This window comes from Gordionus sp. m RMFG-2023, chromosome 2 (genome assembly GCF_954871325.1).
Source record: "Gordionus sp. m RMFG-2023 chromosome 2, tfGorSpeb1-WG-v2, whole genome shotgun sequence".
Taxonomy (NCBI): Eukaryota; Metazoa; Nematomorpha; class Gordioida; order Chordodea; family Parachordodidae; genus Gordionus; species Gordionus sp. m RMFG-2023.
In genome coordinates this window covers 52,678,873-52,802,432 of record NC_088776.1, presented here as the reverse complement: position 1 = coordinate 52,802,432, position 123,560 = coordinate 52,678,873, and the positions used below count along the sequence as shown (strand labels likewise).

At 27.7% G+C, this 123,560-nt stretch overlaps 4 protein-coding genes, 1 long non-coding RNA gene and 1 other non-coding gene across 8 annotated transcripts; 4 read left to right on the top strand and 2 right to left on the bottom strand.

Moving 5' to 3' along the window:
* Positions 1 to 6,925: 6,925 nt before the first annotated feature.
* On the bottom strand, positions 6,926 to 25,707 carry LOC135925585 (E3 ubiquitin-protein ligase synoviolin B-like). Of its 2 annotated transcripts, XM_065460991.1 has the most exons (12): positions 25,585 to 25,707; positions 25,425 to 25,483; positions 25,340 to 25,382; positions 24,933 to 25,204; positions 23,224 to 23,289; positions 19,209 to 19,280; positions 15,117 to 15,334; positions 12,838 to 12,953; positions 12,385 to 12,566; positions 8,801 to 8,938; positions 7,768 to 8,300; positions 6,926 to 7,214 (listed from the first exon to the last, which is right to left on the bottom strand). In XM_065460991.1, exons 1-12 carry the CDS (start codon positions 25,660 to 25,662, stop codon positions 7,183 to 7,185), a joined length of 1,809 nt encoding a protein of 602 aa, XP_065317063.1. In that variant the 5' UTR covers positions 25,663 to 25,707; the 3' UTR covers positions 6,926 to 7,182. The 2 variants fall into 2 exon arrangements, with proteins under 2 accessions (XP_065317063.1, XP_065317062.1); XM_065460990.1 differs by lacking the exon at positions 6,926 to 7,214 and having other exon boundaries at positions 7,366 to 8,300.
* A 2,273-nt stretch (positions 25,708 to 27,980) lies between these two features.
* Positions 27,981 to 28,052, top strand: Trnaq-uug (transfer RNA glutamine (anticodon UUG)). The gene has a single exon. It is a non-coding gene; the product is annotated as a tRNA-Gln (tRNA).
* Positions 28,053 to 30,478: 2,426 nt separating this feature from the next.
* Positions 30,479 to 46,588, bottom strand: LOC135923514 (uroporphyrinogen decarboxylase-like). Its single transcript, XM_065458313.1, has 9 exons — positions 46,446 to 46,588; positions 46,316 to 46,395; positions 46,173 to 46,271; positions 45,920 to 46,132; positions 45,616 to 45,777; positions 40,506 to 40,637; positions 31,710 to 31,810; positions 31,495 to 31,561; positions 30,479 to 30,948 (listed from the first exon to the last, which is right to left on the bottom strand). Exons 1-9 carry the CDS (start codon positions 46,576 to 46,578, stop codon positions 30,796 to 30,798), a joined length of 1,140 nt encoding a protein of 379 aa, XP_065314385.1. The 5' UTR covers positions 46,579 to 46,588; the 3' UTR covers positions 30,479 to 30,795.
* An 8,514-nt stretch (positions 46,589 to 55,102) lies between these two features.
* Positions 55,103 to 103,762, top strand: LOC135924082 (phospholipid-transporting ATPase ID-like). Its single transcript, XM_065459130.1, has 32 exons — positions 55,103 to 55,213; positions 69,222 to 69,697; positions 70,531 to 70,589; positions 72,960 to 73,073; positions 75,055 to 75,153; positions 76,187 to 76,321; positions 76,526 to 76,596; positions 76,681 to 76,763; positions 77,458 to 77,578; positions 80,363 to 80,489; positions 81,028 to 81,242; positions 81,496 to 81,658; positions 81,961 to 82,050; positions 82,609 to 82,771; positions 83,135 to 83,214; positions 83,554 to 83,655; positions 84,516 to 84,638; positions 84,858 to 84,955; positions 86,077 to 86,255; positions 86,375 to 86,759; positions 87,027 to 87,318; positions 93,084 to 93,254; positions 93,471 to 93,854; positions 94,670 to 94,865; positions 97,256 to 97,467; positions 97,678 to 97,761; positions 98,450 to 98,586; positions 100,350 to 100,455; positions 100,565 to 100,752; positions 100,994 to 101,425; positions 102,301 to 102,514; positions 102,638 to 103,762. Exons 2-32 carry the CDS (start codon positions 69,652 to 69,654, stop codon positions 102,755 to 102,757), a joined length of 4,989 nt encoding a protein of 1,662 aa, XP_065315202.1. The 5' UTR covers positions 55,103 to 55,213; positions 69,222 to 69,651; the 3' UTR covers positions 102,758 to 103,762.
* Positions 96,061 to 96,911, top strand: LOC135924932 (uncharacterized). The gene is made up of 3 exons (XR_010571452.1): positions 96,061 to 96,174; positions 96,224 to 96,291; positions 96,533 to 96,911. It is a non-coding gene; the product is annotated as an uncharacterized LOC135924932 (long non-coding RNA).
* Positions 103,763 to 106,675: 2,913 nt separating the features above from the next.
* On the top strand, positions 106,676 to 111,613 carry LOC135924780 (cytochrome c oxidase assembly protein COX18, mitochondrial-like). 2 transcript variants are annotated; one of them, XM_065459887.1, is made up of 6 exons: positions 106,676 to 106,874; positions 106,918 to 107,089; positions 107,129 to 107,264; positions 107,372 to 107,493; positions 108,731 to 108,931; positions 111,347 to 111,613. In XM_065459887.1, exons 1-6 carry the CDS (start codon positions 106,690 to 106,692, stop codon positions 111,464 to 111,466), a joined length of 936 nt encoding a protein of 311 aa, XP_065315959.1. In that variant the 5' UTR covers positions 106,676 to 106,689; the 3' UTR covers positions 111,467 to 111,613. The 2 variants fall into 2 exon arrangements, with proteins under 2 accessions (XP_065315959.1, XP_065315960.1); XM_065459888.1 differs by lacking the exon at positions 106,676 to 106,874 and having other exon boundaries at positions 106,974 to 107,093; positions 107,134 to 107,264.
* Positions 111,614 to 123,560: the final 11,947 nt, after the last annotated feature.

Here is a 123,560-nt window from a genome sequence, read left to right as displayed (position 1 = left end):
AAGATTAAGAGAAGGATTTGTATTTTATTTCAACAGTTTTTTTTCTTTCTTCCTTCATTTAAGACTGGAGAGTAATAGCAATAAAAATCAAGACATAGCATTAAAATAAAAACAGAATTGAAAAAAAAACCAAACACTACACAATATAATTTTAAAAAAATTAAATTTAATTTAAATCAACATTATTTTGAAGGACCAATCAAATTTTAAAAAAAAACACGGAGAATATAAGACCTGGACTGGGTTGTAAGAAAATGGCTAGCCACAAATAAATTTTAAAATAAAAATCGAGAAATTGTCTATTCGAGTTCGACTGAGCCAGTTTCTAGTACTTGTTTGTAATCCGACTCGGTTGATTAGGTTTTAAAAATCCGGGTCGGGCCTAAAAATTGTAATAAATTACTAGTAAATTTAGCAGGTTTCATTAACATATTTAATAAATTGTTGGTTTAATAATTTCGGACAACTATAATTACTAAAGAAATGGGTTGTTCGAATGTTCAGGTATATCTATATTATAATTTTAAACGAAGTTAATCATGACTAATCATCTCAACTGATGTTCTGTTGGTGCCCAGCAGAAGTTTGATGTTTACAAGAATTGCCAATTCGTGAATAAATAGTCTCACCATGTTTTTATTATTCAACTAAATAGGGTATGCATAGTCGTAGTCAGGATTTTGCTGAAAAGCAGCATTGGGAGTTTTTTTCCTAGACTTCGTTAATTATGTTCAAATCTTACGAGAAAAACCTCCAGGCAAGCATAAATTTGTTATGTATATTCGAGCCCTTTAATAACAGAAGTTTTTTCACCATAAATTTTACCGGAAGAGCTTTAAGCCATTCATTATCTATTGCATGCTTTTGATCAGGTTACATTTTATTCTGAAAGTGTACTATTAGTATTTTGAAAAAATATTGATTGTTATATATTTTTTATTTTGCCTACTCGCTATAGATTTTACCAGTATCCGAGTTGAGAATCAATTAGGCACAAATTAAGCATTAAATAACGGCATAAGTTTTAGAAATTTGTTCCCCAAGTCATTTTGACAATTTCACGTATATTTTGCGAAGATGAGGAAAATTTTCATCCGCTTATTAAGGAAAATATTTTTGGTTGATAAAGCTGATCAATCATTATTATTATATTTTAAATATTACTAAGCCTCATCATAAGCAGTTTACAAAAATGACAGCAATTATCGTTATATCTCTCTATTTTGGCGACCTGACAATTGAAAGAAAGTACATAATAAATTTATTCAAGTAGGTAAGATGCAAGCAATAAGGGCTTAATAAATTATAATTGATAAGCTTCACCTTACATGTGATGCCCAAGTCATGTGCTCTTATTATTATATTAAATTAAGCGAAAAATTTGAAGATTTAAAAGCAAATCCAACCAGTTTTAAAGAATATTATTTAAACATAAATCATCATAGATTATACTTGGATCCGGCTAAACTAAAAAAACAGGCGACATTAGAACTCAGTTAATTTAACCTTTAAAGATAATAATTATGAATTTTAAAAAAAGTTAATATCATACACGGGCCTTTTAGTATATATTTGTGCTAATTAAAAGGACGATGCAATCGAATTAAGATGAGAATAAAACAAGGTTTCTAAGAAGGAATATATGATGGAAGAGCTAAGTCATTTTGCAAAAATTGTTTAGGAATTATTATAAAAATGAGATTAAAAAGTCGCATGATATTTTTTTACAAAAATACAAATTATCAATAAATAAAATGAGGGATAAAAATCTTAGTATACACATTTAGTTTGTCATGGTTAATCATCATTATTCTTTTTTAAGACATGGTATGGTTATTAGTAGTGTTGTTAATCGACTGAGTCGAGTCGACTGAGTCGAAAACTGAGTCAAGTTTTGGGTCAAAAAAATCGACCCAAACTGACTTGAGTTATAAACTCAGGTCATGAACTCAAGTCGACTCAAGTCATGAACTCAAGTCGACTCAAGTCATGAACTCAAGTCGACTCAAGTCGACTAGAGGACGAATATTTTATGAACTTGAGTCGTCGACTAGAGGACGAATATTTTATGAACTTGAGTCGTCGACTAGAGGACGAATATTTTATGAACTTGAGTCGTCGACTAGAGGACGAATATTTTATGAACTTGAGTCGTCGACTAGAGAACGAATATTTTATGAACTTAAGTCGTCGACTAGAGGACGAATATTTCAGATCTATTATTATTTATTATTAATTAAAATAGTTTTTATATTTTACTATTTTCGACTTCCAACTTGAGTCGTGACTCGTGAATATAATTATATAGTTGAGTCGACTAGAGGACGAATATTTCTATGAACTTAAGTCATCGACTAGAGGACGAATATTTCAAATTTGGTATTATTAATTAAGATATTTTTTGTATTTTACATTTCCTACTTTAGACCTTTATCGTTAAGTTATTATAAATTATATAGTTGTGTCGGCTAGAGGACCAATAGTTCTATGAACTTGAGTCGACTAGAGGACGAATATTTGAAATTAGTTATTATTATTTAAGATATTTGTTCTTATTTACTTTTTACTTTATAGACCTCCAACTTGAGTTGTGAATACAAAATATATAGTTGTCGACTAGAGGACGAATAGTTCTCTGAACTTGAGTTGTCAATTTAAGTCTACTAGAGGACGAATATTTCAAATTAATCATTATTTATTTAAAATATTTGTTCTGTTTTTTACATTTTTTTACTTTAGACTTCTGATTTGAATTGTGAAAACTGAAAAGAATTATATAAATGAGTCGACTAGAGGATGAATATTTCTATTAACTTAAGCCGTCTACTTGAGTCGACTAGAGGACGAATATTTGAAATTTGGTATTATTAATTAAGATATTTTTTGTATTTTACATTTCCTACTTTAGACCTTCATGACTCGTTAAGTTATTATAAATTTTATAGTTGTGTCGACTAGAGGACCAATAGTTCTATGAACTTGAGTCGACTAGAGGACGAATATTTCAAATTAGTTATTATTTAAGATATTTTTTGTTTTTTACATTTTTTACTTTAGACTTTCATGAGTCGTTAATATAAATTATTTAGTTGTGTCGACTAATCAATAGTTCTATGAACTTGATCGACTAGAGGACGAATATTTCAAAATAGATATTATTATTTAAGCTATTTGTTCTGTTATTTACATTTTAAGACTTCCAACCTGTGTCGTGAATACAAAATATATAGTTGTCGACTAGAGGACGAATAGTTCTTTGAACTTTTGAGTCGTCAATTTAAGTCGACTAGAGGATGAACTTCTAATTAATTATTATTTAAGATATTTGTTCTGTTATTTACATTTTTTTACTTTAGACATCCAACTTGATTTAGGAATACAAATTATATAGTTGAGTCGACTAGAGGACGAATTTTTCAATAAACTAAAATCGTCAATTTAATTTGACTAGAGGACGAATATTTCAAATTAATTATTATTATTTAAGATATTTGTTCTGTTATTTATATTTTATTACTTAAGACTTCCAACTTGAATCGTGAATACCAATTATTTACATAATTATCTTATTCCTCATTTTATTTTATCAAATAAATTCTTATTAACATTTTTTGATTGAATAATAATCTGAAATAATAAAATATTTTGCAGGTATCTGAATATTTTGAAATTATATCTCAACCGTATTTTGAATTTTATATAAGACAGACGTGTGATAATAATCAAACTATGAGATGACGGGTGAATCTTCTTTATCACTCCTCCTCATCTGTATTTAATTTATTTTTAGTATTTCTAGTCCTTCTTTTAGGTAATTATTTTTTTTTATTTCAAATTAATTATTATTTAAGATTCATATACTTCATTATCTTATTCCTCTATTTATTTGATCAAATAAATTCTTATAAACATTTTTTAAATGAATACTATATTCTCAAAAAATATTTCGCAGGTATCTGAATATTTTGATTATATCTCACCATTATTTAAATTTTATATAAGAAAACCATACGTGTGATAATAATCAAAATTACGAGATGACGGGTGAATTTTCTTTAAAACTCTTCCTTAGCTGTATTTAATATATATTTAGTATTTTTATAGTCCCTCTTTAGTCATTCTTTTAGATAATTATTTTATTTTATAATTAATGGTTAATAGCTTTTAAAATATTTAAAAAATCACCTCTTTAGTAAAGAATTATCTTATCTTAATCTAATCAAACAACAATTACATAATTTACTTTATTTTTCTGTTTCTAAATAAGATATAATAATATAAATATAACATAAGAAAAAAATATTATATGGTATAACATAAGAAAAAAATATAAATATTATTGCCATATATCGATATCCCAGTTATTCAAGGATAAACAATGCTTTAAGGTGGATGGTGACATCCTATTTCTTTTTTTCGTCAAGAAATCCACTGTCTTGCTAAAGGCTCTCTCACTCGGCACACTTGATGATTGCTGGGCAAGAAAATCTTTTGCAATCTTCCGCCGATTGACGTGAAACTTATAATTTTACTTCCGAATAAGGGTCTATATCATCAGGCATTAGGTTAATGTCGTTCACGTCCTCATTTTTGTCAAAGTTACTAACATTTTCTGAGTCATTCACAGAGTCGAATAAGAAATTAATATACGCCGCAGTCATATAAAAAATAAATCTTCAAGCTATCAATACAAAATATGGAATTTTAAAATACTTTTAATTTTATTTTTAAGTTAGAATTTTAATAAAATAAATATTTAAAATTTAATTATTATTGTTTATTTTTTTTATATCAGTATTTATTCGAATAAGATTAAAATTAATATATGCTGCAGTCATATAAATAATAAATCTAAAACAAAATATTAATACAAAATATGGTATTTTAAAATACTTTTAATTTTATTTTATATCTTAGAATTTTATTAAATTAATTATTAGATTAAATATATTTAATTAAAAAGATTCAATACCATGTATGGTATTGTATAAAATATATACAACACATGCATTTTTTGTTTTTTTTATATTTAAAATTTTTTTAAAAAAATGTCATAAAATTGACTCAACTTCAACACATGAGGATCGATTGAATCAATAAAAACACACAATGCCATCCCAGATAAAAATATTTTGTTTAAAAATAAAATATATTTTCAATCTAATCTAGTAAATAATCATAATAGAATTTTTTTTCTTATTTTTTATATTTATAAATTTAAATATAATAAATCTTCTATTTTTTGAGTTTTAAAATAATTTCCGGTATTAGAAAAAGAGGATTCAAAACAACAGACCGGTCATGACACCTTCATTAAATGTGTCAGTATGTCTAGATTTCATAGTATCGCTATGTCCTATCATAGTTCAGAATTAAGTACGAACTTTCTGGCCAGATTTGTTTAATTTTATCGCTATTTTTTAAACACGTATATTTATTTTTTTCTTCTAATTTTATATATGTATCTTGGACAAGTACATTTGATATTATTAAAATATTTTAATAGTTATTAACCATTAATGACTAAATAAAATAATTACCTAAAAGAGGGACTATAAATATACTTAATATATAGTAAATACAGATGAGGAGGAATGCTAAAGAAGATTCACCCGTCATCTCATAGTTTTGATTATTATCACATGTCTGTCTTATATAAAATTCAAAATATGGTTGAGATATAATTTCAAAATATTCAGATACCTGCAAAATATTTTATTATTTGAGAATATTATTCAATCAAATAAATGTAAATAAGAATTTTTTTGAGTATTCAATCAAAAAATGTTAATGAATTTATTTGATCAAGTAAAATGAGGAATAAGTTAATGAAGTAAATAATTGGTATTCATAATTCAAGTTGGAAGTCTTAAGTAATAAAATGTAAATAACAGATCAAATATCTTAATAATTAATTTAAAATATTCGTCCTCTAGTCGACACAAATTGACGACTCAAGTTGAAATTTTTAAGTACAAAAATGTAAATAATAGAATCTTAAATAATAACAATTAATTTGAACTATTCGTCCTCTAATCTACTCAACTATATATGTATTCACGACTCAACTGGAAGTCTAAAGTAAAAAATGTAAAAACAAAAAATATCTTAATTAATAATATTAAAAATATTCGTCCTCTAGTCGACTCATGTTCATAGAACTTTTCTTCCTCTAGTCGACTCAACTTCAAATATATACTTCTTATTCACGTCAAGACTCAAGTTGGAAGTCTAAAGTAAAAAAATATAAAAAACAAAAAATATTTTCATAATAACTAATTTGGAATATTCATCATATAGTCGACTCATTTATATAATTCTTTTCAGTTTTCACAATTCAAATTAGAAGTGTCATGTAAAAAATGTAAAAAGCAGAAAAAATATTTAATAAATATTATTAATTTGAAATATTCGTCCTCTAATCGACTTAAATTGACGACTCAAGTTCAGAGAACTATTCGTCCTCTAGTCGATAACTATATATTTTGTATTCACAACTCAAGTTGGATCTAAAGTAAAAAGTAAATAACAACAAATATCAATAATAATATATCTGAAATATTCGTCCTCTAGTCAACTCAAGTTCATAAAATATTCGTCCTCTAGTCGACTCTAGTCGACTAGAGGATGAATATTTTAAGAACTTAAGTTTACGACTTGAGTCGACTTGAGTTCACAACTTGAGTCGACTTGAGTTCACAACTTGAGTCGACTTGAGTTCACAGACATTCAAGTTCATTATTCGACTAGTCGACTGGGTCAGAACTTGAGTTCACGACTCGAGTCGACTTGAGTTCACGACTCGAGTTCACGACTTGAGTTTGAGTTAGTCGACATATTCGACTAACGACTCGAGACTCTGAGTCGGAGTCTGGTGAACTCGACTTTTTAACAACACTAGTTATTAGTATTAGTATCTTTTTTTTAAAGGTTTGGAGTAAAATAAGTTACCATAATTGCATTTTCATACATGAAATATATATAATTTACATATTATGTTATATTGCAAGGAATCACTGAACAGTGTGCAATGTGATTTAGGTACAAAATCTGTAATAAGGCAAAAGTAAAAATTTCAAATTAGAGAAAAATATGTAATAATCAAGTAAAGGAAGCGATTCAGGTTATTATAAGAGATTTAATTTCGCGTTTTTTTTCGTGTTTTGATATATTTAAGATATTTTAACCAAATGGCCAATGCGACGAAAACCAGTCTATAATAATTTATGTTTTTTTTTTAAAAAAAAATAATAAATTATATTTAAAAATTTTTTTAAATAAAAAATAAATTTTAAAAGGGCAATTTTATAGAATAAAAAAAAATTGTTTAAAATTAGCAAATGATACATATCACTATATAAAAATTAAAAATAACTTATAAAATAAATGAGGAGAAAGAATTAAGATATTGTATTTGAGGAAGAAAAACTGCGTATAAAGTAAATTAATTCAAAGCTTTTCAGACTTCTTTGAATCAATTCTCACAAATATTTTAAAGATAAATATAAAAAAAATTCTTCTTTCCAATATTTTTCAAAATATATTGAGTTGTCTAGAACGGTTAAATAAGAATAATTTTAAAAAATAATAATAAAATCGGGATTTAAAAAAATTCAAAATTTTTCTCTTTTATATCAAAAAACGAAAATCAATCATAATCAATGTCCATTAATTTGGATCGCTTTTCCCTATTTTGGGCATCGTTGTCTGGTTTTTCGCCAATGACACCGACTACATTAACCTTATTTGTATCTCTATCAGAATTACTTGGATGATTTCGATGATGATTAGAACCAGTTCTAGAGGACACCGAGGGGCGAGAAATCCCGGGCGATATCGTGTGGTTGATATCGCGCATAGAATAACTAGACCCAGGTGACTGAATATTTGGAGGGTTAGTTGTTGCATTATTAGCAGAAGCGGAACTTAAACCAGCGCCATCTTCGAGTGGCCCGGTGACCAATTTGCCCTTCAAAACATTTTCGGCACTATCCTTATCTAAATTCGCTTGAGTATTATTAATTGTAACAGGATCGTGACCGTTTATGCTGTATTGCTGGGCTCTTGGAGAAGGGATTTGCAATGGAGGCGGTGGTGGTCTTGCAGGCGGTAATGGCCCTAGAGGCCTCTGACTGACGATATAAGGGTTATCAGAGTTCAAGCGGTTGGGCAATGGCGGAATTGGAGTGTGTGGCATTGGTAGCGGTGGAGGCCTCCCACTGACGATATAGGGGTAATTAGAATTTGGGCGGGTTTGGATGGTCTGGGAAGTTTGTGAGGGATAGATGTAGTACCTGTATCTGAAGATTTATGAGATTAATTAATGGCTAAAAAAATGTAAATAAATAAAAAATATTATGAAATAGTTTTAGTATTATTTTTAAACACATCATGGGTTGAGTTTTGGAGTGCTCTTTCTAACAATTAATTTTTAAATAGGTATTCACGGTTAACCTCTTAATGGTTATCGGTGCAGATATGCACCAGGCTAGATTTTCTATTTAGGATTATTTTTTTCGGCTGATTTTTTTTAGAATATCATATTTGAGCATTAATCAAATATAATTTGAAAAAATTGAGCCTTTTTATCCACTAGAAAAATCTTGACCATTAATGGGTTAATGTTTGAGCTCTGAGGGCTATCTATTTACATTGTTAAGAGTAAAAGTAAATAGCAATCAATTTTTTTTTAAATTATAACAGTGAGCTCTAAATTTTAGAAAATGTCAGATAAGACACACTAATCCTCAAGCGACACTATTACATAAAATATGGTGGCATTAATAAATAATAAGGTTACCTTTGAAAAGGGGCATTAGCCACATCTAAAACCAGGTTATTGCGGGTACCGCTAAATGGGATAGTAGGTAATTGCGTGGATGGATCAGATAGCGGTACTGCGGAATACGTCGTCGATCCGGCGGGCAGTGGTGGAATACTTAAATATGACGGGAAAGCAAAGTGGAGAGGAATTATTTTTAAAAAAACGATTTTATTATGTTCTTGCGGTCATTTTATGATAAATCGACTAAAAACGAAAAATTACTTAAAAACGTGTGAAGCTTCTTATGATGGTCATATATAGACGACAGCTTATTTAAAAGTTCTAGCATACATATGTATCCGGAGTTATAGGCATTCAAAGTCCAATAAGGATGCAATATAATCTCATATTATTAGATAAATATTTCGCCTAAATCTATAAAATTTATATCATTTTATGTCCATAAAATTATCTTTATGAAAATAGAGAAATATTTTAAAAATTTTTTTCACTGTCGATGTATTTCCGGTATATCAATAAAACTTACCAGATATGTTTATTTTAATATCAATATATTAAAATGTTTAAGTAATAATTAAAATGAAAAAAAAATATTTAGTTTTATTATGAGAATAAAAATACTTAATACAGAGGAAGTTATCTTGTTAAATATTATTTTTTAGTGTACGTATAATTTTAATATACAATTTTAAATATGGTTAAATATAGAAAAGACATACAGAGATAAGCATTTTAAGCCCGATCCAGGTTTAAGGTCCTCCTCCCCTCAATCATCAGGAGAGATTGAATTGATAAAACAAACATAATTTGCTTTATGAATCTTAAATAACATTTTTAAGACTGTTTTAGGCTCAGATTTTTAAAATATAAATTTTATATATTGGATGTAAAAAAATGAAAGGAGCTCGAAATATAAGATTTTTAAAAGATAAATTATAAACGTCATTAATGTTAAATATTTTTAACAATAATAAAGTCCAAACGTAGCTGTAACAAATATATAGGGTGTACACTTGTACTGTTCAAAAAAACGAATAATAAAATTTACTATTTGTATTCTAATAATTCGTTTTTTATATATATTATATAAAACAATTTATAGGAAAATATATTGAGAGATTCCTTAAAATTGTACATCTAATAATTTTCTATAACAATCTAAAGACCACGTGATCAGGTTAATCGCCATAAATTTGCATGCTTATCAATTTGATTTTTATGCCAAACCAAAAGGGCAAATAGGTTTTCTTATTGTGTCTTCTTTTACGAAATGAGATTTATTTTGACAGTCTTTCATAGACAGTTAATGTATACCCATTTTAATTGGTCCCTGTTCTATATCGCTAAAACTTGGGAATCGCCTATATCTCCTAGAAAATTTTAAAACGCAATAATATTTCCTCTATTTTTAGTAATTTTTTTAAAAACTCAATTTAAATACAAGTGTTTACTTTCCTAGCATCTATTAATATAAATTTCAAATTTACTTACAACATTTTCTAGGTGATATAAGCGAGATTCCCCATTTTTAGAGATTTAGAACCTATCCCTCCTAATTACATTATTAGATTTATAGGTTATCAATAGAAAAGACAGATTAAATTCCATCAAAAAACATGCTAATAATTATTCGAATAATACTTTATTCGCCATCGAACAAAAGGAATAATTTACTATTAATGTTCGTTATAATTCGACAGGCTCTGATATAAAAGATTACATAATAATTTTGGATGTACAGATATTTTTATCGATACAATATCGGTTATCGGCCGTTATTATTATATTTTCCCATTTGATAAAATGTCTTAATTTAAATCTTTTTATTAGCATTGGTATTTAATATTGTAATATTCAAAAAAATACAATTAAGCTTAAGAGCCTATTTATAAAATTCAGGTGATAAATTTTTTTTAAAAAAGAACTTTAAATAATTAAAAATATGCTAATTAGAAATAAATAAAATACATAATTTATATTATTTATAATAATGTTTATGATTTTAAAACTAAATAAATAATTTTAAAAAAAAATTGTAACAATTTACTTTACATTGACTATGAATAGAGATGGGATACTAATTTCTACAGGAGAAAAACTTTTAGAATAAAAAATATATTACAAACGATTTTACTATATAAATAAATGATTTATCAATTTTTTATTTATGTATGAATATATAGCTGAATAAGCATAATATAGTAGGTTAATTAATTTGATAATAGTAAATTTTAAATGACTTATGCTATGGTTATGCGTCTCCATAAAAACTCAATCCAAAAAGCGTCTTTGTAGACCTCTCTCAAATCGAATGAAACTTTTCATGACGATATTATATGTTGTGAGGACATGCAATTTAATTTCTTAATTAGTTCTGGAGATATGGCGGGAGTTTAATAAATAGGGCCCTTCCTAATTTGGAAAAAATCGATAAAAAAATAAAGATTACTCAAAAAATATAAATGATAGAGGCCTTATATTTGGGAATCCTTTTCTTATCTTAGGTGTTTTTACATTTCCGGAAAAAGTAAAGGTTAAATTTATTTTAAAAAATTTGTATATGAGTTTATTAAATATCAATATAAATTTATATTAAAAAAAAATTTGGTGGAAACTAATTAAGTTAGAACTTGAGGAATTATTGCATAGGTCCTCACAATAATATATAATCATCATGCAAATTTTCATTCGAAGAAGTCCACGAATCCAGATCGATTTCAGACCTTATGGTTGAAAAATTAGAATATATTAAATATGTATAACGAACAAAATTAAATTAGTGATTGAGGATCGATAATCCGCCGATATTAATATCTGATTTTGGCCTTCAAAATCTAGTATGAGTAAATCTCTAATAATTATTATAATATATTTGAACAAAAGTGCTTATTTTTATATAAAAATTTTCATTTACATTTAATAACTAGCGCCCTCTATATTTAGTTTTTTTATTCCCAAAATTATGAAAAATGGAAGTAGTATCTAAATTTTATTTTATTTTATCCGTTCTAGTTCTTATTTTAAAATTTTAATATATTGATAAATAAAATAATCAGGTAAGTTTTTCTCCCAAATTTGGGGTAGCTCAAAATTAATCATTTTTGGTTTTACGGAATTACATCTACAAATATTTTGATATTTTATTAAAACAGGGCTAGAACATGATGATATAATTAATAGATTTTGACCAATATTAAAAAATTAATTTTAAATTATTAGAACCGAGATGGCTTATGAATTGAATTTTGAAAGCTCATAACTCCTGATTTATTTGAGTTAGAGCTTAATTCATATACTAAATTTTATAGAATGCCCTTGGGATATGCCCAAAGCTTGAAGAACTAATATTCAAAAAATTATATTTTTTAAAATCAAAAAATAAAAACATGTACAGCACAAATTTCTAAAAACATACGATTTCGTTTAAATTTAAAGATTTGCAAAAGTTTTTAAAACGTTGGAACAAAAAATATATAATTTTGGACAAAATTTAACGTAGATGTAATATTATATTAAGATTCAATTGGCAATATATACAATACAATAAATATTATAGAATATTCCTAGTTTCACGGCACATTAATAAACTAGAAGGATACTTTTGGATCACATTTCTGATTATGCCATAATTAGGATTGACTGTGTGAGGAGTAGGTGGATTCGTTATGGGTACTGTGGGATATGCCGTGGGTACTTCGTGCGGGTGTTGGTGGTTCAGATTATTTGAAACAGGTTGAGTAGTAGGTTCTACCGGCTTTCGGCATATGGGGCAGGTACCATGCTACGCGGAAAATAGAGGGGAGTAATTCAGTTGTGTATTATAATTGGTATATTTAAATATTATATTTTTAAATGGATAAAGATTCTAAGAAACACTGTGTCATCTGACATGAGATTAGAAACATCTCTTTGAGGGGGAGGGTGTTAGGAATATGCGTTTGACCATAACTCAATATCGACCAGATGTGTATTTAGAATTCGAACCTTATTAAAGAATCAGGCAATGTCACACAAAATTAAAAAATATTTTTTTAAAAATTTATTAAAATTACTAGAGATAGCCAGGGTACAATGCAGTCGTTATGGAAATAATGTTCGCAGGGAAGAGCTTTCACCTTCTCCTTGATCTTAAAATATTCCATGCATATAGAACATTGCAATTCTTGTTCTGAATTTTTTTTAAAATAAAGTTATATATAGTAAAATAATAATAACACTAGCACTTTATACATAATACATTCTAAATGGATAAGTAAGCATTCCTAGTTACATTTAATAAGTCTCACTATAATTTCCTTCAGCGAGTTAACCTAATATTCTATTTTAGCTGTATAGAAATTAGTAACGCATGATTAACCAAGCATGCGCCGATACTAGGTAAATAAAACTTAGCTCTTTATTCATATCACTGATTGCCAGACAATTATTTATTATATATTTTTTTTTAAATAATAAAATAAATTTATTTTATTATCAAATGATCTATTTCGTCTAATAGGTCATCTAGCGAAAAAGAATTTATAAAATAAATTAATTATTAAAAAAAATAAACAAAAATAAGTAACAACATATCTAGAATAAAAAAAAGTTATAACCAATTTAATATAATTATGATTAGATTTTTAAATAAGAAATATAATTTATTAAATAGTAAAACAATTGTGATTTCAGCGGCACCTTAAAGATCGGGATAAACTGAAAAAAATAAATACAGTAGTATGTTAGAAACTTGATTTAGCCCTATAACAATTTTACTACTATCTCTTTTGTTGTATATATATTCATTATAAGATCCCTTTTTTTACCTTTTATTTAATTTGATTAACAACACATAATAAATTATAAGATGAAGACAAAGATGATATTTAAAAAAAAACTTTAAAAAGATTTATAAATAAAAATATAAAAAGGATTAGTGGGATGCTTAAAGAGTTTGTTGATTTGGGACTATTCTAAAAATTACATTTTTTAACGCGGTTTATATATTATATTTTTTGGCAAATAAATATTAATTAATTAATAATATTGGTAAATACTAAAAATAATAAACAATACTTAAAATCATTAATTAATTTAAATAGAATGTGTTTATTAATAATATTGCCACAAAAAGACGCTTATATAATTGCGAATATTCTCGCGGACGCCAATCCTTGCCACTATTCAATTAACACTATCATACTAGAGCATTCAAAAAAACACGATGTTGTATAACATTAATAAAATGCTACTTCCTAACTCTTTCATGGCAAGTCCTCCCCCCTAATAAAACAGGAACCATCCTCCAAGATCCGAGTAACTCATAAAACTCCGCCTCCGTCAGTTCCAATCCACAACCGTCGCCAACATCTATCTCCTCTTCGGGGACCTATGATACTAAACCGTTTGCTGGTGCAGAAACTATCGCTCTGTCTCCATCTCTCTTATTTGGTTCGTTCATTTCTCCTGTCTCTACATGCGTCCCATTATTCACCGATGGCTTGCCTTCTTTTAAATTGACTCCCATATTCCCTATCGTAGTCGGACTCCTACTTGAAGATTCCACCAGCTGGACTGAATCTGACGGCCAACGATCGCTTATTTCCCTAGAAATATTGAGGAAATCTACTCTGATATAAAACAATACCTTACCCTACATCCCCTTTGTATCGGAACTAGGAGTATCTGTGATGAACTTTAGAACGTCCATGTATTTGGAAGGAAATCAGCGATTGTTGGCCGTCATATCCAGTCCAGTTGGTGGCTAAATGAGAGACTGACTGCAAGAGTAGGAATACGTGAGCCAACTTTAAAAGAACCACTGGTAAATAATGGGAAGCGTGTAGACAGGAGAAATATCGCGAATTTGGAGAAAATACCAGTGAATGACCTTGACCAAATAAGAGTTGTCAACGCTAATAGTTTCTACACCAACAAACGATTTAGGGTCGGAGACCCTAGTCGATGTTGGCGACATAAAATGGGTTGAAATTGAAGGGCGGAGTTTGTTACGTTCGGGAACCTGGAGGATGGTTCCTAGTTTTAGTGAGGGGGGACTTGTCATGATATGAAGAGTTAGGAAATAGCATTTCATTTAACGTTATATAACCTCATATTTTACATATATATAAGCGTTGTTTTGTGGAAATATTCATATCATGACAATCTCAAATGACCTAAACTCAATCTGACCAAAATTAGCCAGAGTCAAACAGATATATCTCGGATTAGGTTTTCATCTTAATATATTTTTTTCAAAAAAACATCCTATTTTTATTTTCCTAAACGCTTAAATTTTATCAAAATATTTGAAGAAAACGAAAGGAGACTGAAAACAAAACATTTTACTAACTTAAATCATTTTCGTCTATGACAACATTGGGCAGGTTAGTTATTATATCCTTGCTGGCCGGGGGAATACCCTGTCCCTCTATCTGATTGAACAGCTGCTCCATTATATTCTCTAAAGCGCCGGGGCCCCAGGCGTAGTCCCTAACATTGCCGAATATAGAGTTTGTCCCTCCTCTAGTTTGTCTATTAGGGTCGTTGGAGTCGTATTCTATGTAGGTTCTGTAACGGGAAATAAAACCATGAAGTATTACAAATCGAAGGTTGGAGTATTAATATGAACAGTAGTTTATATGGGGAAAATAATTCCTGAAAATAAACGTCTTTGTCGTATTTTATTGTATGGTTTTATATCGAAAATAAAAGTTGCTTCATAAAAAAAAGGTAAGGAAAGAAGGAAGGAAGGAAGGAAGGAAGGAAGGAAGGAAGGAAGGAAGGAAGGAAGGAAGGAAGGAAGGAAGGGAAGGGAAGGGAAGGGAAGGAAGGGAAGGGAAGGGAAGGGAAGGGAAGAGAAGAGAAGAGAAGAGAAGGGAAGGGAAGGGAAGGGAAGGGAAGGGAAGGGAAGGAAGGGAAGGAAGGAAGGGAAGGGAAGGGAAGGGAAGGAAGGAAGGGAAGGGAAGGGAAGGAAGGAAGGGAAGGGAAGGGAAGGGAAGGAAGGGAAGGGAAGGAAGGGAAGGAAGGAAGGAAGGGAAGGGAAGGAAGGGAAGGGAAGGAAGGAAGGAAGGAAGGAAGGGAAGGAAGGGAAGGAAGGGAAGGGAAGGAAGGAAGGAAGGAAGGAAGGAAGGAAGGGAAGGAAGGGAAGGAAGGGAAGGGAAGGAAGGGAAGGGAAGGAAGGGAAGGAAGGGAAGGAAGGAAGGGAAGGAAGGAAGGAAGGAAGGGAAGGAAGGAAGGAAGGGAAGGGAAGGAAGGGAAGGAAGGAAGGGAAGGAAGGAAGGAAGGAAGGAAGGGAAGGAAGGAAGGAAGGGAAGGAAGGAAGGAAGGAAGGGAAGGGAAGGAAGGAAGGAGAAGAGAAGAGAAGAGAAGAGAAGAGAAGAGAAGAGAAGAGAAGAGAAGAGAAGAGAAGAAGAAGAAGAAGAAGAAGAGAAGAGAAGAGAAGAGAAGAGAAGAGAAGAGAAGAGAAGAGAAGAGAAGAGAAGAGAAGAGAAGAGAAGAGAAGAGAAGAGAAGAGAAGAGAAGAGAAGAAGAAGAGAAGAGAAGAGAAGAGAAGAAGAAGAGAAGAGGAAGAAGAAGAGAAGAGAAGAGAAGAGAAGAGAAGAGAAGAGAAGAGAAGAGAAGAGAAGAGAAGAGAAGAGAAGAGAAGAGAAAGAAGAGAAGAGAAGAGGAGAGAAAGAAGAGAAGAGAAGAGAGAGGAAGGAAAAGTTTTGTAATCAGGACTAATTATGAGATTTTCTACATTCCTTCTCTATTTAAAACAATACTTATTTTAAGAAAAAAAATATATACTAAGCACACCTATCAATTCATAATTTAAATTATCCAATTATTTCCCGCTTTTAACAACTTGATTTTTGGTCCCTGGCGAAATGTTTATAGGTTCTGTCCAGATCGGACAGATGGTAGACTTATTTGTTAACATAGACAGCTTAGCACTCAAAAAAAACCTACCCAAAATAGGGTACCTAATATTGATCCAATTTTTACATGATTTTTTTTATTTAAAATTGTATGTTTTATTTTTTTTATTTTCAAAGTATTGAAAATGAGCTTTCGTGAATATATCTATACGGGCGAAATCAAGTGACAAGCCATCTCGAGACCTTTGCGCCGATGATACTCCACACGATGAGTTTGAGTAGGGTAAATTGATCGATTTTATAACCCTGGCGTTGGCAGGTTAAAATTTACAACGTAGAGGATGATGTCCGTCGCATTTGACCGATTAAGATACACGTTTATCATCATATATTCAGATATTTTTAAATATATTATGTTTAAGCGAGATTTTAGGATAGCACCTAGTACCTACCTTCGTGTACAGCATTTAAAATGCTTAAAAATAAAAAATATATATGGGTTATAATTTCAACAAATACCTTTTAAATTTGAGTTTATAAAATTTGTGATGTTAGTTAAACTATCCGATAATGTTTAATATATCACATAAATAATATTTATCTATTTTATATTCCAATGAAGGAACGTCTGTTTGCAATCTATATTAAATGATAAATTTCATGTGTTATTTACTATCAAGTAAGAATGGATTAACATCTGCGCAATGCATCTGGGATGACCTATGATGGAAAAAGAATGTGATTGGCAAGCAATTAATAGTTGTGCATAACACGATGGAATTGATTATACAACAGTCTGGAATGTATGCTGAGGTTTGAGCCTTAACTCTCATCATGATTCAAAAGTAATGAAGATAAAGTATGTACAGGCTAAATCTAAAAATTTTCAAAAAATCGCGATGAAGTGTCACGTTTTTCTGATATTTTAAAGTACGCGATATTTCTAACATTTGTGTAACAGTCTAGTCGCTTCACCTTTTTTTTTGTTATCGGCATTGAAAAGTCGATACATTTGTGATTAATTTTTATCATAAAATTTAATTTTCATTACCAAAAACTTCGAAATTTAAATTTGGGGGCTCTCGAAGGTTTGGGGATGAACCACTCCGTGTCCTCCTAATATGTTACCGTAGGAGTTTGTTTATCATAATAGTTTTTCGAAATTTCATCGAAACTAGATATGGGATATGGCTGTAAGGTGACTTAGTGGTTAGTGTTGCATGGATGTGGTCTAGGGGAAGTTCATATTATCGAATATCGAACCCAGATTCCAATCTTCCAAAATAAAATATGATCTCGATCCCAATTCTTTTATATTCTAGTTTTAATAAAGCATTTCCCTTTTCTTTGAATCGCTCTAAATGTGAGAATGTTTTGTCTGGTGGATTTAGATTGCAAAAAAGTTAATAATAATAAAAATGCAGGAAAATTAAAATTTTGAAAATTCCGATGTGAACTGTGAAGTATTTTTAAAAAAATTTGAATCCCTTTATTTTTTAAAAAAATCGAAGGATCGATCAATAATAAAAGGATATCTCCGTAAAGAATGGATGATCCAGGGGTTTATCAATTAAATTTAAATCAAGGATGGCTGATTCTTCGACACAATTTTTATTTGGAAAATTAATTGCTACTTTTCCCAAAATTTATATTTTATGTCTCCTGTAAAGAATATTATTCCCTTCCAACTTTAACTCAGACCTAGTTTCATGGTAGAAGGTGGTCATAATAAGGAGCTATCTTTTCACCCCAGCCATAGCTAGCATAATATGGCTCCTAAAGGTATAGCTCTGTTTTATATCATGAGGAAGAAAGTAAGCAGTCCTACAGGAAATCCTCTGGAACTCCTCCATTTGAAGGAGAGGCTTCTAAAAAAATTCTCAATATGCTCAAATCTGTCTCCTATAATTTTCCTTAACATTTATTTTTACATTACATATCATTTGTCGGGTCAAAAAATTGGAATTTTTACCTGGATTTATTTTACCGAAAAATATTTTTACCGATAATTATTTTCATAGCAATTTTTTTATTAGGAAATTATCTAAATAAAACATTTTTTTAAAAAATTAATCGGATCTTAGCTCAAATTACTAAAAAATGTAACTTTTTCGAAAATTCTTTTCATTTAAACTCTCAAATTTCATAACTTTATTTATGTAACATATTTTATTTCAGCAGTTGATTAATAAATTTTAAAGATAATAAAAATTAATTGTAATAGGTTTTATAACATATAATCTTCAATTTAAGAATGGCCTGTATAAATATGCCTTTTTTGCTTTTATTAAACAAATACCTATAAAAATTTATAAAAAAACAATAGATGGCGTTTTATTCAGTATTTTAATCAAACAGATATGGTGAATACTTAAACAGTAGCAGTCTATGCTAATTAATAAATCTATGATATAAACCTCGATCTGGTCATGGGCCGGTTCGATTATGAACTTAACTATATAAAAATGAAGCCTCGTTTTTAAGTCCAGCAGTGGGGAATGGGACAGGTGTTCAGCGGTCTTATGATCTTCGATTTTTATTTTTTTTTCAAATATGTGTATATTTTATATCATATAAATTACAATAAGCCACCGGGATCCAATCGAAAAACGGCATTGTCAGTTCCGACCCAATCTAGTATTTGTTCTAGCAATCTGCGGATAAATATGAATAATAAAAAAGAGATGATCAATAAAAGGGCTGCCAGGTATGGTAAGCGGGCGTTTATTATACAACCATTTATATCCCCGTGTCCGGCCGGTTATAAAAACTTAAGATTAATCGCTTTTATTTAAAAAAAAAATATAACGCATGAATTTGTGATAATCAAAGGAATGTTCAAATGAAGGAAATTTGTTAATTGGACAAAATATATATTAAATAACACAAGTAATTGAAGTATGAAGTTGGGATTTAAGGTTATTTAAGGCTTTGAGAGATATAATAGGTTAGGGTTTCGATTGGTTTTTAAGAAAATTTAATCATTTTTATTAATAACCTGTCAAACCTGACAGGTCATCTAATTATAAATAAATGAATGGAATTTAATAAATTAGCTGTTGCAATGGCAATTTCTTTAGATAGACCATTATCAAATTTATAAGTAATCTTTCCCAAAGATGAATATAATATTCTTATAAAAAATTTTGAGAAAATTGTTTCAGTCGAAGAGAAATATTATTATAAGATATTATAGGTCTGACTGATTTGATGATAGCATATGAAATTTAATACGGGACTAATTGAAGTCAGCTTTCGTCATTTTGACTACATTTGTTTAAAATACATTCCCTATAAAACTTTCATTCCTTCCTTCCTTCCTTTTTCTTACGTTTTATAAACAATAGATTTTTAAACAAAACCATAAAAAAAGGCTCAATTTTTAAATCCAATACATATTTTATATTATAAAGCGCAATCAAAATTGCGAACAGCTGACTTCAATTAGCCCGTTTTTTTACTGGATTGATTGTCATAGTGTTATAATTGTTGCATGGCAAATTCGTTTATAGGAATGTTAAAATTAGAGCTTCGGCGATATTAAGTATCAGATCAGATCGGGGTCGATTAGCGTATTTAAAAAAGGTATAGGATAGGGTTGATATTTAAAAAAAACCCAATCCAATATTTCCATTGTTTTTTTTGGTTATTTTATGATTTTAAATAACATATAATTAATTTTTTTTTGATTTTATACCATAATTATAATAATTAATTAATTTTTAAAAAAGCACCATAAAATTCACTTTATTAGTAATCATTTTTTTTAATTTCAATTATTTTAAAAGGTTAGAGGTAGCAAAAAATTTGATATCATATTTTGTTATTATTTATCTGCAACAAGAAAATGAATTTAAAAAAATATCCAAGAGTCACATTCAAAAAAGACTAACACAAGATTTTAGTCGAAGGGAGATCCTACTCCTACTCCACATATGGCAAAAAGGTTTGGATTTCTATTGGCGAAATTTCGAGGCCTAGATAATAATATTTTGGCCAAAATCTTGATTCAGTCGTTTTAAAAAATATCAAAATTGAGCCGTTTAAACAAATATTACATTCAACTATTGCTCATATTTTTCAATGAGATAATTAAAATTTTGAGAATAAAAAAAATAAACGTAATCATTCGTAATAGTTAATTGGTTTTTAAGATGGTAAACTAAAAAAAATCAAATCGTTCCCGGGTCGGGCATAACAAATATTTTTAATACCCGGGCTGCTAGCTAGCATTAAAAAATATCGGATCAGTTAAAAATTTGTGAATCGGCATAGCTCTATTATATTTATATGAATTAGGTTAGGAAAGTTGTATCTGATGCCTCATTTATAGTAAGGGCGATTTGTTGAAGCAGTGCGGTATTTAACGCTAGCAACATATATTTTTCAAATTTTATCATAACGTTTCATCGTTTCGCTCCATATTTATAAATTATACTTATTTATTGGCTTGATTTTGTAAATAAAGCAGCGTTAAATACAGCATAGCTTGAAAAAAACGGGTTTAATATAAGTGGAATGTTAATGCAATAGGTGTAAAAAAGCAAAAAAAAATTATTAATCCTTATTATCGCCAATAACCTAAACAGATGATTTCCTTAATAAAAATGCATTTTGAAGCGTCGGTTGAATAAAAATCAGCTGGTGACAATGTCGGTTTCCCATATAATAATTTTTTTACTTCTTTTTTTTACCTATCTCCAAAACATTTAAATTGGAAAATTTTAATGAAAATAAATAAATCAGCTTTTATAAAATATAAAAATAAGAACGTGCCCAAAACATAATTTCTAGAAAATTTTATAAATATCAAATATTTTAACCTATGATTTCATAAAAATTTGCGAAATTTTAAAATGGACACAGCTTTAAAGTTTCTATAAAATATTAAGGATTGTTTATAATGGGAAACATAAAACCGTATGTCCCCAGCTAATTTTATTGATAGAAATTTAAACGAATGAATCACCAATCTACGTATTATTATTATTATGCAAGTTCACGAACAAATTCATCGAAATCTCTATAGGATAGCTGCTTAGTAATATAATTTCAGCAAAATCAGATCTGATATTTTAAAAAACGTGCTCAGCAAATTATCTTAGGCCGCATTTATAGTAAGCGCGAATCGCTTAAGCGATGCGGAATTTATCGGTACGTAATTTAATTTATATAATTAAATCAAAAATAGGTATAATTTATTATCGAGCGAAATGATGAAATTGCGACAGCTGTTTACATGTTTTTCAAAAAGTAAAATCGCCGTGATAAATCAGCTGTGATTTCGCTAGTGATCAATTTCGCGTAGCTTGAACGAATAGTGTTTGCTATAAATGCAGCATTCTTTCCTCTTACGCGCGTTTATTATAATTTTGAAAAAAAAATATGATCTTGAAATACCTATCTTATAAATTTCATATAATTCTACAAGATATTACACATATTGCACGATTACGCGAATGTCTGTAACTAGTATTGTTAAACGGCTCGATTTGAGACCAATTTAAAAAACGGTTAACTCAATATTTTATTAAGAAAAATATTGCGCAAGCCTGGAGATCATGCTCATAGATGGCACAAAGGTTTGGACAAATTAGCGAAATTTCGAGACTCAGTTACTAGATAAAATAATGAGCTGGCCATTTTTACAAGCCATTTAACAACACTACCTGGTATCAAATTAAAATTTTAAATATTGTAAAAAAAAATAGATAATTTGCAAAATTTATCAGACAAAATTGAATGTATAGTAGAGAATAATAGCAATGGCCTTCATATTAAAAAAAAAATTTTAGCCGAAACGAAATAATTTATCGGGAGTTAAAAAAAAATAACGGTGTATAAATTGTAAATGTATTATAATTCATTATTTATTAAAATCTCCCGGCTTACGTAATACTTAATTTGCTAGTTTTTGAAAAAAAAAACAAGCAATTTAACAATATAAACTACAATTATTTACTGCAAGGATAGCAAAAACTAAACTAATCGTTTATCTTCAATAGATTTTTAAATCAAAACCACCATGATAAAAAAAAATATAATATTTAAAATAATTTGATTAATTCAAAAATCGAAGCTATTTATTCGTACTCAATTCAGACCTTCATGAGTCTGAATTTTTTGATCGGGCCTGGCCCAGACTCGCCGTAAAAAAATTCGTAGATCAAGACCCGACCCATATTTAATACTTAAAAAAATCTCTAGCGCAGTTCAAGCCCATAATAATTTCAAAAATGTATCTCAAGCCTGCATCCAAAAATTTACATTGTGTTCAATGAAAATAAACAATATTTCAGTGTGTTTAGACACTTATTTTGTTTGCAATACTAAAATTTATCAATATATTTTAGCTGATTATAAAAATTAAAAATTCAGGCCCAGCTCAGCCTCTTAGGAAATATATCAGGCCCATACCAGACCTAAGGGCTGGGAACGGGATAGTCGGCTTCATGAATGTCTCTGATTCAAAGAAACAAAACAAATATTAATATTCATTTTGTTTTGAGGTCATTAAGGATATATATATATTCAAAAAAAAAAGGTCCGAATGATTTTATAGCGCTATTTATAATTATAATTAATATTGATTTATACGTTTGCAAATCGAAAGCAGCTGCAGGTGTTGTAGATCCTAGGGTTGGGTTAGGATTTCTAGCTGTCCTATTTTTTTTTCAAATATTGTGTGGAAAAAAAAAGAATATATATTTATAATTACAAATTGAATAAGTGGCGTAATTGCCAAAGAGCAAAGGAGGAGTTTGCCCTAAAAATGCTCCTTGTATATTTTATTTACCCCTAATCCTAAAGGGTGGGAGATATACCCTAATACTAGTGTATAAAGTAGCTAGAACGCCATTGCTTTTACTTTTATTGTAGTTTGAGGTATATATTATGTCACTTCTCAATTCCAGCAAAATATATCTAGATAGTATTTAATAAAAATATATACCATTTTTTATATTGAAACTTTTTATATTTTTAATTTACATATGGATTGGTTTATTTAACTAAATCAGCTGGTGACATCCCATTGTGCTTTTCTGTACAAATATTTTTCTTTAATATATGAGAAATGGTCCCTAGCTTATTTGTATAGATATAGGTTTAAATAAATGAATTGTTAATCAATGTATTATTAAGTCATTGTATATACATACTTAAAGGCTCCAACAATAAAACAATTGGGGGCCAGTGCTTCCCAAATGTATTATATAAGATTTATAAATAATTTATTTATCTAAATTTGCTACATAATGAATATTCCTTAAAATATATATTCTATAATAGAATAGACATGATATTAAACTAGTAAATTATTAGTCTTAAGTTTGTATATATGTGATTTTAGACCCTCTTAAACCCTGTATCAACATAAAGCAGGTCAGACCTGAAAAATAAATTGGGCCAAGCTTAAAATAAAAATATAAAAGAAAGGATTTTATTTAACTTTAGAAAAAATATGTTTAATATAAATATTTACCAATAAAATCATTGAGTTAGGTTTGGGTATATAATAAATATTTAGTCCAAACTGGGCATAAAAATTGAATTTGCAGGGTTTGCCAAATATAGACTTAATATCAGAGGCCTGCAGGCCTAGTCCATGTAAACCCAGCCTGTAATGGGTTAAAAATGGTATGATTTTAAAAAACATACCTAAAATGTATAAATTGATAGGTTGAAAAATAATACTATGGAATGTTCCACTTTACATTTGCTGCTCATAATTTCCATTTTTTTAAGGAAAGAATTTGCAGAATTATTCAAAATAAAAAAAAATTCAAAATTCTAGACCTGGCTGAAAAATTATCAAAAATAAAAAATTTGAAGCAGACCAAATAATTTACTAAAACAATTAATGAATGGCCCAGTTCAAAAGTAAATATTCTTTTTATTCCTGAATCAGGTTTGAAAATATTCTTTTTCACAAATCTAGGATGAGCATATAATTTTGACCTTTGCAGTTTTCTGTTTAATATACAAATAATTTTAAAAAATTAAATCCATCCACTGCCACTTCCTCTAAGTGAAAAATATTAGTTGGAGCCTTGAAAATATTATATTTCAATTTGGGTAGGAAGAATTGTCAATTTTTAAAATCAAAAAAATCCTTCCCCTCCTCTCTATTGATTTGGGACTAGTCACACCACTGAATCATTGAAATATTCAATGTTTAATTTTATATCTATTTTGTTATTCTAAAAGTAAATTAGCATATTTTTTAAATTACAAATGTCAATAATTTTTTTTTAAACTTTCAACAAAATACTAATCATAAATCATATATTAAAATATCACTAAACCTAGTTGGAGGGTAGGCTGTATATCTACCATAATTGTAATAATAAGGAGGATTGTTAGGTTGTAAAGGTCTAATATGTGGTCTATTATTGCTGAGTGATGCTGCTACATTGGGAGTATTTATATTTGCATGTCCAGGAGATGACTGTGCAGGGTTTGTTCGAGATAAAAGTCCTTGAAAGAAGTGAAACAACCCATTACCAGTATTAGAAACGGGGGGAACATTTGTATGTTGAACATTAGGAGTTGTAACTTGAACAGGAGGTTGAAGTTGCTACAATATATATGCAATATTAAAAATTATAATATTTGATAAATTATACTTCTTATTTATTTATCAATATGTTATTGTTATATTTTAAGTAATATATGAAAACAATATATTTTTAAATTGTATATCATCACTAACTTGAACAAGTTGATTAATATTTGGAACCGAAAAACTATCATCACTAAATAAAATATAATATAAATAAATAATTTGAAATATGCACCTTGAAAAATTAAATAGCTCTTCAATAAATCCAGAATGACAATGCGGACATATAAAATTCTAGGCAAATAAAACATATGGTAATTGTAATATTATTAAACTTAATTATGTATATAGTATTTTATTTTTTAAATTAAGCCAGGTTATTAAATTTATTATACCGGTAGAGTTGGAATAACTTCTCTTACACATTGGTGACAGAAGTAACGAGAAGTTTGATTAGATATTACATCAGCCATAGGAATCTTGCAGATTAGATCCAAAATACTTAGAATTATACGAAATCTATCGTTCCACTAGAAAAATATTTTATCTTTATATATATGTTTTATTTAAAAACGACATCAATTTAAAATGTTTATTTTAAAACTATAGAAAAAAATGATAGACTAACGTAATAATCCACATAAACTTTATCATATTATATTTATTCTAAGTTTAGTTAAAAGTCAATATTATCATAATTAATAATCTATTTTTAGAATGTTACGTTTTTTATAAATAATGTAGTAATAAGAAATTACATATATAAAAACATATTTATTGTTATATTTTTTAATATAACTGTTTGATAATTTATAATTTATGAACAACGTAATGTATTTTCATTACCCCCGGAGTTTTAACTATATATAAAATATAACCATGTTCTCTCTTTTGCCACTCGCTTTCTCCAACCTTTGGTATTAAAAGGCCAATAAAAATAAAATTAGTAAAAAAAACAGGTGCAATCTATGGAAAAGTTCAGTGAAATGTATTAAAGTAAGTTTAAAAAATCTAATAAATCATTACACCAACTAAAGGAATCCTAATCTGTAAAAAACTGCAGGTCTCCTAAAAAATTAGACTATGTTGAATGTATATAAAAAAGTATTTTTATACAAATTACGAAATTTTTTATGAAAGACGGTCTCCTTTTGTAAATCATAATAAAAACTGATATATATTTAAGGGAATTAATACAGTTTAAATCTTTTACAAAAAAAGTAAATCCTAGATACAGACACAAGAAAAGTATATAATAAAAAATAATACAAAACAATACAAAATAATTTTTCCAAATAAGATTTTCCAACGCATCAGATATTTTTTTAAATACTTCAAACTGGATTGCTATTTATTAAAAGAATATTAAAGATAATATTAATTTTATATTATTACTATCAATGATATATATAATATCATTGGTTATAGATGTTAGAAAGAAATATTTTAATATAAATTATAATACATTAAAATATTAATTATAATATTCAAATTACCTTTTGTGAAATATATCGCTTTTTCTTATCTTATTTCATTTTATTTTATATAATAAAATTAAAATTTATATTCTAAAATAAGATCATAAAAAGTCAAAATTATACATATAATCACAATGTAATTCTTCATTTTAATTTAATAAAATAGTTTTTATCTTACTGTTACTTGGCATTTAGTGTTTCTAACTAAATTGCTATAAGATATTTAATAAAACTTGCTATAAACTGTAAATATAATTTAACTCTAGCTATTTTATATATACAAACCCAACTATTAGGCCTTTAGGCCCTTGACTTTTTATCATGATATACGATGTTCTAAAAAATGTTGTACGATTCGTGTCCTATAAATTTTCTAGTCAGCTAAATCAAAATATAAAATATGTGAGTTTTAAGATTTGATTTATTAGATTTTAATTACATTCATAATTATTTGTAGAATTATTAAAGATTTCAATATATTGAAATTGAATAATTATTTAGAAGAAAATTTGATTTGAAAATATATTGAGACAAATTGTTGTGCCACTAATTATAGTATCCTAAGCATATTAAAAATTTATAAAAATTATGATATTTTTGACGGAAATTTTGTACAAAAATAAATAGTTTCGAATTTTAAAAACTAATATAAAAACATACAAACCAATTTTTTTGTTTTGAATTTCCAAAATAAAATTTCACTTAAATAGAATCAGCTGTAAAGGTAATGATTTTAGCAGAAAGATGAAAAAATGTAGATAAACCTTAATATAAAAAAAATATGGGAGCAATTGTTTTCACTTAAAACATTTATGTGCTAATATATTTATAATAAAAATTTAATGATCTGACATTTTATTGATAATTTCAACCATAATAAACATGAATTCTTGGTCAGCATTTTTATAGTTTTCATATGTTAAGTATTAAGTATTTTTTTGATAATTTAAAAACAATTTTTATCTCCCAAAACAAAATTCAAAATTATTTTTTTATAAATAATTAAGATAAAATTAAAATAAATAGCATTTTATAATTATATAAAACAACCATTTATTTTTTTGAATTTTAAACAAAATAACTTAAATAATAATTTACTAAATTAATTAAAAAAATCATTTTTATATATAAAAAAAATTGTTTACTTATTAATATATTTAAAACAAAAAATTTATATAATTGACCTAATGAATCTGTTTTAATCATTCTATTTGTAATAAATGCTGCAGGGGTATTATTTATTTCCAATTGAAAAATTATCAGAAAAAAAAGTCACAAGATAATAACTCCAAAATATGTTAAATTTAAACATAGGTCCCATGGTGTAACGGCTAGCACTTAGGACTTTGAATCCTACAATCCGAGTTCGAATCTCGGTGGGACCTTTTTTTCATTCTTTTTAAATATGAAATAAATTTGGTTTAAAACCGTTTCCAATTATATTTTTTGTATATATAGTGATATTTTTTATTATAAAAAACAATAAGATAAGATTCAAATTCCTTTTTTTAAAAAGGTACTTTGATTCAATTTTATATAATTGTAAATAATTATTTTTAATGGCTTGGTTTTGACAAATATTAATTTTACTCGTTTTTTGCATTGTAGTCTTATAGTTTGTTTGCTGTCAATTTCAACTCTCCACCTAGGGGTGCTTAAACTAGGAATAGAATTGTGTAATAACCTAAAGTTGAAGTAAATATTCTCCCAGAAATTCATATTTCTTATCTGCATTTTTTCACAATGATAAAACTTTAAAAACATAATTATTCATTCAAAATTCAACCTCCTCGTTCATCATCAAATTATTCTGAAACTTGCAACTCGTAATCTGCAACTGGCCTAATTTTTCAAGCCTGGCCCAAAAATTTATTTAAAATATTTGTCTGACCCGAAAAACGCTACCTAAAATAAAATTATTTGTCCATCTGGCCCATTATTATAATAAAAATTTAATTGTGAAAAAAATATTGGTGCCTTGTTTCTAGAATTTTAAAATGTATCAATTTATTCTAAAAATGAGTGAAATTTAAACTCAAACTGGTCTGGTTGAGTTTTTAAAAAAATATTAGTCCCGACCCAGCTCGAATAAACTTAAATAGGGGTAGCATAGGATTTACAGATCTCTACTCTCAACCAGGTAGACCTGTGTGCTGGTTGGCTGCTGATATTTTGATCATGGGGAAAACTTTGCTTTATAAGAAAATCACTAATCCAACAACTTGCACATTTGAAAAAGTTTTCTCTACTAGTGGAACATTGAATTTAAGGAGATAATTTAAATCAAATATTTTTTATACAAGATAATTTGAATTTATAATTCGTGTTTTCAATGAAGATCTAAATAGCAATATTTCAGTAGTTATTCTATTTATATTTTACAAAATTTATGCCACTGCACAGATTTATGTTGTGTTGAAGGAGCAGAACGCAACTATATCCTCTAACATTTTCCCCTTTCAGGAAAATGTGGATATAGTTGGATACCTTGGCCTTTATGGCTTTGGTATCCCTAAGGCTTTATTTAACTAAATCAAATTTTTGGATATGTGATATATAAAGGAAAAATAAATTTTCGTGGGAATATATATACAAGAAAATAACAATAATGATATTAAACACATTATAGCGAGTATTTATATTAAAAATTTTGCATAGATACAAATTAATTATTTTTTTAAGGATCCTGGGTGAGAACCTTTAAAAATTTAAGAGATTGGCTTGATGCTGATCTTTAGTAGGTATCAGAGATCTGCAAAGCCTAGTCCGTAGTCCAAGCAAAAATTTAAAGGGCTAGGCAATTTGTACATAAAATTTTTTGGGCTGGACTAAACAATTTAAACATAAAAGATTAGAGAAGGCAAGGCACAAACCCCTGATTTTCTGTAAATTTTTAATAGGCCTGCTCTGGCATTAAAATTTTGATATTTTTTTTTTGAATTTCATGCGAATATTTTGATTTTTTATTATATTAATTGGAAATAAATTACAAAATGCTAATTTTTTTTGTATTGTGCTGTCGAACTAAAATACTAAATCTATAAATAATATAGTAAATTCACAAAAAAATTAAATAAGTTATTTATGAAATGATCCAGATACACAATTTAGAAACAGATAACTAACACAATTGATTTATAAAAAGAGTTGTTGTAGAAATAGATAGGCAAGAGATATTCATAATGCAAAAAATTAGCTAGATTTTAAAAATGTGATTCCCGAAAAATTTGACAAAAAATTTAAAGAGAATGTTGACTTTTCGTAAATTCTAACGGGCCTGACGGTTCCAAGTTATAGCGAGCAGGGAAATTTATGCAAAATTTTTAACGGGCAGCTTTGCAGAACATCATTAGATATATTCTTCTATTATACGACCCCCTCCCCCTTCCGATTTTAAAATTCAAGTATTTGGTGCATTATAAATTAATGATTTTATTATTTTTATGTTTGTAAATATTGAGTCAGGTTCGACATACCTCAAGAAATTACCTGTTATCATTTTGACAAAATTCCCAGACCCTAATTATCATATGATATCAAACCCTATTTCACTTTCGTTTTCCTGTTTAGGGACCGGTTTCGCATAACACAATGTAATTATCTAATGTGTTGTAATAGTATTAATCTGTTCTTGAAGCGTTAAGGATAAACCGATTTATCAAAATTTATATAAATGATTAGAAAATAATCTGTATCCTAATTATTATAGGCAAATTTATATATTTTAAAAAAAATTGTGCATTTTATTACATTAGAAATTATATACATACTAAGGAATAATTTCCTAATATATTAAATCCTTGCAAATATTATTATTTTTTAAAAAAAAAAATATGATTACATAATATAAATGTGTAACGCATCATCATTATGAAGTTTTGTTTGATATTATAAAAAAAGTCTGGAAAATAATTCCTAAAGAAAATTAATGAAAGATGATTATAAAATATCTGAAGAATATATTATATGCAGGGTTAAGTGGATTAATGATGGGGATTAAGACACCAGATGTCAGAAATAAAATATTTTACGATAACTATCTTACAAATAATATGTGCAAAATCTTTATAAAATAAATGAAAAAGAGAAATAAAATATTTGTAAAAAAAGGAGACGAGCATAGTTAATTTATAGATTAGTCGGGTAAGAATGAACTGCCTCGATAAAGTAAGAAACATTTTCGATAGGTGTTTCTGGATATATACCATGTCCCAGGTTAGCTATGTAACCTTTAGTTCCGAATCGAGAAATCATGTCAGTGGTCAGGTTCTGGAGAGCTTCCTGTGTAATAAAAATAATATAATATACATATATTGAGTATAACATAAGTATTGTCGTCTCAATTCCATTAAATTCATATTTTACTTTATTTTAAACAACTTTATTACACCATACAATTTGCATAATAATAATAAAAAAACAATATTAAGACTAGAAAATCAACGTGAACATTATCTATTTATACTCAAATTGTATTTAAAAAATTTTTTTATCATGAAATATTTATAGAGTATAAGCCTTTAATCACACTCAATTTATATATTTGTACCTTTTTTAGTCACATAAGATGTCATGTTTTTGAAAAAGAACATAATATAACTAAAAAAGTTTAAATAGGCTTTCATTATGCGATATCTAAATTTAAAATTCTAATCGCTCACAAAAGTATAAAAAATATTCTTCCTTTTTTTAATCTAGTTCTATCCTATTTTAAGATATATTTTTCTTGTTTCTTATTTTCATTTTTGTATTCTTGCATAGAAAAAAAATATTACATTTATTACAATTTCATTTTATATAAATATCTTTTAAAAAAAATAAAATTACTTTGGAGCTAAATAATGCGCTGGGATCCAAATTGCCTTGAAGAACTATATTGGGCCCTAATATTTTCCTGTGCAAATTATAAATTGTCAGAGTTTATAATGTTGCTAGTTTTTTTTAAGAAACAAGGGAGGGGGGTATTAAAATTAGATATGCAAACTTTTTCTTCATACTTTATCAATTAATGACAAATATGTTTTTTGAATAAATTATTTTACTTGGCTTCCTCTGGATCTAAAGTCCAATCCAAGCTTATAACGTCGTATCCTAGAGAATTTAAAAGTGATAAAGAATGTTGAACTCCTTTGGCGAATAGAATCTGACATATAATTTTTTTTAAATATAATTATGGAAAAATTTAATTTTAGTTTTAAAGATGGTAATGAAACAACAATAATGTAAGAGAACGAAAAAATGAAAATCTATAATCTTCAAATAATATTTTAATTCCATAATAATATTGTGTAATACCTAATTTAAATTTTAGTTGCAAAATATATGTCCAGACGTGTCTGGGTTAAATCAAATAACGAAAATATCATAAAAAAGTTATTTGATGGTAGAAAACTCCTTCCCTTTGGTCCCCGGGCCGAAGTTATGATTTGAAAAAAAATATATATAACCATATATTTTTAAAGTTAAATGAAATAAAAATTTCTAATATTTGTCCAAATCCCAGAGATTATTCTAATTAATGATTTAAAAGAGATAGAACATTATAATATTTGGCAAATTAGTCCATATAAAGTAGAATAATAATATTGAATGAAAATTACAATAGATAATAAAAAAAAGTCTTGTTATTTTTTCCCCCCATAACAATATAAATCAGAGACCTGCAGAGGCACTATTTGCACGGCCCGGCCCGGTTTTAAAATTTTTAGGCCCGGCCCGGATATTTTTAAAAAAAAATTTTTACGGCACGGCCCGGTCTGGATTTAAAAATTCAAGGCCCGGCCCGGATATTTTTTAAAAAAAATTTTTACGGCCCGGATATAAGTATATTCCATATTTTATTCAGATATTTAATTACAAATTGATACTATAAAAAATTTGTGCAAATAATATTTTTGAATATAAAAGATTGTATTTGTGATATTTTAATTTTTATTTAAAAAATACATGTAAAAGCTAATATTTTGAGAATATTATATTGAATTTATAAAAATTATATAACTGTTATTTATAAAAATGGATATTTTGAGCATATACTATATTTTATATTGCATTTATAAAAATAAAACTAATATTCATAAAAATGGTAATAATATTTTGAGCATATACTATATTTTATATTGCATTTAAAAAAAATAAAACTAATATTTAATTTATAAAAAAATGGAAAATATTTTACTATTTAATTTATAAAATAAAAATAAATCGCTATTTAAAAAAATACATGTATAATAAATAGTATTTTGAAAATATAATCTAATTGCACAATATTAAATTAATATAATTTATTTTATAATATAAATTTTTAACAAAAGAAGATAATTGTATTATATAATATATTGTAAAAATAATAAAAAATGTTGGATTAAAAACTTTCATGACTCAAGGTAAAATATAATAAATGCAATAAATATTTGACAGTTTGCAAAGTAAAAAACCAGCATGATTGACGAAACCCTATACTCAAGAAAGATATTAAAAATTCACAAATTATCATGAAGAAAGAGAAGCATATCTACCTTTTCAGGTTGAAGATTCTTCTTCTTTCTTCAAGAATTCTTCCAGTAGTGGACAAATTCCGCTCACAGCTTGCACTTGAAGCAGGAATAGCCAATACCCGTTTTGCCAATTTTGCCAAAATTGGAAATTCGCTTTGATGAGAAGCCCACCACTCTAACAAATTATCCACCTTAAATGTTTCATCTATTTTTTTATATATATAATTATAATATTCATCATCGGGTATTGACATAATACCAGAATTACCATCGCCCCATTTGTCATAAAACGATTCAGTTTGTTTAACAACAGTCGTAAATTGACTGGTCGATGGTATTTCATTAACTTCCTGAGCCTCTTGTAATTTAATATAATCTTTTATTTAGTTTTCCGTCATCTTGCGATCTGTCCATGACAACACACGTAATTGCTTGAATTTGGGACAGAGAAAAGGAGAAATAAAATGATACTTGTGTAAAACAAATTTTTCAATTAAAAATGCCTTATATTAAGTAAAATCAATTTTATTTCTCCCTTTTCGCTTTGAAAGGTATTACAAACTTCAAGAAGTTCATAATACCAAATTACCACTTTAAATAGAGTACAAGAGTCCGACTGTAACTCAACAATAGCTCTGTTAAAATTCTCAAGAATGTTGACTAGATCCTGAAGGATCGGAAAGTCTATAATATAATACTTTTCCGATCCCCCATGTTCTAGAAGAACTTTTATAATTTCTTCATTTTGAGAATAAACAGAATTGAGCATGTTGTATAGAGTTCCAGCGGACTTCTGTATCTTGATAAAGGGCTTTTAAATGCTGGCATTTATTACTTTGTTTTAAATGGCCCACTAATATTTTAGTATTATCTATTGTTGATTTTATTAATGGGGCATTACTTTCCAAATATTTGAAGTTAAATGAATTTCTTAAAATTGTATTTAATATATGACAAGAACAATTTAATCGTTCATTTAACTCCAATGCTTTTATAATATTTTTACCTTGGTCCGTAACAAATATTATATTAATAAAATCGTTAGTGTTAAAACTAAAATTATGAAATTTTTTAATAGTTCATCCTTAACTACTTGGCTAGTCTTAGACACTTCTTTAAATTTAGCGTTAAATAGGTTTATCTTCACTAACTTCCAGTCATCTGATATATAGTGCATGTTAACTGTTATAAACGAGTTCTTTTTATGGTCATCTCACCATATATCAGTGGAAGCAGCCATAAATCGATTCTTGATTACTGGGGCAATAGTATCAACCAAAATGCTTCTTATTTTATTACATTTTTCTTTAAGGTGGCGTGAAAGAGTGGTGGGATGTGAAATCAATGAGTTGATATCTATTTTACCATACGTTGCCCCAACATCGACTAGAGCCTGGCTGAATTCAAGAAACCCATTCCCAGCTATCATTTCGAAAGGTCTAATATCTTTTGCGCAAAGTGTTAAGGAATGATCTATAAATTTTTCTTTTAAATATTTCATATTAAATTTATAGGTGGGTTTTTCAGGTGTAAATTTTTTTTTATTAATTTTCATGGATTTACCATCACATTTATGTCTTTTTAAATGTGATGTACCATGGTTATAATTATACTATAATAAATTTGAACAATTTATGCATTGCACATAGCCAATATTTTTTTTATTTTCATCTATGATGATGTTAAATTTAGCCCATATTTCAGATTTTAAAGTATTATTTGTATTTTTTAAAGAATAAATATTATTTTTAATTTTGTTAATTATATCATTAGTATTTTGTGCCATGATATTCCTTTTATTGATTGTTTTGGTAAATATTCTAAAAATTTAGATATGAATTATAAGATTTATATTTATTATTAATTTTTACTTTAGCTTCTAAAATGCTCAAATAAATCTTTAGATTCTTGAATGCCTAATGAGAAATCTTTAGGTTCTTTAATGTTCAATCTAAAAATAAATATATAAAATTATAAGATTTACATTTATTATTAATTTTTACTTTAGCTTCTAAAATACTCAAATAAATCTTTAGATTCTTGAATGCTTAATGAGAAATCTTTAAGTTCTTTAATGTTCAATCTAAAAATAAATATATAATATTATAAGATTTTATATTTATTATTAATTTTTATTTTTAGCTTTAGTCTTCTAAATAGTCGCTCAAATAAATCTTTAGATTCTTGAATGCTTAATGAGAAATCTTTAGGTTCTTTAATGTTCAATCTAAAAATAAATATATAAAATTATAAGATTTATATTTATTATTAATTTTTACTTTAGCTTCTTGAATGCTCAAATAAATCTTTAGCTTCTTTTATTTTCTAAAATAAAATAAAAATTATAGTGTAAAATATATTAATATGAACCTGTATTTATTTTTTAAAATGGAGTTTTCCGGTATCTTTCAGGAAATTAATAATTAGATCGATCTGTGGGTGTTAGGTAGTGTTAAACATCACCCAATATTATATTAATCATAACTATAATATAATATAATCTTATAGCCAATAACTCATAATGTGAAATTTTTTATAAAAAATATTAAGGCTAGGCCCGGGTTTAATAATCTTAGGCCCGGCCCGGATATATTTTAAAAAATTTTTTAGGCCCAGCCCGGATTTGTTTAAAAAAAATTTTTTTAGGCCCGGCCCGGGTATTTAAAAAATTTAAAATACGGCCCGGGCCAGGCTTAGGGCTGGGCTTGCAGTTCTCTGAAATAATCTGATTATGGCCGGAAAAATATTCCAATATGTCCTTTGTTGATGAGTACACATCTTACTTTCGCTAAATAATTTATATTCTGAGACCTGCAAGGCCGGCCCTAAGCCAGGCCCGGGCCGTATTTTAAATTTTTTAAATATACCCGGGTAGAGCCTAAAAAAAAATTTTTTAAACATATCCGGGCTGGGCCTAAAATTTTTTTTAAAATATATCCGGGCCGGGCCTAAAATTGTTAAAGCCGGGCCGGGCCTTAATATTTTTTATAAAAAATTATACGTTATGAGTTATTGGTTATAAGATTATATTATATTATAGTTATGATTAATATAATATTGGGTGATGGTTAACACTACCTAACACCCACAGATCGATCTAATTATTAATATTCTGAAAGATACCGGAAAACTCCATTTTAAAAAATAAATACAGGTTCATATTAATATATTTTACACTATAATTTTTATTTTATTTTAGAAAATAAAAGAAGCTAAGATTTATTTGAGCATTCAAGAAGCTAAAGTAAAAATTAATAATAAATATAAATCTTATAATTTTATATATTTATTTTTAGATTGAACATTAAAGAACCTAAAGATTTCTCATTAAGCATTCTAGAATCTAAAGATTTATTTGAGCATTTTAGAAGCTAAAGTAAAAAAAAAATTAATAATAAATGTAAATTTTATAATTTTATATATTTATTTTTAGATTGAACATTAAAGAACCTAAAGATTTCTCATTAAGCATTCAAGAATCTAAAGATTTATTTGAGCATTTTAGAAGCTAAAGTAAAAATTAATAATAAATATAAATCTTATAATTTTATATATTTATTTTTAGATTGAACATTAAAGAACCTAAAGATTTCTCAATAAGCATTCAAGAATCTAAAGATTTATTTGAGCATTTTAGAAGCTAAAGTAAAAATTAATAATAAATGTAAATCTTATAATTTTATATATTTATTTTTAGATTGAACATTAAAGAACCTAAAGATTTCTCATTAGGCATTCAAGAATCTAAAGATTTATTTGAGCATTTTAGAAGCTAAAGTAAAAATTAATAATAAATATAAATCTTATAATTCATATCTAAATTTTTAGAATATTTACCAAAACAATCAATAAAAGGAATATCATGGCACAAAATACTAATGATATAATTAACAAAATTAAAAATAATATTTATTCTTTTAAAAATACAAATAATACTTTAAAATCTGAAATATGGGCTAAATTTAACATCATCATAGATGAAAATAAAAAAAATATTGGCTATGTGCAATGCATAAATTGTTCAAATTTATTATAGTATAATTATAACCATGGTACATCACATTTAAAAAGACATAAATGTGATGGTAAATCCATGAAAATTAATAAAAAAAAATTTACACCTGAAAAACCCACCTATAAATGTAATATGAAATATTTAAAAGAAAAATTTATAGATCATTCCTTAACACTTTGCGCAAAAGATATTAGACCTTTCGAAATGATAGCTGGGAATGGGTTTCTTGAATTCAGCCAGGCTCTAGTCGATGTTGGGGCAACGTATGGTAAAATAGATATCAACTCATTGATTTCACATCCCACCACTCTTTCACGCCACCTTAAAGAAAAATGTAATAAAATAAGAAGCATTTTGGTTGATACTATTGCCCCAGTAATCAAGAATCGATTTATGGCTGCTTCCACTGATATATGGTGAGATGACCATAAAAAGAACTCGTTTATAACAGTTAACATGCACTATATATCAGATGACTGGAAGTTAGTGAAGATAAACCTATTTAACGCTAAATTTAAAGAAGTGTCTAAGACTAGCCAAGTAGTTAAGGATGAACTATTAAAAAATTTCATAATTTTAGTTTTAACACTAACGATTTTATTAATATAATATTTGTTACAGACCAAGGTAAAAATATTATAAAAGCATTGAAGTTAAATGAACGATTAAATTGCTCTTGTCATATATTAAATACAATTTTAAGAAATTCATTTAACTTCAAATATTTGAAAAGTAATGTCCCATTAATAAAATCAACAATAGATAATACTAAAATATTAGTGGGCCATTTAAAACAAAGTAATAAATGCCAGCATTTAAAAGCCCTTTATCAAGATACAGAAGTCCGCTGGAACTCTATACAATATGCTCAATTCTGTTTATTCTCAAAATGAAGAAATTATAAAAGTTCTTCTAGAACATGGGGGATCGGAAAAGTATTATATTATAGACTTTCCGATCCTTCAGGATCTAGTCAACATTCTTGAGAATTTTAACAGAGCTATTGTTGAGTTACAGTCGGACTCTTGTACTCTATTTAAAGTGGTAATTTGGTATTATGAACTTCTTGAAGTTTGTAATACCTTTCAAAGCGAAAAAGGAGAAATAAAATTGATTTTACTTAATATAAGGCATTTTTAATTGAAAAATTTGTTTTACACAAGTATCATTTTATTTCTCCTTTTCTCTGTCCCAAATTCAAGCAATTACGTATGTTGTCATGGACAGATCGCAAGATGACGGAAAACTAAATAAAAGATTATATATTACAAGAGGCTCAGGAAGTTAATGAAATACCATCGACCAGTCATATTACAACTGTTGTTAAACAAACTGAATCGTTTTATGACAAATGGGCGATGGTAATTCTGGTAGTATGTCAATACCCGATGATGAATATTATAATTATATAAATAAAAAAATAGATGAAACATTTAAGGTGGATAATTTGTTAGAGTGGTGGGCTTCTCATCAAAGCGAATTTCCAATTTTGGAAAAATTGTCAAAACGGGTATTGGCTATACCTGCTTCAAGTGCAAGCTGTAAGCGGAATTTTTCCACTACTGGAAGAATTCTTGAAGAAAGAAGAAGTAATCTTCAACCGTAGATATGCTTCTCTTTCTTCATGATAATTTGTGAATTTTTAATATCTTTCTTGAGTATAGGGTTTCATCAATCATGCTGGTTTTTTACTTTGCAAACTGTCAAATATTTATTGCATTTATTATATTTTACCTTGAGTCATGAAAGTTTTTAATCCAACATTTTTTATTATTTTTTTTTACAATATATTATATAATACAATTATCTTCTTTTGTTAAAAATTTATATTATAAAATAAATTATATTAATTTAATATTGTGCAATTAGATTATATTTTCAAAATACTATTTATTATACATGCATTTTTTTAAATAGCGATTTATTTTTATTTTATAAATTAAATAGTAAATACAATATATTATATTCTCAAAATATTTTCCATTTTTATAAATTATATATTAGTTTTATTTTTTTTTAAATGCAATATAAAATATAGTATATGCTCAAAATATTATTACCATTTTTATGAATATTAGTTTTATTTTTATAAATGCAATATAAAATATAGTATATGCTCAAAATATCCATTTTTATAAATAACAGTTATATAATTTTTATAAATTCAATATAATATTCTCAAAATATTAGCTTTTACATGTATTTTTTAAATAAAAATTAAAATATCACAAATACAATCTTTTATATTCAAAAATATTATTTGCACAAATTTTTTATAGTATCAATTTGTAATTAAATATCTGAATAAAATATGGAATATACTTATATCCGGGCCGTAAAAATTTTTTTTTAAAAATATCCGGGCCGGGCCTTGAATTTTTAAATCCGGGCCGGGCCGGGCAGTAAAAATTTTTTTAAAAAATATCCGGGCCGGGCTTAAAAATTTTAAAACCGGGCCAGGCCGGGCCATGCAAATGGTGCCTCTGCAGGTCTCTGGATTATTTTAAATTTAAAAATGGCGCTTAATAAATTGTTGCGTTATTTTAATCTTTAGGGCTAAGTTTTTGCAGGTTTTTTTTAAATTTAATTTGCGTAAAAAAATGGGAATATTTGCTAAAAGACATTAATATTTTTTTTTTTTAATTCGAAATAAAATGCGCGATTATGCGCCATTATTATAGCTAAGATATAGATTTAAGTCATTTATAGGGTGCATTTTTTAAAAATTCGAATTATATTTCAGTGTTTGTGTAACCCTGCACTCACAGTTAGCGCGAATTCACTGAGAAGTACACAAAAATACAGCATATTTTGTATACTTCGTCGCAAATTCGCGCTAGCTGTGAATGAGGGGTCACTAGTCAGTCGGAAGTGGCGTTCTGATACAACAAATTAATTTTTGCGTCTTCTAATTTAAACATAAAACGTCATTTTTTAAAAAAAAACGGTGGCTTTTTAAAAAAATCAGTGACTTCTTTAAAAAAAACATAATTACTTTTCCTTTGCCAAATATAGATATGAAAAAAACACGTTGGTTTTGGAGGAAAAAACGGTATGTGAACTAAAAAAACACTCTATTAATGAGATAATCTCTTTTTTTCCTAATTAATTAAGGTGAATTTAAGAATTTCTAAATTCCAAATATTTTAAAATAAATACGTTAAAACTTTTCATAAAAATGTCAAGTCGTTATTATTTAATAAAGACGGATTCTTTAAGTTTTAAATTCCTATTTTTTTTATAGAATGTTTCATATCTTGTGAAACAAAGACAATATTAAAAAAAAATCAAATAGATGAAATAGTAATAGATTATAATTAGAAAACTAAAGGAGGAGTGGTCTCTTTGTCAAAGGAGGACTTGACGACGTTGGCTATAGCTTTGAGGTAAGGGATGCTAAATCTTTGGAATAATTGTTTGTTCATGCATTCTGCGTGCGACTCAAAAATTTGAAGAATCTTTGAAAATATATTATTGAAAATAAAATAATTTTAAAATTTTACTTGCTTTTTATATATATATCTTTGCGGCAATGTATTTTTTCCGGCAACGTGTTATTTTTTAAACTTTAAATAATTTTTCGAGCGTGTTTTTTTTTAAATTTCGGAAATGTATTCGATCATGTTTGGCATACCTACTCTATGAATTTAGGATAATTTTATCATAAACCTTTGAACTTATTATAATATATATTAGTTTTCCCATAGATTTTTCATATAAATTATAAATGACTCAAAAGTTAAAGGTAAAATTATCTATAATTTATAAAATTATAAAATGTATTAAAAACATGCTGGAATATATTTCTGGTAAAATCAGATTTTATTTTAAAAAATAACACATGCCGCTAAACATATTTATATATAGACAAATAAGATTCAAATTAAAAAATAATTAAAATGAATTACTATCAAATATACATGATATACTACACTTGGTGTTGCTTAATCGGCTAAAAAATCTCGCCTAAGCCTATCAGCCAAAAAAGCTGCTAAACCTAATTAGGCCTAGTCGAAAAATTGGCTAAAATGAATTAGTCAAAAATAGGCATCATCTAAGGAGCTCGGCTAATCGACCGTCAGTGTTAAATAAGATAAGTCTTGATTATTATTTTTTAATGTTGAATATTTTTTATTAAAAAATTAATATATATATATTTAAAATTTATATATAAATCTATGATAAAAAATGAACATGAAAAATATTTTTAAAAAAAAACAAATATATAAAATTTAAAAAAAAAAAATTAAAAATGAGAATGCTAAGTGAATAATTGGGGCCAAGAATTTTTAAACATTAAATAATTGGAACGAATTATTGTGATAGGAATGTTTAGTTTTGAGTTTATAAAAAGAAGAGACCTGTGTTTTTTTTTCTTTATGAATTTGGAAACCATTTTGAAAAGATTTATAACGGCTTGTCCAAATGAACAGGATGATGCAGCTATGATGGGGACAAAGTGATTATCATCCATCAGATAAGAATATTCTTGACATTTTAATGATTGTGCCCTAAGAAAAGGGTCATACATTATTAAAAGTGGCAAGGGGGTCTATGCAAGTAAAATCCCAGACAAAGGGTTTGTCAGAAAGGGGACTTTAGTTTTGCCGTCAGGGCGTTTTTATCCATTGTTGAATGTCGGTTCAAGAATGCACGGGAGATTTGCCATATTGAATGTGGCATTTGTAGTGTTGATTAATTTTTGATATGAATTTGGAATCAAGCCATTCATAACCGTAGTTCTCAAAATCAAGCGTCCTAATGAGTGATTTGTATTAGTGATCATGGCTCAAGTTGAGGTAAGCGAAGGAAGAAGATACCAATCCTAGATCCCAGTCTTTTTGCTTTGATGATTCTAGTTGAGGTGTATTTGGCAAAGCATTGATGGTCCAGCAATTTAAGGTTTAGTCCATAAAACTATCATTATCAGTTGCAATGATTTCGGATATGATCTGTTTCACGGATTTTGTAGAAGATATGAAAGAAACTAAGGCAATAGTTATAGCAGATCTAAGTCTTAGGCCTCCTGATTTTCAAGGAAGAGTAGCCTGAAGCTAGGAGTTAGAATCAAACTTAAAATTTAGTAACTCTTCCGTCAATGTTTTATTCATATTCCTTTAAACGAGTTTCTAACGCGAAAACATCTGAGGCTTTTAAACAATATTGAAATTGCGGAATAAAAAGGACATTTTTGAGGATAAAATAAGCTTGATGGATGGGTAATTTTTTTAATGAAGATGAAGAATAATGATTTCAGGTTATTGTTAAAAATTTAAAACTTTCCGTACCTACTAACGGGGCTCCTAATATAATGTCTAGTAAAATTATTTGTATATCATTATCTTATTTATATTTATTAAGTAACGCCAACGGACGAATAGGTTCCTTAGCAGATGTCGAATTAGTTTTAGCTTTTTCAGCTAAAAAGTCGGCTAAACCATTTTAAAGTTGATTAAAATTAGCCGATTACGCCGCAACGCTAGCTACACTATCGAATATCTGCCAAATTTAATTTTCATTTATATTAACTTTAACGTACCTGCTCTCCCATAACTATTATTTGGCTATCGTATGTTTTTAACAGAATTTAATTTTTTTTAAAAATCTCCAAAGTCAAAATTTTTGGAATATCAATAGAAAAATGAATTTCCAGGAATTTATTTTGGGATTTTATAATGATAAATATTTTTATAGATAAAATCCTGAAAAAGGTGTTTTTTTAAAAAAAAAACAATAAGTTCTATATATTTAATGTAAAAATCCTTCAAAATTAGACGCGGCATGCTTCTATTGCGATTTTTTTATCGCAAATAAAATTTCTCGCAGCTAATCTCGTGTTATAATTTTAAAAAATTTTATGGACTTCCCAAGGTTACCCAAAATGATACTAATCAGTGAAATAAAATTCTTGAGTGCGCATACTCAACTTTAAATAGAAAGTTCATTTATTTTGAGGAGTTTGCTGAACCTCTGGGTTTTAATATTAGTTTTTGGATACGCTAAGGTGATAAACTACAAAATGTCGTTGCCAAACCAGTTATCGACATTATAGCTCTTGGCCGCTTTACTTTCGTGTATAGAATCATTTTTATAATTTTATAGTCGATTGTTAAACACTTGCCATTTATTCTCAGTACTTTTCATGGAATAAACTTAAATTGTCATATCATATATATACATTATTTACGTTTTTATACCGATTTTTATTTATCATCTTCTGATAGAATCTTCTAAATGCTTAAATGAAATAATAAGAAGCTCTTTTTTTTACTTTGATTCTAATAGTAATTTTATTTGAAATTTCATATATATATAATGATGGGAAGGAGTGGTGTTGATGCGTTTGGATAATTTTGATGTTTATATTCAGACATTTTTACTGCCAGTCTCGATGATGATATATAAACACAAACCCCGATATCTTAATTAAGAAAAGAGAATTTAATAAAGGCTAAAGAGTAGCCAATATTTTGCTAAGAGGGGAGAGGGTACTATTATATGGATTTATACCCCATAGGTATTATTGGAGGGTTTTACAGGTCTATTTATTGTAGTACTTTTGGCTATGTTAAATTTTTATAAAAATTATGATTTGTCACTTTTTTCTGAAAAATTTTAATTACGGTCATTATTTTAACTTTTATTTCAAATTATGGCAGATGAGAGTGGTGGGGGGGGGGGAGAGTGGCTGTAGATATTTATTTTAATTAACCTAAAATGATATTTACAAGAACAATATATGCATATTAAAGAAATTAAAAGTTTTAAATACCAGAAAGAAATTCTATAATGAAAATGACATGGATGTCATATCAAAATATAAAACAAGTTAACCATGCTTGAATCCCTAGGAGGGATTCAAGCGGCAAAAGCTGTTGAATTATGTTTGTGAAACAACTGTAATTTTATGATTATCAAAATAATATGATCATGTAAAACAGATATATATATTTAGATGATTATTTTTTTTTACCCATAACATGCAATCTTCTAATGGATTAACTCATTGATTGAAAAGCTCCCGATCAATGATATGACCTTACATTAAAACTTGACTGCATATTTTCTTTAACACTAAGTCTCACAAATACTCTCTTCTCATAAGGTTATCACTGTAAGGAGAGACCTTCCTTTATAACAAGTAGAATCGCTTGATTAGGTATTTTTTCTTTATATGTCAATCACAGTTACCCTACTAATCAATAATCTTAGACATTTTTGTGAGTAAGAATTCCTTCATCATGTTGCTTAATTTACAGCTCCCGAGTTTATATATGATTTTTAAATATACCAAGGAAAGTCTACTAATGTCATTCATTCTTAGGTATTAGTGGGGATATCGCTCTTCACCTGTTAGAAATAATACATTTAAATAAAAACCCCAAATTGTATATGGATAATTTTTTCTCTTATTACCAAATATATTTAATTCTTAAAGAATAGGAATATTTGGTACCCAGAACGATAAGATCAAATTGCCTATCAGGGCACAATTTAAAAATGAGAAGATTTTAAAAAAAAGAAGGAGGATCTATATATTACAAAAGCAAATAGAATGATATAATTATCGGCAAGTGGCAGAACAACAAAGCATTACTACTATATCTAACTTTACAGATGTTTTCCTATCAAATTTAAGCGATGATCTGCTTCGGATAATGTCTTTGTAAATGTAAAAATGCCAATGATAATAAAAAACTATAAGGGAATGGGTAGAGTAGATCTTCATAACATGCTTGTGGAGTTACATTGGATGGAAATTAAATGTAAACTAGTATATGAGAATGGTTTCCCATTTACTGGATTCTTTTGTAGTGAATGCCAGCCTCCATAGACGCCATATAACATTAAATAATATAAAATTTATGACTTTACTAATATTTAAATTGCAGATAGCAAAAAGATTGATGCTAGCAGGAATGTAATATATGGAGAAGACAAGAAGACCTTCTAACATTGTAAAAAGAAGAAAAGCTGTAAATATTGCATTAGATATAAGATATGACCAAGTGGCTCCAATTGCTCGTAATCATAAAGAAAGGGTGCAAGTATTGTGTAGAAGCTTATTATAGTATTATTTGCAATAAATGTAATATTTATTTATGTTTAAATAATAAACATAATTTTTATTATTCATCTTTTTAAATAAACCTGAATTTTGCATATTGATGACATTTGGAATCATTGAATATTTTTTGATAAAAATACTTGAAATAATTTTTTTAATGAAAATGTGCATTTGCGTCTATAATAAATATGTACATCTCTTTACAAAAAAAAATTTATCAATGGGAAAAAAAAAGTCAGGCATGAAATGGTACTATCGTTACTTTATTTGGCATATAAAAAATTTCCTCAATATAAGGCTAATCTTAATTTAACAATTACAAAAATATTAATAAATATTTTATGATATAAATAAATTTTAAAATAGACCTGAGCACCAGCTTTGACTTGTTGGATCAGATGATGAGCAATTACTTCCGAGAGTTTTTGTAATAGAAATATACTTTCATCAGGATATTTATATAGCCAGGACCTTGCTTTTAAGAATGTTAATGATGAACCACCTTCTATCATATAAGCCATCAGTGTCCACTTGTTAATATATTAATATTAAGTTTATGAAACATTTGATATGAATTAATTAACCCCAATTTTTTTTAACTAATAATTTTTCTAACAAAATTAGATAAAAATAAAATTAATATACCTAAATTAAAAAAAAAAAAAATATTACAGGTGCTCCAGAAAACCCAATAAGTGGCACTTTTCCATTCAAACTAATACGTGTTAATGTAATTGCTTGGTAAACTTTTTTTAACACCTCAATTTTCATACCTTCTGTTTTTACCTCATTGACATCAATTATCACATTGGCTTGGTTAAATTTAGGCCAATTTAATTTTATAATATCTGTTGGAGTTGTTAAAGGATTTTGTATTACTGGGCCCTGATAAATATTAGTGTTTAAATAATAGAATTGATATAACTTTTCCCTCTTTCATTTCTATAATCATTCCCAAACTTTGTGGAATAACTAAAATATCAGAGAATATTATAGCAGCATCTAATGCAAATCTTCTAATAGGCTAATTAGAAATGTCGCTAAATAAAATATAAATTATAAAAATACCATCAATGTAACTTCACAAGCTAATTCAGGTGTTTGACAAATTTCGAAAAAATCATGCTTCTCTCTAATCTCTCTAAATTCTGTGAAATATAAAAAAACAATTCAATATATTTATGAAATGTAAAAATACCAGGCAAGTATCTTCCAGCTTGCCTCATAATCCAAACAGGCACTCTCTCAACTTTCTCCATCTTAATAGCCCTTAATATCAAATCATTTTTTAACTTAGCAAATGTTTTATTATCAGGTGGAGAAGAAAGCATGATAATATAATTTAACTCCACATCAAAATCGGGCAAATGGCAACCATTCCTAGCGATTAATCAATTTCAATACCCCAATATTCCTTCATTATCCTGCCAGAATGCAATTTGAAGTGTACATAACGTATTTTCACTGTTATATAGACCTCATTCACGGTGTTTCTTATAAAGGTCAGGTAATTATCTCTACCTCTATACAGTCTATCTCCGTAGTGTTGTTAAATTATTAGTTTTCTTCGACTCATAACTCGAGTCAAGTTAAGAGAAATCGGCCCAATCCTGAGCCAGGTTCAAAAAATTGACCACGACCCAATCTGACTTATTAGGCCTGTTGAGCACCCAATGATCAGCTTACTGGGTCGACTCGCTGGGTCAGCCAAATATATAGGAAATTAAATTAGTTTGCTTCAATCCGTGTTTAGAGTTATTGACATTAGAAAAATGTTCTAAATCTTTGGGTCTAATAATAAATTAGCACTGCCATATTCCACGAAAGTTTAAATATTTGAGTACCATATCATAATATTTGACCAATTTTTGGTGAGGGGAAGTTTTGTATATTCAACACACCGCATTTTATTTAAAATAAACAATTTTAGATTGCAAAATTGGTCAAACAGCTTTTAATCATTAACTGAAACATTTTTATTATTCAAAAAATTAATAAACATTTTTAAATGCGACTACTTGACATTTTTATTTCCAATCATTTCTTCTAGTAATTCTGACCTTAGATCAATCCATTAAATGCAATGTATATAACACATCTTTCAGTGCATCTATTTAGATTTTTTATCCATTAATATAATATTTGTTTCAAATATTGCCTCTACTTTTAGGGAAAATATATCATTATTCTTTCGGTTAACAAATATTTTAATGTTTTTAAATGGTTTAACATTAAAATAACTGATTTAATTTATTTTCTCAACTGATTTAGGAATGGGCAAACAACAGATAAACTTTTTTAAAATTATTTTAAAAAATTTTTGATAATTGGTGGATTGTTACTTGAAAGAAAGTATGAATAGGATACATAAAAAAATATTTTTAACAAAGTGAACAGTAAAATTAAAATAGATACCGAACATCTTTTGGAGGATTTATTGTTATTTCTGAAAAATTGTACCCATATCTTCATTGCTTTTAGATCATTTATTTTTGAGTATTCTAGGGAATAAAAAAATAGGTGATAAAACAATCTTACTAAACAAGATATCAATATCTTTTCCTTAACTATTTTAAAAACTATTTTTGTCGTATTATTTTGTTATAATTTTTTTTTAATATTAAATCATTCCTTTTCCTTTCACGTTTTCGATAAAAACGAAAATAAATAATAATATAAAAAAATCTTCAATTTTAACATAAAGTAAAGCATTACTTACGGACAACTTTTTTTATCATATGTTGGATATATCGATTTAAAATTTGATTTTATATCTTTCGGCAAAATTTTATTTTTAGTTTATAATAACGTTTTATTTTATCGTTGCAATTGATATTTGTTTTTTTGATATTTTATAACTTAAATAAAATTCAATTTTAAACGAACATTTTCATTTTTTATAATTGATTATTTTTTAGAATTAATTTATTTTCAAAAAGATATAAATATTATTTTTTGTTTAAAGGTAATAAAAAAAATGTAATTATATAAAAAAAATGATAAAAGAAAAATGTAATTTATTTATTTAAATGTAATTTATTAATAAAGTATGATTTCAATGATGATATTTCTATTCACAATCTATTCACGCTAATTCTTCATGGAGAACAAGCTATGTCGGTACCTTTGCATAACTATTATCCCAAAATTCGATCTTGATTTTGTACTATACATGAATTCTCTATAACGCTTTTATCATTCTTTCACCATGGATGCATCGAATAATTCCACATACATGACCAAATTCGTTAAGCCGGATTTCTTTGGAGGGTGGAAGGTTAAAGTATCACGTTTTTGATAAAACGAAAATAAATAATAATATTAATCTACCCACAAAAGCTTCTTTAGCTTTACCAAGTCAATGTGTTTAAAAAGAAGATTGCACCATGAGCATGGATGGCGTAATGCGTGGCAATCACGAATGTCAATGGCGTTTACCACTTAACAAATCCGGAAAACATAAGCCGGATTTCTTTGGAGGTTGGATTGTTAAAGTATTACGTTTTGGATAAAATCCAAAATAAATAATAATCTTAATTTAACTGCGTTTTCGATATAAACGAAAATATATATTAATATAAAAAAATCTTTAATTTTAATTTAAAGTTACGCCTTACTAAAGGGCAAATTGTTTTATCATTGTTAGATATGTCGTTTTAAAATTTAATTTTATATCTTTCGGAGAGATTTTATTTTTAGTTTATAATAACGTTTTATTTTATCGTTGCAATTGATATTTGTTTTTTTTATATTTTATAACTTAAATTAAATTCAATTTTAAACGAACATTTTTATTTTTTATAATTGATTATTTTTTTGATTTATTTATTTTCAAAAAGATATAAAAAAAAACCTTTTTTTGTAAAAGGGGATAAAAAAATGTAATTTATAAAAAATATGATGAAAGAAAATTTTAATTAATTATTTAAATGTAATTTAATAATAAAGTATGATTTCAATGATGATATTTCTATTCACAATCTATTCACGAAATTCTTAAATTTTTTTATTTTTAAGTAAAAAAATTAAAGAAATAAAAATAAGAAAAAATAATGGCGCACAATGTTTATACTTACCTAAAAATTATAATAATAATTTATATTAATTATATTTAATATGTAAAAATAAAAGGAGAAAATAAGGTGTGGTGGGAGTCTGAAGAAATAAATATAAAGTTAAAAAATATATTAATAAAACAATAAAATAATTATTATTTTTAAAAAAATAATTTAAAATTTTATAAAAATAGGCATTTTTTATATTTTTCCATAATGTTTTATTTTAAATATTTTGCTGTGAACAAATACAAAAAAAGTTCTAGAGTTGAAAAATAATGTCAAATAATATTTTTATTTTTTATAAATCTTAATACAACTAGTAATTTATTTATTTTTTATTCAGATATAAAATTGTTAAATATAGTACTATAAAATAAAATCCAAATACAAATCATATTGCACCGTTAATCAGTGACGTCGCTAGGGGGGGCGCAGGGGCTCGAGCCCCCTGAAAAATTTGAATAGCTCCCTGAAGCAAAAATTTTTTTAATGGCTCCTTAATATCCCCTTGAGCTAAAAATAAATGTTTTTAATTGCCCTCTGAATAATTTCTTTTATAATTCTATTGAGTAATATATGGATTTAATTTTATTAAAAAATTAATTAGACTATCTTAATTTTTATAAAATGAATACTAAATTATTAGATTAGATTATTACATATAAATTATACTATGTCAGCTTGCAATCAAATTCTATGTTAATATAAGAATATCACTCTCACTAAATATTAATTTAGGATTAACAGTTGAAGCTTAATTGACTTTTATTATTTAAATTAATATATAACCGTAATTAAATAAATATAATTATTTATTAATTAAAAATTAATCATTTAATATTTTAGCCGAGTTCAAAATCACTAATCAACTATATTATTGATTTTTAAATTTAATTATCATGTCTCCTCCTAAATTTATTTTCAAGGTCCAAATCCAAATAAGTATAAGAGATTTATTTATAAAAAGTAAGTAGACATATAGTTTAGTTTATAGTCCTCTATTATATATAATTTTTTATAAAATATTAGGTAAAATGTCACTTTTACAGACGTATCTTAATATTTTTAAAATTTTACTAATAAATGCTTTTGATAATAAATATAAGTAACAATTTGCTTACAAATATTTAACGCCATTTATTAATTAACAATATAATTACAATTAAGCGTATTATTATTCATTCCACAATGGATGTAATAAATTAGATATCTTTTCTTCTCTTTTTTACGTGTTTTTAGGAAGCTATTTTCTTCTTCTTCGGAATATAGATTTGAGTTTAATTTTAAATACGATTATATTTTTAATATTATTACAAACTACTATTATTTTAAGATATAATACCAACTAGAGATGGTACGACAATAATATATAAATCTTAATTGATTTCATGATATCACTCTGGTTCTTATTTTTAGTTAAAATTTTATTTCTAATATGGCAGTGTAAATAACTCAAGGCTTCAATATATTTGCATAATTTATTTTAAAGGTTTTTAGTGTTTTTGTTTTATCAATTTATCTAACAGAATAAATTCTGATATGGGTTACCATCGTGAGTGTCATGGCTAGACCTGCAAATAACCAGCATCTATTATTTGTGTGGCTATGTAATTTAAGATTATTATTACAGCTGCTGAGAGCATATGATCACATATTTTAGATAAGCAATAATGGTCAAATGTGTAGTCGTTTATGTATCATTAAAAATGGAAGATAATCTTTTAGAAATTTAATATCATTCAATAATTTTCTCGATTACTTATCTAGCTTCCATCATGTCATCTAAGAGGAAGCTATAACCACCATATAGTATTATGATTTGGATTGGTCGTTTATATTCTTTTCTTCAAGAATTGTTGATTTGGTAAGGTCTGTAAATTTTTTCTTATTAGTCCATTCTATAAAACATTGTCTAAAATGGTAATAGAGTTATATTAGTTTCATGACCTTTTGTCAATGTAAGTTGCTAAGATTATATTATATTATGTAGTTTTCAAAAACCATTATCAATTGAGACATATATATATGAATTAATTAACCTTTTTTATCATTTATAATTCTTTAGACGCAAAATTTTTTTATATCTACAATCGAAAATATTTTATACTGTAATAAATAGATTTTGTATTAAAAAATATTATTTTTAGAAATGTCTTGTATTGTATTATTTTATAAATTTTAAAAAAGTATAATATGTTAATAAAAAACCCGGCCGAAGGCCCGCAAAAAGTCCCTTCTAGTTATATTTGCAATAACAATTCTGGAAATCAATAAGATAAAAGCTTAAAATTTATAGTTTCTCATATTTGTCCTAAACGAGCCATTTTCTTAAAACGGCTAACCTTATTATTTTAGTAAGAAATTTCGAATGCCATTACTTTTTAACTATATGCGTTAAATGTATAAATATTTTTGAAAAAATTATATTTTTATTTTATATTTTGAGCCAAATAAAAAGTTTTCAGCTTGATCGTTTGAGGATAAACATTATATAGCTTGTAAAGATCGATTAATATTTTTAAGTGTTTAATTTTTTTTTATCTAATATACATACAAATAAAAAAAGTATAATATTTATGCTGCTTAATAATGTTATCAGATAAAATTTAAAACGGATTTAGATCTTAAGAGAAGTTACTAATTAGGAATTAAAATTTTTATATTTAAGAACTCCCCCCCCCCCCTTTTCTTTTTGGAAATAATAATAAATTTTTTAAGACTTCGTTACACAGGTGTAACTATGTAGACCCCATTTATTTTAAAAACTTTATTACTTAAAATTCTTTCGATATTTTTGCCTGAATTTTTAATAGCTTAACATTTTTAGGTAAATTATATGTGTTCAAAATTATTTTAAATTTTGTTAAGTGGTTCATCAGTTATAAGGGGTTTTTGATTTTTAGTATTGCTTAAACACCAGCTGGTCATCCGTTCATTTTTTTGGCATTGATCTGTGTAATAATATAAGCACCAATATTAGGCTTTTGGCAGTTGTTCAATATATTTTAGATAAAAAAACATTAAACAAGATTTAAAATAAATATTGGTCGATTGATATTTATATACAAACTATAATGTTGTCAAAAGTTTAAGCTTGATTGCCCAATATAAAATAATCAAACAATCTAATGCGGTTTCACAAACCAGACCAGCCTTATAATGAAGCAAGATATTTAAATTTATTAATAGATTAATATAAAATTTTAACAAAATAAATATAAAATATCAAAATAAAATAAAATTTTAAAAATTTTATAAACGTTTAGGACAAAATATTATAGTTCTTTATAATTTTTATTATATCTCAAGTAATTTCGGATATGTTCTCCATACAATATTACCAAAGGTAAAATATAAATTTAAAATTATAATTTTATTAGTCGTGGAAAGTAGGGTTAGCAGACTCAAGCTAACTAATCATGGTTTAAATAATATCTAGACATCATAAATGTTTGCAAAATCACAAATTAAGATAATTCAAAATTTGCTAAAAAATATTATTACAAACATTTTCAAAATTTGATATAAAAGTTAAATATTTCAAAATATTTGTAGCATATAGATGGACAATTTAAGATCTATTTTAGGTAAATTTATATATCCTTTGTTTCCTTAATTTTAAACTGGGGTTTAATTGATCAACTTCCCCGGTCTTTTCTTTTCCGCTCCAATCCCCTAAAAAGTTTTATAAGGTATTCCATTTATTTCTAATATCAAAAATTTAAAACTAAACTCAGTTACAAAAAAAAAGAATAAACAATATTAGCAGGAATAATTTATACTAGACATTAGGGTTTTAGAACTCTTTTCTAATAACAAAAGCTATTTCTATAAGCCTAAAATAAAGTTTGTAAATTTTTTAAAATTTTTATCTTCCTTGATTAAAATAGAATGAGAGTGACAACTTATTCTAATTAAAAAAATTTTACTGGGTTCAAAACATAAATATATTATTTTTAAATATTACTAAATTTAACGCAAGTAATTATAAAAAACAATGGCAATAGAAATCTTTCTATGAACCCAAGGGCTTTACAATATTTTTTTAGTTTCAAAAACTTAACGTTTTAAAAAAATCATATTTATTTTTTCCTTGTGGAGTAAAATATAAAATTTATTGCTAGGCCTAAAGGTTTTAGAACATCTTTCTAGTATCAAAAAAAACTTTTAAACTCGTATTAAAACAAACTATTTTTTTTCTAATTATTTTGTTCACCCAACCAACTGACTCAATGAGCCGGGCCTTCTTAAGTCTAAATAGGTTGGCTTTGTTTTAAAGTTGTTTTCTTTGGCTCAAACCTCGCTGTTTGACTAAACCCGACACAGAAATATTACAACACTAGTAGTCTGTTAGCAAGGAGTATAAAGAAGGAACGTATCATGTTTATTTATTAGTTTCGCTTCCAACAAAATAGATGTATTTACTGAAATGGAGTTGAATCGGATAATGCTTAGTAAGCTAAGATAAGCTGTGTTGGCAATGTTGCATGCTGGGTAGTATTGTTAAATACTCTTTTAAACAAATTTTTTAAAAATCAATTAATAAAAATATTTTATTTGTTTGCAAGAAAATATATTAATATTGTTTTTTCGTCAATTCAAACTAATCTTAAGGAAGACGTTGATTTTTTAAATCGGCTAACTCAATATTTTATCCAGAACAATATTACGCGAGGATAAAGATTTTGGTCTAAGATAGCATAAAGGTTTGGACATCCGTTAGCGAAATCTTGGAACTTACACAATAAGACTAGTGAACCACAAAAAATAATCAAGTGGAATAAAAGAGAACAATGATAGGTGCGACGAAATGGCCAGTTTCCAAAAAAAGTAGAATTCTTAAGAATAGATATACAAATATATTTAAATTATAATAATATCATAATGTGTAATTTTCTTTTGATATGATAAAAATAGTGAACCATGTATAGTTTTTTTTATTTAATTTCTTTTTGTTTTTTACTGAGTAATACATAAACCGCAGTATAAAAGAGAATAATGGTAGGTGTGATAAAATGAATCAAAAGAGGTAGGATCCTTAAGAATAGATATATAAATTAATTTAAATATTAAAAATAATGTAATGTGCATATTTTTGGTGAGTTATACAAAATATTCATCAGAGATAGGATATATTGTTCATCTCGACAAAATTGGTTTTGCTATTGACATTTGAAATGTTCACTCTTTTATTCAATTTGAATTCTTATATATTTGAGCAGTTGCGTCGCTAGGAGGTGGCGCACTGGGGCTCGAGCCCCCTGTAAAATTTGAATAGCCACCTGAAGCAAAATTTTTTTAAAAATTGCTCCTTAATATCTCCTTGAACTAAAAATAAATTTTTTTAATTGCCACCTGAACGATTTCTTTTATAATTCTATTGAGTAATATATAGATTTAATTTTATTCTTTAAAAATTAATAAAAATTTCTAAATGTTTATTAAATGAATACTATTTTAATTATTAGATTAGATTATACAGAAATCTGTAAGCTTAGTCATGGTAATTCGCAATTTACTTGGTAATCCATAGTTTTTTGCAATGCGTAGTTAAGTTATACACACTCTCCCTCCTCCCCCCCCCAAAAAAAAAGAAGAAAAAGTGTATAATTTATAAGAATAGAACATAACCCAAGGCATATAATATGTAAACCTATAGACCCTTCCCCCTCTCCCATTCGCCCATGGACCTATAGCATTAATAAAGGCGAGTCAATAATAACCTAAATGTTATTTTTATCAAATCTTATAGATAGAATATAAAAATGATTAAATATATCTCCATAACTTAATCTATCAAATGACATTTGCTTATATAATTGATAAATAATATTTTACTGGAGAATGCATCATTCATCATTATCATCAATTTAGAAATAAATTTAAAAAAATTCGCGTTTCAAACAAGGTAAGGATTATAATTTTAATTATAATAATGATCACTCAGTTTTATCTAAAACACATAAATAGTAAAATCTATATAGATTAAATTGTTTATTACCAGGTTTTAAATTAAAATTCATTAAATGTATTTAAAGATTATTGGCTTAAAATATAATGGTGCAATGTTATGACTTATATATCATGTTTATCTAATATATATTTATAAGGATTGTTAATTAAATTATAGGATTGAATATTAAATATAAAATTAATAGCCTGGAATAGTGTTAGAGACCTAAATATAGCCAATTCTCAAAAAATCATGAAATCAAGATTTTAGCTAAAAAAATTCCTTAATTTTTAATTCATTAATAACGGGCCAAACCTTTCAGCTATAGTAAAATCAAGAGGCTTCGGTATTTATTTGGAAGAAATCTTAATTTAGTTAGTTGTTTTTATAAATAAGCTAAATTGAGTTTAGCAACATTAGTCTCAAATCAAATTAACATAGTTTAGCCTTATGCTTAAAAATATGGTCCTATGGATTACTGGAAAACTAAATAATATTGCTTTGACTGTCAGACAATATTATGCAAGCCTAGAGATTTTGCTCATTGATGAAGAAAGGTTTGGACCTCTGTGCCAAATCTTAAGGCTTACATAATATAATTTTTGGTAAAATCTTAATTGGGTCATTTTTAAATAACTAAATACAACTTTTTAACAATCCAAGGTCTTGGGTAATTATGCCCTGCATTTCACTATTTAAAAAAATGTAGTATAATCCATAATTATGATTTTTCCTTTCACAAAAATTTATGGGCTATTTTTTTTACAGGCCTTGACAAAAAAAAAAAATGTTATGGTAAGCCATGCTATCTCTATTTTGCAAACAGCTATTTTATAGTAAATTATTTTCATTTTTATTTACTTCATATCCTTTTATCATAATTAGAATGTGCTATAATTTAAATTAAAAAAGTGCTATGAGTTTAGAAAATGACTGTCACTAAAAATACTGGTACAAATAGTTCAAATAAATGTCTGTCCCCATATATTTTAATTAATAAATAAAATAATATGCACATATTTGCCTATAATATGATTATAATATAATATCTGTCATAGCAATTTTTAATTATCCCCTCTTTTTAATACCTCTTTTATTAATGATTTTCTATTAATATATTTAGTGGATTATTCTTTTTAGGAGTAGGATTATTCCATTCATAATGGATTAAGAAAGTATCAGATACCACATTCTATACATCTCTTCTGTTGAATATGAGTGGATATTTCATTTTTTAGGCTACACAAAGTTATGAATATATATTTTGGAGATTTATACGATATAACCAATATTAAATTGATATCTTTATTTTTAGGATTCAAATAATAGGACCAACATTCAATTATGCCCATTACCAATCCGATATTAAGAATATGATTTTATTTATTAAACATGACTTAATATTTTGTAATTTTTTTAAAATGTATTCATTGACTTTTAGTATACCATCATCCTTGAATTACTGATCCGATATTAAGAATATGATATTATTCATTATATATACTTAATATATTACTTTTTTTAAAAAAATATATCCATCTACTTTTAGTTTACAATTATCTTTGATTATATTATATAACCATAACATGAGTCGTTTTCAGTTATATACTCAACAAAATAATTCATATACAAATTTCTAAATCGATAAGAAAGGGGAAAAAAATGAAAGCTTTGTTCATATATGAAATCTTGCCAATTTCTGCAAATTCTTTTAATCACCAGATCATTTATTGCAATCTTCAATATTATGCACTCATTCATATGACTTAACATAAAGAGATATATCCTTTCCTAAATAACGAATTTTAATATGATGTTAGAATAACAAGTTATATTTTTCTAGGTATATTCCAAATCGGGTAGAATAGTTACAATATATTTTTTTTAGATAATAAAATAAAATTTAATATAAAAAATTATTTAATTTTTTAATTTTCGGAAAATAAACTACAATAAATTTAAGCACTCTCAAACAGTCCTTATCCTAACTGACTCTTTTGGATTTAAATACATTATATTTTATATACTTGTATCAGGTCAATTGAGCTAAAGCGAAGGGAATTTCACAAAATCAATTCCTCAATTTTTTTTTCCCGCTAAACATTTGCGGCGAAGACAATATCGCAAACTTATAGCGAATTTATTTCCGTAAAACTGAATCGTGAGTTTGGAGCGAATACATCTTATACAAAACTGATATCGTAAACACCCTTTATAGCAAATTTTTATACCGCGAATATATTTATGCGAGGTCATTATCGCGAGAGCATTATAAACAACTGAATATATAGCTTATGCATTCAGCATATTCAATAATAACTTATACACATACGTTTTAAAATCATAAGCGCGAAACGTTTTAAGCGTATTTCGGTTAAAAAAGCAAGAGTTAGCTTAAATGTGACCGTTATTGCGATTAAAAAAAATAACCTGCAATTTCTTCTAGATCTCTCTCACTGTCGTAATTACGAAACAGAAACTCTGGGTTCAGTTTGTTACCCCCAATGACATAATATACCTACTGACGATTCATTTATTAAAATGCATTTTTAAGCGTCGTTAAAAGCAAATCAGCTGAACCCGCCATTTTGGTAACCTTTATTAAAATTATTTTCATGTTAAAAACTACTATTAAATTGATAACTTGCTTCCTTATTATCTCGATGATCCGGTATTTAATAAAGTTTGCATCAAATATAGGAATAAATTATGCACTCGTTTAAAATTTTAATAATGATTAGTGTATCCAATATGGCTTCTCCAGCTGATTTGCATTGATGTACACTTTTAATGAATGAATCGTCAGTGTAGGTATATTATGTCATTGGTTACCCCTAATATATTTAACCCCCCCTCCCTTCCAACATAAATTTTGAAAGAAATTAAAAATGCTAGGCAAAAACTAATTTTTAACTAGAATCCTTACCCAGGATTAAATTTACTGAAAGCTTAGAATTTTCCTGATTATTTTTCAGATTTTTTCTTTAAATAACCGCGGAAGATTTTGATAAGTAATTATTTTAACATTTCTGAGAATTATTTTTTATATACTTTCCAATTCGATCTCTTTTTAAAATGATTATTTTGTAATTATTGTGTAAAATTAGAAAAAGTGAATCTCATTTTATTTAATAAAAAAAATCTCATACTCTAGAAAATTTTCGTTCCTTACCTGAACTCCGGCGACTTAAACGTGTTGCAAAGTAAATTATATAGCCGATTTTTTTTTTATAAACGACTAACCCAATATTTTATTCAGAAAGAAAATACACAAGCCTGAAAATTTTACTCATAGATGGCACAAAGGTTTTAGAGAAATCTTGAGGCTTAGGCAATATATTTCTGGCTAAAATATTGAATAAGTCGTTTTTAAGAGTAGGCTCAAAATGAGCCGTTGAACAACACTACGTCTAATATGATTTCATGGAGATTATTTCCTATCACATTATTTTGTATGCCTGTAAATATTTTTTTTACATAAGGCACATCTATATGTTTATCTGATATAAGAGTACCCCCCCCCCCCCCAACTTCTCTCTTATCCTTATTTCAATAAATAAAAATTGTAAATATGAGAAAAATAATTTGAATATATTTTATTGGATACAATAAATTTGTTACTGACGAAACATAGAATTAGGACATGGAAATATTTATATTCCAGTGTATAATTGCTCTTTCTCCAATTCATTCAAGCTCCATGGTTGTCTGTGATTATAACTGCTTACCAATAAGATTGTTCATTATAAAACCTTCATCTTTCCTATCCTCATTAAATAATGATTAGTGTTTTGTTAAATCAATTGGTCACTCCTATATGGTTTGATCATGATTTTATCCTTAAACCTATGAAATTGAATTTCAACATAAGGAGTGAGCTAACTCTTTTAAGCCATCTTTGTAGATGGTCAAAATTAGGTGATTTAATAAACATTATAAATGAGCTATTGATGTGCGATCTAGAAAAGAAAAAAAATCTCTTATTTTGGGAGGGGGAGGGGGCGAAGCTGATAAATAAAAAAGTAAGATACGTTGTTTAAAGAAAGTGGATGAGAATGAATATTTACAAAATACAAAGATAGCTGACTCCTTTCCGTAGCAAGAAAGAAAGAAAATAAGAAAGAAATTTATAGAAAAAATATATTTTAAACATAGATAATTTAAAAAAAAATTATGGTATGGAATGGGTCCTGACGTCATGGTTGTTAAAAAGCCCTTTTCTGGACGATTTTTAAAAACGACCCGATTAAGATTTTAATGTAAGTCTGGAGATTTTGCTCATAGATGGGGAGAAAGATTTTGATCTCCATTTTGCCAAATCTCTAGGCTTACATAAAATTAATTTGGCTAAAATATTAATCGGGTCGTTTTTAACAACCCTACCTTTAACGTCTAGTCAAATTAAAAATGAGGAGTGGTAAAATATCGAGGAACAATTACAGTTTTCGATTATTATATTAAATTATACTATCCATTTTTCCCCTTCTTCTTCCTTTCATTAAAATTAAACAACCTGTTTTATATATTATGTTTCAAAATAATAATAATTAGTGTATCTTCCACACGCATATATGACATTGAATTTCGGTTCAGTATTTCATAAAAAAAAACATAATAAAATATCGATTTACCGTGAAACATAAAAGCGAGTTGTTAATAAAATTAATAAAACCTGAACATATCACTTATTTATGCCTTGTCCTTTAAAAAAATATAATTTAATAGGTAATATATAATTTTTTTTTGTACTCAGTTACAATTTATTTAAACACTATAAACTTAATTTATGTTGACTATAAAGTACCCTTCCAATTAGAACCCGGCAGACTGCACCAGGGTTGTGAGCCCTAATTCAGAAATTTAAAATTGTTTGGATTTTGAGGCCATAGTTAAAACAGAGACCGATTTATGGGCAACCAATCGAACCCGGGTTAATATGGATCCGGGGTTCGGATCACTTTTAGAAAATCGCCTTCGATTAAGTTCCTGCTATCAAACTTTCCGCTAAATAGAGCTTAAAATTCCTGAACCCGAATTCGGGTTAACAACCCGGGACTTCACATCGTATCTATTTTTGGCTCTACCATGCCCAAAAAATTAAAAAATTTTTACCGAATATGTCCCATTTAATTTAAAAAAAATATATGTCCTAGTACTTCCCCTATACGACTTCGGACTGGCTGAACTTGGAACCAATCACTTCAGTATTCTTCCTTAATAATAAGACGGCTTCTCGGTGTATATACAAATTTAAATAACGCTATTATAATATTTTGATAAGATTTGGCAGATATCTTTTACTTAAGTATCCCGGATCAACCTGGTCTGAAAATCTTTGTGACCAGACTGACCTATTTTTGAAGGAAGTTTAGAAAAAACCCAGGATATTTTGTCTTAAAACTTGGAGGCTTAGACAAGTACGAAAGGCTAAACAAACCTTTTTTTTATTTAAAAAAAACAATATTCCCCTCTATAGAAAAATAATGACTTTCGAAATATTATAATTATACTATATTATCTATAATAGTACTTTTAGAGAAAAAATAAATATATTATAAAAATTATAATTAGTGAAATATCGGTGAAAAGAGTGCATTGGCATAATCCAATGTATTTAGTTTTATTCTAATCTAATCTATTCTAATCATATCTACATTATTAAGGAACTAATATTCAAATTACCAATATTGAATAATTATGGTTATATGATAATTATTTATTTTTTAGTATAATTGATTTAAAATGTATTTTTATTTTTTATACATTTTCAAATGATTCAATTTTACTTTCATCTTTTCATTCATTTGAGAAACGGCTGGTCTAATAAAGAAAACTTTTATGATTTGGGGGGCGGATGCGGTCTGCTTTAATACTCTCTAAATAGAAAACGATTATTATAATAAAAATGTGTTTTTCTGTTACCGACATTAACCACAGGTTCCGATTGGTTCAGGACTGGTGACCTAGAAAAGAGCTGAGTTTAAGCATGGTTTACACCTGGGACCGGATTTGGGGCTCTCGAACTGAAGGCCTCTGAATTATAAATACACCATATCTACTTTTCTATTGATATTATAAATTATATATTATTCTTACCCCAAAAAAGATATATTTATCCTTTACACCAAACGATATTTTTTGTTTGTTGTTTCATTATGTAATTATAATTGAATTTATCCAATGTTTTCAAATGATCATTATTTATTCAATTAATTATATAATAGAAAATAGATAATCATTTAGATTTATCGAATTAATTAATTTTTTTAATCTTTAACCAAAAAAAAGAATATTCTATAGAGATGAGTATATAAAGATAAGCCGATGGGGGTATTTAAGGGAAATTTATTTATTTATTTTTAAAAAAATGGTTAATTTTTTTATTAAATTTTTTAATTATAAAAATTAGTTTTTTTTATTGTTCAGGCTGTTTCTAATTAAATATTTTTTTCAACAATAGATGGCAATTATCATAAAATCTTAAAATATTTATTTTTTCACATTTTACAATATTAACAATAAAATTTACCAGCAGAATTAATATCTGGAATTTTTGGTTTTAAAGAAAATTAAAAAAATATTTATTTTTAATTAAATATAATTGCTTCCAATTTATATTCACCATTTAATTATTAATTATATGTAGCTGATATACTGATATAATTTCAGTAGCTAGCATAAGAATAGAAAACACTTTTATTATAACCACACATTAAGTCGATCGATATTACTAGAGGAAGATATTTTTATTCATGGTAACCAATGATATAAATAGTGTTGTTACCACTCGATTTCTCCGATCTTCAAAAAAATGGCCTAAAAAAATATTATTTAAGCTTCGACATTTCGCTAAAAGTTAGCAGAAAGGTTTGGCCTTCTTCTAAATAAATCTTCAAATCATGATTTAACTATTTTTAAAATAAAACAACTAAATCGGGTTTTTTAACGGCTGACAGACATGGCCTAGCTAGCTCTTATTGCTTGCTTAGGGTAATAATTTAGGCCTGCTGAGCATGCATATGCTTTTACCTTTTCATAATGACTTCAATAATGGCGGCATATTCCTTTTTTTTGAATAATCACTTTTACCCCTAACCGAATATGAATGGGCTAAAACACCTTTGTGTACCATCTTTAAAAAATAAATAAAATTACATCCACGTAAAATGTTTGGAAAATCTTTACTCTTACTAGAAAAATTTATATGTAAAAAATAACATTTTTTTTTGGTTGGAAGATTAAATTATAAGCAGCCGATAAATCTTATGATTATTTTTTACAACATATTTTGTATACTTCGCCGCTAATTCATGCTGACCGTGAATGAGGGGTAACACTTCTGAATCTTGGCCTGAAAATGGGTATTATTGAAGAATAGAATATTAACATACGTTTTAATTTTTTTCGGAAAAGCCATAATGGTGTAGTTAAGATACCCAACTTACATCTCTCCTAATTAGAAGAATATTTAAATAAGTTAAATAATATAAATAAATTGAGAAAGAAAAAGGTTTAGAATGGAAGGGGGAATGAGTGTGGGGATAATTAACGATGTAAGTGATGATGAGCTGATAGAGCAGAAGAGTTTAGGGTTAAAATTTCAATCAAATTTTGAACATTAAATTTATATAATTTAATATAGAACGATTGTAATAATAATAAATTATTTGTAAAAGAAATCAATTTAAAATTATAATTTCTAAATATCTCAAATCCTGTCAAAGAGGAAAGGAAATGAAAGAATATAAATTAAAATTATATTATTACACTTTTATTTATAATTTTACCTTGAAAATATGATTTACCGATTATTTATTATTTTCTCCTATTAATAGATATCTTTATTTAAAAAAGAAAGATATTATTAATTTTGTTTGATTGAACAATGCTCTTAAATTTTATTTTGATATAATTATAAACCCCTTTTTTAATTTATTGATTTTATTTATTTGTTATATTTAATGATAATAAAAAATTAAAATATGTCAAATGTAAAGCTGAGTTAGTACTTAATGAAAAAAATACATATTAATTTAAACCCAAATTTAGATTCATCAAATTCGGTCCGGACCCTTGCCCACAAAATTCTAAAAATATCTCGGGGCAGCCCGAGCTTTAAAATTTATAAAATATGGCCGGGCGAATTGCCAATCTAGATAAATATTATTTGTCATTACTTTGCCCTTTCTTACCATACGAATGATTAAATAAATCAATTACCCATTGTTGGTCTTTACGCAGCTTTAGTTCATGCCACCATATGCTCCGCTGTCGCTTCTATGGTTTACGTTGTTTTTATCCCCCCCCCCCAAATCCCCTTAAATAATTATTTTATCAAAAATATAATCCATGACGTCATCTATGAAATAGGATGTTATTAATTTTTATACAAAATAAAAAGTATCAAAACAAAAATTGGTTTTATTTAAAAGTTATTCTACCAAAATTACCTTTAATTATAATTAATAAGTAATCTCAAAACCCATTTATTCGAACTAGCTATGAAAAATATATTGGATCCCGGCGGCAAGAAATCTGACAAAAGTTATCCCCGTTCTAAACTAAGAAAAAATAAAATTTTAGTTTCCAATTCCAAATAGCTGATGAGATTCATGGGCCTCTAAAGGCCGAAAAAATGGAGAAATTTGGTCAAAATGCTCTCCCTTTAATTTTAAATATCTTTAGATATAATTGAGCTAGAAACTCATATAAATTTATTTATATAGCGTAATAGTAGGCCTTTAAAGTTATATAATGTTAAATATTGTTAAATATTGTTAAAAAAATTTTAATGTCAAAAACCAAAAATGAACTACCGAAATGGTCATAAAATCACATCGGTTATTTTTTCATTTAAATTTATATATATAGATAAAGGAGTAACAAATAAATATGCAAATTTTTAAGTTGCGCCGAGTATAGGATTAGGAGATATGGCATTTTAATCATTAGTCAATTGTAAAAATTTGTAATAAATGTTTGACAAATCATTCATTGTGATATATTTAAGCTAAATTTTTAAATATTTGATGTATTTATATGAGAGACCTGCCGAGGTACCATTTGCATAGTCCGGCCTCGATTTTTTAAAAAATATATATTTATTTTTAATTTCTTAGATAATAATGGTTAAAATATTCGGATCGGGTATTTCTAAAAAAGATTTTAAGGCCTGGTCCGACCTGGGTTAAAAAAATTTTACGCCTTGCCCGGGTATATTTATAGAAAATTAAAGTACGGCATGGCTGTAAACTCGTGATCTGCATCGGACCTAATTTTTCAACCCGGCCCGGCCCGGCCCGAAATTTTTTTAAAAAAGTTTTGCCGGCCCGGCCCGAACCCTTAATTTTTTAAAAAGTTTTACCGGCCCGGCCCGAACCCGATTATTTTAAAATAGAATTAGGCCCGAGCCCAGCCCGTTCGAGTCGGACTCAGGCCGGGTACGGGCCGGGCCAAATTTTGCAGATCTCTACTGTAAACTGGCCTTGGGGTCGGGCCTTCAGGTCTCTGATTTCAATAAAAGATTATATAAGGTGGGGGGGGTGCTATTATATGTAATTTATCTCTTTCCTAAAATTCGCACAATTTGAATTTACATATACGTTGAAGGCCTAAGAAATGTACTTCCTTGGATGATTAACCAGAATAAATTATTAATGACATTTGCATTATCTGACATAAATTAAGAAATATGTTTTAAACATTTTTTCAGAAGATTATTTTAATATCAACGATGAATGTGAAATAATTATACAATTGAAAAATAAATTTGTAACAAATTCTAAAAACAAGAAGAATCTATGACTTACCATGGCAAGGATAGCAAAAAAATTGGTCAAGGGAAAGGGTTTTATTCAATATAAATATTATAATGGCTGGAAGTGATTTTTCGCTATTTTATAGATATTATTCGAATCCGATTAAATAAGTCGTATGTAAAAACCGTTTTATATCAATTAAGGTAATAAGAGAGAACCAATTGAAGAATATACCAATTTTATGTTATCATAAAAATCTTTTTTTTCCTAAACTAAATTACTAAAATAATTGGTTTTCTTAAAATCAAAAAATATCAAAAATATTCTTTTTCTGATGGTGTAGTTATCGATATATGAATAAAATTCATAATCTAAGCCATCATGAACTTGACATTGGAATCAAAGCGGAATGACATTTTTTCGTAATACCCCATGGCAAACATTACTAAAAGGTTAACAGAAAGAGCTACCTTCATCGTACATATGAGAATCAAATATTATACACCTTATATTCTTTTAATTTTTATAAATCAAATATCACACGCATAGTCAAAAAAGCTATCAAATATTATATGTTTAATATAAAAAAGAGTAGATATGATTTGTTTATTTGATGAATTGCTCATCAAAATAACTAAAAAATACAAATTAATTTTTGATTATAATTTATTGAAGACAAAATTTAATTTTTATTTCCACAATTATGTAAATAATTTTACCTTAATTTAATTTTCCCTAAGTGGCATAAAAGCATGAAACTTTTGTATACAATTATCGATCTATATATCAAGTATTTATTAAGAATATTTGCAACAGACTAATGACAAGAATGCCATTTCTCTTAAACTTGAGCTCGGCCTAACTTGAAAATTTGCATATTTATTTATAAATCTTATATCTTTATATAAGAAGTATTCAAGAGAAAAAAAAATACCGATTTGATTTTATGACCATTTCCGGTTTTTAAGGCCTACTATTAGGCTATATAAATAATTTAAATGAAGCTTCTAGCTCAATTATACCTAAAGAAACTTAAAATTAAAGGGAGAACCCATTTTTCTTCCTTTAAAGGCCCATATCTCAGCCGCTATTTGGAGTTGGGGGCTAAAATTTTATTTTTTTCTTAGTTATATTATATACAAACTTATAAAAAGTTCTAGGTTCAGGTTCGGTTCGTAAAAAATTAAAATATCGGTTCGTTTCGAACACTTTTGTATTCAAATCTACATTCGAATTATGTATAGGAAAATTATTTTTTATATTTTGTCATTAATTTAAAAAACACATATATAAAACCTTCATTTTTATTAATTGGCACATTATAAAATAATATTTAATTTATATTTTCCTTTTTTTACTTAAATTTTTTTAATTAAGCCGCACAATTAATATATTTTCAAAACTCGGCTCACTCAAATTACATCTATAATGAGATAGCAATTTAATTGTTGAAAAATCTTTCCACACTAACTTGAGTAGCCGGCACTGCCAATATGATATCAGATTTGATATGTCATTTATAATAATATTTTGGATTTAATTTTTTTCTAAGCATTATAATTTATAAGCTTAAAATATTTAAAAAATGTTGTAAAATGACATTATACTAAAGTTTATAAAAATTATGACCGACACTTATCAATCAAATGTGATTGATGATAATCTTTAAAATAATTCGAATATAATTGAAATCTAATAATAACTTACATATTATTTTATAATAAAATCATGAGACTCGAACCGGTTCAGAGGCATTTTAGCGGTTCGGTTCAGGTTCGGCTGGAATTTTTTTTAGCGGTTTAGGTTCGGTTCAGGTTTAATAAAAAATACCGGTTTTTAGCGGTTTAGGTTAGGTTTGGATCCCTGATGCCGAATTTTGGTGCCAAGAATTTTCAAAAACTGTTAATGACGAAAAATGACAATTTGTGGAAGTCGCTAAAGGAAGTTGTTAAGATTTTATATTAATTGATCAGGGGAGTGAAGAGACGCATGTGTAGTCCATAAATACAAAGGCCTGCAATTAAAGTTTGTTGGTTTAAAAAAATAAACTGATTGAATATGAATACACCTCTCACAACTACTTATAATTTCATTCCTATTGATAAGAAGCTACCCTTAGAAATTTAAGTCACCATAATATTTCCTTAAATCAAATAGTAATATATAAAAAAATCAGGCACAAAAGGCACGCACTGCTATCTGTCTTCTCTCTGATAAAAAATGTAATTTAATTTGTGATTTTATTTTCGCGCATACTCCATTTTGATCAAAATCATTATATCGCTAAGATTAACAAAATATGTGTTTTTTTTGAAATTTCAATTCAAATTATAGTCTTTAAAATTACGAAAAGTAGGAAAGGAACCGTAATCGTAAGGACATGATTAATAAATGTCATATGTTTCTAGAGGAACTTTTATAACTCCTTCATACATCCGATATTATTATGATCATACTTAAATTCCTTTGTTATGTTATTAATAATGAATTTCCATTATATTTTAGATAAATTTTTACATTTAAAAAAACACTATTTGCCAATTAAATATGATATGATAATCTATTGATATTGATACTATTCGAAAGAAAATAATATATATTGTATTTAAAATTTTTTTTATGCTGAATTAAAATACTATTAAAAATGTATCATTATTAATGTTATTAAATATAATATTGTATTAATAGCCAAAGAATTATAAAAGATAATTAATCGTAAAATTGTTGTTGATACTTCGTTATAGCCTAGATTACCAAAATGGTTGCCAATTTAAATAAGGTATCTTGGACAATGGACATATAACATTTGACAAATTGACGAATTCGTTGACTAACTTTCATAATTTAGCCTAGCCAAGACGATGTATAGGTAAACCTGCATTCACGGCTAGCACGAATTCGCAGCGATTTCGCGCTAACTACGAACGCAGGGTAAGGGAGGTAGGTATAAAAATGTCAAATGTCCAACCAATAAAAGTTATCTTGGCAATCATTCTCCAAAGAAAAAACATTGATAAGTTTTTTTTCTTCTCGATTTATCTCAAAAATCAATATTATTAATTTGAGAACAAAACCTTAATCCTTACTGCAATCTAGAATGATGTTTTATTGAAAAAAAAACCCGCTTGCTATGATTTGTACGCGAAGTTGTTTAATAATACTTTCTCAGCACATAATAATATTTTTTTTATTTTTCTATGCATTATATAAAATAACGGATTTGATTTTTTTTACAACAGGGTTCTTTTCAGTTTTTATTAATGTAGGAAAAGAAATATTTTTAATTATGATCTCTATTCAAATATTGTTTTTGCTATTCCGATGCGAAAACTTTATAAAGATAAACGCGATGGTTGAATTTCTAACGAATCACATTCCGACCTTTTCTTCTTTAGAACCCTTACCAAATTTTGTGCGCTCCCTTTGAAAAAGGAAAAATTTGTGCTGTCAGGCCTGGGCCAATTTTTTTTAAGAAAAACATTACAATATTAATATTACTCCACCAATAAAATCCATAAAATTTTTATAATTACCAAAATACCCTCTTTTTTTTTTTAAAAAAAAAACTTAAAATTTCATCCATGATTACATTTTGATATCTTTTTTTTGGTTGCTTCTTCCTTCTCATTAATTATTCATAAAAAACAAAAAAAAAGTAGTAATATAATATAAATTTTCGTAAAATTTTGTCATTTATATGTTTTTTTTGTTTTGTTTAAAAGATTAGTATACCATAAATATAAGTTTATGTAGATAAGAAAGACCGATAAGTATAGTTTTTACTATGGTTCTTCATATTTTTTAGCTAATTTTTCGTTTTCATCAAATTAGGATAGATAATGAGGGGGGGGGAGGAGGGAATAAGCGCTAAAATGTTAATTAACATCCTTAAAATAAAAGTTCATAATTTATAGCAGGATGAAAAAAAAACAAAGCTAGCTCGAAAAAAGAAGATAATTTTTCTAAAAAATAGATATATATAAAATGAACTCCCCTCCCTTTCCTACCTACTCTTCTTCATTCATTTATTAGTATCATTCTATCGATTACATTACAACAACAACAAAAATATCTCTTAATTAATCTTAATTCGAGGGATAATAATTTTTTTTCCCCTCTCTTACCATCTATTTATCTCAAAATATTTTAGTAATTATATTTCATTTTTTTCCCCATAATTTATTTCTCTTTTTTTTTCTCTACAGATTTTTGGAGATCTAACTCATTCACCCTTGTAATTTGAGGAGCCAACTCCCGAATTTGGCTGGAAAATATACTCTTGATATTAAAAACGACGCGATTCGCGAAATCAAAATGAAGAAAAAAACGAGTTTAAAATTATGGTAAAATCTTTTATGGGATTAGATTCATTAAAATCCGGAAAGATTTCCCCCTCAAATTTCGAATAAAAACCTCAAAGTCAAAACGGAATGATTGGGAAAAAAACTCCTATCATAATATAAAGAAAATTCGAAGGTATCCTTGCACATTCGAGACTGAAAAGAACTAACTTTGTTTTACACAACTCACAAATAACTCGAAACTTATAGAGGACCTTCTATTTTTTACGAAGGAAACTTAAGAAGGAAAAACCGAGGAAAGACATAGGTCATAACTGCTGAGAGACACCGAGATATGAAACCTTTAAAATGGTTCAAGCGAAAAGATTCTACCTACATAGGTTTGTCCCATTCTTTTTATTTTTGTTTTAAAAAGAATCCTTTTGAATTTAAAGTTTTTTATATATTTTTGAGCCAGATATTTTACGATTATAACTCGCAATGTATACAAATGTGTGTTGAACGGCTCTTTTTTTGAGTCCATTTTAAAAAAAATGGCTAACTCAATATTTTATCCAGAAAACATTACGCGTGCCTAAAGATTTTGTTCATGGAAGGCACACAAAAGTCTAGACATACGTTAGCAAAACTTCGAGGCCTAGGGGATATTTTTCTGGCTAATATTGAGTTGACCGTTTTTAAAAATCGGCTCAAAACGAGAACAAATATAATAAATAAATACGAATTTTCTTAAATTTGCTCCTATTAGTGAAGGGCGTTTACTTGAGTCTCTTAATTTGTCCAATTAGGAAATAATATATTAGATATGTTCGATATGGAATGTCGGCGTGCACTCTTTTAGTCTCCCGCACATAGCGACCTGTTTTTTTAAAATATTTCATCTATCTTCATAAGGGTTCTTTTAATATAATTTTTAAATTAAAATTTCTAGCAGGGCCTTGTTCGGCCAGAAAAAAAAATTGAATTTGAGAGCATATTTTAATTTTGAAAAAATTTTTAAATAAAGGGTAGAATAGATAGAACAATATGTTTCTTACGCCTTTTATGAGTATTGAACATACCTTTAAAACAGACAATTTAAATGATCTATTTAGCGCCATCTAATTTCTAAAATCGAAGATTATAATGATAATTATTTTTTTTTTTTTAAATTAACCGTTTCATTCTTAATTTGATTCTATAAATAATCATTATTTACACATTTTTATTTAAGAGAAAGAAAGAATTATTAGGATTGGCGACTCGTCTTACAACAGATCGTTCAATTACGCAGTAAAAATAACATGCACTCATTATTCGAATGTGGTACTGGGATATGGATTCCATAAGATTTGGAATCTCTCAATTTTAAATCATTTACCAAGCGCCATTTTTGAAATCCAATATAACCGGAAATGCATACCGTCACATGTAAGAGCACCAACCCCTTTAAAATTTCAGGCAATTTCCATCCACATATCTTTTTTTTTGTATTTTGTATTTTATAATTTATAATTTTTCTTCTTTATTTGTTCTAAAGTTCATGGCAAAATTATGTGAATATTAGCAATATGGGTATACTCTACACATGCTAGAATATGCATTTCCAGTTTTAAAGTATCCTTCATTAAATATTTTAAATTGAAAGATCTCCGAATCCCCATGGATTCCGATATGATACATGCATACTATTATTATAATATTATTTCTCAATGCTTGTTTCTGCTTTAAATATGAATTTACTTATTTATCTACGCAATCGCGCATAGCGCGCATATTTAAAATCATGTCATTCTTGTTGGCCTATTCCGAGGCGAGGATTTTTTAACTTTTAAAAGGAAAAGATGCTAGGAGATAAAGGGAGAGAATGGCAGAATCGAAATTTTATTTTAAAAAAAATTTCGTAAATATTAATTAAATATACAAATTTGCCAAAATAAAGTAATCATTAGAAATAACGAACACTTAATTTTTCGCATTTTTATTTCTCATTTCGCAATCTTAGATGTATTTAAAATTATATGACAAGTTTTAAGGGAAGCTGAATTTGTGTTTTTTTTTAAAACTGTTTTTTAAAATTATTACTGAGGTGTGTTTTATATCTCGCACAAATTGAGTGTTTCAAAGTTGTAAGCGCAAATAATGCATTTCAAATTGTATAGTACCAATTGGCTATATTACCCCTTGGCATTAGAAACTGACTATATTACCGCTTGGCATTAGAAACCATTTTAAAAAAACGCAAACTGGTTTGATTTTCTCAATACGTTTTTGATCATTCATTTTGCACGTTCGTTACGACCAGTTCTTTAAGAACTTTTTTTTTTTCGCAATAAAGCCGACGAAACCTTGTTATCCAGCAATAATAAGGGGGGGGGGTACTAAAAATTCTTTCCTAGTTGTTTAATTATATGTAAACCTGTTCGCCGATGGAACTATAGACGGTCGGCGCGTTACTTTTTTTTATTAAAAAGGTACTTGGCAAAGCATAAACGCTCAATTTGTGACCACTATTATAAGGGAAGCTTAATAGTGTTGTTAAACAGCTCGATTTGAACCCATTTTTTAAAAACGGTGAACTCAATAGAAAAATATTACGCAGCTCGAAGACTTCATAGAAAGCACAAAGGTTTTGGCATCTATTAGCGAAATTTATAGGCTCAGACAATATTTTTTTCTGGCTAAAATATTGAGTTAGCCGTTTTTAAAAATCGGCTCGAATCGAGGCGTTTAACAACAAACTAAATTGGCTTTTTGAAAATATATGTAATAATCGATGGACATATAATTATTAGATGATGTATTACAAGCCCCTGGCTTGCGAGCGAGAAAAAAATAATGTAAAATACGTAAAATAATATTTAAAAATAAATAATTACAAATAAAAATTTTTTTACAATAAATGCCAAAAACAATGCTAATTTATTCAAATTAAAAAGAATTAAATTTAAATTAATATAAATTGTTTTTTAAAACAGTTCTACTATTCTTGTTTAAATTATAGGCCACATTTTAAAAAAAAATAAATAAAATGACATTGAAAATACAATTAAATGTCATAAAATAAATAGTTTTTAAGTTGTTTTTTGATAAATAATCGAAGATTCAAATAATTAAAAAAAAAATTATAATAAAAATTAAATACACTGAAGAAATTAAAAAAAAGACCTTATAAAAAGAGAAAAGAATAAAGAAAAACTAATTAAAACTAATGTCTAACCTCACATGACTACTCAGCTATCCTTCCAAACTTTACTACCTTAATTCTTTATCATCGACCTAAAGAATTAAGTCTGAATTTCTATCGGAAAGTTGCCTTTCTATCCATCTCAAAATCTAATTAGGCGGCTTTAATTTTTTTCCCACACATTAATGTCTATCATCTCTTAAATAAAAATCACCTATTAAAGATGTCAATCATCTAATTAACTCGGGGCTGGAAATTTTTGATTAAGAATGACATCTACAAGCGAGTCATATTGAGAGGACTCGGTTCCCTGAATTAAGTGGGCGAATGTTTTAGAGACGCTCGCTCTGGGCTATATGGAGTTATAGAATTTTGGAATGGACAATAGATTTGATTTTGGTAGGAGGATGGCTATATGTTATTAGAAATAAAATAATTAATATTTTTCATTATAAATGATATGATGTTTTAAATAGGATAACATTATTATCACGAGCAAATATTCCATCTTCACTTTCCTGCCCAAAAATTTAATCGAGCAATTTCAACGTATCGCCAACGCCTACTTTTTGGGACTCTTAATTTTACAAGTTTTAAATATAATAATAATGCTGTCAATTTTAGATTGTACCGATACAGCTTCTATCAGGTCAATTTGAATTATTCAGGGACTTCACATTCTCTTAAGCCAATGATATTACGCCTTCAAAAACTTTACCCTCTATCTACCTCTACAATTTACTCCCTCCCCGATCCCCCTTAATTAAAGTTCTTAGGGGCTATTCCAATTTTAAAAGAATATTTATTAAATATGGTTCGGAAAATTATATGATATCGGCATTAGTGATCTGCATCGGGCCTAATATTTCAAGCCCGGCCCGGCCCGAACCCGAAATTTATTTTAAAAAAATTTACCGGCCCGGCCAGGCCCGAATTTATTTAAATATAGAAATTAATTTTTATCAGAGTTGTTAAAAGATACTTTTTAAATGGATCTAGATACAGATACATCGTCTAAAATAATATCTAGATACCGATATTTTAATCAAAAATCTATCTAGATACAGATACCACATTTTTATATCTAGATACAGGATCTAGATACAAGTATCTAGATCCTTTAACAACTCTGATTTTTATAATTACTTAAAATAAAAGACATATGTTATATAGCGTTTAGTTTCAATAAATTAAATCAAAAATTTTTATTTTACTTAAAAAATTTAATATAAATTTGATAAATTTAGATATATTTAATAAAATTTCCAAGGTCCGACGCGACCCCTTCCCCCTCCATCACCACCAAGCTGTCATCGTTTTAAGGTGTGCTAAAAAGCACTGAATTTGTTTAAAATGTAAATTATTTTATCCTATGCCTGAAATTTTTTTTCAAACTTTGGTAATCGATGGCTTTGCCGATATTAAATATTGGGTCAGGGCCAATATTTGCCATTTTAAAAAAACGGATCCGGCCGATATTTTCAAAACCGATCTGACATTCTCATTGCTTTTAGTATTTTATGATTGTGTCAATGCATCAATACTAAACAGGTGATTTCATTAAAATGAATTAAGAAGTGCCATATGATATATTGAAGTCCGCCATAAAATGCCTTTTAAAAGGGGGGGGGGTGTCTACTACAGCTGACTTCAATCAATGTACGCGCGCCGTTATGATAAATAACCTTAGTCTAGGCTAGTTTTAATGTTAAAAGAAATAATTGAATTGTAAATATATCTTAAAATATTAATTTAAAATTTAAAAAAAAAACATTTATGGATGTATGAACCTTGAACTTAAAAATCTCCAATAAAATTTATAAGGAAAATACCCACTCACACTTAGTAGTGCCCCCTTCTCCTAGAAAAATTTTGGGTAGACCTGGGAATATATTATATAACAATTTATTTAGAATTAACAAAAGAATAAATTTAAAGCATTAAAAAAAATTCAATTAGAATAAGAAAATGATCACAAAGAAAAAATAAAATTAGCTACTGTGTAATAATTACTATTTTAATAAAATATTTTATGATTAAAATTATTTACAAAAATGAGTTTATATATATATAAATAAATTTTTTTTTATTATAAATATTTGCTACTAAAAAAAGAATTTAGAAATGTTTAGGGAATCACATTAACTGTAATAAACATTGGCCTTATTTTAAATGAGATGATTAAATTTAGGGGAATAACCAAATATCGCTTTGGTTAAGCGAAATGTTCATAGTTATCTTTTTTTGCATAGATATTCCTTTTTTTTATGACATTAGTTAAATGATAGATGCTAAATAAAAATAATCAAAAAATCGGTGTTGTTTACCGGATCGGTTTTGTTTGAATACCGAAAATATCGGATTGATTAAAAATTTTGAATCGGCACAGCCATATAATTTAGCTCTCCAAATGCAGCTTTAAGAATGAAATTAGCTCATTACCAATACACCAATGGATGAAAAAGTTAGTTGAATCAGAAATGAGCCAAAGATTGATAATGATTGTATAATTAAATATATTCGAATTTATAGGATGTTTAAATAAAAAAAAAATTAAAACGCATTTTCTAGTTGATTCCTCAGATATCTTCATTGACTCCCATAACAACGGTTATCCCATTAGTTTGTGTGCTATCACTCACGGCTCTTAAAGACGGGATCGATGATTTAGTATAAATATCAAATTTTATTTTTTAGAAAATATAAAATCGTTGGCTGTAAAATTCTTTGGTTTCTTCGAGAAAAACAACCAGGTTATTTACTATATCGACATATGGTAACAATAACTGTTTCTATTTGAAACGATTTGAGGAATGAATTCCCTATTTTTGTTTTTCCATGAAGAATTCTTTTTTATTGGTAATTTAATTATTAAAATGTGGTTAAGTTATTTTATTTATAAATCTCCTGTTTTCTTTTTCCCGCGGTATTTATCTCTTTATAGCTTATTAGTTATATTATTTCATCTTCAGAAAATCTTATTTGACTGGCAACTTGTCATAAAACAGAACGAGTACGATATTACTAATTATTATTTAAATATTCTTCATCATAATTGATAAAATAAAGTAAACCATTTAATAGCCTTTCTCGAGGGGACCAGTTATAACGTTAAAAACACAGAGAAAAACTTTGTAGATTTTTATTTCTAACATCTAAGCGATAAAGGCGAATTAATGTTACAAGTTTATTTAGGGTTCAGGACCAAACATTTATTTTTGAAAAAATTCATAAAATTTTTTTTAAGCTTAAAAACTTTTACAAATTTTTATGAAATCGTAGGTTAAATTTTTGAAATTGATATAATTTCCCTAGAATTATGTTTTGGGCATGTTTTTATTTTTATATTTAAAATAGCTTATTTATTCATTTTCATTAATGTTTTGAAAGATGATTTAATTTTTTTTAAACAAATAAAAACCGAACAATTAAAAAAATGGAATTTGATTTGGAGATAGGAAAGAAAGAAATATTTGATTTTAATAAGTTTGTTTTTAAATTTTAATCAAATCAATATTTTGAAATTTTTAAAATTTTCTAGATATGTTTTCAGGACACGTTTTTATTTTTATATAAAAAATGGCTTATTTCTTTTTCTTAGTTTAACGTTTTGAAAGTTTACGAATTATATTTTTGATATTTAGGACACAGCCTTAATTACAAATTTTTTTTTTTTATTACCCATGGCTTGATTAATATTCAGAGACGACACCACAATGATAAGTTAGTGAATAATAGGGAATCATTCGTTTTGCGAAACGGGCAAATTATCGAAGAAAGATGGCGGAAGGTCGAAGTTGGCGACATTCTTAAGCTTACCAACGACCAATTCGTGGCGGTTTTTGATTTTTTTTTATTTATTCCTTATTTATTCCTGAAATGATAATTTTTCTTTTGCATGTGACAGTAATTGACAATCACCCTTCATTTTTAATCAAGTTTGATATTCAGAAAAAAATAATATTTATTTATCATTTTGCACTCCGCAAAATAAACGATAATCAATTTTATTTTTTTAAAAAATACATATTTTTAAATCAAGGCTGACATGTTATTGATAAGTTCTAGCGAACCGAACGGCTTGTGTTATATAGAAACCGCTGAATTGGACGGGTAAATTCATTTAGAAAATTTATTTTTTTATATTAATGATCGATATTTGTTTCATTTAATTAATCAAAATTTCTTTTGTTAAAGAGAAACGAATTTAAAATGTCGCCAAGCTCTACCCGATACCGCGGTATTGGAAGATAATCTCAACGAAATGGAGAATCTCAAAGGTAAATAGACTTTTCGACAAACATTAAAAAAAATCAATATGGTGTTAAATGCGTTTTATTTACTATTTCCTATTTCTCCATAAGTTTAGGTAATATCTATCTCAACCCTATCTCATTCCTTTTTATTACAACTCAATCTTTAATTAGGGATGGGGGGGGGTGCCGTTCTCATTTTTCAAAAGAATCTATATGTTGATGTTGAGGTCCCTTTAAAACAAATCTATATTTTGAGGCTAGAAAGGAAAAAAACCGTTACAATCATCTAATTTATCTAAATATCAACTAGTTTATATTTTGTTTACAAATAGTTAAAATTTTAGATTTTCAGATATCTCTCATCCAATAATATGTTTCCTTGGTTTGCCTTAATTTTTTTTAAAAAAGAAGGAAAATCGAGGTTGATGTAATGACCTCCATTGTTGTTTAAATGATTTACATTTAGTTATCATTAATGATCACATACTAGTTTGACCTTTTTAACTCGAAAACGGGGTTATAAAACGGAAGAAGATCGCATTATCTTATTCGCTTAAATTTAACATTTTATACTTAAATAAAAAATTAATAAAAATGTCACTAACCTTACGTTATATGATTAGTCATCTACATTATTTAACTATATGTATTTTGGGATTGGACCAGGTCCTAAATTTTTATAATTGTTTTTTTTTAAAAAAAAACGCGTGATTTTAAGCCGAAATATTATGCGAACCTCCTAACAATAGGCTCAATAAATTCGAAGGAACAATTACGCTAAAAGGAAAAACGCTTCCCTTGGACAACGATCAAGTTCTATTGCGGGGATGCGTTCTCAGGTTTGAAAAAAACATTATTAATAACAAGGGTATGTGTAGTTCTTGATAATAGGGATCTAAATTTTCCGGGAAACTATTAATTAGGGGAAAATAGGGAAAATTTCTGCGAAACGAAAATATTTCCTTCAGATGGCTATTACCTGAATTGAGCTATTTATTATCGAGAATGCTTAGAAATATACATACAAAAACAAAACCTAATTTTGATTTATAAATCACAAAGAGAAAATATTTTAGTATAATATGAAAGAAATTGTGATTATTTAAGTAAAAATCACATTATAAAAATTGGGGAAACTGGTAAATTTCTGGAAATTATCCACGTGTTACATCTCTGGAAATTTTTCTTGTATTACATCCCTAGTTGATAAACGGCTTGATTTGAACCGATCTTTAAAAACGCCTAACTATAAAAATTAGCACTGGGAGTTTATATTTTTGAACCCTATTTTTAGGAATTATATTTGATTTTCACTAAAATTTAAGCGGACCATTTTTTTATATTAGAATTTTTTACATATGAAATTATTTAATTAAAATTGCTAAATTAAATTAATCGTTTAACTTTTCCTTTTTTGAATGGGAAACCCTGTAATATTCTACTTTTAATTAGAGTTGAGGAGATTTTTGAAGTAACGAATGTAAGGTAGATATCTATAGTCATTAAAAGAACTTTGGGTTTTATAGGGTAAATAGTATTGAGTTAGTTTTATTACATGGGATTTTTACATGGGCTTCAAGCCTTATTGAAGAATAGAAAGTTCAGTCACTCAGACCACCTTTAGTTTTTCTGAACTATATTGTCAGACGCTTTTTTGTCTTTTAATTTAAATTACCTTTATGATTCTTGGAGTAAAGGCAGAGAGAGGGGTGTATACGTAGATAGAGGAAGCTGAAATGGTTTCTCGGGACTCTGACTTTAGAAAATCTTTAGATATTTGGCAGAGAGCAACCTATTCCCCAGGGTCTCCTGTTCATTTTTATTTGTTGATATGCATAGGTAGTCTTAGTTATTTGTATGCCTCACGCAATTTTTTGCTGCGCTAGTCATCACCATTATTTCGCACGCCTTGCTGGTAAAGTTATTAGACATATGTTCTAAAGATAAAACTGATCAGCGCCTAAACAATAATCTCCAATGAAAAATAAAGGGCCTGACACATGATCCTATATCTGAAGCAGGATGCAAGAATCCCGATCTGGATTTAATTTAACCATGGTTCCTTTTTTGTGTACTAAATTATAATATATATTATTTTTAGAGTCTCATGATGCATTTGTTAATATACATTAAATGAAAATAATTAAAGGCTGAGGATGGGAAACAGGGAATTCACAATTTATGTCTGCAGTATTTATCGAGGTTGTTTTCGATCTCTTTCGGCTTAGTATCAAGGTTCAGGGCCAATTTTTTTTGGCTTAATCTCGAGTTAGCAGTTAATTTTGCAACACCTGCTGAGGGCCCCTTCCTCCCAAAGGAAAATTGTTTCTATCTTCTATCCTAGCTCTATTTTATTCAAGAGTGGAGTTAAACCCATCTAATATTTTACTTATCATATAATTTAATTTCCTTTTTTATGACTTTCATTTAAATTGTATCTAAACGTATTTACATATATTTAATTAATACTTACGATCACTTGACCTTTCACGATAAAAATATAGGTCCATTCAAAAATAAATATGAATCGAATAATCAATTATTCATATTCGATTCTTTTAAACGAATTGTATATTTACTATTCGTAGTCTGGGGAAGCCACGACAGATGTTCCTGACTTGAAGTTTATTTTAAAATTAAACTCGGAGAATTATTCACCATCGTTCTAATCGAGCCGATATAATTGTTGGAATTTCTGCCTTCTCCCCAAAAATGGATAGCAAGGGTCGTGATATACCTAATATATGTTTTTTCCCTTTTTAGCAACGGTCCTCAATTTTTCGACGTAAACTTTCAAGTGAATTGTTAACAATTAACACCCACTTAGTTCCATTCAATTTCAATTATCTTCTATTTGGAATTTTGCCCCCATGATTTTTCGACATACTATGGACATAGTGACCGTAGGCCTAAAAAATCGTAATTTATTTGCATGATATTTTAGTGTCTGGAGAAACGCACGAAGAACACTGGTATTCATTTGGAATAGAAACCTTCCTATCACACACCTGGGAGGATAAAACAGAAAGACCAATCGCCTATGCATCCCGTACATTATCCAAAGCATAATTAAATTATTCCACCGTAGAAAAAGAAGCCTTAGCCATAATCTTCCCGGTTGGGAAGACGTTTCACTCTCACAACCGACCATAAACCTTTACTATCGATCTTTGGGGAAAGAGAGAAATTCCAACAACGACATCTGCTTGATTACAACTGTTAGGAGTAATTATCTCCGGGTTCAATTTTGAAATAAACTTCAAGTCAGGAACACATTAATCAAATGTACAAAAGATTCGAATTCGGATATTCGATCGTTTTCTCTTTTGAATAATCAAATTTATTTGTAAAAAGTTAGCTATTTAATATTTGGAGCGTGATATAGCATCGTATAAAAAAGATTGGAAGAATATTTTAAAAGAATACAGAAATAAAAGGATCGTGATACTTTTGTTTTTCCTGTTTTTTCTTTATTTTCTTCAGCTACTTGTTAAATTTGATCACAACTCTTTTTTGAACGCTCTAATTAAAACAATTTTTTTCTCTCTTTTTTTATGGAAGCCTACCCAACCCAACTCCAAAAGTAATTACAAACCAAAAAATAAAATTCATATTTTAAAAAGGAATACCAAATGGTGCTACGGAACCGTTCTGTTCGCCGGTAAGGACACGAAACTGATGCAAAATAGCGGAAAGGACACTTTTAAACGCACATCTATCGATCGTCTCGTTAATGTTCTCATAATCGGGGTTTTCAAAAAAAACAAAAATTAATTTGAATATAAATCATTTTAAAATGGGGGAGAGGGAGAGTAGTTCCGATCAGGGTTCTGTACTCTGTAAAATAGGACAGCATGCCAGGCTCGATTCTTCATTACTCCTAATCATACCGAAAACGAATTATCCGACATTCATTTTCTTTACAAATACGAATAATAAAACTTCGATTCTTTTACGAATACAAAGGAAAATAAGATTTATTTCGATTGAAATTTTAGTTCAAAAAATATTTGAAATTATTCGCAAATATTTATATATTTTTAAAAAAGAAAAACAATTTCCTCACCTATTTAATAAATTTAAAAAATTTTTGTTGTTGTTTACTTTTCAAATTATTTAAAAAATTTTTATTTTCGAATCCAACAATGGCTTTATTATTAGTACGAATAAGGGAATCAATCGATTAGCTTTACTTATAATGCTTCTCTAGGCATCAAATCTAAAATGGCTAATGGCAGGGATAACCGTTACATAATTATTAATATGCTTCTTTTTTTTTAAAAAAAAGATATTCATATTCTTGGTGAGCATATGTTTATTTACTGCCATAGCTCACGGAATTTGGCAAAGCCAAGTTGGAATATACTTCAGGGTCGTCCTACCCTGGGCAAGCTTTATTTCCCCTCAATACGTGGAGGTGGGCATCATAGCCATATCGTCTCTCACTTTCCTGTCCTACCTGATATTGCTAAATACCTTGGTGCCTATATCGCTTTACGTTAGGTTAATTTATTTTATTTTTTTTATAGGAGCAGGAAATTATATTATATTATGCACAACCCTCTGGAACCTGATCAAATCTTATAACCGGATCCCGATTCCCCTCTCACAAAATTTTTAGGAATTGGAACGACAGATCATCGATTCTAACAAAGCCTAGAGACAGATAAATGCTAAGATTATCAAAACTCCTTTTTAATTCCAGATTCTAAACTCTATTTTTAAATCTATTATAATATTATAAAAAATCAAACAGCGTAGAGATGATACGTATAGCTCATAGTTTTTGGATAAACTGGGACGTCAAGATGTACGACACCAAGAGTGGAACTGCTGCGAAAGCTAGAACCACAACCCTCAACGAAGAATTGGGACAGATTCAATATATATTTTCTGACAAAACGGGAACACTTACTCAAGTTATAAAAAAAGATTAGGGTGCACATTATATTAATTTCGGATCGGGTTTGGCCAATATCGACAGATATAGGATCACCTTAATTCTAAAGAAAATGAATAATAAAATATAAATAAATCGACCTCAAGATCTTATAATATTATAATAAATCGAATAGGAAGTAAAGTAATGTATTTAAGGTGTTTCCAGTTCAATTTTCATTTATTTTTTTTAGGGATAGTATTTCGGTCAGAATTCTCTTACCTATAAAATCTTGATTCATTACTCATTCTTGATTTATTTTTTTACAAACACCTTATATAGAATATAATGTGTTTCAAAAAATGTTCCGTTCTTGGACAACTCTATGGATACGTTCAAGACGACAAAGGAAATATCCTCTCTCCTAGCGAAGTAAACATTGGGAGGGGAGGGCGGATGTAACAAAACATTATTTTTTTAAAATTCAAATTCGGTTAAAAAAAAATCCGAAATTTGCCTTTATTTAATAAAATATGATTATTATATAAAATTATTAGTTATGTGCTCCCACGTCAAAATTAAGCTGGAATAATAGTGGAAGTGATACAGCACAATTTAAAATCGGGTTATATTTAATAAAAAAAATATTTTACTGAAATGTAACCTTTAATTCTAGTCATGTATGATTTAAGAATTAATATTAAATTGATCTCATTAAAAGATTCTGAAATTCGAGCAACTGTTAAATTGTATCATCTCATCCACCATGATTCCAATCCTAGCTATAGCATTTACTAATCTCACATTTATATTAAATTAAAATCTTTTTTCCCAACTTTTTAAAGACTCACAGGCTCCTTATTTATCTGTCCAGGCCTTAAATAATTATTTGAATTTAAAAAATCCGGGCTCAGAAAGTGCGCAGATCTTTGAAATAATTTATTACAATATACAAGTTTTCTTACTATATCTTGTATCAAATGATGACAGAAAGATAAGAGCGTGGACTTCAGTCAAAATCCTTACTACGAACCCAAATTCAAATTTTACGACCAAAGATTAGTCGATCACATCGCGAACGGGGACCCTCACGCGATTCGGCTTTTCACGCTGCTAGCCTTATGTCATACCGTAATGCCAGGCGAAAAGAATGGTACTATATTGCTGATTAAATGTATAAATGGGATATATCGCCAGGAAGGAAGTAAATGAACGAAAGGGAAGAATTAATAGACACTAAGCCAGTAGTTTTATCAGATAATGGATCCTCTGGTGGAACTAATTATAGTTGTCATTTAGATTAAAGTTAAAGACAATATAATTTCTGGCGTTAGGTAGATTTTATTCATATTTGTTTAATCTAAAATTTGTTCTTACCTTGAAACCTTGATTACCCAAATAATTATTTGATTTATTTACTATATTTTTTTAAAAATCTATATTTTCCATAGTTTATAGTAAATGATTAAATCATATAGTAATTTAATTATTGTTGAAAAAAAATATATGAAATAAGGTCAATTGGAGTATCTAGCACAGTCACCAGATGAAGGCGCCTTAGTTTCAGCCGCTAGAAATTTTGGCATCGTTTTTAAGGTATCTCCCATTATATATTTAAAATTCTTGGAATACGAACTTTATACACTTCTTTAAATACCTTTGGCGTAGTATACAAAATTTGCGGTAAAGAGAATTACAGCATATTTTGTATGCTTCGCCGCTAATTCGCGCTAACTGTGAATGCAGGGTTAGGCAGCGCGACAATGCCACGCTATTTTACCGGCTATTTATTTGTCCGAAGCATAATACGATCATTGATTTCGTTAAATTGTTCGAATTTTTACGATAAATATATCCCATTTTCCAATATCTTTAAAAGGTAGCAACGAACTATATATTTTTTTAAAAATTTTTTACGACGGGCCGTTATTCAAGTCTAGAACTCCTAAAACCATAACTATAGAAAGAAATGGAAAGGAAATTATTTACCAGCTTTTAGCCATATTCGATTTCAACAACGTTCGCAAACGCATGTCTGTAAGATTTATTATTCTCAACTCAACCCCCCCCCCCCCCCCTTTATACTTTTAATATGATTATAAATTTTATATATTAAAAAATAGGACCTTCTAGTGTGAATAAATCACCTAACTTTGGCCAACTTCAATAAGGCATGTAATCAAGCCAACCTAAAAAAAAGACTTAATATTTAAATTTAGTCCTTAATTTTTAAATTAGTGTTGTTGAATAGCTCGATTTGAGTCGATTTTAAAAAATACGGCTAACTCAATATTTTATCCAGAAAAATATTACTTCAAGCCTGAAAATTTTACTCATATATGGCACAGAGGTTTATGTATCTATTAGCGAAATTTCGAGCCTTGGATAATATTTTTTCCGGCTAATATATTGAGTTAACGTTTTGAACGGTTCAAATTGACCCGTTCGACAAAAAGATTGAAACGGATTTTTTTTTCAGGATACAATTCTGACTACTACCTTTTGGTAACACTAAGTCTTTCAAAAGTTTTAATGTTTTAAAAAATTTAAGAATATTGTATAATATACGAAGTATTAAGTTTATTTTAGTTATTTTTTTTTCTAGAAAATTTTTTTTTAAAACTCTTGTTTGGCGAAAATAAATCGCAAAATTATATTTTCTAAAAAGAAAACCCGATCAAATTTCCCGGTCAGAATCTTAGGGGATTGAATTAAAAAAAAAATTTCTTGGAATGATCCAGAATTTTAAAAAAAGACCCTTTACATGTTCCTAAAATTATCTAAAATTTTTATTCTTTTTTTAATAATTTTTTTTTGGTTTTCGATTTCTTGTAAAGTCTAAAATAGTTTTAACGAAGATTATTTTATTTTATTTAAAAAAATTTTTTTTTATGTAGGTGATAGTCAAAAAGGAGGGGAAAATAACTTTGTATTGCAAGGGAGCGGATTCGGTTATAATTGAACGTTTAGACCCTAGCGATGTTCAATCTATTATTTCCACAACCTTGGATCATTTAACTGTAAATTTTTTTTTCTTTCCCATTTATTTTACTCCATTTTATTTATAGTTTATTTAGTAACGTCGTCTGAAGTGATTATTATTTATTAGTCTAAATAAATATAAGGTCTAATTGGGTTAAAAATCTGGATTTATCTATATATTTTTTAAAAAAACACGGATCGAATCAAACACTTTAATGGCAATTATGATTAATGTAATATAAATGATAAATTAACAGAAATTCGCGGTTGAAGGTCTGAGAACGCTGTGCCTCGCATATAAAGACATTAATCCTTCCATATATAGGACATGGGAGAAGAAATATGAAAAAACTAAGTAATTATTCATATTTTTTAAATTGACATTTTTTAGTATAGATTTCGGAAACTACACAGCTCAATCTTAGCAGGGCTGACAAGTCGGTCAATTGGCAGGTCAAATTCAGTCAGATTGGTCAATTGACCGAAGGAGTATAGTCAAATGCTCCAAATAATCTGAAAAAAAACAATTAAAAATATGTGTTAAAAAGTAAAAACGATATAAATACGTAAAATGCTGCTTATTAAGTGAATTACCAATATCAGGAGGGGCAACTTACTAAGAATGAGTTAAATGAATCATTTAATATAATTATACAAGAATTAAGTATTTTACAAGGTTATGATGATCAAAATATTAAGTGATATCATAAATTTCAGAAGTAAAAGCAGCATATTTTATTGCATATGTGGAAAGCAATAACTTCCATTAGAAACAATTATTTTTCGGCCTCAGGTTTGTGAAATAAGCGTTGCCCACATTCCCCATTAAGAGAAGTCTCATTTTACTTACAATTCCTTGTTGGACTTCTTCAGAAAAAAATTGATCGACTTGGGAATATTTATACGAAGAACAGAAATCGTGAAGACCTCGAAAACAGGAAAATTGATTAAAAATATTAAAGAAAATGATAATACTGAAAATATGAATTAGAACAAGACTCTGTCATGGGGAACGAAATATTATTTAGAGAATGACAATGAATTTTTATTATCAAATTAATATTACAAATTCATATACAAAGTAAAGTTAATATTGTCTTAAAAAAAACATTTGTTTGAATTTGACAATATTTGACCATTCAAATATCGTTCAATTGACCGAATCGTATTTGAGGTCAAATACACAACCCTGATTTACAGGCACACGCAGAATGAAATCCGCTGAGCATTGATGCGTGATTAGATGATTTATCCCATTTTTTTGAAATTGAGCTATATTTTCAAAGAAAAAAAACCGTGATATTTTTTTTAGACCGGAAATTAGAGTAAACCGGCTAAAAAATAGAGCCATTACTTAACTATACCTAGCACGATAGATCTTGAAATGCTGAACGAAATAATGTTTTCAAAAATCTCTAGGGTTCATTTAAAAAAAATGAGAAGGGATATTATATGAAATTTGTAAATGTTTTATAGCGCCTGCCTAACAGATCGCGAGGCAAGACTCGACCTGCTTTACGAAGAAATGGAAAAAGATTTGCATCTCATAGGAGCGACCGCGGTAGAAGATAAATTGCAAGACGGGGTTCCGGAAACCATAGCTAACTTGCTCAGGGCTGGTATTAGGATATGGGTTTTGACGGGAGATAAACAAGGTTTCCCAATTTTTCTTCATTTTTTTTCTCCCGGGGGATTGTTATTTTCGTGATAAAAGAGAAAATAAGAAGGAAGTAACTTATTCCTTTATATATATTTTTTAAAATACAACCTATAGAAACGGCCATAAACATAGGTTACTCCTGCCAACTCCTCAATGACGATGTGGAGGAAATATACGTGATAGATGGGCAACACTTCGAAGAGGTCGAGCGGGAACTCTCCTGCGTGCGCAAAACAGCCTCTGTAGCCTCTCTCATTTCCGCCACTCCTTCCTCTGCCTCCTCTATCAACCATCCCAGGGATAAATCCGTGGCGTCATCTCAAAACAGTAGTAAAAAGCAGGAAAAAAAGGGCTTCTGGAGTAGGTTAGGCGCTTACATCTCGCCCTCCACGTCTTTGCCTGCTGGCAAAGGAGGCAAGTATTTAGAAGCAGTGGGCAACGGGACAAGTGACCATATTATGAGGAGTAGCTACGATCAATGGGAGGAATGGAATGATAGGTTTTTTTTATCAATTACATTTACAATGGTTAGCTACATATTATAGTAACATTATTAAAATTAATTAGTGAAACTCAGAAAACCGAAAACTGTGTTCCATAAAGAACACCTTTCCCGATATAGGACTGGTGAGACATGACCACTAACTTCCCTTTTTCTATACTAAAAAAACGACAATAATTAACTATAAAAAAGCCACGAACAAGAATAAAAATTTGACTTTAAATACTATATTTGAAAAACGAAAACCTTTTTCTTTTTTTTTAGAATACGTCGGAACTTTTATTGGCTTATAGCTCCCCCTTCTTACAACTACAATTATAATTACACTAACCAAGCTACCCAAATTGATAATGCTATTAAAGCTCCAATCAATATGGCAGCTTCGAAAGCCACATTAAATGATCCAAGTTGCCCAACTATTTCCATTACCACCGCAGTCGCCGCAATCGATAGTGAAATGACCTTGGCTCCCATTCGCGGGCGAGAGAAATTTCAAACGCGCTCTGCAGCTTATGCTACCTCTACACATCCTACCGTTGTCGGAGCCAAGAAGAAAGTGCTAAAATAATTTTTCTCTGATACATATTACATTTATATATCGTAAATAATATAAAATTACTATTTTTTAATAATAATACTAAAAATATATATAAATTTTATAAAACATTAATTTTATGATTTTAATCAACTTATTTTGATAAACCTTAAGTAAAAGTAACTGTTGAAACATATATCTAAGCTGGTTTTTATAAAATGTTTATTATGAGATAATAAATTTAATTTCTTTACATTTAATAATGGGCCTTTTTAAATTAAATAACAATTTAATTAAAAAACATAATTTGCTAAGTATAAATGAAACGATATGATGTTATTAGGATGCCAAAAATATTACGATATATAACCATAATTTTCCATCAACTAAAATGATACATTAAGTAAAAGGAACTGCAGAAATAAATATCTTAGCTGGTTTAAAATGATTTTTATGATTATAAGCTAATAAAATAAATTTAATTTCTTTACATTTAATAATCTCTTTAAATTAAATAACTATTTCATTCAAAAAAAATACATAACTGTTTTGGAGAATATACTGCCAATTATAAATGAACCCATATGATTTTATTAGGATGCCAAAAATAATACGTTGGAATAACTAATTTTCAACCAACTAAAACGATACATTAAGTAAAAGGAACTGTCAAAACAAATATCTAAGCTGGGTTATAACGAGCCTTTTTATAATAAATAACTATTTCATTAAAAAAAAATACATAACTGTGGAAAACATAATCTTTTTTAACTATAAATGAACCTATATGATGTTATTAGGATGCCAAAAATAATACGATAAAATAACCATAATTTTCATCTAACTAAAACGTTACAATGGATAATTTGAATTTATTAAACAATATAATAGATTTGATTCTTAAACGAATGCTGTAAACATTACTTTAAAACGCACTACTCGTTACGTTTGTATAAAGGAACGCGTTACCATTACTCGTTACCCTGTGAAACAAGTAGCGCGTTACTCGCTATTTAAAAAAACAACTAAATATTATATATAAATTATTTTTACGTTCATATGTTTTTTAAAAATATAGTTGAAATATTTGAATTAGGTGCACAATCTACACCTATAAAATGAGACTTAAACCCTTAATTTTCCTTATTGGTGTACCCAGGGTAGAGTTAAATTATCTTTATCCGAAGAATTAATTAAATTATAATATTAAATTATAAGTTAATATACCTTGATTTTGAATTATTAAAAGATATTTAAATACAAAATAAAGATATTATAATATCATTTTGTCAATTGTAGTATTATATTATTTTTTTTTTGGTGTATAAAACTATTTGTTTTTATAAGAATTATAGATAATTTCTTAAAATGAACATAAAAATCGTAAATATAAAAGTTAGCATATAAAATATATAAATGCCAATTAATAAGAACCACTGTTAAAATTATAAAACTTGAAATAAATCACAATTATATAAAGTCATTAATTTTTGCTATATTTTATTGATTGAGATCCAAGTTCCCTTTTAGCGTCAACGTTATAATAAAATACAACGAATGAATGAAATCAATTGCAATATATGCTAAACAACACCTAGTATAAATAAAATAATTATAAATATAAATCCATATTTAACAATAAATTATAAGTGCACAATATAATAATAATTAATAAATATATTTCATTAATATGTCAATTTAAAAAATAATCACATTTGTTAGTATATCTTTTAAGGATAAATAATAATATATTTAAATAATATAAATAAATATATAGTAAATTAATATAATAAATTGAGCATATGATTTAAAAGAATTATGAGTTTTCATAGTTTGCCCTTCAGTTTTTCTTCTTCCATCTGAATATTCCTCTCTTGTTCCTAATTGCTTTTCTCATCGCCGATTCTGTGATTAGGGTTTGGTTCTTTTGTTGACTTCCATCTGAATATCCCTCTCTTGTTCTTAATTGCTCTTCTCATCGCCGATTCTGTGATTAGGGGTTATCAGTCATTGAGAATATGAAGCTGAGGTAATTGGATTTTATTATATTGAGGTCTAATCTTTGGCGTAGGTAGTAACCCTCGTTGGGATCTTCGGTCCTAGAGATCCATTTCCCCAGCTCTTTAAAGAAGGCCAGGGCATGAGAGCCGAACGACGTTAGAGTCGTGGCGATTAGTGGTAGGAATGTGTAATTGGCCGGAAGTGATGGCGAATACTTAGCGAGTTTATTCGTCTCGGCGTCTACTAGAGCATCTCTATTTATATTGGAAGGGGCAAGGGGATCGATGCATGAGAAATCCCAGGTTAGGAATTCCCCCCTCTTCCAAGGGATCATGGTAGAGCCATCGGGACGCTTACCATCAGAATTGTAGAGTCCAGTAGGTTCGAGGGTTGATGGGATACCGGCAGATTTTAGGGCCCTGGCAATAGTATCATTGCATTTTGAATGTCTAATGAATCTGCCTCTACAGCGTCTGCAGTGCAAAGAGTGTCGGCATTTGTATTTGACCGACGTTTGACAAAGGATACATTGATAGGGTATTACCATATCACAATTAAATCTAAGACCGATGGCGTGACGTAGCTCATCATTGCTTAGGAGCTGGTCAAGATTTCGTGATGGGAAAACCTCGAGAAATTTTTACTCACTGTCTGCGGAAATGGAGAAGCAGAAGAGTAGAGAATGGTCCTCGAGTTGGCAAGCAACAAGTCAGGATGTTTTTGTGAGTGTGTGGCAAGGGCCTTGAAATTTGCTGGCATCTCTTCAACCCTCGAGCCCACTGGCCTTTACAATTTCGATGGTAAACGGCCTGATGGATCTACCATGATCCCTTAGGGGGAAATTCCTAACCTGGGATTTCTCATGCATTGATCCTCTTGCCCCTTCCAATATAAATAGAGATGCTCTACTGGACGCCGAGGCGAATAAATTCGCTAAATATTCGTCATCGCTACTTGCCAAATATGCATTTCCATCATTAATCGCCACGACTTTAACATCGTTCGACTCTCAAGCCCTGGCCTTTGTTAAAAAGCTAGGGCATCGGATTTCTGCTAGAACCGAGGATCCCTACGAGAGATAATACCTACGTCAGAAGTTGGCTCTAAACCTAATAAAGTGCAATCATCTCAGCTTTATACTTTCAATGACCGAAACCCCCTGATTGAACATCCTTTATATACCTTGATAGATCCAATATTAATTTAATTAACAACCTTGGCTCTAAATGTAATAAACAAAATAGAAATGAAGAACTTTGGTGGTTGATCTGAATTAAAAACTTGGCTTAAATTATTTATAAAATTTAAAAATATAGAGTATATAAAAAATATTTTTCAAGAAAAAGTAACGAGTTATGTTTTGCATTACCTTTGCTCAAAAAAAAACGCGTTACTCGTTATTTTTTGAGGCAAGTAACGAATGCCGTTCGCCGTTAGTAATGTCGTTACTTTAATCGACCTTACTTTACAGCATTATTTTAAATGAATCGAATAATTCATTATCCGTAATTTTACAAATCAAATAATAATAGAAAATTATATTATTTGTTTGAACACGGATATTAAATTAGTCGAATTGTTAAACACAGAATTATAATTTTGAATTATTTAATTTCGCTTTTTTTGCCGCCACTGCTCACGCGATTTTCATGCCCTTTGTTTAAGCTTCTACGCAAGCAATTCGCGATTGTATTCGCAAAAGTAAAAAAAAAATAAAATTGTGTAAAGGATAGCTAGTGGCAAAGCAAAACAATCACGATTTATTTTGCCCAAGGAAAAATTTGGTGTAAAATTAGGGCTGTCCCCATTCCCAAATTTATCTCCTATCCGACTTGATATTCATATATAACCCGATCCGATGTCTATATTAATTTTTATATACCATCCTTCTTCAAATCGATATTACAATAAATTCAATATTTCCTATGCTACAAAAAAAGCTATCTGTTAAACAATCGACAAAACAAGAAAAAAAAACATTTTTAAAAATTTTCCGTTTCTTATGGCCAAGGAGGGATATTTGGTGCATTACCACGAATGATTAAGTTTAATTTAATTGGTTTTTAAATCCCCAAAAAGTTAATCGTCTCATATAAAGTATGGAGATGGACAATGTTGATGGATGGCTGATTATAAATAGTTAAATCTTTTAAATCCTCTTTTCTTTTTGCAAAAACGAAAATAAAATAATATTTCATTTTTAGCAACTTCTTATTTTTTAAAAAATTTTTTTTACAAAATAAATTTAATTTTAAGTTACTATTATTTATTTTTTTAAAAATATTATTAGGAAATTATGTGAAATAAAAGAAAATTATATTTTAGTATTTTTTAGGGCGTTGCCGATCCACATATTTTTCACCGATCCGATCCGATATTTTCCGATATTGGTTTAAACCCGATCCGATACGGATACAGATCCGATATCTATATTGATTTTTCACCCCCCCCCCCTTCGAACCAAATATAATTAAGAAACCAATATTTTTTATGCAATTAATTTATTTTTATTTCTAAAATAATTTTAAAAAGTGTACGGATATTGGTATTGGTATTATTAAATGAATTTTTCATTATCCCTCTCCGTGATATTAAAATTCCGCAGATAACGCATTTTGCAAAATTATCTTTGTCCTTTGTAAAATATTTCCATAATTCAGATAACATATTTAAAAAAAAATTCTTTTATATTAAAGTATAAATAATAAAATGGCATTATTTAAAAAGATTTAAAATTAATAATTGGGTGTTCCTTTCCATTTTTATAAAAAAAAACTTTTAAAATACTATAAATCTATTTTAAAAAATAAATAAAATTTAAGAGGTGTTGTGCATTTGCATTGTTTAAAAATATTATTTAGAAAATATTATTAATGAAAAATAAATATACATAAAATAACAAAAAAAGAAAAGTAAAAAGATCGGATCGGATCGGTTTTTATAGGTAAAACTCTAAATACCCGTGCCGATCCGATCCGATATTTAGTATCGGCACAGCCCTAGTATTTTTATTTGTTTTAGAAAAAAAAATAATTTCTTGGGTTCTAATCCATTAGCTGGCCTCCTAAACAGAAAAAATACAACTTATTATTTTAAAATATAATTATGTTTAGTTTTTTTTTTGAGAAACTTTATATCATAATATTAAAAATAAATACTAAAAACAATTATAATATCGGTTCGGTTTTTTAAAAAATATCGGCTCGAGTCTATAATATCGGCGGGCACAGCCATAGTACGAATACAATCGCGCTAAATTGGTTGTTAAGGCATATACTATGACTGCAACATTTAAAAGAAAAATTAATAACTAGTATTTTTTTTTAGAATAAAATGCAACTAGATTAGGCATTCAAAGAAATTTTGTTTTTTTAAAAAAAAAAATTGAATAAATTGGGTGAATAAACTTTTAAGAAGAATTTTAAGGCAACTTAACTCTTTATAAAATTATCCGTATTCATTTTTAAGGGTTAATTAAAAATATCAAATGAATTACCTTTTTTATTAATTATAAAGTTGATGACTCAAACTAGGACCACTAGCAATCCATTTTTTTGGCATTCAAACTAAAATAGCGTCATTTTTAGAATATTATCCTGCATTCACAATTATAGGCTAACTAACTGGAATGCAAGGTTAGTGCCGTTCGAGGTAGAAAGAAATTGGTGCGTATCGTGTCATTTAAAATTAAGGATAATTTTAGATTAAAATGTGGCTATCAAAATTTTATTTTTCTTTAAAATACTTATTTTAATGTATATCTCAACTGATACGAATATCTGAAGAAAGGTGGAAATGGGAATACTATGAGTGGACCTACCGGCTTACGACAGCCCGAGATAGAGGGCATGCGAATAGACGTTAGCGTTACTCCGCCTCATTCGGATACCTCCCTTTACCATCGATTCAACCAAAATAACAATAATAACGATATAATCGATCACCCACCACGCAAAGTAGTGATATTTATTGATTACAAAGAAAGAAAGAAAGAAAGAAAAGAAAATGAAGGAGATTCAGTGAAAACGAAGGAATTAAAATTTTTTAAAAAAGGAATGGGTGTATTTCCTAATTTTGATTTTAATTTCGATTTTAATTTCGATTTATAGAACAAAATTTTACTACTTTATAAATCTCCTTTATTATGATTAAAAAATTTATTTGTTCCCTAGCCAAACCTCAATCACAATGCCGACCCTTCTAACAACGGCGGTGCCTTAAGACCGGAAAACAATAGCACAGGGGCAGTCGGAGGTCGAAAATCGCCTGTAAGCCCTTACGAATCTCGCTTAAGATATCCCGCCCGCTCCTCTCCCGTCCCACCCGCTAATCAATCAATTCCCGAAGAACGCTCCGTTTTTAATTACGATTCTCCTTTCCTTCCAACACCGAGCTCTCCACCTTACTCCTCCAAGGAAGAGGAGTCCATTAAGGATGAAGACATATCAGTCAGAGATGGAAGTGGGAGATTGGATAGCCCGCCATCTGTCATAAATCAGGGCCATAGTTACCAAAAACCTGCCATTTTCGCTCTAGTCATAAGCGGCCATAGTTTGGTAAAATCAATTTTAAATTAGACCTTATACCATTTTCTTTTATACTACTTGTGGATATATCAAACTCAAAAAATTTTAATAGAAAAAATGAAAAAGGCCTACATATTTTGCGTTATTCCTTCACGCAATCTCATTTTGGGCCGATGTATGATAATAACAAGACTGACGATAAATGTGTATCCAATATACAGATCAGCTGGTTGCACACATTTTACATTCTCATATAAACAATTTAAATGGCGTATCACCAGCTGATTTGCTTATCAACGACACTTCATAATACATTTTAATGAATGAATCGTCAATCTAGGCAAGTATTATATGCCATTGGTTTGGATAGGTGACCACCAGTTTAGATAATACAAAAAAAAATATTTGACTTAGTAAAATAAGAATTCAAATATAATCCTTGCATTTTAGAAAAAAAGAATAAGATAATGAATTCAAATAAATTAATTAAATTTTTTTTTTCGCTTATAAAAGAAATCACATATGTAGCGTTCAAACCCTTATGTTTTGTTGGATTAAAGATAATAAGGTTGGAAAGAGTTCGGGTTCATAAAACAGATTTATCCATATTGGGTTTCAACCTCTTGATTATATTATTTCGAAAAATTAATTAAAATTGGTTGTTATTTTTCTGGGATATGAAACCGAACCTTCAGAGCCGTCGTGTTTTGGATGAACCAAGACCCACTCTTTATAAAAGTTGAGCTATTACATAGAGTTTTAGTATGGGTGTATCTTCACATTTTAGTCTGGGAAATTAATTTTCAACAGAAATTTTAACAATGTTTAATTTTTGCTCACTTAAGGTTCACGCTCTAGATCCACGACTGGAGGCCGAATTTATAGAGTTAGGCAGCGCTGCTATGGCCGTGATATGTTGTCGCGTCACGCCCCTTCAAAAGGCTATGGTAGTCGACGTAGTGCGAAGGCGTAAGCAAGTCACCACGCTGGCCATAGGCGACGGGGCAAACGATGTCAGCATGATTAGGACGGCCAATATAGGTGATAAATAACTTGTAAACGAGAGAGAGAGAGAGGAATGAGAGCAGAAAATGAAGTAATAAAATGGTATTGTGGCTATTTATTATCATTTTGGTATTTTAACCAATTGCCTGCCTACACCGAATATCTTGCTTTCTCCGAGGAGGCTAAACATATTCGTTGTAAATAATTCTATGTGTTAAATATTTATATAGAAGGTATTAATTTAAGGAGGGAAAAAAATAAGAATAACAGATAAGGTAACAAATAACTCAAAGTATCCATTTCAAAAAATAAAGTGTAATAGACACAAAAAAACATTATATTCTTTTGTTTTAAACAAATTAGTCATATGTGATATCTGCCATTTAAAATTTTCCTAATATTTGTGGGCGATTCCATATCAAAGCGACCATTGATATGAACGATACCCTATTTTAAATTAATAAAACTTCGTGTGTTGGTTATATAATATGTTGTAAAATATATATAAATCAATTTTAAAAAAAAACATCTAATCTATTTGAGTTAGGGCTTTAAAACATTTGATAATTGTTTAAGTTAAACTCTCTACAATAACCCATAATGCGAAATTTCCTTCGTTTTCAAATGTCATTGTCGCCAAATTGATTTTTCATGAAAATGATCCCTATACTATATGGAAGAGTTGGACTGGGTTTTTAAATCTAGAATACTAAGAGTGAATCAAGTTGGTTCCTCTTATTTCCGTGCTATTATTTTCAGAATTGTTTTTATTTTTTTTAATCGTTGTTCTACTATATGTTAGCTAGAGATTCACGAATCTATTTACAACGGCAGCAGCATATTATTGATTGAAAATGTTTGCTGGATCGTTTTCTTCTTCTCCCGAAATTGGTTATTGTTATGGAGTCTTCTTAAAGTAACAAGGAACGAAGGAAGATACCATTCCACACATTTTATTGACGAAAATACTATTCTAAATTATCAGCAGTTCAATCTTATATCTTCGATATTGCAAACCAATGATCCATTAGCGGAAATTTTACTCGATGAGACGATTTTTTTTTAAACATAAATTACAGAAACAAAAATCAGGCATAAAATGTCATTTTAATTAAATATATTTTTTTATAAGTACATTTTAAAGATCATATAAAAAAAACAATTTACCACTATAAAGATATAATATATATATAAAATATATGAATTAATTTTTTTTTTTAAATTAGGTAATAAACCGGTTTACTTGCATTGCTATGAAACCATGAATAGAAATTTAATTACTTTGATGAATAGCCATCGTAATGGCTTTTAAATGGAAGTTTTCATTATGATCGCCACTTATTTGGTTTAATTTTATAATGTGATATATTTAAGGATGTTTATTTATTTTCAAGATTTTTGTAACTAATTTCTGTTGGAATGTATGTGTAATCTCAGGCAACTGGAAGACCTTAAGACCAAGGTAATAGGTTTATACCATCGGGTTTTATTGCGAGCATAAATGATTGGGTTTAGGGTATTTGGAATTTTAACCTTTTTAAGAGCTCTTGAGATTAAGTTATTAATATTTCTATGCCTTGGGAGGGGAATATCTGCAATGTAAGGTTGGAGATGGTAAGGAACAATTAATGGAAATGAAGCTAGATACGAGACGAAGCCAAATATCTATACGAAGTTCTTTATTTGTAAACCAAAATTTTTAGCTGATAGTCATTCGTAACCCGATATAGAATTTAGAATAGCTGGATTTTCTAATGAATCACTCGATAAGTAGAAATCAACTGAGTGAGAAACTAGAGGAGTATCTCAGGCTTTCTGAAGGTTTGATGTGGGTCTGCTAATGCCAGGTTGACAATTATTTACTCAGGTGTGAATAGCGCTTTCTAGATCAAGATAATGACTGGTAGGTATTAAACTTGAATCACTTAATCTCGAGGAGATAAAAACAACAAGAGAGTGGAGGGATGGGGGACGAAAACCAATCTCGCCATTTTTGCATGGAAGAGAGGGCTTTGTAAAAAATTTAAAAAAAAATATGTTATTTTGTTTTATAATACTCAATTTGACAAATTATAAAAATGATTGTGGATATTTGCAAAGAAAAATATTGGTTGAATATTTTCCATAAGAATTGTAATAATAATTTTAAAATAAAAAAAACAGAACAAAAACAAAGTTTTGTTTTTTTCGTTTGGGGTTTTCTCATCCCTAAATTATAAACATAATTTTCTTGTATAATAAGGAAAAATTAAGTTAGAACAATTGTGTTTCTGAGTCCTACATCGGTTTTATTTTTCAGGTTCGATCTGGTCCAAAAGTTAAAATTCGACCGAGTCCGAGAAAATGTCGATATGACCGATTTAATTTCGATGAGTTAGAATCGCATATAGCATTTTAAAAAAATTCTTCAAATGTAAAAAAAACAGGTGTAGGCATAAGCGGGCTCGAAGGTAGGCAAGCCGTGTTGGCGGCGGATTTCGCCATAGCTCAGTTCCGATTTCTCGAGAGACTTATATTGGTTCACGGTAGGTGGTCCTACTTTAGGATGACGAAATTTTTGCGTTACTTCTTCTACAAAAACTTCGCTTTCACGCTTTGCAGTTTTTGGTACGGATTCTTTTGCGGCTTTTCCGCTCAGGTTTTATAGAATCATATAAAAAAAATTGGTTGACAGCGTTTTTCGAGATTAATTATTTGAATTTGAAAACTTAAACTTTTTATTCACTTATATATTTCGTTTGACAAATCACAAACAAATTAAAATAATATCGAAATATTCGTTTTCTTTAAAAATTTAACATAATATTTTATTAAATAAATAAAGATTTATATTTTTTTTAAAAAACAGTCACTATTTGATCCTTGGTTCATTTCGTTTTACAACCTCTTTTATACATCGTTGCCCGTCTTGGCTTTAGCCTTTTTCGAACAGGTTTTGTTATAATATAAATTTTACAATATCGTTTACATTTATATTTAATATTAAAAAAAATTATATATATAAAAAATGAATGTAAAACAAGATAAGCAACGTATTCCTATTATAATAAATTATCATTTATAATAAAATATTATTACCTACTATTAATAAAATACGCAATATTTCACTTTCTAAAATTTGATATAAGTTAAAACTAGTTATTAGCTATTAAAATGGAAGTAATAAAAACCAGAAAATTTTTGAAAATGATGAGAGAAAAAGAAAAAAAAATAATTCCACAAAAAATTTTTAATTTATTTTTCACGGAATATAAAGAATATTATTTAAAAAAATTTTAATATATTTTTTTGACATTCCCTCCAATTTTAAAAAAGGTACGGGTTCGGTTTCAGTAAAATTCCGTATTCATAAAATGCTATATTATGAAAGTGAGTTTAGAAAAAAAAGAGGATAGAATGATAATCGGTTTTGTGAGATTTAAACGTGGCATAAATTTTAATAAAATGCGATAAATTTTAAATATATAGCAAAGTATAATAATCGGATGAATTAAAGATAAAGGGAACGCGATTTGAAATGATGGGATGGGAAGGAACGGGCTTAACTGCTTAGATTTTTTTTTTATTTATCGCGCAAATTTGGGTTATTTTCACTCGATACATTTTTTTTTTCAAATAAGGACGTAGACGAGGAAATGTGCCTGAGGTATCCTCAACTCTACCGCTCCAGCTTGGGTAACAAACTTTTCAACAAGAAAATATTTGCTCAAAGCATTCTCCACGGCATAGTCACTTCCTTTATCTTGTTCATTATTCCGTAATTTTAATATTTATTTTTTTTTTTTGACTTCCGCGAAATTTAATATCCTGATAGTAGCTTAAAGTTGATCATTCAGCAAATAGCCCCATTGAAGAAAAATTCAACCTGGATTAATAACGACCATGATTTGATTGGTCGAATTTTATTAAAATGAAATGGCGGTAATATACTATATATCCTATGCACATAGTGAACAACGTTTTAATGTCAAATTCACCCCAGTAAAAAAAAAGATTGGCTCGTTATTCGTGTGATTTTACTAATGTGCATGCACTACTCCTAAATTTATTTCAGCAAATAAATTGACATTGTTTTGTTGGGATACCATGATCTGCCAAATATAAATACAATGCCGGCACTGAACTACTATGACTTTTCAAAGCTTGTTGTTTATCAAGTTATATTTTTCAATATAGCTATTTGCAGACTGGTCATGGTTTTAATAACTTGACATATCCCTTTTATATATATATTTTCAAGATCGTTTGTGTTTAAAATTTTAAACTAAAAAAACTCCCAGCCAAAATTTTTGAAAAATCTTTCGATTTAACAAAAATTTTGAAATGCTTATTAGATCGGGGGGGGGGGGGGGTTATGACACAAGATCATTGAAATTGATGGGTAGTTATAAACAATCGTTTTAACGAAATTGATAGGAGGTGACTGGGGAAAAATTTCTTAGGGAGGTAAAAGGGTCATTGGCTTAGGAAATAATCATTTATATGAACTATTTTATGAAAAAACCATTTCAAATAAAGATATATTTTTTAATGGTTACTTTTTCAAAATGATATTCCTCATAAACATTGAAAATTAAAATGCTTATAATTAACGCGATCTTAAATCCTGGTTGAAAATAAAACGAATGCTTAATTTTTTTTATTTAGGCTGCGTGTCCAAAACTTCTTACAAAAGTTTTTAAACTTTGAAAAGAAGAACTAACATTAAAGTTTTGAAAATTTTACAAAATAATAATTTTTTTTAAAAGTTTGAGCTTCTTTTTGAATTTTTTATTTTAAAAAACCGGGGTTCGGATCGAACCCGGAGCTGGAAATCGTATTCAGAGAATATTTATCTTGAACTTAACACCTAACTCATTAGGATTATAAAATTAAAATTTGTCAAATAATTTTATACAAAATTAATTATAAAAATAGAATATAATAACACATAATTTCATATATTAAGATAAACAAATATGAAATTAGAATGTATTTTGCTTTAGCATAGTTTGAATGAAATATTATATAATATCTTTTTTTAATAAAATGGGTTTTTAATTTAGATCTTTTTTAGGTTGGGTCCAAAATGTTTTGAAAAAAATCTTAAAATTTATGAATTTTCGCAAATTTATAAAATTATGAAACATATCTGAAATCTTCAATTATTTTAAAAACGGAGAAAAAAAAACGAGAATAAAATACGAAAAATAACATACTTTAATATTATTTACTAGCTTTTCCATATAAAATTTTAAATTTTTTCATTGTTACTTATAAATTTTGATCGACACTATTAACATATATGCAAAACTTTGATTGACTTTTCTGAACCAAAACCGAACCTGATGGAACTAAATCTACTTTTGTCGATACTCCTAACAACCGCCTTTTTTTTAAAAAAAAGTCTTATATCTTTTTTTTTAAAAAAAAGTCTTATATCTTTTTTTTTCGATAAAGTTTTAAAAGTTTTCGAATTCATTTTTTTTAGTGTTTACTAATAATTTTAATTATTTAAACAAAAAACAACAACATGGGAAGATATTTCGCATTTTTAGATGGGATGTCTAGCCAAGGTAAGGAGACGGGACTTTTCGTTTTCGGAATCGTTGTTTCCACTTCCCTCATATTTACCGTTAGTTTACAAGTAAGAAATAATTTATAATATATTATATTGAACATTTAAGAAAAACCATTTTTTTTTCACGTTAAAATTTGTATATATATATATATATAATTATTTTTTTCGTAAAAAGGCTGGGTTGGACACTACCTACTGGACCGGTTTCAACCACTTTGTTATATGGGGCAGCATAATATTCTACCTGGCAATGCATTTTCTCATGTACAGCCCAATTTTCAATAGGACATACGTAGGCGTTATGCTAGCGGCCACGGGTCAGCCCAAGTTTTGGTTCACTATCATGCTAACCGTTGCTATTTTGTAAAATTTAAAAAAGAAAATAATTCTTTTAATCTTTAAATAATTATAATAAAAAAAAATTATGAGACTTTTTTCGTTTAATTCATAATATGTTTAAGTGATATTTACTATTCAATATTATAATATATTATTAATGATTAAATGTAAATTCTACTCTTTCCTGATCTGTTGAACGTTCAATTATTTATGTGATATATTTTTTGGATCTGTCATTTTTTTTTAAAATCATCCATTTCATTAGAATCTTACCGGTGCTGGCTATTCGCGTATTTTTTTGTGACACTCGACCTAATTTATCCGATCGCATTCGCTATGCTCAACGCATTTACAACTCACATAAGCGTATGCAACAGAAAAAGGCCTCGCGATTACGATCACAACAAGATAAACACGTTACCACGCACAAATTTTTCTCTTCCTTTCCTCTAGGGCTGTTTCCTCCTCCCCACTTCTATAATGTAGGCGGGTTTAAGGCCGATTTGCCGCGTACCGGTTCGAGTCGTACCGGGCCAGGTCGGGCCAGCATTAGAACCGGGTACGCTTTTGCCCACGAACAAGGCTTCGGAGATCTCATCATCAAAGGAACATCTTTCAGGCCTCTCAGAGGTTCTTTTTCTGCTACAGCTCATGGTCTCAATCCCAAGGACCAAGGCACAAACGATGATGCAAATGAGTAAAATATTATATCCGATATAAGTGAATTTGGAGCAAATTTAAAATTCTTTTCAAAGCCTCGAGTCCGAAATCTTGGCCTTAAATTGATTACGTTAATAGTAAAAGATTTTATTTTAAAACATTAATCAAGAGGATCAATGTATTAAAAATTTATTCACTATCTTTGTTAATCCACAATAATAATTTTTAGGGTTGACATGATTTTTTTTATAAAAATAAAAATATATAGACAATTAATTTGATTAAATCATTTCCTTTTTTTAAAAAAAATTTAAATCTATATTTTTAAAATAAAATAATATTATAATACATGCCCTGTAGGAATATAAACCCCTAGAAAAATTGAACATAGAATATTTTTTTCCTATATGAAATTCACTAATAAATTATTGTTGAAACAGTTATTGTATTGACTAAAAAGTATTTTTTCATTTTTTTATAAAGATAATTATCAATATGTTTAATATAAATGGGTAAATATTAAATTAATTTAAACTAGAATTAACATTAAAATTTTTATATAAACTTCATGAATGAATCTTCTTGATATCAAAATATTGATTTTATTAGCATTTTCATTGAAAATTTTGGGGTTTTATTTCCTTATAAATCTAATTAATAATGACGGCTTTTTTTGCAAAATAATATCACAAGTTAGGGCTCGTATTTTTTACTTTCAGATAATTTAATGTTTATTGTAAAAAATACATTGACTGTTGGATAACTAAATAAAGAAGTTTCTTTTGATAGGTTGTTTTTTTGGCAAGCCAAGTTATACCAATCAATTTCAAAACTGTTTTCTATGCTACATATGCTCGAGATATAAAATATGTCATTATAATATTATTCCCTTTTTAAAAAAAATTTTGATAGTACCGAGGGGCAAACAACTAGTACGATCGCAAAATTTAGCAAAAGTGTCGAAATTAATTCCCAACAACCGTTGTCCCCTTTGCGACTATTGGATCAAAGGCAGGAAGAATCCACAATATCACCTAAGAGAAATCTTTTGACTTTCCTTCCCAAAAGTCCCACCTCCTCTTCTGCCACCGTCATACTGCCCGATAATGACCAGCCTGGTATTAAGGTACTTTAAATGTATTTTTATTTCAAAACAATTATTCATCGTTTATAAAATTTAGATAAAATTATTGTTACATGCTGTAAATGAAAAAATAAAATCATAAAATTCGTTAAATTTTTTTAAAAGGTATTAAAATATCGTCCTATTGGAACCTCTTTCACTTCCGGTCAAAAAAAAGAAACCCCCACTCATCAAGCCAAACCCGGTGACAAATCATCTTCTTCGCATATGATAACCGAACTTTAAAAACATCGAATATAACATATTTTTTCGAATCTCAAATAAAACAAATTTCTCAAAAAATAGATAAATCTTCAACTATAATAACACGAATAATAAACGACGTTTATTTTATAGCCAGTGTTAATAGTCTTTGGAAACGATTATAAATTGGTGATATTTTTTATTTCTTAAAAAAAAGATGTGATTTTATTTTTTTGTTTGAATGTGCATACATATATATATATATCACATGTAAATTATATGAATTTGTCGCAAACTAATTATACATATACAATAATTAACACTTTTTATTATAATATTTTATTCCACTAGTTAACAATCATATTTTTTTTAAATAACATTTATCATTTTATTCAAACCATCGCAAATTCATTCTTGTCATACATGTTATTAAAAAATGTCTAAAAATAAGTATTAACTTCTTTATTATTATTATACATTATTTTTTTTATCTATCATTTAAGTCTATTTTTTTTATATAAAAATTGAAATCTATATTTAAATGTCAAACAAATCTTTTTTATATCAGAATTTAGCTTATATTATTTCAATAAAACCTATTTTTTTTAAAAAAAAACCATCTTTTTCTAAAAAATTAAAGTAATTTTTTATAGAAAACTTAGCTCAATTTTAATATTTACAAGGCAATGATTACTTAAAATGAAATGATACTTTAAACTCACAAAATACGAATCTACTCAACCTCTTTTTTTAAAAAAAAAATCTTATTCCTTTTTAAATAAATAAAAAATATATGATAATAATAATTTATATATTTATTTGATGTTAAATAACACGTTAGTTTGCGTACAAATTTGTTAATAAAATAAATTTTTGAAATTGAATGTATAAAAAAAAATCGTTAGAAAAATACTATAATATGTATATTGTTTTTTTTTAATGAAACTTATTTTAAAAAAGTGGCCATCTCTGGAGGACAATTTTCTGGAAATCATATATAGTATACGCTGAATGTGATTATTTTAAATAAAAATAATTTTGTCATAATATAGCCTAAATATATCATAAAAAAATTTAATGAAATACAATGGCAAAAAGAACGTAAGAAATATGGTATGGTTATATAAATAAGTAGAAATATATGTCATGTATCTTTGATTTGCATTCAATATGAGTAAATCATGGTCTACCAACAACGTCTACATGACAGTATTTTCACTGGTTGCAAACACCACTTAAATAGCTCTATCTACTCCCCCAAAAAAATTTCGCCGTCTTCGACTGCGATATTCTCACTAGTGATCTGCATCGGGCTTAATTTTTCAAGCCCGTCCCTAAATTATTTCAAAAAAGTTCTGCCCGAACTCGAAATATTTTTAGAAAAAATTTACCTGTCCCTCTAATTCCCACATTATTAATTAAACCTTTTTAATCATAATGCCCTTTAATAAATTTTATAAAGAATAACTTAAATTATTAATGCTCTAGTACCATCCATCAAAATATTGTGAATGTAAAAGAGTTCTTTTTTAGAAGAAAAATTCAAAACCCCCTCATTTACAATGAATGCATTATTATAGTATATAGTTGGCATGAATATGAGTGTTGAGAATGTCTAACCCTTTTAAATTACATAAAAAGTTTTATCTGGGAAATAATGTATATTATATGCAATATATAGATATGGTCGATGATTATCAATATTGTATTATGATAGGTCTAAAAATATTAATATTTATAGCAATACATTTTTTCCTATATCATCTTAAAAATTTAATAGATAACTCCCCAATAAATTTATCCTATACCCCCCCCCCTTAAAGGTACCTACACCCCCCCCCCCTCCCCCACTGATGCAGACTGTTTCTAACCCCCCGTCCCCTTCCACCGTTCATGTAGATGCTGCCTAACAAACTATAAAAAAATAGATATAGATTTAAATCGTTTAAATATAATATTAAAAAATAACTGAAATTGATTAAATACTTTTTCCAAATTTTTTCCATCCTGCATAATTTATTAGTCCCAACTGCAATAACTTAGTATTGTATATAATAAAATAAAAAATTTTTTGCTAGTTATATGAACCAGCCATCACATCCATATATTAAAAGATAAAGTTAAATGAATAACGGTTCTATATAGATGTAGACCCGAATCTTGTTGATGGGGTAGATATTGGCATTGGAAGAAAGGGGGAGGGTTGACACATTTTTTCTTAAAAATATTTAAATATATTATTTAAATTTGATTATATTACCGTATTTTAAAATAAATCATATGATAGTAGTCATCTTAAATAGATATCCTAATTATAAAACATATAACTTTGTAATATCAAATAAATTAGCTTTATACAGTTGTACCTATATTTGAAGGTTTTAGCTTATCTGAAAAAATGTCACCCAACCGATTTGATATAACTATTTTTTTACATTTGAACCCTAATTTTGAATAGGTCTGATCAACGATTAAACGAGAGGAGGATGTGGAAGGGGAGGGGGAGGGTAACGGAGCAATTTGCTTCAAATTTTTCAAAGCGGATAAGGTTATATTGCATTATTATCAATTAATTTTTTAGGTGAAATAGGGCAAAATATAGCTATAAAAATAGTTATTTTATAATATATAAACATCGACCCAATCTATATTGCACACAATCATGGTCCTCATTTTTCACTTTTAAATGTTATTTAATAGGCGGCATTTTATCAGCGACTCATATTCATGCCAAACATTAATCTTAAATAAAGGGTGCGTTTTGATTCATAATATAAAAAATACCTTTTATATTGGCGATTTTTTATAGTTGGTAGTAGAATATTGATAAATATTTAAGTTATTCTCTTAAATATATAAGTAAGGATTACCATTATCTAAAATTCAGGAGGCTAAATTTTTTTTATATTGGTAGATATATGTTTTCGAAAAGGATTTGCCTCATATTCTGTTATAGATGGGTCCAATTCTATTGCGAAAAAGATCAAGAAATATTGAGCTGAATGAAATACATTATATCAAAAAAATTTATAAGCACTGGAAGATATTAAAAAAGATTTATCTTGAAAGGGATAATTTAGTATTTGAAAACAAGATAATTTTAAATTTTACTCAGGTCCAATTCTGGCACAGTGTGAGTGAATATATTAAAATCAAGATCCTGATTAAATAAGAGTGAATATAGTGCACTTATCTTTTATATTTTCCTTTTTTGGTTTACTTTAGTCAAAGGCGTAGCTAGGGGAGGGGTGCGATGGGAAATCTTCCCTTCCGAAATATGCCTGTTCTCGTAAATATCACTTTAAGAATTAAAACTAAGAAAAAATTTATTTCTATACCCCCCCCCTCCCCCCCTTCTCACCTTCCATCACCTTCTCGCTTAAAAATGTATAATAAACAATGAAAGAAAAATTACAAAATTTGACTATAATTCTATATAAAAAAGTGAAAACCCTTTTTAAAAATCTAACATAGCAGTTAAATAATAATAATAATTTTTTTTTATATATAGAATTATTTTATCATTTATATTCGAAACTGTTAAAAAAAAATTTCTTGTACATGTTAATAGTTTATCATTTAAATTCGAAACTATTTATTATGTTTGAAGCAGTATTTCAGTTAAAGTCATCGTTAATTTTACTTGATATTATTTGTATTATATAATGCAGTTATTTTTTGATTTTTATTTCTTTTGTTATATCAGTATGTAAATATGTTAGCTTATATAAGAATTTGATTTTATATGTTCGAAAGCATTATGATATTATAAAAGAATAAAATTATTTTGATCACCAGATATTATAACCAAAACTAAGATAAAATAGTAGAAGTGTAGGTGGATTTAAAGTACAATAAAGATTTTTGAAAAAACAATATCCACCCCCCCCCCCCTTGCTTTTAGGTTATGCTTTAGTCCGAACCTTAGGAGAGTATTTTACTTTCGTTAATATGCCAATTTTAGTTAAGTACAGATGCTTATAAATTTTAAAAGATTAAATAATTTTAGAAAGATTCATTTGACTCATAAGATTTTATTTTATGAGGGCATAGAAAATTTACTCCCAATAAGAGTCGGCCAAGAGTATTTAATATTAACTCATGATTTATTAAATGTTACATGGTCGAGTAGCCTTTTTTTTGCCTCCCTACTCTTGAAGTGAAATTTATATATTATTTTAAAAGTAAATTATGAAGTTTAGATTATCAGTATCAACTCCTTTTTCTATATTGCAAATTAAAAATGCCAAGAAATTGACAGTAATAAACAAAGAAGTAGAGGAGATAATACCGTATCTTAAAAATGAAACAAGGATAGAAGTTAAAGATAAAAATTTAGAGTACAAACAAGCAAAGATTTTCTTTTATAATAAAGCAAGTATAATTTATTTTCTTTTAAAATTTTAAATAAAGCTCAGAGAGGCCTTAAATCAAATATATATTAGAGACAATTGCCATCCAGCCAAAAATTACTTATATCCTTTAGTGCAGTTTCCATTTTGGGTCAGTATGTCTTTTGCCTTAAGATGCTTAACAATAAATGGACCAAGTAAATTTTAAAATGATGTATATTTTATATAATAGTATGCCTTTGATTAATTAATGAATAAGTTAGGATTTAAAATAATTTTCTTAGTATAACAATTTTTTTTGAAGATACATATGTGCAGGAACAACTTCAAAATGAAGGTTTGATGACATTTACAAATCTATGTGTTCCAGATCCATACTATGTCTTGCCATTTGTATTATTTATAACAAATCTTCTTGCAATTGAGGTAAAAATGTTCAATTATATTTGATATAATTAAAGTTTTGTTATTCTAAATACCAGTCATTAATTCTTCAAATATAGGTAATATATTAAGGACTGTACCAATCTACCTTATTTTGGTACCCATTTTGATCTGATAACTACCAATGATTCCAATATTTGCATTAATTCATTTTGGGTAACATCAAGAAATAATAATAAAAAAGATTCTTATCACATTAATTGAATGTTAAGATTTTCTTTAAAAAATCATAATTTAATTTTAAACTTAAATCAAAATTTCTCCTTATTTCCCCTACTTACCTTATTTTGGTACCCATTTTGATCTGATAACTACCAATGATTCCAAAATTTGCATTAATTGATTTTGGGTAACATCAGGAAATAATAATAAAAAAGATTCTTATCACATTAATTGAATGTTAAAATTTTCTTTAAAAAATCATACTTTAATTTTAAACTTAAATCAAAATTTCTCCTTTTTCCCCTACTTTTCATGGTTTTCCCCATTTTCTTCTAGGTATTTTCTCTGAACCTATTTTTTTCTGTAATTTTGCAACCCTAATTATAAGTGACATCGAATATATGAATTAAATAGGATATGAATGATTATGATTATAAATATAATTATATTTTTATAATGAATAAAATTTAATTAAAATTTGTTGTAAGTTTCAATACTTTTTAAATCATAATAATAAAAAAGTTTAAATATAAAATAATCATTAGTACAAGCCCAAATTTTTGTAAAAAACTAATTAGGTTTATGTTAACCTTGCTATGAAATGATAGAATACAAAAAATCATAATGAGTATAACTCAACAAACATTGATAATGTAAAAGTTAATGGTGAAAACCACACATTTCTCCCATAATCCAAAAATTGAAAGATGAATATCTTAGATCAGGAGAAGATTTTATTGTGTTAAAAAACCCAAGTTCATTGCACACCTGGCAAATGGATTAAATATGTAATAAATGTGCCTAAATAATGGTTTAAAAAAATTTGAATCAAGATTAAAAATTATGTTAAAACAAGATAATGAGTTTATACCATTTCAGGAATATTTTATGGATTCACATCATTTTATCCATTTCGTAAAAACCTATTAACAGTCTCATATGATTGCAATATTACTCTGGATTGTGTCTTCTTTTTATCATCTCCTCCGCCATTTTTTTTGGAATTGATCATAACAACAGGATTTTATGATTTTTTTAAATATATCATTATGAAAAGTTGATGTACAGGAGACAACAAAGTTTCACTACACCTCTTGATAAAGTCGCAGGTATCAATGACATAAGTTCCGAACACAAATCTGCCCATATCGGTAAAAGGGGAATTTTTAGTGACGTTAACAACAGACTCATTTTGCTTAAATGGATATCGCGTTGCTCTGCTGGCGTTTTGTTTTACATATCTTCAATAGCGCCCTCGGTAAAATTTCATTTATTTTTTGCGAATATGTTCTACACACTTATTTCATTATATTCTACAAATATTTACAAATTATTATTTTTATGTAAATTTGTGAGAAACTTTTTGCTTTAATTAAATGAAATTTATAAATTCTAAGGAATATTAGAATCATACGGGCACGCGCCGATACAAATATTTGCGCTAACGGCCAATAATTTCAATCGGTTACATATCCGAAATCAATCATTAAAAAAATTCTATGCGGTATCCACCTCAAGCAAATTTTTTTAATTGGGTGAAATATAGTTAAAGTTAAACAAATATTTAGGATTATAGGTTAGAGAGATATGGGTTGGTATTAATTTAAGGTATGGGTGATATGGGTCAAAAGTTAAGATATATTAAAAATGGTTTATAATTTAATTATTTTTTGTCAAATCGGACAGGTTATGTGATTAAAAATTCTTTGAATTCAACCATAATCAGTTGAATTAACATGTATTACGAAGAAGAAAAAATAGGTTAAAGGTATTTATAATCGTAACTTAATAATCAGTTTTGGCGGAAATGGAAACTGGCAAAATCATAAAATATGTTGTTTCTTTTCGGTTTGGTGGTATTGATATAGAAAATGCTATCAATGCCTTTGTTGGGAATTAGGAAAAGTTAACTGCATAAAATTGGGTCAGCTCTTACAAATATTTTTTTAAAATATTTAAGGATAAAACGCTTCTATCTTTAAAAAAAACTTTTAACATTGAAAGCGTTTTAAACGCAGAGGACAACGCCACCTAATATATTAATTTATATTAAATCATGGCAAATCACGGTTTTTGTGAATAAATAAAACATTGTCAATATTATAATTATACCTAAACGAATTATTCTTTATTTGATATTTGATTCGAATTTTGCAAATAAATAATTTTTATCTATATTATTCGAAATAATTTGTATTTAAAAATTTTTGATTTAACTACACTAGGTAAGAAGACCGGGGTTATTTCGGATCATTTTTATAATTTTTTTATTGTATAATACATATTAATTATCTTGATTTTAATTATAAATCTATAAAATAAATTTGTTATAACATATATTTAGAAAATCTTTTAAGGTTTTAAATTTATTCACGTATATTATTTTTATGAATCTAAATACTATCTTATAAAATAATTTGAATATTATATTCGGTAATTAGTATAGAAATTAAACATATAAATTTTTCATGATTTGTTTAGCAAATTGAATAAAGTTTTTAATATGAAAGATTGATTATATAATTTTTTATCTTCATTTTAATTTTTATCTTTGAGTAAATTTGTTATAACATATATTTAGAAAATTATTTAGAAAATCTTCTAAGGTTTTAAATTTATTCACATATATTTTTTCATGAATGTTAGATTTGCTAATATAGAAATTAAACATATAAATTTATTATGATTTTTGTTGTAGCAAATTTGGTAAAGCTTTTAATATGAAAGATTAAAACTCCGATTTTTATAATGGGGAATAAAATAGTGATATTAAGCATAGCTAAAATTGTCATTAATGCATTTTAATTCATTTGATTAGAAAAGTTAACCTTTTTAGAAGAAAGACCAAAATATAATTTTGCAGTTTCAAGAATATAATCTCTCAAAAGTTCCTCCCGAGGGTTTGTATATACCTTTGTTTTGTTTGGAGATGGTATCAAAATAAATCAGGGGGCCCAGCATTGTGCCTTTTAGATTTAGATAAATTATCTTGAATTGTTGATTTAGGAATGGACATAATGTTTGATATGGTTCTAATAGATACTTTGTCTTCATGCAATTTTAAAATTTTGTTATAATCTATAAAAGTAAATAACTTGTGATTATTTTTCCTTGTATATTATCGCATTTTAAAAAATTATATAAAAAAAATGAATAAATGATGAAAACATTTATAATTTCAAGAAATTACCCCATCATAATATATCCCCAGTATCTACATAAAGGCCATTAGTCTCAAATAAATCCTTGTTCATAAACTTTGAAATTTTATTTCATATTTGTTAAGGGTGCAAAGTTATTCACAGTATCAATTTTAATGCGTGGAACTTAAATGAATTAGTTTTAAACAAAAAAAAAAACTAACAAACTTTTTTTTAAAACTTCTAGTCATTACAAGTTTTTTTTTCATTAAAATTTTTCCAAAGTGTTTGAAATTCACAAATTAATTTTTTTATGTAAACCTATTTAATTATAATTCAAGTCTCAAAGTCAAATAGTTTTTAAATGCGAAGGCTGTCCGAATTTACCCCATGTCCGAAATAGCCCCGGCCTCCCCTATATATCATATTTAAAAAAATCATTTTGGCGCACAAGATATTTGTCGATAGTAATTCAATAAAATACTAATAATTTAAAATAACTATTATAAAATATATTTTATTATACTCTGAAGGGACTGACGCTGTATTGGCTTTATTCGTGCCTTTTAGGAATTAGCCAGAATCAATTGCTGAGATGGATTTATACGCCACAGAGACCCAAAAAATTAGCCTCAAAATTCTATCACACATAACTTGAATATGTTTTATAAATTTTATAGAGGGGTGATGATTGCATCTCCGGGAACTTTTTTTTGGTCAATGTAAATTTGGTATAGCCACAGATTGTTTGATAAAACTTACTTGATTAGAAAACTGTTTATTTAATTATTGAACGAGATTGCTTCCTATCCATTTAAATATTATATTTTCAAATATGTCATTTATTTTTTTTATTACCTTAAAAATAATGATATAGATATATTAAAGAAATTGTGTAATCATAAAGAATAAACATAATTTTAGACATACTTATTATTTTTTTAAACATAGTTTTAGAATATAAGGATTTCGGTTCTGAAAATAGTTACCTGAGAATTGGATTATTCCATCTTCACTTTTAAAAAAAAATAATTATACAGGAAAGAAGTTTTAAAAATTAAGTTTCTATATTTTCAGTATGATGATATCAGTGTTGGTAAACGCTATTTTAAAGGAGCTCGCTCACGATATTTGTCAAAAAAAGGTGGGGCATTTTCGCTACTGTCAAAACCAAATAGGGGCCTATTAGCTACCTCTATTTTGAAAATTTTTTTTACTAGTAAATCTTTTTTATTTATAATGTATTTTATTTGTGTATATATACAAAAAAAATCAACATCTATAAATAATAATAAAAATAATTATTTATTTTATTATTATTATATTACATTTTAATATAAAAATCGTTTCAATATTATCATCTCCAAGTCTAGATCGGTGATCAGTTAGTATACTATCACTTGAGGGTAATGGTTAATAATCGTTTGCTGCATATTTAGTGAATTAAAAAGTGCTATAGGTTTTCAATATCTGTATCACACGAACTTATTACCTCAATATCCATTGGCTTCGACAATTTAAATTTTTTATACAAATTGATTTAGGTTTACAAATTTCGAAAATATAAATTTCAATTTCAAAATTAATTTAAAAAATTTAAAATTATATTTTAATTTTCGCGTTTACGTGATACGTGATAAAGAACGTTTTCGCCCTCTAGTTGTGGATAGTTTATATTTTTAAAAATTAGCGCGCAAACTCAATACCTATTTTAATAAAAGTAGTGCGCTATTAGCTACCCATAGAAGATAATGCACTACCTTAACAACTTGATGATATTATAACCTTATATTGGTATATATAATTTTATTTATTTTATAAATATTTCTGATTTTTAAAAATATTCAACAGGCGACGATATTTAAAAACAAAATGGCTTCGGTTGGGGTTTCAGCTAAAAAATTTTGTTAAAGCAATCGAGAAAAATTTAAACACTATTAAAAATGAATTCACCTAATAAGGCCTCGGCCAACCGATTTTCAAAGGTCTAACCAAGTCGCGGAATCGATTCTAAAGACCAAGTCAAACTTGAACTACATAAGACCGAGCCTTACCGCAGTGCGATAATGATGTATATACTACTAGATTGGCGGTTTATTAATTAAAAGTGTCAATACTCAGGAGTTAGATTTAGCGTCATTTTGTTTTCGCTTCGACCGATAGTCTTTGTTTATCAATATATGAATGCACATTAATGTCATTTAATTGACATGCAAACCTCAAAAGTGGTGCTACAGTTGGCTCCTATATATGAGCTATTTAAAATGCATTTAATGGAAGAATCGCCAATCTGATAAAATATAAACACCATTGGGCCCGGATCATTATTTGGTTTAGTTTAACACCTAAATAAAAATAAAAGATTATATTTCCATTAAATGACACACAACACAACAATAACATTGTAATTATTTTTATTGCGCTACACAAGATTGTATTACAAGGGAACAATATCTGCCCATGTATAATATAGGATCTATCCAGTCCGTTTTGATTCGGATTCAAATTATTTTATGCATTTTTTAAGAAAAAGTTTAATCCATAAATTAATATTATTAATTGACTAAATATTTTTTGAATTATATACCACTTAAAGTCTATTTTACATTTTAAATTTTATATAAAGAACATCTAATTAAAAGGAACTATCACCCTAGAGATGAGTGAATGCTTAAAAGTTGCGACTAAGGTAGTATCCTTCATTGGGGTCATAAGCAATGAGTTTCTTTTTTGCCGATGGCTGCCATAAAATTGAGGGCCCTTTTTCCGAACACCCGTACGGTGTTAGTGGCTATGGTATAAAACTGTGTTCATGAGGCTAGGGTATTTTTTATTAAAAATGACTTCTACCTTTTCGGTGGCAGAAAATGAGGTTAGACTTCGCTACAAAATCAATTCACGTGTTGTAACATGTCAGTGTGACTTTTCGTCCTGGAGATAAGGGATATGCCATCCGGGCGTAGGGCGTTATCATTTAAAAGACCCACTAGTTCAAGAGTTGATTGAATATTAACTTTTTTGTGGACACCTAGAAGAATGTTGTTAATGGATTTATCGCGGAGGTTGACGTTCACGGGAGAACTTGCAATGCAAGGGATGATAGGTGTTCGATTCTATGGGCTGGCCACAATCGACGCAAATGGAGGGTATAACTGCATTGCAAAAGACGGAGAGCTATGTATATTTGTAGTTGTTCACTAGACATGGGGCCAAATTTGAACTGTGGATGGCTTCCAACCATTCATTATTAATTTTACTAAGCATAATTAGGATAATAATTTTATTTTAACTGGATCATACTAAAGGGAACTTGTATTAAGGTACGTTTATTTTAGTATGATTTTGATTTTTTTTCATGCCCTAATATCATCTATTGTTTTTTCCCATTCAAGTGTTTTTTTCATGGACAACTATTTACATTTATTTTATGTGCCTTCACCCTTAGATTATTCACCTGTATTTCAATTATTTTGTATTTTTTCTTTCAGACCCCGTATTTCTCATGTACCGACTATTATATATCGCTTTTTTGTATCCTTAAAATATATTCACATTTATCTTTATTCCCTGATATCTTTCTTTAATTTGCATCACTTTTTTTATTATAATTCTACTTCATCAAAATACTGGATATACTAATATAATATAAGTGATTATTATTAATTACTTACATATAGCTCATAAGGAATGACGAGGGAATCAGAAATTTATCATTATTTTGATGAGGGGGTGCCATTATAAATTTCTATTTCTTGAGATATGAATTAGAAATTTGACCTTTATTTTGATGAGAGGTGATACTAAAATTTTCCATTATTTATAGGTGGATATTTAGTGACTTTAATATGAACAAATGGAAAGTATTCGTAAATGTATTATTTTCAATACCTATTTCTAATTCATAATATTTGAAAAAAGTGGTCTTTAGATACACAATAAAATAAATCTTTTCAACTATATATTTATTTAATGGTCTGTAATTTATGATCTAAATAATTTAATCTTGCTGGGTGACGAAAAATTTTTTTTTGAGATATTGTGAAATCGATAATCCTAAAAATAATGTTCCAATTAGTTGTTCATATTAATAGAAGATACTAAATATACCAACTTATATCATCAACATAATTGAAAACTGCACATCACCTCTCCAATTTTTTGATTCATTCGTTGACTAATAAGATTTAATTGAAGTTTTTTTTTCTAAAATATATTCCATTCTTGAGCTATGGCTCGATACAACATGATTGCATCATTTTGCTCGATTATCTATATTTCTTAGTTACTGAATCACCTGCTTTAGAAAATAATTGTTTGACAAGGAAAATTGAAGTTGCTTAAATAAATTATTTACATTTGTTAAAAATTTTTAAATGGGCTCCGGGTCTGGTTCTTAATAAATTTCAAAATAGGGCTTGTAGTTATGATTTATCGATTTATCTCAATTCCAGTCTCCGATTTTTAAAATTTATTATCTTAACGTAACTTATTTTTTTATTTCTTCTAAATGATCATTTCCAGTATCAGTCATTTTGAAATTTACTTAATATAATAATAATAATATGTAAACAATGATTATTTTTCTATTTATTTATGATATAATATATTTTGATTAATTGTTACAATCAATAATTATATATAATTTATTTTAAAAATTGATATATATTTATAAAGATTATAATCATTGTGGTGTGTAAAAGAATTTTAACGCGAATAAATTTCGTTATATATAACTTCCTTTTTATTTTTTCTGAGATGCATAGGTAAATCAAACAACTCATATGTATATTTTATGATTTAAATATTTCTATATTATCTTTGGCATTATCATACAATGCAAATTTTTAATAATAACGTCAAAAAAACTTTCTATATCTAAAAGAATTCGAAGAAAACGTAGCATCTGTTTCGCATTCATCGAATTTCTTTTTACCGTTGATCAAGTAAATGGAGTTCATGATACCATTGACTAACTTTTTATCACCTCTAACTTCCATATTTTCGCTCAATTCGTCTTTAGCGAATAAATCATTATTATTCGAATAGCTATTTTTATTAACATTATTATTTTCAGTGTTACACTTTTGAGTCTTTTCAGGTGATGTTTCCGTAAAGTTACGATTTAAAAATTTGAAAGGTAACGGTATTTTGGTTATATCTGGATGTTTTCTTAATTTTAAAATATAATCGCGCATATAGTAGTAATTAGAGATCTGCATCGGGCCTAAAAATAATTAGACTAGGCTCGAAAATCCGAATTTTTAAAAAAATTAATTTGTTATAGCCTGAGCCAAAATTATCTTAAAAAAGTAAATTCGGATTTCGGCGGGAGGGGGAGGCCTCGCAGATCACTAATTACAATATTTTTGATATTTTAAGTTTGCGAAAAAGGCAATATCCTCTATTTGTTTTATTGCAAAAGTAAAATCAGAGTTTTGTAAAAAATCTGAAAACACGTGAACAAAATATTTTTAATGAAAGATATTTTATATATTAAAATTTCGGAAGATTTTGGCATTTTTAATTTAATTTAAAAAATTTCTGTTTAATCAAAGATCTTTGTTCAAAAATTTTTTGATTTTTTTTTTCTCAAGAGTAAAATAAAGCCATAAATATAATAAATGGCAAAGCGAAATGGGTAATGATGTATAGCGTTGAACTCTATTGATTTAATTTTAAATGTGTTTTTATTGAATAATTAAATAAAGTCGTAATTATTCCTTATATTGAAAAAAAAATAGCTCTCGTGTAGCATTTTTGGCTGAGTTAGTGATTTCATATATGGCATACCGTATAAATCTAGGTTCGAATGAAGGTAGGATGAGGTTTTTTTCTATTAAAAAATAAAATATTTTCGTTAAGCTCCTATATGATTGACCAACGCTATGTACCATCACCCAAACAAAATAATTGCTTAACTTATTTCGCAACAAACTCATTCTCGCTCGAAAAAAATGATTTTGAATAGTAGACTAAGATATGAAGAAAAAAGATTATGCTAATACTTTTTCCTGTTTTTTACGAAGAAGTAAATAATAAGTATCGTGACAACGAAGAATATTACGGACAGAAGGAATATTAAACCGGTTGTAGTTCTTGATATTCCTAAAATGTTAAAAATGTATGTTAATATTTATAAGAAGAGGAGCAAGAGAGAAATTTAAAACTAATTAAATTAAACTGGCTGAGTAGGGTTGGGAAAATTAAAATTTCTGTTTTGTTTTTAGAAGAATTATAAACTTGTTCCAATTAAAGCTGATCCTAATGAGTGATTTACATCTGTGAATGCTTGACAGTGGAAAGAACCCTTCAATGATGTGAATGAATTTACTAGACATGGTTTACAAGATTCCTGTGAATAGCTATCTTGATAAGATCCTATTGGACATTGTATGCATTTACCTTTCATTTTCATCGTTCCATCAGGACATCCAGCTAAACAATATTTTAGAAAGAATTAAACCCTGAATAATCTAAATATTATTCTATTTTATACATAACCATTTAAGATCAAATACAAATTTTTTATTTCTATATCTAATAATCTAACCACATGACTCTCCCACTTTGATGTGTCCATAATCGCAAACAATTTCCACCTTAACTCTTCTTATATCCACCCTGGCAGTATTATGGGCCAAGGTTTTATTAAATTTAGTTTTGTGACTTTCTTTAAGAGCGTTTATCAAATCGGTTCCTATGTTTTTTCTAGAAAAATCGCTGCCAAAAGTGTGTAGAGGATCGATGAGGCGATCTTTGCCTGATTTTCTATTATTTAAATACATCGTTATAATAAATTTAACGTGACGTGGAAAAAAAAAATCTATAAATTGATAAAAAAAACAACTATAAATTTGTTTTTAAAATCAATTTGACACAAACCTTTCCATAATGAATTCGAATTTAAAATGAAATTGCACTAAATTTTCCAGGTGTTCCTCTTGTGATCCCTGATCATTTTTCTCATCCGTCTCAGATTTATCTAAATAATCATAATCGTAATTGTGTAGAGCATTTCTTGTTTTATCAGAAGCTTTAGTAATGTGAGAATTAGACCCAATAAAATGACATTCTATGTGAGTTTTATAGAGATGATGTATACGGCAATGATATTCCGAGGTTTTTGAACATCTATTATCCATTTCCTCCGCATCGATGTCTCCCAAAGGATTAAAATGTTTATCTAATCTAAATAAGCCAGTACTGTCACTGCATAATTTTTTTAAATCATTGTTATCTATTATTTGAAGAGCTGGAAGATTTTGTTCCTCGTTATGCTCGGTAGATAGAACATCCGCGTTAAATTCTTCGAGTTGGAGTGGTAAAATTATATTCCGTGTTATAGAGATGTTGCCGATTAAACCCACAAATCGTGGTTGCGTGAGAACTTATAAATTAAAAGAGAAGGAAATAAAATATAAAATTATCAGTTATTTATCAATATTAACCTGTGCAGCTAGGCGAATTTGTGTTGGGGGGATACCATCTAGCTTCATATCGGTCGCAATAAAAGGTAGCGGAATCTGTGACTGTTTTATTACTTTCCTTGTCATGAGATAATAAAATAGCCCCGTCGTCGCATTTGACATCGCATACAACTACCTGACCCTTATGCTCACAATCCATTATTCCCATAGAGGGTTTGGGTAATGGTTTGCATTCTGAATTTATTTTTTAGCAAAACGTAACAATTAATATATTAGGAAAGAGATATAGTTTTAAGGAAATAAATTTGCGAACCTGAACACAATAGTTCTTGGCCCGACCATTCCCCATTATTCATACACAGTCTAACTTCATGGCCATGTACCCTATAAAATCCTGGAGCGCATTTATAGTAGCATTTGCTATCTACTGAATGATGAGGGTCGTCTTCACATGATATTTGCACGGCATTGAAAGGTGTGCTTGGGAAGGGACACGACATAGCTACAAATATTCCACATAAATTATTTTTTTTTAAAAAAAATTAAATAATGTTGTAGATATAAGAAATTTTAAAATATAATACAATACTGATATTTTTTATAATTATATTTAATTTTTCCTAGTTATATTTATATTTTCATTTATATGAATTATCATGATATCTTCCATGATTAAAAATGATTATTAATTTTTTTTATTGACCTTTTTATCTTTTTATTTATAATTATTTATAAAAATGACATGTACAAAAAAGTATATATATATATGTATAATTAATTATGGATTTAACAATTCAACTGCATTCCCAAAAAGGAATCATATTTATATTTAAAAAATTCCGATTTGTATTTTTTGTCTAATATATAAAAATTCTTTGATATAATGCCTAATACCAAGACTTTTTATAAAAACTTAAATGTTATAGGCGAAGAAGAGCCTTTAGTAAATATGACTATTGGAATGAAAATAAAATTGTTGAGATCCTTAGGTTGGATTGATATTAGTTTTTAAGGGGAGTGAAGAGACGCGGGTATAGTCCCATATTAAAGATTCACCGAGGACACAAGGGATGGTTGTTAAATCATCAGGTTTTTAACCGTCTATGTCTTTCAAAATATTTTTTGAAACTATGCCCCCCCCCCCTCTTTCTTGAGATCATATTAAATGAAAATATTATAATTCAAGGGAAATAGTAAAGGGGATTATAAAAATTATAGCAGATCCTTTATTTTAAATAAATAAAGTATACCTTTGCAACTTAAAAAATGTTGGGACCATGTTCCGCCCTCCGTACAAATTACAGACGAGGAACCTGTATGAGGAACCAGAGGATAATTGCATTTGAACTCGCACAAATCGCCTAATCTAGGGCTCGAAGGACATTTGACTACCACTGCATTGTTCGAAAAATCTAATCGTGGATAATGACATTCACCTTTCGAACCTTTGTTGTTTTCTTAAATTAATATTTAAAGATATAATATTATATTGACGCGGTGAGTGAAATGACAAATGATAATTTAAAAAAAAAATCGAATAAAAATAGTGTATAAATTATTTAATTTTTAAAATAAAATTGAACACGAATAATTTATTATTCGTATTTGTTTTTGATATAGGTCCACCTGTTTGTGTGTATATATATATATACCTTAGTTTTGACCCGATAGTTTTTAAACATAATTAAATGGTATCTTAAAAAAACTTGGGCGACATTGCAATGCTGTCCCAGACCACAGTCCATTCTTCATGCAAATTCTTTCCAAAGAGCCAGAATCATAAATTGCCTCAGTGTCGCATTCAAATAGGCAGCTACTATTAAATGTTCCAGGGCAACTAATAATCTTGGAATACATAGGGCTCACGAGATTCTCACATTTTATAGCTTTGTAAATTACCGAGGAATATATTATAATTTTAATATGTTTTTAAAACCATAATATCATTTAAAATGTGAAGCCTATTCAATTGAAAAATAATATTCTAAATAAAAAAAAACATAAATATTTTTTTACGTTGGCAAACTAATGGATTTCCCGACCAAAGCCCATTTTCTAGACATTCTCTCACGTATGAGCCCTCGCGAGACGTAAAACCGGGTAAACATTCAAATTTACAAGTATGTCCAGCAATGGCACCTATGTCGCATTCGGTAACTCTTACTCCGCTATCCAATGGTAACATAGGAGTGTGATAATCTTTCATTAAATTGTAACCCTTGGGGTAACATTTACTGGAATGATTACAAGTCAATTTGTCTTCCAGGAGAACCGATGTGTATTTCCAAGAGGAATCGGATGTTCCAGAAGTTGGCGCTGGTTCTTGATATTGTTTTATGATAGTTTTTTTTTAAAAATAAATAGTTAAATTACACATATTATATAAAATTAGATAACAAATTTTTGTTTTCATAAATTAAAAAAAAAATTATATCTCCAATTTTAAAAATAAAAATCATTCAATAATAATTTAAAATACGCGCAAAATCGTAGGAGTAAAACATCTCTCCATTCCTATCCCCCTTCAAGAATATAGCGGAACTCGTTCTGAATCCAGGTCTAGTTGCGCATCCGCAAATGAACCCTTGATCAAGGTTAAGTCTTGTATTGTTCACATTTTCCTCATCTATGTAAGGAAGCGGAAAACAGAAATCGCTACAAGTACCTCGTCGAAGCCTCGATGATGGACAATTTCTGTATGCTGGGAATAAACGTGGAGACTTTCCTCGTGGAAGGTAATCCGTATGCCCAGCTTGGGAATGAAGTGTAACGTTGAAAATTCTTATGGACATGACAGATATAAAGGGTGAGTTGGTTTTTTGAACTTTAACCTCTTTTCCAATTCTTAGAATCCTTTCCGGGGCAATATTACCGAAGGACTCATCTTTAATAAAACAAAATTTTCTGAAAACGGTTGCATAAATTTGATAAATTAATTATGAGCACAAATGGATTATTATAGTATTAAATATAATTATATTTTTGTGAATATTAATAAAATTCCTTGCCTTTTATCGTTCCGCCTGATTCACTGATTTCGGTATTTTCATCGTTCGAATCTGATCCTGAAACAACGTATTTAGGGCTTGATCCATATTCTGCCTTTTTGGGAGTCCAATCTTTAAATATAAAAAATTCTTACTTTTTATAATAATTTACTTATTAAATTTAATACAATTAATAATATTTATTTAAAAATATATCATAAGCGTTGCCAAGATTTTCCTAAGGGGGGAGGGGATTAACAAATTTCTGGGGGCTTCGCCCCCAGACCCCATTTGGGGGGGGGGCTTCGGCCGGGTTATCTTAGTTTACATATAGTCATAAAATATTTTTACAAGAGAGGAGGTTAAAAAATAAGCCTGGAACAAATATGAAGTATATTTTTATTAGTTTATATAAAATATAATAAATTACTTGTATATACTTTAATAATAATTATTACAATAGTTGATATTCCTCTATTATATAGAATTGGTTACAAAATACTAGGAAAAATTCGACTTTTACAGACATATTTGACAGTTAGAGAATATATTACAGTTAATATTTTAACAAAATATTTGCATATAATTATTTAACGCCATCTATTTATTTTAATCAATAATGATATTAAAAATTAATCTTTATCCCACAATGTCTTTAAAAGATATTTTCTGATGTCCTTATCAATAATTTATAGTTTTCTGTAAAATATATAATTCTCTATATATGTATAAATTATTTGAATGTCATATGATAATTGATAAAATTAGATATAATGTAAATCTACGACATATAATATTCCACTGTTTGTATTGTGCTTTAATTTTTTTATTTAATTTTATCAATAGTTTTATAATTATATTTTATTTTTAAGATAAATAAATTAAAATTATTCTCTTAAAAAATTATATTTGATATAGTAAATTATTTAGTAATTTTATGGATCTATTATTAATAATTATAATACATTTCACTTTTGTCTTAAGACTTATCTTTGGTTTATACTCCATTTCTTAAAAACATTTTCGGTTCACTTTTTATATATATAAATTTTTTTTTCCAAAAATGTATAAATTATGATGAATAGTTTTAGTTTAAAAAAATATCAACTTTTACATTCTTTCTTTCAAATTATTGTTTAAGATATATGCATACATTTTGGGGGGTCAGGGTAAGGGGAGGACTAAGGAGGATATTTTTTATTAGCTTAAAATGATATTCACAAAAAGTGATAAATTTCTGAGGGGGGATTTCCCCTTGCCCCCCCCCCTGGCTACGCCTATGATTATATTATATTATTATAATTATAATGATAAATATCGAATAATCACATACTTTTAAAGAGATAAAATATTAAATAAATTAAAAAACGAAAATATCATACAACAACATCACAAATAAAATATTAAATTAACCATTAAAAACACTAAATTTCATATAGTCGCGCAATTTAAAAACGCAAGTACAACATTATATTAATGTTAAAAATAAACATATTGTGGGATGAAACTACCCATGAAGCTAATATAATTAGCCATGCGAATAGCTATGGTGAGTCTTTGTCGCAAGAAAAAGCCTTCTATAATAGGTTCATTCGTAATTTTAGGAAGAGCCCAAGTTCCTTATATTTAAAATTGCTTATAATTCATATTTTCTGAAGGAATAAAAATAAATTTTTTTTTTTGGAAAAAAAATATTAATATTAAAAATAATTATCTTCAGCGATGAGGCTACCCATGAAGCCTAATGTAATTAACCTTGCAAAGTCTTTTTCGAAGAAGACTTCACGAGGTTCATCAGTAAATTTACGAATGGGAGATCCAATTTTTTAAAGAAAGGATAAACCCGAGCCCAGCCGAAATAGTTTAATCGAAAAAAAATATAAATTAAAAACGTAATTTTAATATAGAAAATAAATAAATTCAAATTATATCATTTATATTTTTTTAAAAAAAAATAGGGAAAAGCATTAATATCTATTTTATTTTTTAAACCCGGCTACAATTTTTTTCTCTCTCTAAAGTTTTTAAATCTGATCACTGACTTGGGGTCAACTCATATATTTTTCAATATTATAACAGCATGGAAATTAATTTTCGGTGTGAAGTGAACCATTATTATTTTCTAAATGGAGTCAAGCCATAAGCGGATATTCAAAATAGAATTAAATTTTTTTTTTTAAAAAAATGAGAATTTGAAATCGATAAGAAGTATCGTTATGGTAAAAGGTATCGGATGATATTGAATACCGTTATCGGTGTATCTCTAGCATAAACACGATTAAAATATTCTTATAAATATCAGATAGAGGAAATGTTTTATAAAAAAAATACCC

Excerpts from the sequence above, each read along its gene's own strand:
- LOC135925585 (XM_065460990.1), bottom strand. The coding sequence starts at position 25,662 with ATGGCTGATGTAATATCTAATCAAACTTCTCGTTACTTCTGTCACCAA. Across the intron at positions 15,335-19,208 it reads TTGGATCCCGGTGGCTTATT|AACCTACATAGAATACGACT; the intron begins GTAATTTATATG and ends TTCCCGTTACAG. Across the intron at positions 12,567-12,837 it reads TTGTACCCTGGCTATCTCTA|CATGGTACCTGCCCCATATG; the intron begins GTAATTTTAATA and ends TTTTCCGCGTAG.
- LOC135923514 (XM_065458313.1), bottom strand. The coding sequence starts at position 46,578 with ATGCTTTCTTCTCCACCTGATAATAAAACATTTGCTAAGTTAAAAAAT. Across the intron at positions 46,396-46,445 it reads AGCTGGAAGATACTTGCCTG|AATTTAGAGAGATTAGAGAG; the intron begins GTATTTTTACAT and ends TATATTTCACAG. Across the intron at positions 46,272-46,315 it reads CTTGTGAAGTTACATTGATG|CCTATTAGAAGATTTGCATT; the intron begins GTATTTTTATAA and ends ATTTCTAATTAG.
- LOC135924082 (XM_065459130.1), top strand. The coding sequence starts at position 69,652 with ATGAAACCTTTAAAATGGTTCAAGCGAAAAGATTCTACCTACATAG. Across the intron at positions 94,866-97,255 it reads GATTAGGACGGCCAATATAG|GTGTAGGCATAAGCGGGCTC; the intron begins GTGATAAATAAC and ends TAAAAAAAACAG. Across the intron at positions 102,515-102,637 it reads ATGACCAGCCTGGTATTAAG|GTATTAAAATATCGTCCTAT; the intron begins GTACTTTAAATG and ends TTTTTTTAAAAG.
- LOC135924780 (XM_065459887.1), top strand. The coding sequence starts at position 106,690 with ATGCTTATAAATTTTAAAAGATTAAATAATTTTAGAAAGATTCATTTG. Across the intron at positions 107,090-107,128 it reads AGATTTTCTTTTATAATAAA|CTCAGAGAGGCCTTAAATCA; the intron begins GCAAGTATAATT and ends TTTTAAATAAAG. Across the intron at positions 107,265-107,371 it reads CTTAACAATAAATGGACCAA|ATACATATGTGCAGGAACAA; the intron begins GTAAATTTTAAA and ends TTTTTTTTGAAG.